This window comes from Coregonus clupeaformis, chromosome 28 (genome assembly GCF_020615455.1).
Source record: "Coregonus clupeaformis isolate EN_2021a chromosome 28, ASM2061545v1, whole genome shotgun sequence".
Taxonomy (NCBI): Eukaryota; Metazoa; Chordata; class Actinopteri; order Salmoniformes; family Salmonidae; genus Coregonus; species Coregonus clupeaformis.
The window spans coordinates 27,194,600-27,317,999 of NC_059219.1; the positions used below are offsets into that span (position 1 = coordinate 27,194,600).

The window sequence follows — 123,400 nt, forward strand, 5'->3', positions numbered from 1 at the left end:
CTAGAGACCTTCCCAGAATTCCGTGCAGGGCTTTAAAGCGTCAGTACAGGTGGGACCCATTGCTCACAGGCAGCCTTTCACAAGTCTCTATTTACACAGATGGTTCATATTCACACAGGTTCCTCTAGGACCGAGGACTGCAGTAAAACTGGGTGGATATGAGGCAAAATATGAGTGATGACTGGAGAATACATCTCTGTGGTCACAGTGTTGTTTTTAAGTAGCCAAGTGACAATACCTGGATCGCATAACAAAGCATAAAACAGACTGGAGTAGAACTGAGCCACTTCAACAGCCAGACATACTGCAGACTTGAGTGACCCAAGGTCCTGTGAGTTGTTTGGGGTGCTTGTAAAAGGTGAGACCTCTCCCAGACACTGATAATATTGTGCTAATGGCTCTGGGTACGACTTAGAACAATAAATAAAATAAGTCTTCACGCAATATCCCTGAAACTAGCCCCTTTTTATCTGAGGAAAGGGGAGAGTTAACTAATGGAAGGTGACGGAAGATTCTGCCACTCCTGGGCTAGGTTACTCAGCGCTCTCGTATCAGCACTGGACTGACTGGTTATTCTTCTGTTGATAAAACACAGCAATGTTTTCTCACTGGAAATGGAAGTGCAGGCCTGTTTCCCACAGCCGGGCCGAATCACCACAACGAAGTGCGGGGCGGTTGAGTCACCTGAATGCCACCATGCATCTGTGACTCTGCAAGGAGACATTCAACATCCACACGAAACAAGCCACCATTTTACTCAGAGATTTCTCAGGATGGAAACAAGTATGTAATGATGGAGAGAGAGAGCAACCCCAAAGATGTGAGATGAGGAACATGTTGTACGATGAGTCAGACCTGCATTATCTGAATGACAGTGCTAAAATACATGTATAATGCATCTAGTGATATGTTATTTTTCTCAAAGGGACACATTCTCAAGGTCTTAGTTGACACACTAATGCATTGTGACAGCCAGCAGCCAGACTTAAGCTCAAGTATGTTTTCCCCATGTATTCTATTAAACTGGTGGGATAGCTATTAAACAAAATCGCTTTTGACAGTTTACCAAGAGATACAAGTACAGCTCCCCCGCCTGGGATTTGAACCTTCACTCTGTCTAAAAATCCCCCTTCCCAAATCTCTGTTCCACACCTGTCTTAAGATCACTTTGGGCAGGACCCATCTCTCTCTCTCTCTCTCTCTCTCTCTCTCTCTCTCTCTCTCTCTCTCTCTCTCTCTCTCTCTCTCTCTCTCTCTCTCTCTCTCTCTCTCTCTCTCTCTCTCTCTCTCTCTCTCTCTCTCTCTCTCTCTCTCTCCCCCTCTCTCCCTCTCTCTCCTCTCTCTCTCCCCCTCTCTCCCTCTCTCTCCCTCTCTCTCTCTCCTCCTTCCCTCTTTATTTAACACACATATTCTTGGAAGAATCTCTGAGCCATATTAAATATGACTCCTCTGCCGGAGTGGTAATGCGAGAGCCGGCGGTTAGTTTTATACGTTTCACAAGCATGTAAATATTTAATAGAATGGCAGGATGTAGTGCTGTGTCATTCTGTCTGCCCCCGTCTACCCAGAGACAAGCCTCAAGAGAGACACACAGACACTGTCACCATGACAAGTGGAATTTATGACACGCAAGACCGATGATTGATAGACTCCACATATTCTTAACCGTATTTCTCAAGTGGCTCGGATCGTATGGCCATGAAGGATACAAGGCCTGTTTACAACCTCAAATGCACGTCGCCTCATGTCGGTTGGTGTAGATTTAGATGTGTTAGTTGTCACCCTGTTAACGTAATTCCAACATACAACTTTGTGTTTCAATAATCTGTCTGTTTCGTTGACTTGTCTGGTTCATTGGAGATTACTCATTAAGTTTTGGGCACAGGGGCTGGACAGAGAAATAGGCTCAAACAGCTGTAGCAATAAGGTAATGCTCACAACCTGATGCAGACCATGTTGTCTGAAGCATTATTTATTGTTTGTTTCTCCAAATCTGAACTAAAGATCACTTGTGGGTGCGGTAAACATTGTCCTATTCCTACCATTTTCTTGCTTACCATTGAATGTTCTGGCCCCCCAAAATAGTGACAGACTTTGAGAAACTAGGTATTCCTTGTGTTAGCTTCTAACATGGCTGGTGCCAGCGGGCGGTTTCACCTCAAAACAAGGTCCCTGTAATGGTTTCAGTGGCATCATTAACCCTGATGCAAATACTCCCACTTGATTTGATTAGGTTACATTTTAATTTCAGCAGCCAAGCGGAGAAGTTAATGCTCTTTGGAGAATCTCTGAGGTCCTATTCACCTTGACCAGCCAGGGAGGGAGGGGGGATTTCTGCAAGACTAAGCTGCCTGATTAGGTTACATAGGGGAATAATGAGCGCTCTTCTGTTGCCTCAGCTCATCCCAGAGTTAAGCCGGCTGCCGCTGTATTCACCAATGCCGCTTTGACCATTTAAATATACGTAACATTTAAAGGGAACCTCCGGGTCATGGATTAGTTCCCCCCTTCGGAACCCCCCTCTTGGACCTTTCCGCATCAATAAAGCTTTTCGGGGCAAAAAACTAACAGGGGTCTTTCATTCTGGAGTTTAGCTCGCTCAGTCGTTCGACTGTCCCCCGTCCCACTAAACAAAGTCAATATACTATAGAATGGTGTTGTTGGAAGTTTAGGGTAGAATAAGCTAGTTTGTTGTATTTTGCCCTATTAAAGTGTATTAGTATGATGTAGTTTATGGTCAGGAAAATCTCCATGGCCTTGCTTATCTTGTATGTCAAACTAGTACTGGAGCCAAGATAACAAAGTTGAAACTGACTCCTCTTAACTGGAGATGTCCATGCTTCACACAAGGGAGTAAAAAATTGTCTGTATCTAACACTCGTACTCATAATCCACAGCTTCCCCCTCCTCAGAATACGTCAACCTATTACAATGCTCAGTATATAGTTCCATTTTATGAATCAGTGTCTCTTTTTTCACTCAAACATCCTCATTTCTTGTAAATCTTTTTCCTGAACCTCCCGTATCCCATCAACGGGAAGAGGGGAGCAGCAGATACATCTATGGGAGCGCCTCAGCGGGAGTCTTCCGTCAAGTAGATGGATGGAAACATCTCACTGATAAATAAATACTTGTTCTCTCTCTCTCTCTCTCTCTCTCTCTCTCGCAACGAGGCACCACTTCCCACAACAACCCACTGTGGTTCCTCTCCCATGGTGCAATGTGGTTAAACTTTTTGAATGTTTATTTCCACACTCATTTCCATATACTTGCTCCGAGTGGATGTGGAAAATGTGTGCGTGTGCAGCCATCCATCAATGTGTGTGTAGGTGGAAGAGCTGCTGAAAGACATTACCCAACCTCCGTCACTCACGCGATGGGGGGTGCGACCCCATTGTAAAACGAAGGCCGACCTTTAACCTTTTGAGCTCTGATGAAATGGGAGGGAAACTCCCATTTCCCTCCGCAGAGGTTGGGCGGCCATTCCGGTTCAGAAGGAGCATTAGTAATGAGCTCTGGAGTGGCTTTTTAATGAAACCAAGTGAAACCACCGCCCTGTCTGAAGGGGAAGACTAAGGGAGGGAGGAAAAAGAGCATGGCGGTGCTGAAACAGGTGTCTTGACCCGGATGGTAAGTGGATGGCTTTCTTTCAAGGTTGGAATCTACTGTGTCCTTCATGTATGAGTCTGATTGGACCTGTCTGTCCGGCCACTCAACAGTTGATATGTCCTTCAGGGCTTCCGTCCGTCCTGAAAAATGTGGTTTCCTTTCTAGTTTGGAATCTACTGTTTCCTTCATGTCAGAGTGGACCTGGCTATCCGGCCCCCGGATTTCTGTATGTCCTTCTCTCCTTCCATCTGTCCATCCTCCATACAGATGTTCTAGTCAGTACTCTGTTAAAGTTATCGCAACACTGCTCCGTGTCTGGAGTTTAATAACATTATAAGCCCCCGGTTGACACTTTCACGCGGTAGCGGGGGACGTTGTTTCAGGCACCATTTCCTGTGATATATTCCTGTGTTTAGACTGACGGCGGAAGACGCCAGTTCACTATACACTGTATTGCTTACGTTTATAATGAGCTGAGCAGATATTGTCCTTCTAGACCAGGGTTCTTCAATTCCGGTCCTGGAGGGCCGAAACACTTCTGTTTTTTATTACTACCTGGTAGTTAATTGCACTCACCTGGTGTCCCAGGTCTGAATTAGCCCCTGATTAGAAGGAGAGGATGAAAAACAGAGGTGTTTCGGCCCTCCAGGACCGGAATTGAAGAACCCTGTTCTAGACTAAAACATTGACGAATGTTTGATTGTGAATTATGTTTTGACATCCGGGACCTATTGGGACATCTGCCTTGTAATGCATCATGGTTCTTTGGTAAGCCCTAAGTACTCCACCGTATGGTCAGTCATCCAACTCTATAGTTATGGCTTACCAACTGTTTTAGTAAACATACATGTAGTAATGATCAAACATTGTCTCACCAATAGTTTTCTCATATTGTCTTTCATGGTGTCATATTGTGTAGCAGAAACTCTAATCCCGTGGGTATCATCGTGTCTGCCTGAACATGCCAAATAAAAGGGAGCTGCATGGCCTTGGTTTCCACTCTATCGTCACACAGAGGGAAGTGAGCAAGGTTGATCTGTCATGACACCAGCTAACCGCCCCAGCTACTGTTACCAACCACCCTTTCCCCTATGCACACTTATGCGCGTACATACACTGACACCCACGCACAAGTATAGCTGTACACAGGCGCACACACACACACACACACACACACTGTGATACTGACAGTTATCAGCTGACTCGGGTCATTTGAGAGGGGGGTGTAGTGAGACCTCCAGTGACCTGAGTGGGAATTGGATGGAAACAGGAAGCTGACAGGAAGTGCAACCCCTGGAACAGGAAGGGAGCGATGGGCACATCATGTGGAACCTTGAACCACTGGCGTCACTTATCGGCATGGTTATTGGTAATACTGTACAGGGAGAGACCATAGAGAATGATAGAGTGCTCTAGTGGCAGGAAGGCTGTATCAGCATGGGCAGCGCCATTGAGGGCTTCCAACATTTTAATGTGATCAACTTGGTGGTACATCCAACTTAATTGGCTGATCCCTCCAAGTGACCTTGTTGGAGTCATTTCCAACTTGGTCATCAGGAGGGATCAGACAATTGTGAAGAAGAAAATGTACTACTTCAGAATGGAGATTACCTCAATGGCGCTGCCCATGCTGTCACAGACGCTATAATGGCACAGATACAAAGATGAGTCCTCTATCTATCTCTATGGGAGAGACATTGCGTCATCAGGAAGTTGGGATCACAGACTCCCAGTTAGGATGTGAGTGGTACACTTAGTACTTCTGCTCTGCTAGGGTGTAGGTGGTAATGTGTAGGGTGTGACAGGTGGGTCATATCCTTTGTTCTGCTGTGTGGAAGGGGTGAAGGAGGGTGATACACACTCACAAGCACATGGTCATCCATGGGCTCATGCCCACGTGCATACACACCCACAGCCACATACACACACACACACTAGGGTTGAATATTTTCCCGGTATTTTACAAATGTTCCATCCCGAGAATAAATCACTTTTCTCCCGGGTAACCTGGTATTTCCCGCCAAAACCAGAAGTGTCATTCAAAAGCAATCTAAGGTACTGTATATAAATAGGCCTTTGTCTGGATTTGATTAGAGCTTAGATCAAAAAATTCAAGCCTGATGCTACCTGAGCCTGATGAGCCATACATTAAATACATTTCATGAGCCCTACATTAAATACATTTAATGAGCCCAAGCCCAAAAAAGCCCAAATGTTTGTGCCGTTATCCAATACATAGCCTATAATATACAGTATAGGCTACCGCACATTACGCACAACAGAAAAATATAAAAGCCCATAGATGTAGCTAGTGTCATGACTCTCCCTGGGTGAGGATCAAAGGCCTCACATCAGCTTGGCAAATGGCCGACAACAACCAGACCCTTTTACCCACAGGGGGCTGTGCCGGTCTTGACACCTTAAAACTGCCATAAATTAGAGAGGAGGAGAATCTATCTCTGGCACTAGTATGGTGAAAGGAATGCATTTGTTTCAGATACTTTTTTCTGCCCAACAACTTCAACATCCAACAATGAACATTGGGACAATATATTTCAACATCCAAATGTTGGGAATGAGGAGAAATAGAATATGGAAAATGAATGTTAACATTGTGACTTGAAGAGCTTTTACACTGTGTATTTCAGTTTTACATCCTTTACATTGGGTAGAAAATATCAAGGAGGAAGACAATGTTTTCATGAAGATAGGAATGTGATTTTAGCTTTCTAACAAAATCATAGTGATGATAATACTTTTGCCTCGTAACTAGCCACGCCCGAGGGAGCTCAGAGAGCGTGTCAGTATGACAGAAACGCCCCTCTTTACCAGATTGCATAAAAGATTGAGATAATAATTATTAGATCAGACTAGATGGACCTAAAGCTACAGCTTTTGTCCATATTGGGCACGACCCTGAAAATCAACACGAGGTGAAGACGACACAGTTGCCTCCACTAACAATCAATGTTACGGCTGAGTATCTAAGTACTGTATCTAAGAAGGTGAATTTAAGTGGGACCATCCTGTTACTCTCTGCAAGCCATCGTCTACTACACTGCTCTCATCACCCCACAGTGGATCATCTACACGGCTGATTAGCCGTCCTCAGAAGACCACTTCCAGAACGAGTGAAAATAAACAGACAACTAAGAAGAAGGACATTGTGACCTCTTGTGGACAATCTTAGCCTTACATCTAAAAGGCCATCCGAAAGAGAAGGCCAATCGACCCCTTCCTACGAAGGCCTGGGTCCAACAGAGATACACGACGAAAACCTCCAACACGTAAATACATGCATTGCTTTTCTTCCCAAACGGGCGGCAGTTCGGGGCAAAGTATTAGGATTAATGTGAGCGTAGGTCCATGTGTATCCATCTTTTGTAACAAGTGTCATATTGTGTTAGTCTGCTAGGGACCCGTTTTCATTGTATTAAGTTTCTAATCCCTACCTATACCGCGTACGTGTTTGTATCTTGAGTTATCATTTTTAATTAGTTAGTAAATAAATAATTAAATACATTTGTGTGGTACGGAATGATCAGTAAGACCCGGGTTCGTGCAGACTTAAAGAGTCTACGACTTTCAGAATGAGACTGATATGAGGTAAATGATTAATAAATGACTGTTAAATGATAAGATATATCTAGATATCTTTAGAGTTAATTCGGGAAACGGTAACTCGTTAAACAACTTTTCCAGTGGTGCCCCAAATTCCTAATGAGTTAATTGTTACATTATTAATTTAGTCTAGTAACAATTAAGCATAGTACGTAATTATTCGATAAATAATAGTGTAGTGTATTAAGATTATGTCTTTGTTAAATGTTTTTCATGAAGAAATGGAATGTTGTTTATGTTAGTATCAAGAGGGAATGTTTTAGGTGTAACGCCACATATAACAGACAGGAAGTGTGTTGTAGCCAGGGGAGACTGGTGATTGGCCAGAAGAGGGAGCATCATTGTTATAAATAGGGGGGAAAACTAAGGAGAGGGCAGAACGAGCAGCCATTCTGAGGCGTCACTCTCCGGGTGTCATGTCACCTGTCACTCATGCTGAAGCTTCTGATCTGAATAAACCTTATGATCAACGTTCAGTATGAGCAGACTCCTTTTGTTCATCAGCAATAATTGCCACCACTCACTCGATACGACAAAATGGCGAGCTTGCCAGGAGTGTTCTGCGCCTCTCCTTTGTTCCAGTCAGCCGCCAGGCTAACTCGCTTTGAAGCATGGCCAAACAAGGGTGAGTTTTTCTTACCGCTTCGGAGCTTGTTAGATTGGATACGACTTGTGCACACTGGAGAGATGCACCATACGACCGTGCCTCTGGTGGCGTTGTTGCTGTTGACTAGAGTCTGCTAAAATGTTATTCCATTGGTAACGGTTGGCAATGGGGAAATTTAGAGCATTAAAATAGATTCCATTGGTAACGATAGGCAATGGGAAATTTAGAGAAGGCCGATATACGTATACATATTTAGGGCATTGTGAATCTGGAAAGACCCCCAGGGGGGGCGACTCGCAGGAGTGGGCTACAAATCCGGGGCGAAGTATTAGACTTTGTCAGGTTGGTTCTGGGAACCATGAATTGAACGATTGTATTTATGTTATACTCCTCCTATAAGCCGACGGGAGATATGTTGGGGATAACCTCTCGATATGATATTCATCATTCAAGGCAGCATAAAGTTAGGCGGAGATATGGATAATGATGGATAATGATTTGGGCACAATGCAGGATATTTATTGGCGTAGTAGGCCGCAGTTAGCTAAAGGCTAATGCTAAATGCTAAATGTGTGTTGTGTCACAGTGTACCTAAGGCTAATGCTAAATGCTAATGCTAAATGCTAATTGTGTTGCGTGCTACATGCTAACATATCCTTAGAGACCCCATTGCAATGGATTAAAGTCTCTTAAACTTGTCTCTGTCTGTAAGTCAGGTTATATGTTTTGTGAGCGCTGTTAAATGTTGTTTGACTATAAGGGGGAAACGGGAGGTACAGCTGGACTGTTATTCTGTCTGTTTGGGGAGGGAGTATAGAATCTCCCTTCCACGGTGAATAAGTATTTTTGAATGGATGTGCGCATGTGCATGATTTTGCGACACTACACTACAGAAAGGTGGAGTTTATGGCACGAGATTAGGACACGTTTTGTTTTACGGCACTAAACTACAACACGAGGGTATAGTAAAACTACAGAACACTGCATTATGGGTAAAGGTCATAGGTCCCATCTGGGAGCTGCAGGGGGAGACAGAGAAACACACAGACAAAGAGATATTTGGACACGAGTATTCTAGTTGTTACATCGGCGATGGTTAAGGATGAAACTTGTTTTGTGACCTATTGAATTTATAAATTAGATATATGGTAACGGATTATAATAAATTGAATTAAATAATTAAATGACGGATTAAAATAAAATAAAAATGTTTTTGAGCGATCTATTTAGTTCTGAGTTTAGTCTTAGAGTGAATAATGTAGAACGAACAAATATTGAATGGTTGGAAATACTCAGTGATTGCATTAACTACTAAAAGCTGTTTCTGTGTCTTTGTCCCTTGTCATGAGAGACAGGAGAGAGGGGGAGAGAGGAGATACAGGAAGTGATCACGTGACGCGGCAGAGGATCAAGTCAAAAAAAAAAGAAAAAAAAGGTTTTGAGACTGTTACAAGATATGTGATGTTATGACAATTTTACATAGGCTTGGCAAACTGATTCATTAAAAATTGCATTTTGGAGGCTATGTGCATCACTTGGGTTAATTACAGATGTTTTGGGAATCAAGGACTGACATTATTCTGTAAATTTAAGATAATTAGGTGCCTATAGAGCAAGGGGGTTTATGGGAATGGTAGTAATGATAGGGTTACAGGCTTTGTTTTTGGGATTGCTTTGAAGTTGACTACTTGCATTTGAGGGGTTGTGGTAAGATAGCCAACACTAATTGATAAATTGGTGATATAGGAATACAAATTGGTTTTAATTATTCATGATTTTTAATTGATTTATTTAAAAAATAATTACAGGGGTAAGCCATAGGCTATACAGTCTAAAATAAGATAATTCATAATAAAGGAATATAAAAGGGTTGATATAGGGGAAAAAATAGTAATCCTTTAACTAAAGTAGTGTTAGAAAAACTAATGGCAGAAGTTAGTACACCTTTCTCACATACGGATTCAGCAAAAAGACACCCACTTTATGAGAAGGAAGCTTCCAGTGATCATCCAGCAGGGTGATTGTTGCATCAGAGATGAACGAATAATAGATAGAGGACAAGCAGAAACGACCAGAAAGATGAATCCAAAACTCCAGAAGGAAGAATCCTGATATGTCAACAGCAAGAAAGAACAGGATCAAGAAACTCTCTGAAAACTCAATCATACAACTTACAACTGGAGAAGGTGGAGAAGAAAAGTAAGAAGAATCAGAGTGAACCAAATCAACAATCACTGTTACAGCTTCAACTGAACAATATCAAATGCAATTGTACCAGCCAAGGGGGGTACCAAATGTTCCATATCCACAGCCAGTTTCTGGACAGACACATAATTGGAGAGGAAGAGGACGAGAAGACTTAGAAGAAGGAGGAAGATTTCAGCTACACTTCCAGCAACTTTCAGAAGACTGTTATAATTGTGGACAGATTGGGTACTTGAGTGCAACAAGTCAGGAGAAAACAACAGAGGAAGATATAGGGGCAATTCAAGATCACCTGTTCTCCAGGTGAACCCTAAAGATTCTAGAGTGCATAGAAGATTCGGAAGGGGGGTGCCAGCTGAGAGCATCGATTAGAGAAGAAGAGAAAATAGCTAACAATTGAAGTAAAAACCAGAGGACTATGAGAAATAATGGTGAATAGTGTAAAAACTTATCTGTGTTCAGCCTAAAGAGGTTAAACATCTCACTAATTGATAACTAATTATGATAGGGATTTGAGGTAGTAAAACTGTTAATTACTCTTAAGATACTAATATTAGAAGATACTGTTATTGCAGTATTGGAAAGAGATGCATTGTTTATTCTGGGTTAAATTCTTACACCAAGAGATTTCAGGCTAGGCTAAAAGGGTGTTTAGTCGTTTTGCCAAGTCTGTGTGTAAAGAAGTCAAAGGCAGGTGGGGAACTTTCCCAATCACATATTCTAAAAATTGGTGGTAAAGGGATTTTGTGAATAAATCAGTGGAGAATGTTTTTAATGGTTATGAGAGAAAAGATTTGATTAAAATAAGTTAGGAGAACTAGGTTGAAGGAACTCTAAGACCGTAAGCTAAGTTTCAAAGTTAGTAGTAAGAGAGAGAACAATGGTGAATGACACTTTAGAGTAGGAAGATCAAGGTAATTATAGGTGTATTGTTTATAATCAAAAGTTTGAAAGTCAGGAATTAGAGATAGGACTGAGATTTGGGGAAAAAGTGACACTAGTGGTGATAGATGGAAGTACAAGCGAAGACAACCAATACAGCACCAATTTTAGGGGAAAGAATACTTATTAGGGTTAGGATGGGGACGTTCCTCCCATATGGAGAGATAATTATGGAGAATAAGTATTGTTATCAGGACCAGATGTAGAAGCGGTGTCCCCTAGTCAAAGGAGGGATAGTTTGTACAACGATATGAAGTGGAAGAGGTTAGGAGTGACTGTTCACTTATGTTGCGTAATGTTACAGAGAAAGGTCAGGGAGAATATATGTGTACTTATCTAGTGCAAGCATTATAAGTTGTTCCGGTTAAGAATTATTGGTTAAAGGGCTATGTAATTCGTAAAGTGATGCCTATAATGGAAGATTTGAAATCTGTTGAAGCTTCCGCAGTCACCGAAGGAGTTCAGGAAGAATATGTTACAGTAGTCACTCCAACAGTGAATAATACACATAGGATATCGGTAGCTTTGTCACTAGAAATAATTAAGGTTAATACATCAACTACTTTAATGGTAACTTTGGAAGGGATTAATGATACGATGGCAATAAGCAAATGTAGGAAGTATGACACCGACAACAACTTTTCTGAAATTAAAGGGGGTTAGCAAGAAGGACTCAGGGGTTATGTTACGGTTGGAGAGTGCTATCAATGATAGTACGAATAGGGTTAAAATAGGAGAGCAGATAATGGTAGAGACAATATAGATTCATCTGAAATAGTGATACTATCATGGAGATACAGGATGAGGTCTTTGATTTTAATGACAGACAAGGAGAGGTATCTGATCAGTACCGCTCGTTAGGGAAGAGAGAAACTAAAGGGAGTGGTTTGATTCTTCTGTTGTGAAAATTAGAGATAGATGGGCAGGTTCCAGCAGCTCATTCTGTAAGATCAGTGAGGAATCTTGAGGGTTCATGTCTGTTGAGAATTCCACCAAACATGTTAGAGACGGTCGTTCGACCTCTATCAAGTATGTGTCAATCTTATGCTTTGTCATGACTGTGGTATCAACAACAGTCAGTAACAGGTAAAATAATGTCGTTGTCAAAACATTTGTTTAAGCCTAGGGTTAGGTGTTATTGGATTAAGTGAATTAACTTGTGTGAATTTGTTGGATGGTAAAGTAAAAGCAGGTAACAAGCAAACCCTGAAGTATTGGAGGTGAAACCAGTGAGGGTTAAAAGTTGTTTTTGTTCTAATAAAACATATGAGGTAAGGGGTATGTTTATGGGAATATAGAGATTGTGATGATTATATGATAACTTTGGATAAGCATGAACATAAGGTTAGAGATGACAAATATGTTACTTTTTATGTATCAGTTAGTAGAACAGCAGGACTTTGATGGTTAAAAGATTAGCTTTTGCCTGACAATGTGACTATGGGGAATTTTAGAGATATTTGGAGGGTTTGTGGTGATAAAGTATATATATTTTTACATTATGGATGGACAGGATGTTGTTACATGTCAACGTTGAAGCTTCCATATGAGGTTTTTACCATTATAAGAGGGATAGCACCGGACACAGCTAAATATAAGGGATGAAAAGAGACATGGCTACATGTCATAGTCTTCAAGCCTATCATTGAAGTATAAATCTAAGGGAGAAGGGGGGACTTTTTCCATGGTATGGTGTAACATTTGGTAAGATCATATTGATAATATTAGTAGATATTTTGAGTCAAGATAATGTCACGAGTGTTATATATGCATTTAAGAATATAAGGGATGCATTTGGGAGATATGAGAAATCTTGGTTGCAAGATCAGGTAGGCCAGTAGGGGCAGTGATGGGTTACATTTAATGGCAGCTTTGATAACACTGTGTGTGAGGTTTGTAATGTGTTACTGACCTCTGAGAAAGCTATGATATTGAGATAGGTTGGAGAGTGAGGCCTGGAGACAACACTCAGATGCTGGTGTTGACTGTTCCTGATCTGGATAAAGATGGACAAGTGGAACGGATAAATATCATTTTTGATTATTTGATGATTTTTCAAAAAAAAAAATCTTCAATATTGGGGTGATTTTGGTATGATTTTATGAATCAAAGGGGGGAATAGGTTTATGTGATTCATGCATCATTTATATATCATTTTTATATTCTTAGGGGATATTGATGTTTAATTTGAAAGGGTTGTTTTGCAAAAGATACTGTTTGGTCGTTTCTTTTCTTTTCTTCCAGAAGCATTTGGGGGAACATGTGACTCAAACAAGGACAATATGAAGGGACAATATGAAACGACAATGACTGGAGGAGAGGAAACAAGGAGGGTGTGGCCGATTCCATCATCAACAGTCCATTGGAAGAGGAGACTACGGGGAGATGAAGTGTAGTGGACTACATTCCAGTGTCTGCAATGAAATATAGACATGTGTAATACATATTTGTGTCATATTCTTATGTATTAATTTTTGTAGAATGATGTTTGATGTTATTGAATACATGTGAGGATCTTAGATGTTTTTGTTTATTTCGGTGATGCTTAGGGACAGGAATTTAGGCAGGGAGAGTTCCACTGTACGGTCCAATGGGTTGACCAGCCTTGCAATGGATGTTTTTGGATAGGATTTTGTTTGCAGGGGCTTACATGTGTATTTAATTGCATCATAGTTTCAAATGCATTTACATGGGTTATGAGTTTATCTGGAGTACCGAAGGTGGTTGCCTGGGGCAGAGGGACCGTGAGAGAATGTTACTGTCTTGATTGATGGATGGAAGGTTGTTGGATAGACAGTTTTTCGCTCTTACACTCCATAGAGATTTGTTCATATTTCATAGTAATGTATTCACACTTCATAAAGATAGTAATGTATTCACACTTCATAAACAGTTATTCATATTTCATAGAAAGGTATTTACACTCTAGAGGAGAATGTTTTTGGTTTAATGTTAAAGATACTCAATAAGATAAATTGTTACTAGTCATAATCCTATACTGTTTGTTTTCGAGACTTTTAGTTTGTCTCGAAGGGGGGAATATGTAGTGTATTAAGATTATGTCTTTGTTAAATGTTTTTCATGAAGAAATGGAATGTTGTTTATGTTAGTATCAAGAGGGAATGTTTTAGGTGTAACGCCACATATAACAGACAGGAAGTGTGTTGTAGCCAGGGGAGACTGGTGATTGGCCAGAAGAGGGAGCATCATTGTTATAAATAGGGGGGAAAACTAAGGAGAGGGCAGAACGAGCAGCCATTCTGAGGCGTCACTCTCCGGGTGTCATGTCACCTGTCACTCATGCTGAAGCTTCTGATCTGAATAAACCTTATGATCAACGTTCAGTATGAGCAGACTCCTTTTGTTCATCAGCAATAATTGCCACCACTCACTCGATACGACAATAGTCATCACAATAATGAAAGTGAAGTCACGACACTAGCTATTATGCTCTCTTGGGTAAATAAATGAAACTAGCTCCAGTAGTCTAATCTTTTTGAGTGTGAACTGTATTACTGTACTGTATTGTATTATACTGTATTGTATGGACTGGAATTGTGCACATCGTTCAAACCATGTTAAAGCAGTGCGAGAACATGTGATTCTGGTGCAGCACATGCGGCCTACAAAGTATAGGCTAGCAAATTTGATTTTAATTTGGAAATACAATAGGGCCTATTTGTATAATTAGTAGGCTGACGCATATATTTCCCCTAATTTTATTAGCCTACCTTCATTTTCTCTCTCTGTTGTTGCTTCATTCCTTCCTCGCTTTCAACAGTTAAATGAAATAAGTTTTGTTGTCCTTATCTTTATCATTCTAATGACATCCTTGAATAATATAGGACTCAAATTAGATGCAGAAGGCTTTCACTTCTCTTCACAATGATTGAATGATTATGGGTCTGAACAAATAACTGCTATAGCCTACCGCCATCGCGCGTTCACTCTTCTTTCAAACTACCCGTGAGTTCTATTGGCTGCTCTATTTAACATTCAGCAAACAAGAGCTTGCGTCCCTCTTCGAATAGTCTATTGGTATAAGAAATGCTAAAAAAATAATGTCCAGCAAGCTATTCTAGTCTAGATTTTCCTGCATGGGACTCCGAGCGTTTTTTAAGGAGAGAGGCCAGCGGAGCACAGGTGCGTGCGTATTGCGCAAGAGACAGAGGCTGTAAGTTAGAAGCTTATTATGCATAACCCATCATTAATTAGCTAAATATAAGGCTAATACTGCATTGAATTTATTACCTGAAAGAGGTAGGCTTGGACATCTAAATATAGGGCTATATATCAATCTAGAACAGGATTATCTATTTTGGATGCAATTTGAATGGAGTTGATGGATAGAGAGAAAGACTGCGAGAGAGTGCTCACACGTACACTGATTTAAAGCAACGATATTCGAGTGATAGGCTGTTTTAAAACTCTGCAGCTACAGTAAAAAAATATATATCTTTACAATTAAAAAATAAGGTGACCCCCAAAAGCCAGATAGAGCTGGTATTCGGTCTTTCTATTACTGTAGCATAGACTATGCAGCAGCAAATGTATGCCTACCTGTCACAAGAAAGAAAGTTACCATGTTAGGTTTACATGCATTGTAAACCCCCCCCCGCCAGAGCATTGATGATTCATCATGCAGAGGCCGTAGAGATTTATATATAATTTAACAGTTCCATTTCATGCCATCCTGTTCATATATATAATTTATTATAATTTACCAGTATTCTCTCAGTTATTTATCCCAAGGAAAAGGGAGTGGCTTTGGGCGGTAAATCCCGATAAATCTAGTTAACCGTGTTCCCGCCATTCAACCCTAACACACAATTCAACTTTAACAGTGCTATCCATCAGACTTTGAGATTAAGATATTTTACATTGTAATACCACAGGGGCAGCAACACTATACCCACCCACAAACACATTCACCCCTGTCTCTTAGACATTTCTCAGTAGTCCTATTGTCCATCCCTGTATTACTGTTTCACTACACCGGGGTATAGGGTCCATCCCTGTATTACTGTATCACCACACCGGGGTATAGGGTCCATCCCTGTATTACTGTTTCACTACACCGGGGTATAGGGTCCATTCCTGTATTACTGTTTCACTACACCGGGGTATAGGGTCCATCCCTGTATTACTGTTTCACTACACCGGGGTATAGGGTCCATCCCTGTATTACTGTATCACCACACCGGGGTATAGGGTCCATCCCTGTATTACTGTATCACCACACCGGGGTATAGGGTCCATCCCTGTATTACTGTATCACCACACCGGGGTATAGGGTCCATCCCTGTATTACTGTATCACCACACCGACCCCCGAGGTATCTTGTGTCTCTCTTCTATTTTTACCGGCAGGCGCTGAAAGCTTCTGGGAGCTCCTTGTCAATGACCGCTCATTATGCGACCAACAACATGTCACGATTTATTAAGACGTCCTTACTCAGCAGCACTGTGCTCCCGTCCCGCCCAAGGCATCACAAATAGATTGGTGGCGAAGGGTCCTGTTGCTGCTGCCGCGTCTCCTAAAGGGCGTGTTGCGGCATATCTCGCCTCCCCGCTCCCAGTGGGGATTGATACAGGTAGAGCTGCCATTAGCTCTGGTAGATCAGATACATGGGACCTGGGTTATGAGGGAGAGAGAGAGAGAGAGAGAGAGAGAGAGAGAGAGAGAGAGAGAGAGAGAGAGAGAGAGAGAGAGAGAGAGAGAGAGAGAGAGAGAGAGAGAGAGAGAGAGAGAGAGAGAGAGTGAGAGAGAGAGAGAGAGAGAGAAGGAGAGACAGACAGAGAGAGAGAGAGAGAGAGAGAGAGAGAGAGAGAGAGAGAGAGAGAGAGAGAGAGAGAGAGAGAGAGAGAGAGAGAGAGAGAGAAGGAGAGACAGGCAGAGAGAGAGAGAGAGAGAGAGGGGAGAGAGAGAGAGAGAAGGGAGAGAGAGAGAGAGGAGAGAGAGAGGAAAGAGAGAGAGAGAGAAGGGAGAGCGAGAGAAAGAGAGAGAGAGAGAAAGAGAAGGAGAGACAGAGAGAGAGAGAAGGAGAGACAGAGAGAGAGAGAAGGAGAGACAGAGAGCGAGAGAAGGAGAGACAGAGAGAAGGAGAGAGAGAGAGAGAGAGAGAGAGAGAGAGAGAGAGAGAGAGAGAGAGAGAGAGAGAGAGAGAGAGAGAGAGAGAGAGAGAGAGAGAGAAGGGAGAGAGAGAGAGAGAGAGAGAGAGAGAGAGAGAGAGAGAGAGAGAGAGAGAGAGAGAGAGAGAGAGAGAGAGAGAGAGAGAGAGAGGTCTTTTCATGTCTATCCACACATCCTTTTGTTATGGGCAAACATCTAAAAAGCCTGTTTAGACTAAAGGGGTGATGATGTATGAGGGAGTGGGAGTGTATGCTCTTCCGTTGAGGCATACACACACACTTGGGTACAAGTACGTGCACACACACGTTCTGTGGAATTGTTAAGAGGGACAAAGCATTACTGGGAGTGTTGAGAAATGATGGTGCACGGACATGGACAGACACCAGTACACACACACACACACCCTCCCACCACACACTATAGCCATGCAGTATCTACTGTCAGGTTGTATTTTTGTTCTGTGACTGTTGCAGTGGTGTTGAGGTGTGCGAGCTGACACATACAGTGGGGCAAAAAAGTATTTAGTCAGCCACCAATTGTGCAAGTTCTCCCACTTAAAAATATGAGAGAGGCCTGTAATTTTCATCATAGGTACACGTCAACTATGAAAGAAAAAATGAGAAAAAAAAATCCAGAAAATCACATTATAGGATTTTTAATGAATTTATTTGCAAATTATGGTGGAAAATAAGTATTTGGTCAATAACAAAAGTTTTGTCAATACTTTGTTATATACCCTTTGTTGGCAATGACACAGGTCAAACGTTTTCTGTAAGTCTTCACAAGGTTTTCACACACTGTTGCTGGTATTTTGGCCCATTCCTCCATGCAGATCTCCTCTAGAGCAGTGATGTTTTGGGGCTGTCGCTGGGCAACACGGACTTTCAACTCCCTCCAAAGATTTTCTATGGGGTTGAGATCTGGAGACTGGCTAGGCCACTCCAGGACCTTGAAATGCTTCTTACGAAGCCACTCCTTCGTTGCCCGGGCGGTGTGTTTGGGATCATTGTCATGCTGAAAGACCCAGCCACGTTTCATCTTCAATGCCCTTGCTGATGGAAGGAGGTTTTCACTCAAAATCTCACGATACATGGCCCCATTCATTCTTTCCTTTACACGGATCAGTCGTCCTGGTCCCTTTGCAGAAAAAACAGCCCCAAAGCATGATGTTTCCACCCCCATGCTTCACAGTAGGTATGGTGTTCTTTGGATGCAACTCAGCATTCTTTGTCCTCCAAACACGACGAGTTGAGTTTTTACCAAAAAGTTATATTTTGGTTTCATCTGACCATATGACATTCTCCCAATCCTCTTCTGGATCATCCAAATGCACTCTAGCAAACTCCAGACGGGCCTGGACATGTACTGGCTTAAGCAGGGGGGACACGTCTTGCACTGCAGGATTTGAGTCCCTGGCGGCGTAGTGTGTTACTGATGGTAGGCTTTGTTACTTTGGTCCCAGCTCTCTGCAGGTCATTCACTAGGTCCCCCCGTGTGGTTCTGGGATTTTTGCTCACCGTTCTTGTGATCAATTTGACCCCACGGGGTGAGATCTTGCGTGGAGCCCCAGATCGAGGGAGATTATCAGTGGTCTTGTATGTCTTCCATTTCCTAATAATTGCTCCCACAGTTGATTTCTTCAAACCAAGCTGCTTACCTATTGCAGATTCAGTCTTCCCAGCCTGGTGCAGGTCTACAATTTTGTTTCTGGTGTCCTTTGACAGCTCTTTGGTCTTGGCCACTAGTGGAGTTTGGAGTGTGACTGTTTGAGGTTGTGGACAGGTGTCTTTTATACTGATAACAAGTTCAAACAAGTGCCATTAATACAGGTAACGAGTGGAGGACAGAGGAGCCTCTTAAAGAAGAAGTTACAGGTCTGTGAGAGCCAGAAATCTTGCTTGTTTGTAGGTGACCAAATACTTATTTTCCACCATAATTTGCAAATAAATTCATTAAAAATCCTACAATGTGATTTTCTGGATTTTTTTTTTCTCAATTTGTCTGTCATAGTTGACGTGTACCTATGATGAAAATTACAGGCCTCTCTCATCTTTTTAAGTGGGAGAACTTGCACAATTGGTTTCTGACTAAATACTTTTTTTCCCCACTGTAAATGCTCCTGTTTATCAAAGCTTTTATCCCCACCACCTCAGTGCTGTTAGTTGCCTGCCGTCACAAACCGTGAGAGGAAACAGAAGGGGTCACACCTGCAGGGGCAGAGGGGTTGAGAGTTGGGGAAGGGGAGTACCACAGAGCCAGACCAGGTTCACTATAGGATGACTTTAACAGTGACAGGATCCCTCACTGACCTGCTTTACTAGAAAGACATGTTTTTAGATTTCCATATGGACCAGGTTTCTAGACTGCGACATTCAATCAAACCCGTTTTTCCTTGTTTGTGGGACAAGTCAAAAACCAAATGGCATTCTTTATTTGCTGTGAAGTTGATATGTTTGGACTCCTGCACTCCATAGAAGTGTAGTACAACAAACAGTTATTCATTGAAACATGCCTTTGCAGAAACAATATACATGTTTAACTAACCCTGAATGCCAGCTCACTGCTTTTCATTGCATAGGGCATTAGATAAATGCATATTAATGTTGTTCGTTTTAAAACCAGGTTTGACCAGAGAATACCTGCTGAGTTGCATGCTACGCAGTTTGTCTGTAACTGCATGGAGTAGAGAAGAGGCTCTGTTAGAGAAGATAGTATGTTAGAGAAGAGAGTATGTTAGAGAAGAGAGTATGTGTGAGTCTGTTAATGTGTTACACCTCTAGACTAAGGGTGCTGGGGCTGACCAATGACTGCAGAAGAGAAAGAAAGAAAGAAAGAAAGAAAGAAAGAAAGAAAGAAAGAAAGAAAGAAAGAAAGAAAGAAAGAAAGAAAGAAAGAAAGAAAGAAAGAAAGAAAGAAAGAAAGAAAGAAAGAAAGAAAGGAAAACAAAAGAGAGAGAGAATAGAGAAAGACAGAACCATGTGCACAGGACTTTCTCTTCTATTTCACAGTACTTCAACGTTGCTGCTCAGTTCACTCCCTCCCCCTCTCTCTCATTCACACTCCCCCTCTCTCTCGCTCAGCTGCTCTCCCTCCCCTCCTGTGGATGGTGTAGCACTCTCTCTCTCCCGCTCTGTCTGGCGGAGCCGTGGACAGGATTGGAGGCTAGTAGTGAGTGACTGCGGAGAGAGAGAGAGACTGAAGAGAAGAGAAGAGAGGAGAGCAGAGCAGAAGAGAAGAGAGATCTATAGTAGCAGCATCTCTGCTGGATACCTCTTCAATATTTAAAGCAGAATCTTTCCTCATCCAGCTCGAGCATCACACTTCCCACCGGACCCCCCATCACCCAACCCTTACCAGGGGGACTTATGTACAGCACAGAGGGTTTACCACCCCGGACATCCACACAGGGAGCCATGTGAGACCCCCTTGCGCTGCTGAAATCCCTCCAAAGAGGTGCTCTGAATCGGGATTGAAACCAAGGATTGTATCCCCCCTGCCTGAAACCCCCTCCAGGGTTTGTGGATCTTCTCTAGCTGCGGGAGGAGGAAGGGAAGGGAGGGACTGCCAGGTCTCTGCATACCCAGCTGGGAGACACTCTTCTCTGGGCAAGTGTGGGGTGTGTGCCCCCCTTGGGCTGGAGGCCAGCGCTCCAGCACCATGGATTACCTACCTGGGATTGTACTGCTGCTGCTGTCCTGTGGGGCGGTGGTGCCGGGGCAAGGGGAGCCCAAGCACAGCGTCCCTAGGCTAAAGCTTTCCTACAGGGGTAAGTGTGTATGTTCTCCCCCCCTCGGCTCTCTGGTTCTTTCTCCAGCATAGCTCCAGGAGATATTGTCTGAGTTACTCTCTTTTTCCTCTTTGTGTGCATTCTTTCTCTTTCTTTCTTTCTTTCTTTCTTTCTTTCTTTCTTTCTTTCTTTCTTTCTTTCTTTCTTTCTTTCTTTCTTTCTTTCTTTCTTTCTTTCTTTCTTTCTTTCTTTCCCTCTCACTCTTCAGTGTATCTTCCTCTCTGTCTGCTCATCTGTCTACGTTTCTATTTTCTCAATAATCTCTCTCTAATTCTTCAATTCTCTCAATCTTTTCTTTCTCTCTCTCTCTCCTGCGTCCTTTCTCTCTCTCTCGCTCTCTCACTCTCCTGCTTCCTCTCTCTCTTTATTTCTCTCTCTCCTTCCCACTTAGAATAATGCATTCTCCTTAGCCCTAGGTTGTATTCTCCTTACGGTCAGATTGTTTCCATATGCTGACAGGGGACTTGGATAAATGTATGTATTGGCCCTTGCATTTATTTTCCCCTTCCACTGTCCCCTTCAGAACTACCGCTGCACTGGCTTTGGAGCCCTTTAATGGCTCCTGGTCCAAGTTGAAAAGGGCTCTGCTGTGAAACACATAAATACACACGCACACACACACACACACACACACACACACACACACACACACACATACAGAGGCACACATGTACGCATATACACGACCAAGCACACACACACACGGACATGCAAATTCATGTACACACACATTTTAAGGGGGTAATCAGGTCTCCCTAATTCTCATTAACCACAAAATCGATTTACCAGCTATTCTCCAAAGTCAACAAGTACTTCTGCTTCTGCTTAGGAGAAAGTCTGCATGCACACACACACATTTCTTACTGTTTTAACAGATATACTGCACATGGAAAAGACATGCAATGGAATCAGGGGGTTGTTCAGGAGGACACACCTCTACAGAATGGTCATGACAGACATGATGTCTCTATGATGTAGAATAAGGACCCCTATGGACTAGACCCCAGATGAGTGTATCACTCATCAGTCATACATCTGGCTGGGTACCATTCATACGGCGCTCGTGTGAGCATTTGTCGGGCGAGTCAACATGTTATTCTGCCTTCCCTCTGTGTTATTTTGAGGTAGAAGACTGTGGAGAGCCCTCAGCGCCGGCTCTCTCCTCTCTCTCTCACACCCTAGACTAAATCAAGCTCTTTGTAATGGCAGACCTTTCATCTCAGGACTGAAATAAACCACAGACATTTTTGGCATATTTTGGGACATTTCGTTTAATGTCGGTCGTCTGAGAGGCGAGCTGTTGCGGTTCTTTGTCCAAAACATGACCAAAAGTATATGGCTTCAGAGTTGTGTGGTATCTCCGTTTTCTGTCTCTCTCTTCTCTCTCTCTCTCTCTCTCTCTCTCTCTCTCTCTCTCTCTCTCTCTCCGTCTCCTTTAAAAAACTATGCATTCTTAAAATTTACGAACATGGGCAATTTGTCCTCTTTTCTCAGGCTAGGAATAAGGTTTCTGGTTCAACTGGTTTAGATGGGTGTTACTGCTTTGAAATGAGTGTCACGTAATTTTTTATCCAATGAGAGAAGAATTCGATTTTGTAAGTGGTGAATTTGTGTTTGGGTCTTTTCATTGAGTTTAGATTTAACTTGTCCACAGTACGGCCTGCATGTCTTGATGGTAACATCGTAAAAATGAACATGACATAAAATTCATTTTATCACAGAATAAATTCAATTTATCAGCATTTTGTAATCGAAGTATACATTTTAGTCATTTAGCAGACGCTCTCATACAAAGCAACATTTAGGGTTAAGTGCCTTTCCCAAGGGCACATCAATAGATTGTTCACTTAATCAGCTCTGGGATTCGAACCAGCGACCTTTCGGTTACTGCCCCAACGCTCTTAACCACTAGGCTACCATTAAATGGCTATACAGTATATATAAGGAACCATGCATTTATTTGCGGTATGTACTGTAAGACCCTGATCTGTCTCTAGAGGGCACTATGTTAAAGATGTTTCTCTGTGCGGTCAAGGGTCAAGTAGAGTGAAAAAAACGCCGTAAAACTCAGCTCCACCTGCGCCGCCTCCGCATCATATCCTCCTGAGGTAACAATGTACACCAGGAATAGCCTAGAGGCATCATGGGAAAATGTGTTTTGCTTCATTAAACAGTTCCCAAGATTGAGCCATCTGTCAGTTGACTAGAACTACAATACTATTTTTCTCTGATCTCCCCCACTCGTTTTTCTGACATGTTGCTGTCTGACAAGGCAGGAAAGATGTGTCATTGATGAAAGGTGTCATTAGGTAATACAAAGCTGTACTGCATTGTATACAGTGGGTGATTTAAATGTGTAGTCAGACCAACCAAAGCATATCAATAGCTGTCTGTCTCTAACGGTCTTGCTGCAGCTTGGTGTGTGTGATGACTCAACACCCTCTCTGTCTGTCTCTAACGGTCTTGCTGCAGCTTGGTGTGTGTGATGACTCAACACCCTCTCTGTCTGTCTCTAACGGTCTTGCTGCAGCTTGGTGTGTGTGATGACTCAACACCCTCTCTGTCTGTCTCTAACGGTCTTGCTGCAGCTTGGTGTGTGTGATGACTCAACACCCTCTCTGTCTGTCTCTAACGGTCTTGCTGCAGCTTGGTGTGTGTGATGACTCAACACCCTCTCTGTCTGTCTCTAACGGTCTTGCTGCAGCTTGGTGTGTGATGACTCAACACCCTCTCTGTCTGTCTCTAACGGTCTTGCTGCAGCTTGGTGTGTGTGATGACTCAACACCGTCTCTCTGGTGATTTCCTCTTCAGACTGAAAGTGGCCTGTGTATGTTTTCTGCCGGGGTGGGATGTGTCAGATCTGACACAGACACAGATAATTAGACACCCGGCTGAATGTGGTGACGAGTGTGTGTGTGTGTGTGTTTGTGCGCAGTGTGTGTGTGTGTACTTGTGTATGCTCATACGCATGTGTGTGTGTGTATACAAGTGTGTGTCTCAGAGGTAGAGGGGTCAACAGGTGTTGGATGGCTTTCTTGATGACTGTCGATGGAAACCTTTCTGTTCACACCCACACATTGGCTGATGGAGAGAGGGAGAGAGGGAACAGGGGAAGGAGGAGATGAGAGAGGCAGGGAAGCGTTGCTTTAATGAAGGGTGCTGGCAGACATACAGTAGACTAGGCGGGAGAGAGACTGGTTGTTAAGTGAAGTGCCATTCATTCTCTCACCCTCTGTGAATCTGGCATAGTAATTAAGTCAAATAAACGACGAGGAGGAATTCTTCAGTGAAGGACAGTCAAACGAGCACAGAGTGAACATTTTCCTAGGAGAAGGATCATCAAGCGAACGGAGAGCTCTTTCCCTAAGGAGGGATACTCAGACAAGTGCAGGAGAGCAGTTTTTGTCCCCGGGAAGGACAGTCAAACAAATGTGGAGTGAGCAGTTTGTGCGGGAAGAGAAGGACGGAAAAACTAATGCACATTGAGTGACCATTCTCCTGGGAAGGCTGGCGAAGCGAGTCCAGAGTGAATGATTTCCCTGTGGGGTCAGTCAGTGAGACATTCCCAGTGAAGGATCTGTCCTCAGAGGGCCAGAGTTATGATCAGAGTTAATGATTTTTTTTCTCCCTCAAGTAACTGGAGATTAAGTCCAAGTTAAGGTGATCGTTTACAGTTTCTTAGATAATGTTGCTTAGATTGTGACTAGGCCGCAACTAGGCCCAAGCATTGAATGGATCATAACATTTTTAATTTTAGTCATTTAGCAGATGCTCTTATCCAGAGCAACTTACAGTTAGTGAGTGCATACATTTTTTTTTTTTCAATACTGGCCCCCCGTGGGAATCGAACCCACAACCCTGGCGTTGCAAGCGCCATGCTCTACCAACTGAGCTACATAGGGCCCATAAGACAAAGAAAGTCACAGTTAGCCAAATATTAATTATAATGCTCAATGTCATTGCATTGATTATACTCTAACGCAGATCAAGGCATAGGTTATTACAGCATTGTCTTTCACACAGCAGTGCAACCTGGACATACTGTACCTGAACATACTGTACTGTATTACGGTCATCCCAGTAGTATTCAACCTGGGAAACACTGACCCCTGCAGGTTAAAACAAGCACACACATTCAAGTTTAATATAAATAAATAATTGGTCATTTAGCAGATGCTCTTATCCAGAGCAATTAGGGTTAAGTGCCTTGCTCAAGGGCACATCGACAGATTTTTCACCTAGTCTGCTCGGGGATTAGAACCAGCGACCTTTCGGTTACTGGCACAACGCTCTTAACCACTAAGCTACCTGTTTTATTAGTCATACACTACATGACCAAAAGTATGTGGACACCTGCTCGTCGAACATCTCATTCCAAAATCATGGGGTCGTTAATATGGAGTTGGTCCCCCCTTTGCTGTTATAACAGCCTCCACTCTTCTGGGAAGGCTTTCCACTAGATGTCGGAAAACATTGCTGCGGGGACTTCCATTTAGCCACAAGCATTAGTGAGGTCGGGCACTGATGTTGGGCGATTAGGCCTGGCTCACAGTCGGTTTTGATGGGTTTGAGGTCAGGGCTCTGTGCAAGCCAGTCAAGTTCTTCCACACCGATCTCAACAAACCATTTCTGTATGGACCTCGCTTTGTGCACGGGGGCATTGTCATGCTGAAACAGGAAAGGACCTTTCCCAAACTGTTGCCACAAAGTTGGAAGCACAGAATCGTCTAGAATGTCATTGTATGCTGTAGCGTTAAGATTTCCCTTCACTGGAACTAAGGGGCCTAGCCCGAACCATGGAAAAATTGCCCCAGACCATTGCACGTGGTGATCTTGTGTGCGGCTGCTCGGCCATGGAAACCCATTTCATGAAGCTCCCGACAAACAATTATTGTGCTGACGTTGCTTCCCGAGGCAGTTTGGACCTCGGTAGTGAGTATTGCGGATGATTTTTATGCGCTATGTGCTTCAGCACTCGTGTGGCCTACCACTTCACGGCAGAGCCGTTGTTGCTCCTAGACATTTCCACTTCACAATAACAGCACTTACAGTTGACCGGGGCAGCTCTAGCAGGGCAGAAATTTGAAGAACTGACTTGTTGGAGAGGTGGCTGTCACGAACGTTGAGAGTTGGGTCGGACCAAGGTGCAGCGTGAAAAGCGTACATGTTTATTAATTAAATAAACATTCAAGAAAACAAGAAACAATGCACCGTGAAGTCCAAAGGGCTATACACATACCAGCCTAACAGGAACACAAACAAGATCCCACAACCCAGGCAGGAAAACTGGCTGCCTAAGTATGATCCCCAATCAGAGACAACGAGCGACAGCTGCCTCTGATTGGGAACCACACCCGGCCAAACATAGAACTACAAAACATAGATTCTCACACCCTGACCAAACTACCTAGAGAATAACAGTCTCTCCAGGTCAGGCCGTGAGAGTGGCATCCTATGACGGTGCCACGTTGAAAGTCACTGAGCTCTTGAGTAAGGCCATTATACTGCCAATGTATGTGTATGGAGATTGCATGACTGTGTGCTGAATTTTATACACCTGTCAGCAAGGGGTGTGGCTGAAATACCCGAATCCACTAATTTGAAGGGGTGTCTACATATAGTGTAGGTACAGGATACACATGGTATACACTGTCCAACAAAATGCTTACTTGCAGGATCCTTCTTGACAATGCAACAACAATAAGAAGTAATAAAAAATAAGAATAAGAACATAAAGTAAATGGCTCAGTAGAATGGAATAAAGGTTTTAGCATAAGTATAATACAGGAAGGCACAATTTATAGTCCAGTATTGACATGTGTATCAGAGAAAGGAGGGATTGGGGGGGCAAGTGTTTTAATTGTGCAGTATTAGAAATAGTAATTAAGAGTCTGGTAGCAGCAGTTGTGATGTGTGTGTGTGTGAGTGAGTGTATGTGTGCTAAGGTGTGGAGAGTCAGTGCAGGTGGACAGTCCAGTTCAAGTGTTCAGCAGTCTGATGGCTTGTAGATCGAAATTGTCTCTGAGCCTGTTGGCATCAGACCTTACGCTCCGATACCATCTGCCCGTCGGTAAGGGAGTGAACAGCTCGTGGCTGGGGTCCTTGATGATGCTGCGTGCCTTCCTGAGGCACCGTTTCATTAGATGTCCTGGATGAGTGGGAACACTGCCCCAGTGGAGGGCTTTGCGGTCAGAATGCTCTCGATGGTAGTATTTGGAGAGGTTTCCGGGGTGGTATGTCAAATTTCTTCAGCCACCATAGGAAGTAGAGGTGCTGTTGCGCCCTCTTGACAGGAGTGGTGGTGTTGTTGGTCCATGTAAAGTCCTCGGTGATGTGGACGCCGAGGAACTTAAAACTGCTGACTCTCTCAACTGAAGTCCCGTTGATGTGGATCGGGGGGTGTTCACTCCTTTGCTTCCTGAAGTCAACAATCAACTCCTTTGTTTTGCTGATGTTGAGGGAGAGTTTGTTGTCCTGGCACTACAATACCAGTTCACTTACCACCTCCCTATAGGCTGACTTGTCGTTGTTGGTTATCAGGCTTACAACCGTGGTGTCATTAGCAAACTTGATTGATGTCGTGCAAAGCCACATGGTCGTGGGTGAACAGGGAGCACAGTGTATGCATGCGAGAGACAGACCGAGACAGTGAACGAGAGATGAACCATAGCAGCATGAGAAACTATTGTGATCGTGGAGCATGGGGGAACTTTAAAAGGCTTGTTAAACAACCTGATAATTACTTTCCTCTGGGGTAATTACTGGGCCCTTTAACCTCCTTAATGAAGAGCCCAGTCGTCCCGCAGTGACCCGTTTCGGATGGGTGGAACTGTAAAAGAGGAATAGAGGGAAGAGACTAGCCCGCCATCGGAATTCACTCGGAACCTTTCAAAATAGACACTCTCTCTCAGCACGGAACCGCACTCCAACTCAACGCAGTCTGGAGTGGAGCTAACCCATAATAACCCCCGTCGAGATCTACAGAGACCTCTGTCGCGCCGACCTTCTCTCCTCCTCCCTCAGTTCAGTCGCTCTCAGGCAGCTCGCAGTACCGCAGCCCCTAAGTACAGTTTTTAGTCAGGCTCCTCCAGTTGATTCTCTCTATTTCTCTCTCTGTGTTTGTGAGTGTGTGAGTGTGTGTTTCTCTCTCTCTCTCTCTCTCTCTCTCTCTCTCTCTCTCTCTCTCTCTCTCTCTCTCTCTCTCTCTCTCTCTCTCTCTCTCTCTCTCTCTCTCTCTCTCTCTCTCTCTCTCTCTCTCTCTCTCTCTCTCTCTCTCTCCCAGTCAGCCTAGTTAACAGGAAAAAGAAGCCTACCCCCCCATTCCATCCCAGGTGGAATAATGTCAGTACTCTGAACAGAACACAACACTGGGCAACTCCCATTACTGTGGGCCACAGTTTGTGTACTGCAGAATGAGTCAGCTTGTGTATAACACACAGGGTTGCACAATGACATGATGGCTTTGGAGAACAAACATTCATTAATCAAGGCATTTAATGACCTGTGAAATACCCTTTCATGTTTTATAGTGTTGCTTGAAGATTAGTGATGAGGCTACAGATGTTGAATCTTAATCTTAAACAGATTCACTACATGGAACAACAGATAGCCCCCAAAAAATGAATCTAAAGGAAGTTTGTTTTGAAGTGTGTATCCAAATCTGAGAGATACATGTATAAGAAAGATCAGGAAACATATATTTAACCCCTTATTTTTGTCACTAAACAGTCTCCATATATACTTCCATTAATGTTTTCAACTGGTACCGGGGGACCTTCAGAAGAGTCTTGTGAGGCCTGTGGGCGTCCTAGAGCAAAACAACCGACGTACGTGTTCGTGAGCTTCTAACGTTTACACAGAGGGGTATTATTGTGTAGCCCAAACTGTTCGGACGCTACAGACAGAAGTTGGCAGATCGGCTGTACCGACTTCAGATGAGTCCCGCTTGTGGGGGGTCGTAGAGCAAAATGGAGAACACCATCGTGTTCGTGAGAGTCTATTAGTTTGTAGACCAAACCATGCGGACGCTACAGACTATTTTGTGAGAAGACTGATTTTCGGGATGTCTCATGGTCTGACAAACACCGCTCAAGCTCTGTCACCTTTCACTGCAGATGCGGAGGTGTTACATAGGCAGATGTGGTGGATTGTGACGAATCCAATGCACACAAAAAAACATATCTCTAGCTTAAACTGACAGATTGTTACAGGGATTTGTTTATTATGCTAATTATATTCCAGTGGGGGCACGGACATCAACCTTAGGGTTAAAGCAAGTGGGGGAAAACTGACTGGGAGATTGAATATGTCCATAAACACTCCAGCCTGCTGGTCTGCACATGTCTGTGCCGGCAGACTTGCGAGGGTTAACATGCTTGTATGTCACAGACACAATGTGTGGCTTGTATTTTTGGCACTTTTCTACTTAATTTCTGTTCCATATGTGACCAACCGGCTCGATTCGGTCTTATGTAGCAAAATTTGAAATGATGTTTTTTACATTGGATAAAAGAAGACTCAGAGCTAGAAAATGGTATATCATACACTACAGTTGAGGAACAATGGGAAAGTAATTCTGCTTTGAAAGTTGATAAACTTGTAACCTCACTTTTGAGAAAGTGGCCCTTGAATGTTTTGGTACACCTACTGGAGAGCTCTTCTTTGTCTACACCCATTCAGCATCGTTCACACCCTCTTAAGCTTTAGCCCCACACATCTCTTTAAGGATTCACATGTGAGGCCATGTACTAAATAACCAAAGATTTCAAGACTAAAGGCTGGTTTATACTGCGGGTGTGTTTGTAAATTTAATCTGGAGTGCCAGAGTGTGCTCTGGGCGTTCGTAAACTCAGAGCGTTGTCAGATTGTCCGTTCGTAAATTCAGAGCGTTTCGCTCTCGGAGCGTTCAGCGCGCACACTGGACGCTCTGGCCGAGGAGTAGGGTTGATCCGAGCGTTCTGACCAAACAACACCAGTCAAGCACCCAAGCTAACTAGCTAACGTTGGCTAGCTTGCTAGCTACTTCCAGACACAAATGAGAGAACAGCTCACTCTGACCATTTTACTCGCCCTTGGTGACCGCAACTGTGCTGCTGGCAACAATTTAATTACGCTTTTTTGCCAATGTTTACTGACACCGGCCATATTCAACAGGTGTTGAGCGTTCGTAAATTCGTCAGTTATTCTGCACTCTGGCACACAGACGAGATTGCTCTGAAATTGGAGTAGATAGCCAGAGTGAATTTACCAGCTACGTCTATCGACAGTTGTCGCAGTGACATCATGAACATTCTATTGAAAGGGTTACTTGCATAATGGAGTATTTTGTTTAGACATGTAGCTAGCTAGCTAGCTAAACAATGAACCATAATCACAACTCATGACATTACTACCATGCATGAATCTGCAGGTAGCTAACCAACCAGGTTCAATGTTAGCTAGCTAACATTAGGCTATAACTAGCAATGCAAATGGCTTTGAGATACAAATAATATTACTACACAGATCATACACGTAACGTTAGCTAGCGAGCCAGCCAGCTAACATTAGCTAGCTAGCTAACAGTACACTTTAACTTGAAATGAAACGTGTAATATCTGAAAATGTAGCTAGCTTACCCGTATACATGGATGGACGCTTCTCCCTTTCTGTCATGGATGCCATGGTTGCCCTTAGTTTGAAGATGTAATCCGGAGACAGGTTTTTATACAAAAGCCTTCTGTGTGTTCTCCTTTCGACTCTGTCTGCATATTTGCAATCAAACGGCAGAATTTTCTCCATCTTCTTAGCTATCATACTCTAATTCCACTGATTTCAAAACTCGGTCCTCCAGAAATTGGAGAGCAACACTTATGCAGTTCTACTATGTGATATCTTTCAAAAAAGCAGCGTTAGAAAGGATTACCTACACATACTGACCAGCTCATGTTATAGACAGAAGCGCGCTACATGGCAGACCAATCCAAACTCATCTCTTGGCATGTCCAGCCCACTCATTATCTCAGCCAATCATGGCTAGCAGGAAGGTTGCTGTCTTTTTCCGTGGCTAAACCAACTAGGTTCGTAATTTAACAATTATATTAGTATTTACAGATGGCATACTAGTTGATTATTAATGCACATGAAAATTCACATGTTCCAGAAGGCATTTCTGCCCAAAAAAAGCATTTAGATTTTTTTTTAAAAGTTTACGTTCAAATGTCTCTTCTGTGAAGTAGTGACGCGCGACATACGCCTAGTTTCCTGAAACAAGTCACATTTGGAATGGGACGTTGTCATATTAGTGTTGAGAAATGTGTGCTCTTTAGAGTTGTGTTGACATTCACAAGCTGTGGTTTGGTGTTGATGTGTTTCGGTCAAGTTCAGTGCATCTCCCAAGATGTTTATTTTGCCAAGGCAAAGCATTCAAATCCCAAAGCAAATTCCATGTAGAACTTTCATTGTCAACTACACAGAAGATGACTGAGTTTGGAGAGTATTTATTTAACCTTTATTTTGACAGGGAGTCAATGCTGAGACCAAGGTCTCTTTTCCAGATGTACCTGTTTAGCACAACATTACACATCAAAATACAATATACACATTAAAATACACATTATTATACACAACAATACATGAAAAGCAAAACACAGTCATAAAAAACACATTCATCAGTAAAAAGGTCCCCTAACAGCCGTCTGAAATGCCCTAGACAGAGGCACCAATTCCTCTCATTTTAAAGTGCATTGGAGATCATTCCACACGTAAGGCAGATTTACCCAATTCAGTGGAGATTGAAAAGATCTCCAGAGTTAGCCATCCCTGAGACCGGGTCTGGTATCTCGTACGTCTATAAGTTAACAATGAAGTAAGATACGGCGGAAGTTTATCCTTATGGAATGGATGTATACTTGTCATTTAGCCTATGGTTACTGTGAGGACATTGGGTCCAGTGTGTGACAGGGATGACTCCTATGTTTTATGTATAGAGGGTTTGGTTACTGAGTGGACATTGCAGCAGTGTGTGTGGACCAGACCCACCTGCTAAGGCTTGTCAGTCAGCCACAAGGAGCGCCACTCCAGAGTCATGTTTCGCCTAGGCTAACGTCTCTATGGTGTGCATGTGTGCGTGCATGTGTAAAAGTCTCTGTTTGTCTGTCTTTGTGTGTGCCTGCATGAATGGGTGTGTGTGTATCTGACTGTCTCTCTGCCTGTCTGCCTGTCTGCCTGTCTGTCTGTCTGTCTCTCTGTCAGTCTGTCTCTCTGTCAGTCTGTCTCTCTGTCTCTCAGTCAGTCTGTCAGTCTGTCTCTCTCTCTGTCAGTCTGCCGCTCTGTCAGTCTGTCAGTCTGTCTCTCTGTCAGTCTGTCAATCTGTCTCTCTGTCAGTCTGTCAGTCTGTCTCTCTGTCTCTCTCTCTGTCAGTCTGTCTGTCAGTCTGTCTCTGTCAGTCTGTCTCTCTGTCTCTCTGTCTCTCTGTCTCTCTGTCAGTCTGTCTCTCTGTCAGTCTGTCTCTCTGTCAGTCTGTCTCTCTGTCTCTCTGTCAGTCTGTCTATGCGTGTGTCACCTTTTGTGTATATGTTCATTATGTGAGCGTGAGTCTCTTTGTGTAATCTCAAACTCTTTGGTAAGCCTTAGTAATGTTGAACATTATGCAAAGCTTGACTACATACATACCATACTAACAGTGGAGGGCAACAGACACGACCTCACCAACCACCGCTGTCTTTGAAAACCCAATACATCAGTGGGTCTAATGATCTACCAATCTTTCCCTTTCAGCAAAGCTTAGTGGCTGTGTGTGTGCCTCAGTGATTGCACGTGTGTGTGTATGGTTTTGCGACTGCCTGTGTGTGTGTGTGTGCACATGATTTCATCATAATTTAAACCAGGGACAACAGTGACCCGCCTGTGGTAACAGGATCATTTAGTCCTGTATGAGTGGGCATTCTGTTTGGGGTTGAACTGTTTCTGTGGTCATGGGCTGGTTAAACCACTCTCTGTGGTCTACTCCCAGTGTCAGGCGGAGAATCCAACTAATTAAATGGATCCACATACGGTCCTTCTCCCTCTCTCTAATTCTCTCTCTCTCTCTCTCTCTCTCTCTCTCTCTCTCTCTCTCTCTCTCTCTCTCTCTCTCTCTCTCTCTCTCTCTCTCTCTCTCTCTCTCTCTCTCTCTCTCTCTCTCTCTCTCTCTCTCTCTATCTCTCCCTCTTTCTCTCTCTTTCTCTCTTCTCTCACTCTCCTTTTCTCCCTCTCTCTCGCTCCCTCTTGCTCTCCTGCTGCGGTTCAAGGAAAAACAGGAATGTCATGCGGTGACTCAGAAATATAGTATTTCGCCCAAGAAAGATGAGTACCACTGTAAGCTGAAATTCTATCCATACTTACCCACACATATAAAGAGTTTGTGGTTGGGGATGTCTTGTTAGGGTGGCTGATTCATATCCTATGGTGGGTTGAGTTGACCTACCCACATCATGTTAGAAAGTAAAGCATGAGTTGTAACGTAGAATACATACTATATGAACGTACTGTTTGTAGCTACTGTAGGAGAGGAGCAACAAACACGGAGTGAATATTCACTTTCTGTGCATCATAAAGGATGGTTACTCTCTAAGGAATAGCTACCACTATGGAGAAATCATAAAGGATGGTTACTCTCTAAGGAATAGCTACCACTATGGAGAAATCATAAAGGATGGTTACTCTCTAAAGAATAGCTACCACTATGGAGAAATCATAAAGGATGATTACCCTCTAAGGAATAGCTACCACTATGGAGAAATCATAAAGGATGGTTACTCTCTAAGGAATAGCTACCACTATGGAGAAATCAAGGCAATAATGATTGGTTCACTTTTCAACAAATAATCTGTCAAAACAGGCATAAGTACAGCAAAGTGACCTCAGAGTCCAACCAAGGTGCATGAAATGGAGAACAAACTGAATGTGCATAAAATATTTATCTAAACCTTCAACAGAGTCCTTGGGTTTAAACGTAAATAGTTCCTATGTTTAAACGGTGTGTCAGTGTCACTAAGGGCGAGACACCTGTATTTCAAGTTCCTGTTTACACTCGCAGCCCTTTACACTGTCAATCGTCGGTTCGGATGAAAAATCCATTGGTTATGGACGTTTCTTTTTAGTAACCGTTACCGTGGCAACCTGCCACACACACCTGCAGTTGTGAAACAGGGAGAAGAAGGGAAGAAAAAAGAGAGAGGAGAGGAGAGGAGAGGAGAAGAGAAGAGAAGAGAAGAGAAGAGAAGAGAAGAGAAGAGAAGAGAAGAGAAGAGAAGAGAAGAGAAGAGAAGAGAAGAGAAGAGAAGAGAAGAGAAGAGAAGAGAAGAGAAGAGAAGAGAAGAGAAGGCTTGTGGACATCCCAGGGCTTAAGATAACATTCAAACAATTTGTTGCTCAAAGCCTCCCCCAACTTTCCATCAAAATGCGTCAACCACCTGTGCTTGCTCTGCAGCGGAGGTTGGCGTGAGAGCACTGAAAAAAACACACCGCGCAACACACCGAGAACGGAGTGAGAGAAAGAGAGATAAAGAGAGATGGATGCCAAACCAGACTGTTGGTGTTGGGTGGGAGAATGGCGTTTTTCTTTTCCAAAGTCTGCTATTGTTCTTTGAAAGATAAACAGGTAGCTTCCAAACCTGCAAGTTCTGTTTAGATTTATCTTCAATCACTTCCTCTCTCTCTCTTTTGCTCTCTCCACACACTCTTCGCACGTAACACACACACACACATGCACACACACACACACCCACACACACCCCAGCCTCACACACACAGACACACACACACACTTGTTTTTCTATCCCCGTGGTGACCTAAAATTGATTTACATTCAAAATCCTATTTTCCCTAACCCTAACCCTAACACTAACCTTAAACCCTAAACCTAACCCTAATGCCTAAACCTAACCACTAACTCTAATTGTAACCCTAACCCTGATACCCTAAATCTAACCCCAAAGTTTAAAATAGCTATTTTCCTCGTGGGGAAAATGGCTCTCAACAAGGGAAAATTTTCCTCGTTTTACTATCCTTGTGGGGACTTTTGGGGATTTCAGTTCCCCACGACAATAGAAGAACAAGACCACACACACAATCGACATACACTTCTCCTGTCAACCCCATCCAGGAAACAGGAAGTTATGCCAACAGATCTGGGACATCACTAGTTACCACAGCCACAAAGTCAGAAGGCCTGCTTACTCAACCAATCAGATGAGTGAGTGTGATGACACGTATGCCATCTCAGAAGGCCTGTCTACCCGACTAGTCAGATCAGGGAGTGTGATGACGCGCATTCAGGTTTGCGGGAAATGCCTCATTTTCGAAATGGCGTATCAAGTTCAAGTTTGAGGATCAAATAACTAAATACATTCGGGAACAAGAATTGGCAACGTCACTAAAATTCATAACATTGAGAAAGGACAAAAGTTTTGGGCGAAAGGGTAAGTTGTCTTTTCTCTATGAGATAACTAGTAGCGAACTGTTGCTACTCTCATCTAAAATGAGCTATCTAGCTAACATAAGGAATTCCATTCCAAGCCTTTCATTCTAATAGTAATATATAATATTATTGACCTTCAACAGATGCACAGCCTTTGGCAGGAAGAAAACAGTACAAGTCTCCCATTCAATAGGCCCTTTTCACGATGACGTCATCTAACTTCCGCCTCTCCGCGTAGCAGGTTAACTTCACTTCCGTTCGCCCGTAACCTGAGACTTCTCAACGAAAATACAACTGTTGACCACTAACTAGCAAGCTAGCTACTTGAAGAAATTCCAAAAGGTACGTTTAAGTTAAATTAGTAAAGTTAAGAGTAATAATGTTTACGTATATGCAATGGTTTGTAACTTGCTAACGTTATTGTTAATTCATAATTGTTCACTGCCTTAGTTACTTAAAAGTGGGCTAACGTTAGCTAACAACAACTTAGTACCAGATACCGATAACGTTAAAAGGTAGCGTTACATTGCTGCCTGGCTGTAATGTAACAAGTTTACTTAGCTAGCTATCTAACCCTTTGTTAGGCAGTTAGTTTATTCATGAATGTATAGTAACTCACCTATTCAAATACTGTTGTGCATGATAGCTAGATAAATATTGATTCCTGGTCAAAGCTGAATGTTAATTTAGCTGTTTCTTTTCTCTCGGTGTCTGTATCGCAACAGTATCCCATCCAACACCGAAGCATGGCACAATCTTCGAGAAGATGCTATTGCAGTGTACCATTTTGTTCAAACAACAAACAGAAATTCCCGTATCTGAGTTTTCACGATTTCCCTGTTGATGGAGAAATACGTGCCCGTTGGGTGAGGGCGATCAGGAGAGATGAGGGACCAAGTTTTAAGATTCTTCGTGGGAGCACCTTTGTTTGCAGTCAGCACTTTCCCCCTGAGGATAGATACACATCGGCCAGTGGACGGATCCGTATTAAACAGGGATCAGTGCCGTCTAGATTCCACTGGAATGATTGGGGTAAGGATAGGTAGACAGCGTTAAACGTAATACTACTGTAATCCAATAATATATTACTTGTACAAAATGTTTAATAATTTAATCCTGATGCAATATAGCTGCTACATTTTGTCATTTTAGGGACTGAAAAGTGATTACCAAAATGTATCATGACAAGCATATGGTTAATTTCACACATATAGGAGGCGGCTCACAAGCTCGGGAGTCAGTTTACCAGCGAGCAAGAAAGCGTCTTGGTGTTGCTGTCCTGGATGATTCTGATCATGAGATGCCTGACAGCACAGAGGGTGCTTTGCCTGCAGTGACAAACGATCACGACTATGCCTGCCGTCCTTCTCCTGGTTAGTATTACAAATAAGAGTAACCATGTATCTGTTTGGCAAAAAAAGTAAAAGTATATGGCAGTTAAGTAAAAATACTATTTTATACTACGATTTGGAGTAACTGGTCTCTCTGTGAAAAGACTTGGCGTTTTAAACCTCATCCATCTTAGAAGCTTCTTCAGTTTTATTTATTGAAAATGGGATGGGATAGATGAGTAATAACTAACCTACCAACATGTATGCTTTTTCTTCCCCTTAAGGTAAACTGGACAGTGCTACTCAAAGAATTCGAGAGTTGGAGCTGCAAGTGTTGTCCCTAGAAATTGAGATCCAGCACCTGACAGTTAAGAAGCAGCATCCACTCCTTTTTAATTTTTGTGTCACAGATGAGGACTATCGCTACTACACACGATTCAGCTCAAAGGAGGTCTTCACCGTGTTTTGGGATTCTGTTTATCCCTCTGCTTCACGGCTTGTATACTGGTCTAAGGCACAGCAAACGGCACATGTGACACCTAGCCCTCACCGAAAACTTCCACTTATTGATGAACTATTTATGTTTCTGTGTCGTGTTGCAGCTGGGCTTCAGGAGAAAACCTTGTCTACCATCTTTGAGGTCAGCCTGTCCACAGTTAGCCGCATCATTTTATCATGGACTAGCTACCTTTACCAGGTTCTTGGCTCACTGCCGGTGTGGATGACAAGAGAGCAGGTGCAGGCCACAATGCCTGATAAGTTCAAGCTCTACTGCCCTCAGGTGAGAGTTATAGTAGACTGCACCGAGATCCGCTGTGAAACACCATCCTCCCTCTCACTACAGTCAGAAACCTTTTCGAGCTACAAAAATCACACCACCTTTAAAGGGCTGATTGGTGTAGCTCCATGTGGTGTTATCACATTTGTATCAAAGCTCTACACAGGCTCCATCTCCGACATGGAAATAACACGGAAATGTCAGATCTTGCATTTACTTCAGCCCGGAGATGAATTAATGGCGGACAAGGGTTTCCTGATCGAGAGGATGTTGTCAGAAGTGGGGGCAACACTCGTCATCCCTCCACTGAAAAAATCTCCTCAGCTCAGCAGGGAGGACACTCTTAAGACCCAGGCCATCGCCCGGCTGAGGATTTTAGTCGAGAGGGCCATACGGAGGGTGAAGGAGTACCATATCTGGGATGGGCTTGTTCCTCTTTCCACAGTGGGTTCAGTGAATCAGCTGTGGGCCATCTGCTGCCTCATGTCGAACTATCAGGGACCTCTTGACATTAAAGGAGACAAACCAGTCTGATGTTTTTGTCAACTGGAAGTTGTATATTTCCTGAGTAAGCTAGATGGGCTGTAAATAGAAGTACTTTTATATTACTGTATTGTATGTACAAAAAAATGTAAATATGAATTAACTTTGTTGGTAATTTAATTGATCTAATGTTATACTGTATGTTTTTGTTAAGGGTAATAACTTTTTCATAGCTATTAATGAACCTAATGTGATATATTGTAAAAATATCCAACTATTAACCATGTTATGTGCTTATGTGTCATGGCACTGATGGAACTATTAAATATATGTTTGCAAGCAACTGCTTCCAATCCTTTTTGATTTTGGTAAGAGCATTTACAACATCGCAATCCTTTTCAAAATTTGTATTTCAATACATAGATATACAGTATATAACACAATGAAGTTCATTTGCAGTTAAAGAAAAACATGTAGACATTTACATCACAATCCTTTTCAAAATGTGTGTTTCAGTACATAGGAGATATACAGTATATGACAAGTTAATTTGCAGTTAAAGAAAAAAATGTCAAAGGTTCACCTTCCACATTTACCTTAACACTATTTACACATAAAATTCTGCCTTATGTTTTATAACTTAAGAAGACATCCATGTAGATGTTATAATAGAAATGATCAAGCTTCTGTCGCATTGAGTGGATAATCTCCTCATCCCTAAAGATTCTCTCAACTGTGAAGTCAGTGCGGGTATCTGTAATGAAGTCACACCACTGAAGTCCGCTTAAGGCGAGTTGGCCTTGAACCTGATAGTAGTATTTGTGGCTCTTCTTAAGGCAGGCCTGGCCTTTAACTGTGATCAGGTGTTTAACTTGGGTAACATTTTCAACATCGCAACTCTTAACCTCAGCAAGACCAAATGGTGGTGCTTCTGTTGGGCAGAAGACTTTAGCATCCGGGCTGGCTGCAAGGTGAGGTGAATCAGGGTGGATGATGACCCCGCATTGTTTCAGAGAGACATCACAAAAATCAGAATATTGCCTCAGTATCTCAGGTTCCAGATCCAACCCTCTTCTCATAGCAGCTGTCTGAGGAGTTCCTCTCAGAATGCGGGTTGCCAAAGCCTTGGCAGACAACTCCCACACGAACATGGCATATTTCACGGAATCTGCTGGCTGTCAGTCGGGGTTTGCGTACCTGGCTCCACAGCTGGCATTCTGACTGCATTCTTGTTTCTGCTTCAATAGCAGCAGACATCTCCTCTGACACAATCAGGCTGTCCAAATGACATTGTTGTATGTAGTTGGGCTCAAAATCAATGGGAAATTTAAAGTTGTAACCTTCAATAGGCAACTGAGGAAACTCACTGGCACCAGGGTGTTTAATAATATCTCTACTTAATTCTAGAGGGCACTGGTAAGAAAGCACAGACCCAAATGGCACAGGGCCAAATTTAGAGTCCACCAAATTAAGGCCCTCAAGCCCGTGCAGCAATTTGCAAATCCCTGGTTGTGGACGGATGTCTTTCAGTTTCTCAGCACTGGCCATGACGTGAGGATCCGGAATAGGCCCTGGCATGAAAGTGAGATATGTCAAGTTTAGATTTCATTAAATGCCACCTTATCTTTTTCACTAAAAAAAGACAACCACACTCATCCAGTCTCGTACATGCTTCTAATACAAATAAAAAAATATCCACTGAAAGTCTATATAAAAAGTAACAAATAATAATCACTTTTATGTTTGTATTATTTTAGAAATGCACTAAAGTCTTTGTGCTCTAGTACAGGCGGGGGCTCATTCAGACTCACCATCATAGGCTCGGTACAGTGTGCACTTCACACCAGCTCTGACACTTGTTTTTTTCTTAGCCGCTGGTTTACACACCGCCATATCATTGGTGGCCTCTGGTACAATTCCCTGTGATATAATAATGATGAACAATACATTGTCAAAAGTCAATACAAACTGCAAAGTTCTGCATCAGTGTAACAAATAATGTCTGACCTGTGTCCTAGGCCGGTGCCAGGTCTGCAGTGCGCTGGTGCATGACAGAGGCAATGGCACTGTCTTAAAGCCCATGGTAACATAGTGAGCACTTTGAAAAAGAAGTGCTACTATGTGATTACATAGTGCTTTCCCAGCAGAGCAGGAACATGACATGTGATTGAGTACCACAGGAACCTCTGCAGAGTCTAGTGTAACCTGTTCATAGAGACATAACAATTAGTGCTGTACTTACAAAACATTTTTTTCTGCGTTTCATTATAAACTACTGTACACAATTTTCAAAACCCAATTTCTTTTTTTAATTAAGAAAAATTGGCTGTTCTGAAACCTTTGACAAGTAGTGCCAACACTTATCGAAAATTTGAACATTTTGAGTTATCACAGAATCTTTCCCAGTCTTTATTGCCGTCAACAACCCACATCGGTTTGTAAGAATTTCGTTGTGTATTAAGTTTAATGATACAAAATCAGAGCTCAGACTGAGAAACAAACTGATCCACAGTGGAACTTTGTGGAATCATTCTTATTAAATCTGCAACCGCAGCAAAACACAACAAAAAGAAAACTTATCTATCTTAACCTATCTTATCATAATGTTAGAGAACTGTTTATCTGAGAAACCTGAAGCCGATGAGCCTCCTCATTTTTCTTCATGGACCTGTAACATCGCCCTCTCACTGTCACCTCACCGTTAACTACACTTGAGACTGTTTCAATACAGTGATTGGGAGAAAGGGCGCAGCATTAGCCATTAATACATTACTGACTCTTATTTTACGGTCGATACAAACAGCAGTAATATTAAAAAGAGGCTGCAAAACAGAAACTCGTCAGCTCATAACCTTCGCTAGCATAGGGCTAATTTAAGCTAAATAAAGATAAACACGTACCTTCATAATCAAACAGGTAACCTTCAACGAAGAACTTGTAGCCTTTATCAAGCTTCGATCTTGAAGTAAGGGACCACTTGTCAGCAAGTCGTTCTACGTCGTTAAGTCGTATTGGTGGCAGATGTGAAAGGGACTGGGTGAACTCCATAATGATGTGCTACTAGCTAAGCGTTCCTAAGCGACACCGGATGTAAACATAACCTGCATCGCGGCAGAACGGAAGTTGTCTGACGTCACGTGAAAAGGGCCTATGGTGTTCCGTTTCAAGTTGTGAGCACAAACACGTATGAATGCCACCAGGGGACAGACAGGCAAACAAAAGCCAAAGAGAAATATGCTGCTGAAATGAACAAGAAGTCCAAAGACAGATCACTGCAATTGATACTATACACTTTTACAACATTCATTTAGGTTTTTATAATTTTGAAGTACTAACTAACAATGTAATGTTCCTCAATAAAATGTAAGAATTCCTATCATGTAATAGTGTGTATGTCTCGCCGCTTGTCATGTTGTTTGGTTGTTCTGCCATTGTGCTGAGTGTAGAGGGTGTAGGCTGCTGAAATGACCCTCTGTTTAGAGAATGGAAAGATGAAGTGCACTCCTCCAGACAATCACACTTGTGAATTCAATTTGGACAATTTTTTTTTCCAGAGGCTTTTAAAATAAAACAAGGGCCTGGTTATTTTCCATAATGGCGTACAATAGGGAGCGAACAATTTGTTTGAATGAATCAGGAGTATTTGTCGGTTTCGAGGACGTACTTAATGCGAACACATGTTCACGCGTAAAAAGAGTGCTTGCACACATAGAAAGATGTGTTCCTGAACAGGCACAGGCACACACTTATACACACGGACAGACGGACAGACAGATGGACGGACGGACAGATGGACATACGGACAAACAGACCGATGGACGGATGGACAGACAGACAGGTCTGTGGTCCAGATTCAGCCACACCTAAACACCTCACCTGTAGCCAAGCCAAGACAAAGAGCTGTCTTCAGTGTGTGGGGGAGAGCAGGGGACAAGAGGAAGGTTATGAAGAGAAGGAGGTTTGTATAAAGTGAGTGTGTGAGACGGGCAGCAGAGACAGGATATGTGTACGCACGTGTCTGAGTGAAAGAGGTTAGGAGAAGTGTGTGTGTTTGAGAGAGGTGGGAATGCAGGGGCAGAGTGTGTGAGTGAGTGAAAGAGGTTATAACGAGTGTGTGCGTGTGTGTGTTTGTTCGAGTGCAAGGTGGGAGTGTGGTAGTGCGGGGGCAGAGTGTATGTGCGTGTGTGTTTGAGAGAGAGGTGGGAGTGTGGTGGTGTGGGGCAGAGAGTATGTGTGTGAGGTGGAAACTGCTGAGTGGGCTCTGTGTTCCATTGGTTAATGCTGCCATAGCAGAAACACTGATTGGATTACAACTTAGTCTGGGAAGAGGAGTGTGTGTGTGTGTGTGTGTGTGTGTGTGTGTGTGTGTGTGTGATGTGTGCGCGTAGAAAGACAGAGAGTATGTAGTACATGCTAGTGTGTGTGTGTGTGTGTGTAGTGTGTGTATATCTGCTCCCTTGCATTTGTTTGAGAGAAAGAACATTGTGATGTGTGTGTGCTGTGTGTGTACACGTCTCCAAATGAGCGTGTCCTCCCAGGTTCTTAGGTGTCTCGCCCCAGTTCCATCGGCCTCGCAGCCTTGGCGATCCTCAGCTACGATAAAGCCTCGCTGAGCCTACCATCCCACCTTGTCTTACTCTGAGATCACCACGTGTTGAAATATGTGGCATCTGTTTAATCTCCATCCCATCTGGGGGAAACCTCTCGCAATGGATCTCCACGGCTGCCATTATGGAGAGAGCGAGCATTCCTGGCTCCAGGGTTCAACAGTCGCTCACTTTTAAAGGGCTTTTAAAGGGGGCGGGAACTGTCAGATCTAGAGCCAAAATGGCAGAGAGGCAGAATCTCTACCTAACTAGTAACAGAAAGGAAGAGAGGATAGTGCATAGCTGCATACCTTTCTGTTCTGTTTTGAGATGAGCAGATCTCGTCTGTCTTCCTTTTTTTGTCTCTGTTCAATGTCTTGGTACATCCGTCTCACTCTCTTCATCTGGTCTCTGTCTCTCACAAGTCTCCCTCTTCCATTCTCTGTTATTCTCCATCTCTTCCTCACCGTTTGGTTTTTGTATCAAGCAGAAGTTGTATTCAGGTTATCAGTGACAAACCATCTCCATTTAAAAACCTTCACAGTTCAATATGTTCCCTTCTTTTCTCTCTGACCAACTCTCTCCATTTTCCCCTTTACTTACTGTATGTAATATAAGTCCACCTCTTCAAGCATTATCTTCACTGTAAAGCACTTTTCCTTGTGCTCACTATAACTTGTTTCCTGTCCCGGGGCTGTCATAGCTGATTGGTTGATTAGGAGTAAGGGGTTATCTGATAGGCTGTTGGCCCGGTGATGAAATGGGCCAGCCGCTGACGATGCCTCCAGACTCTCTGGATCAGTCAGTCAGTCTCTGTTTGTCTACTTGACATTGCTTCTCTGGTTACATCTGCTCTGCCTGCTGGAGAAGCTGTTAGATGACTGATGAACGTGCATACATAGGCAGGAGCGTGCACACAGAACTGCACACACGTACTGTATAATGCCATACACATGAACAACACACACACACACACACACACACACACACACACACACACACACACACACACACACACACAATCTTGCACAGCTAACCTTGTGGGGACATACAATTCAGTCCCATTCAAAATCCTAACCCTAAACCTAACCCTTACCCGTACTCTTACCCTAACCCTAACCTTAACCCTAACCCTAACCCAAAAACTTAACCCTAACCCTAACCCTAAACCTAACCCTAGCTCCTAACCCTAACCCTAAAACTAACCCTAGCTCCTAACCCTAACCCTAAACCTAATTCTAACCCTAACACTAATTCTAACCTTAACCCTAAACCACCTAGAAATAGCATTTGACCTTGTGGGGACCAACAAAATGTTCCCAGCTGGTCAAATTTTTCTTCTGGACTTCTGGTCACCACAAGTATAGTTAAACACGTCCACACACACACACACACACACACACACACACACACACACACACACACACACACACACACACACACACACACACACACACACACACACTCAGTCAGTCAGTAATATAGGCGACACAGACAGCACAATACTAACACAGTACCACCAACCACTACACACACACCTTGAAAAGCCTCACATTCAGCCTTGAAGCAGCCCTAGTCGACCTAGATGAGCTGTGAGCTGCTTTATTGGGTGATCCACAGTCCCTCCTCCATCACTCTTCTCCTCCTCATCCCCCTCTCATCCCATTGGGAATACCATGGAACACTTGATACGGAGTGATGTTGACACAGACGAGAGGATCACTGACCCCCCCTTCTCCCTCTTCTCTCTATACACACAGATGTCCACGATCTTACCCACAATACACGGGGAGAGTGGGCGCAGATGGCTTCTCTAGGGTTAAGGTTCCAAATGGATCCTATTCCCTATATAGTACACTACTTATGACTAGGACCCATAGAGCTCTGGTCAAAAGTAGTCCACTATGTAGGGTTAATAGGGTGCAATTTGGGGCGATTTTTCTAGCCGTGCATCAATCAGGGTGGGCTCAGAGGAGATCACAGTCCAGACTGTCAGTGGGGATGGTGATGGAAGAGCTAGTGTGTTGAGTGGTGTTGAGACATGGGTTTTTACTGTACCTGTAGGTACTGTACAGCCCATATGTCTACAGTATGTCGAGGGGTGTCTGATATAAGGAGTGTAGTCTGAATGGAAGCAGATACGTAGAAGGGCAGAATTCGACCTCCGAAAAACTGTTAGAGATGCATTGATTATTTTATTATCATACTCACTTATATTAATCATTCTTTTTGATTTTCTAGAAACTTTTTTCGACCAGGTTGGTCGGTTGAGTATCAATTCTGATTTGCATTGAGGGCCCAGAGGCAAAAACACAGCAACACTGTTGTCTTCGGAGTTGGTTATTTTTGTTTGTGTAGTGAAGGCTGGCTTGGCTTTATCTCAGCAGTCTCAACATGCTGTTACTACTGTATGTGTCATCAAAAGTTGCCTTTGGTGATAAACGTTTCAGAGGTTTTGTCTCAGGTTGCGGGATGTTTAGTTGACCTGACAGGTTTATAGGAACTGTGCCTCTGCACATACTGTATTGCACATCTTAACTGACCACACACAGCCCTGCCCCGATAGGCTATAAATGATTCAGCCAATCACACGCTTGGGCAGCTTTTGCGTCATGTTGTGATTGGGTCACGCAGTGTCCACCTCAGAGGCCTCACACCATGCCTGACCAGATCTGTGTGACATCCCAAAGAGCAGTTTTTGGTGACCCTTATTAGAAGTGATGAAGATATCAAGATGTCTAGCTAGAAAAATCTGAACTCCCAGAACTGAAATTCTTCATCTGTCTATGTCACTTTACCAGGAACAGAATCATACAGTACTCTGTTGTGCCTCAATTCATTTGCTGTTGATTATAACCGTAACATTGACTGTCGACATGCAGCGTATCTAAATTTCAGCTCTTTAGATCGAGACATTTTTGTCTGTCTGTTCTAGGGTTGCAGAATTCCTGTAACTTTCCCAAAATTCCCCAGTTTTCCAGAAATCCTGGTTGGGAGGTTCCTGGAATTACAAGGGAATAAGGAGGAAATCCAGGAATCCTCCAACCAGGATTTCTGGAACATTTTGCAACCCTAATCTTTTCCTGTCTCTGTCTGTCTGTCTGTCTGTCTGTCTGTCTGTCTGTCTGTCTGTCTGTCTACTCACCCGTCCATTCATCCATCTGTCCACCTTTCTTCCTCTTCCATCCATCCGTTTGTCTGTCTATCTGCTTTAGACTCACCATGCTCTGTCCTCTGTGTGTGTTTCAGAGATGGTAGAGTCCAATAATCTCATCACCTTCAACGGCCTCACCAACAGCTCCGGCTACGACACCTTCCTATTGGACGAGGAGAGAGGAAGACTGTTGGTGGGCGCCGAGGACCACGTCTTCTCCTTTGACCTGGTCAATCTCAACAGAGAGCACAAACAGGTAAGAGTCCTACTCTTTGACCGCACACACGGTCAACATTATGAAGACAACACAATGACCACACGGACGAGCCAATGACCACACAAAACCAACATTTGCTCTATGGGTCTTGCGTCAATACAGGCATACAATGGACCACTCATTCTCAATCCTTCCAGTAAAAGGCACATAGCCATATACATGAAATAAAATAAACCCAGTTTTAAAGAGTGAATATTGTGTGATTTAGACAGGACGTTCAGTGTATAGGCAAGCCATCTATTTACGAACTGCCAATGAAAACACATAATAGCAAATCTATGGAGCTATGGAAGGGACCTCACTGCCAAATCAAACTCTGAGAGAAGAAGGCTTGGACCGCATTTCCCATAAATACTGAAAAGCTGAAAGCTGACAGAGCTTTCCTATGATGACCTGTATGAATAATTAGCAAAAGGGGGATGGTTGAGTAATTAGAATGCACTTCTCTTCTGTATATTGCAGAGCTATTTCATTACAGTTTTTTCATTGGGACAATTTTCCTCTGTGGAGATGGTTGGGGGACACAAATATAATTTATTAAATGTAATTAAACCAGTTGGTGGACCGGATTCCTATTGACTAGATCTGCTATATGGCATGATCAGGATTTAGGTTCACGTTATATCCAAACCCATCCTAATTGGAAGTTTGGATCCCTGAGTGCAGAGGTCATGCTCATTAGCTAGTGAGCACAGAGTATGATGCTGATTGGCTAGTGAACATAGTGTGATAAAATACCTGTACCCCTTCTGCCCAATCAGCAGCTATGGCAAACATCCTACTGTCAGCTACTGTTACCATATAGGACCAGGAGGTTTTCCTTTCACTTGACCTGACCATGAGATACTCTAGACCCTAGTTAGGATGCATGCTATATGAGAATAGCAACTATTCACTCACGGTCAGGATAGGGTTAAAATTAAAGACCTTTAAAGATCTTTGATTGAGTAGCAGCTCTTTGTTATTCGAGACCCCCTCTCCTCTATCTTTCTTTCCCCCCTCTCTCCATCCATCCTTTTCTAAATCCGCACCTCACCCTCAGGTCTCTCTCTCTCTCTCTCTCTCTCTCTATCCTCTCTTCAACTCTCTGGAGTCCATTACTGTGATTTCCTCCCTCCCTCCTTTTCTCTTTTTCCAGACAGGCCTGTTTTATAATTCCATCAGTCCACCTGGAGCAGGTTATAGGAGAGTTAGGAGTCTTTTTATCTGATTCTGACAGCTATCACAGACGTGGAGATTGATGTGAACAAGAAGCACTGAGGCAGTGGAGAAACTACAAAAGGAGCTTAAGTGCTGAAATACACACACACACACACACACACACACACACTGCATGCATTGCAGAGGCTATTTAAATATGAGAGAATTACATAATTATTTTGGGCCCTTGGCGCGGATATTTTTTTCCCTATTCAGATCTTTGATAATGCAGAGAAAGATAAGTGGGAAATCTAATGCAATTACCCAGATGTGCATTGCAGGTTCCCTTGCTCTGAGAGAAAAGCTCAGCTGATCTTGAAGTGAGATACGCTATGAATAGAAGGGTGTGATGTGTGTGTTTGCTAACCTGCGGTGTGTGGTGTTTTTCCTAGTGCCATGTTCATACCATGTGTGAGTGTGTAAACATGTTCTAGAACCTACCTGCGTTCTGGTACCTGCACTTCTATGACTTGTTCATCTCCTCAACCTTCATGCGTGTGGATGATTATTCCAGTTCTTATTACGAGTCCAGCCCCAACACACATTCTGTTTTTATAATTCAGTTGACACCGGTGGGACGCACACACACGAATGTGACAGATGGTAAGACCATAAGGACAACCATCTTTAATTTAATGTCAGAAACCCTCCAAAGGGCCTCACGAGTGCTCTGGTTACTTAACTTTCAGGAGTGTAAAGCTTATACAGGGGGTTCCCAAACGTTTTTGAACCTTGGTCCACCTAAAGCTTTGGGGGGGAATTCATTTTGACCCAGCAAGTGAATAAGACTAGACCTAATGTTGCTAGCTAGGAGCCAGTCTAAACTGGTAGTGACTTGCTGTATGGAACATGCTGACTTACACTATCCACCCTTTAAAGCTATCTGTCTCTCTAACTTCATGGTTCAACACTCACTTCCCTTCAGCATAACAAGGTAGCAAGCTACGTGCAACACTTAGCATACTCATGCAGAGGTTCTGACCCTTTGATGCAATGGCGAAGGCGTTGGACTAACATTAGCAGGAACCTGGGTTCAATTCCTGGTTAGGCTATCCCCTGAATTCACCACAGAATATTATTGTGCTTTTTCCCTCTCTCTGGTTTTGTATGATGATTCACTCTCTCTGTTCATATGACACATTCTCGCCACTCTTCCTTAGTATACCACTCCCTCACTTCTATGTGATATTGTTGTCTATAATCTCTCTCATGACACATTCCCTCCTCTGTTCCGTATTATAACACTCCCTCTCTCCTCCTTTCCACAGATCGCATGGCCAGCCACGCCCTCAAAGCGGGACGAGTGCAAGTGGGCGGGGAAAGACCTTGGGGTAAGTTCTTCAAGTCACCTTATGACCACTTATGTCACTCCTATGTAGCCTGACATAATAGATGGATGCATGTGGTGTATGTTACCTGCAGGCTATACTTTAACTTGTCAGCACACAGCTTATGCAGGGGAATGTAACTTGCATGTCTGACATGCTGTTAGTGTGTTACCTGCAACATTAGTAACCTATGTGAATTGCATGCGTGATCTATATGAAAAGGAGCTGAAGTCTCGTTCAAGTTAAAGAAGTGTAGACTGAGTGATGAACAACAGACTTGAAAAATAATCAAGAAAATCAAACATACCATTTCTCCCAGATTTCAGTGGCTTTATACAGTTAGTGAATGTATACAATAATTGTATTGCCGTGAATGTGTTCAATATGTGGATGTATGCAATAAGTGACTCTATACAAAAATCAAGGATGTGTGACTTTCCTAATTCATTGAGTTTATACAGTACATGTAGCATTAGCATATGCTATAATGTACAGTAACATGCAGACTAGCTTAGCGGAAGGTAGGGACCAACATGGCACAGACGTCAGTTCAACGTCTAGTTTTTACTTACATTCAATTGAGTTGTCAACTAACGTGAATTCAAAGTGAAACCAACCAAACATCTTCCACGTTGATTCAACATTTAGAAAATGTTTGTTGAATGTAGAAATGACGTGGAAGCAACATTGAAGCAACGTTGATCCAAACTAGCACAGCTGTCGTTGCTAGTTAGTTTCCAAGACCTTGTGATCCCCTGGAAGCATTCCTTTCCCGCTGTGTATGTTTGTTTGTACAGAGAGCAGCTCAGAGAGCACACAACGCTACTCTCACTGTTGGCCTGTTGGCACGGTGGCAAGAACGCAGTACCTCACATCACTCTGTTTATTTATCTACCAATGTTCTGCATGCACAGCTGAACTCAGTGTGTGTGTGTCTGTTTGTGTGTGTGTTTGTGAGAGAGATAAGTGAGTGTGTGTGGGTGTGCCATCTGATTGTGTGCATTATCTCAGAAAGAGAGTGTGTGTGTGTGTGTTATGTATCAGATTGTGTGTGTTATCTCATGTGGGGTTTACACACACCCCTCGAAATGTGTTGTATCTGCTTCTAATTTCATGGCTGGGTGCACATGCAGTGGAGAGGAGGGGGCTCTAGGATTATGTAGGATTACGTAGTTCAGTCCCTAAATCACAGAGGTTCCAGTTGGGTCATAGTCTGTGGCACGTTTTTGGGTTATAAACACAGCACTGCCCTAACACAGATACACACAGACATTCCTACAGTACACATGACCAGATACACTCACGTACTGTGTAACACACACATGTATGCATGGATGCATGCACGCATTCACACACACACACATTGATGAGTCATTTGCGTGCTGCAAAAATGTTTACTCTAGAAAATGAGGCGATGAAAGCTACGTTTTTGTGGGCACGAATGCTTGATTAGGACATTATAAAGGCATTCAGAGCTCCTAAATGGTGAATTTCTCTACTCGCAATCTGGAGCCCTGGAACGAATGCAACAATACAGCACTCTGCCCAGATGTCTTACTGGTGATTCACTGGGCTTCGTACAAGATGACTCAGTAGGTTGGGTAGGATTCAGTCAGGAACATGACTCATTTGATTCAGTTATGGATTATTGCCAAATTCCATAGCCCATGTGCATCTGAGAGGGTTGATTATAGCGATGGGGGAAAAAATCGAAACAGTTACATATTGTGATATTATTTTTGGACGATATGATATTGATATTTGACCTCAAGAAAAAATAAAGTTTTCTACTGTTGGCTGTACCTTTGCCAAAACGCTGGTATTTTTCATCCTATAGCTTGTTCTCCATCTTCTTTTTAAATAGTGAGCCAACATGTTTTCAGCATCCTTATTTCCCTGACTGATCAGAACTCATTCTCATGGTCTCGCTTGTCTCTCTGCAGCAGACATACAGAAAGTGCCTTCAGAAAGTATTCACACCCCGTGACTTTTTCCACATTTTGTTGTGTTACAGCCTGAATTTAAAATGGATTGAATTTAGATTTTTGGTCACTGGCCTACACACAATACCCCATAATGTCAAAGTGGAATTATGTTTTTCAACATTTTTATAAATTAATAAAAAATGTGAAAGCTGAAATGTCTTGAGTCAATAAGTATTCAACCCCTTTGTTATGGCAATCCTAAATAAATCAAAGTGTACCAATGTGCTTAACAGGTCACTTAATTGCATGGACTCACTCTGTGTGCAGTAATAGTGTTTAACATGATTTTTTAATAACTGCCTCATCTCTGTACTCCACAAATACAATTATCTGTAAGGTCCCTCAGTCGAGCAGTGAATTTCAAACAACGATCCAACCACAAAGAACAGGGAGGTTTTCCAATGTCTCGCAAAGAAGGGCACCTATTGGTAGATGGGTAAAAATAAAAAAGCAGACATTGAAAATCCCTTTGAGCATGGTGAAGGTATTAATTACACTTTGGATGGTGTATCAATACACCCAGTCACTACAAAGATACAGGCGTCCTCCCTAACTCAGTTTCCGGAGAGGAAGGAAATCACTCAGGATTTTCACCATAAGGCCAATGGTGACTTTAAAACAGTTACAGCGTTTAATGGCTGTGGAGTAACATGGAGTGACATTGTAGTTGTGGAGTAACATTGTAGTTACTCCACAATACTAACCTAATATTCCAAAACATGCATCCTGTTTGCAACAAGGGACTAAAGTAATACTGCATGTTTTCACTTGGGGCTCATTCTGGGGTATTGTGTGTAGATTGGAGAAAATAATAATATATTTAACCTATGTTGAATTCAGACTGAAACACAACAACATGTAGAATAAGGAAAGGAGTATGAATACTTTCTGAAGGCAATATGTTTGGAACATCAAATCGCAATAAAGTCACAGTATCGAATCGCAATACATATAGAATCGTGATAATCGCAATACTTATCGTATCAGCACCTAAGTATTGTGATAATATCGTATCGTGAGGTCCTTGGCAATTCCCAGCCCTAACAGACAAGTGATTCAGAATATGTAGAATGGCTCAGTGAGTAATGATTCTCATTTAGTCCAGAAGTTCGTATTATCTACAGAACGTTGCATGTTAGGTTCACTGTGTGCTCTCAAAACACGTTCAACCATCTACCTTAAACAAAGCTGCCTACTAATTTCCCCTCGTTTCCAGGGAAAGTAATCAGTTATTCACAATAATGACCCTTCTCTCCACAGAGGATGCAGTGGTATTCAGGTAACGACACAGTTTGTGTGTAGAGAAGTCATTTTTCACCTAGAAAATTGCTGAGTAGCATGTCTGACTAGGCTGAGTAAATGTCTGTCAGTGCCTTGGCACACACACAACATGCACTCAATATCACACACACACACACACACACACACACACACACACACACTCGCGCACACACACAGACACAAACTGCCTGGCTGGAAATGAGTCTAACGACCATGAGAAAACCTAAACATCTCTGTCTGTCAGTAAAATAATTAATGAGACAGTTTATAATGTATATAATAGCAACGTGAGAATGATGGAGGAAAACATTGTTTCTTACATTGCCCTGTCATTGTCAGAACGTTGCCGGAATGTTAGGAAGGCCATAAGGTAAAGTCATTAAGAAGACGTTCACACAAGCAACCCTTGTAACGGTCATGGTTGTGAACCATGTACGGTCGTGGAGCATATCCGGGTTTAGAGGTTGTTGGTTTGCTCCACAGAAAGACTTGTGGGAGGTGAACGCTGGTTGAACACAGACAGGGACATTGGAACTGTTGTTGTGACTATGGGTTGACTGCCAAAGTTTAACTCAATGTTGATATCCTTCAATCCTGTCCAGTTACATTTCAATGACTTTTAGCAGCCATCACACAAAAATCTGGTATTTTAAGTTGACCTTATGGTGGAAACAGGTTACACACTAATGTAGTGTAACTATTGGCCATCTTATTGTTGGATAATATGTTGTATATTATTGAAGATAGGCCAAGGTATACATACTATTTATTCTGTGAGTGATATACTCCAGGAATGGTTTGTTTTCTATTTTCTCGATTTGTTGAACTATCAGCCTTTTTAAACAACTTTTTGGCCCTTCCACTGTCCTGCCTTACTTATTAGCGAAGCAAGGAAATAGATGTGATGTCTCATTGCGGTGAGGGACAGGGAAGCCTGAGGAGTTAGCATCCCTGAGACTAGGGGTAGCTCAGTGCAGACGGAACATAAACCTTTGGTTTAGAATTTTTATTGACACAGAAGGTCCGTATTTATTTTCTTAATGACCCGGGAAAGAGATACGTGTGTCTGTATGTATTAACCTGGAATGGGCTTTGTGTGTGTGTGTGTGTGTGTCAGTCAACTCAAGGTGTGTATTCCTCATCAATGAATCGTGCCTTCATCTTTTTAGCATGTGTGTACCCTACTGAACCCTGTAGAATACTCACCAGAGGCCTAGAACATAAACTAATCCCATTCATTAGGGTTAGCATAAACAGTCTCCCAGCACTGGAACTATTCACATGTGCTGGGGTTGGGACTCCAAATACCTTCAGTAAATCCAACCAGATGGATCACTACAGATCTGACGTGAATACACACACACACGGACGGACATACACACAAACACACACGCACAAACGCACTCAGACGGACAGCCGGGACACACACACACACGGACACGGACACACACACAGACGGACAGATCATTAGAGATCTGATGTGAACATGGGATGCATCCCAAATGGCACCAAATTACCTTTGGGTCTGCCTATGGGCCCTGGTCAAACATAGTGTACTATAAAGGGAATAGGGTGCATTTAGGACACACCATGGCCTGATTTAGCTCACAGGTGGGATTTCCTTCAGCAAAACTGAACGCCACTCAATTTCACAACCAATTTACCACAGCAACTGGAACTGGAAACTCCTACTTCAGATTGCAGGAGCTTTCCGGTAGGGCCAACTACCAAGTCATATTTATGCCTAGTGATCAAATCTGAAGTTGTTTTGGGTTGCACCTACAGCACTTTAAGACAGCTGAAGCATGAACACACACTTTCCTCACTATGTCCTGTAGTTTACTCTGTATTCTAGAACTACTTTGGTAGGCAGAATGTGGTAGCTCAGCTGATCAAGATAACTGCAGATAAGGCACTTAAAATAATGATTGAACTGCAATCAGCAAAACTGGAAAAAACTGTGGTTCAAAGTAGTTATTAGCATATTAACTGAATAGTTGCTTAATTTGCTTAGTTGTAGCTGTATATAATTACACTGATACAATAATTGCTAGATGCTATGTGGACACTTAATTATGGAATCCTCATCATGGGGAAACAGCACCACTGGCACCATCATGGGGAAACAGCACCACTGGCACCATCATGGGGAAACAGCACCACTGGCACCATCATGGGGAAACAGCACCACTGGCACCATCATGGGGAAACAGCACCACTGGCACCATAATGGGGAAACAGCACCACTGGCACCACCCCCGTCATTATTGTTTTTGTTGCTGAGCTGAGGAGCGTCACTCAGCATAGTAAAACAAATAGCACTGCATATTGTGCTCTTCTATCACACATGCAATGATGTCTGAGGGGGAAAATAGTGCTAGTTGTTTCCAGTAACTTCTGTGTTGTAATATCCCAAACAGACATGGCTGTTTCACCTTTAAGGATTTCAGATTTAACGTGTGAGTGTTGTTTGTTTGAGAGTTTGAGACTTGATGAGGTGTTTGTCTCTCATCTCCTTTCAGAAAGAGTGTTCCAACTTCATCCGAGTGCTCCAGCCCTACAACGCCACCCACCTGTATATCTGTGGTACAGGGGCCTTCCACCCCATCTGTGCCTACCTGGAGATGGGCAAACGGGCAGAGGTAAGGGGCACCAACACACACACACTCACACCCCCACCCCCTCTAACCTCCAATAGAATCTCAAATTGCACCATTGTCTCAATGCGAGACAAGGGACTAGATAATTATTTTCTGGTGTGACTATTTCCCACTCATTCAGTGTTTCTAATCAATGATTTCATTTGTGCAAAGTGGGAAAAAAGCTCATTACACAGGCCCACATTAACAAGTGGAAATCATTTACCCACACAACAGTTTAATCAATCATCTTGATAAGCAGATGCAGCTTAATCAATGTTCCCACACAGTGTAACTGTTCAACTGTGGAAAGGGGGGGAAACCACTATCTTGTCCTGCCTTAATATAATGGGTTCTGTGTGTGTGTGTGTGTGTGTGTGTGTGTGTGTGTGTGTGTGTGTGTGTGTGTGTGTGTGTGTGTGTGTGTGTGTGTGTGTGTGTGTGTGTGTGTGTGTGTGTGTGTGTGTGTGTGTGTGTGTGTGTGTGTGTGTGTGTGGTGCTATTTGACATAGATTGACCTGCATGACGGGGTCTGTCAGTCATTAATATACATCTACAAGGGTCAATAAGGTACAGCTCTACTCCACAGTACGTGGTTTCAGGTCTCTAATGACACACTGTGTCCCATATAGTGCACTAATTTGACACACTATTCCCCATTTTGTGAACTTCTTGCAAACCATATTCCTTATGTAGTGCACTAATATGACACTATTCCCTATATAGTTGTTTTGGAATATTCTAAATGGGCTTCCTACAGGCTATTCTTGAACATTGATCTTTCCCTTCAGGACAACATCTTTCGACTGGAGTTGTCCCACTTCGAGAACGGCCGGGGGAAAAGCCCCTACGACCCCAAGATGCTCTCTGCGTCCATCATGTTAGGTGAGTCCGACTCTAATCACACTTGTGATTGGTTGGAGTTCGTGGGGGGACTTCCTGACACCTAACATCTCTAATCTCATTGTCTGATTGTTGCTGACCCTGGTTTCTGATTGGCAGATGGGGAGCTGTACTCTGGCACGTCGGCAGACTTCATGGGAAGGGACTTTGCCATCTTCCGTACCCTGGGGGAGCATCATCCTATCAGGACTGAGCAGCATGATTCTAGATGGCTCAATGGTACAACACAGTGATTTAATATCTTCTTTATGTATCCTTAATTACACAGCTAGATCACATTAAAGCAAATATCTATTTTCCTGTAAAATCATATTAGACACTTCTGATTGATGAAATAGTGTTTGCAGAAGTAAAACTGATTGAAATGAACAAGAGGGAACCGTTGATTTACATTTACATTTACATTTTAGTCATTTAGCAGACGCTCTTATCCAGAGTGACTTACAGGAGCAATTAGGGTTAAGTGCCTTGCTCAAGGGCACATTTACGTCATTTAGCAGACGCTCTTATCCAGAGCGACTTACAAATTGGTGCATTCACCCTATAGCCAGTGGGATAACCACTTTCCAAATTTTATTTATTTATTTATTTTTTTTTTTGGGGGGGGGGGTAGAAGGATTACTTTATCCTATCCCAGGTATTCCTTAAAGAGGTGGGGTTTCAAATGTCTCCGGAAGGTGGTGAGTGACTCCGCTGTCCTGGCGTCGTGAGGGAGCTTGTTCCACCATTGGGGTGCCAGAGCAGCGAACAGTTTTGACTGGGCTGAGCGGGAACTATGCTTCCGCAGAGGAAGGGAGCCAGCAGGCCAGAGGTGGATGAACGCAATGCCCTCGTTTGGGTGTAGGGACTGATCAGAGCCTGAAGGTACGGAGGTGCCGTTCCCCTCACTGCTCCATAGGCAAGCACCATGGTCTTGTAACGGATGCGAGCTTCAACTGGAAGCCAGTGGAGTGTGCGGAGGAGGGGGGTGACGTGAGAGAACTTGGGAAGGTTGAACACCAGACGGGCTGTGGCATTCTGGATGAGTTGTAGGGGTTTAATGGCACAGGCAGGGAGCCCAGCCAACAGCGAGTTGCAGTAATCCAGACGGGAGATGACAAGTGCCTGGATTAGGACCTGTGCCGCTTCCTGTGTTTGGCAGGGTCGTACTCTCCGAATGTTGTAGAGCATGAACCTGCAGGATCGGGTCACCGCCTTGATGTTAGCGGAGAACGACAGGGTGTTGTCCAGGGTCACGCCAAGGCTCTTCGCACTCTGGGAGGAGGACACAACGGAGTTGTCAACCGTGATGGCGAGATCATGGAACGGGCAGTCCTTCCCCGGGAGGAAGAGCAGCTCCGTCTTGCCAGGGTTCAGCTTGAGGTGGTGATCCGTCATCCATACTGATATGTCTGCCAGACATGCAGAGATGCGATTCGCCACCTGGTTATCAGAAGGGGGAAAGGAGAAGATTAGTTGTGTATCGTCAGCGTAGCAATGATAGGAGAGGCCATGTGAGGATATGACAGAGCCAAGTGACTTGGTGTATAGGGAGAAAAGGAGAGGGCCTAGAACTGAGCCCTGGGGGACACCAGTGGTGAGAGCACGTGGTGCGGAGACAGCTTCTCGCCACGCCACTTGGTAGGAGCGACCGGTCAGGTAGGACGCAATCCAGGAGTGAGCCGCGCCGGGAGATGCCCAGCTCGGATAGGGTGGAGAGGGAGGATCTGATGGTTCACAGTATCAAAGGCAGCAGACAGGTCTAGAAGGACAAGAGCAGAGGAGAGAGAGTTAGCTTTAGCAGTGCGGAGAGCCTCCGTGACACAGAGAAGAGCAGTCTCAGTTGAATGACCAGTCCTGAAACCTGACTGGTTTGGATCAAGAAGGTCATTCTGAGAGAGATAGCAAGAGAGTTGGCTAAAGACGGCACGCTCAATAGTTTTGGAAAGAAAAGAAAGAAGGGATACTGGTCTGTAGTTGTTGACATCAGTGGGATCGAGTGTTGGTTTTTTGAGAAGGGGGTGCAACTCTCGCTCTCTTGAAGACGGAAGGGACATAGCCAGCGGTCAAGGATGAGTTGATCAGCGAGGTGAGGTAGGGGAGAAGGTCACCAGAGATGGTCTGGAGAAGAGAGGAGGGGGATGGGGTCAAGCGGGCAGGTTGTTGGGCGGCCTGCAGTCACAAGTCGCAAGATTTTATCTGGAGAGAGAGGGGAGAAAGAAGTCAAAGCATAGGGTAGGGCAGTGTGAGCAGGACCAGCAGTGTCATTAGACTTAACAAACGAGGATCGGATGTCGTCAACCTTCTTTTTCAAAGTGGTTGACGAAGTCATCCACGAGAGGGAGGAGGGGGGGTGGGGGGAGGATTCAGCAGTGAGGAGAATGTGGCAAAGAGCTTCCTAGGGTTAGAGGCAGATGCTTGGAATTTAGAGTGGTAGAAAGTGGCCTTAGCAGCAGAAACAGATGAAGAAAATGTAGAGAGGAGGGAGGAAAAGATGCCAGGTCGGCAGGGAGTTTAGTTTTCTTCCATTTCCGCTCAGCTGCCCGGAGCTCTGTTCTGTGAGCTTGCAATGAGTCGTCAAGCCACGGAGCTGGAGGGGAGGACCGAGCCGGCCGGGAGGATAGGGGACACAGGGAGTCAAAGGATGCAGAAAGGGAGGAGAGGAGGGTTGAGGAGGCAGAATCAGGAGATTGGAGGGAGAAGGATTGAGCAGAGGGAAGAGATGATAGGATGGAAGAGGAGAGAGTAGTAGGAGAGAGAGAGCGAAGGTTGCGGCGGCGCATTACCATCTGTGTAGGGGCAGGGTGAGTAGTGTTGGAGGAGAGCGAGAGAGAAAAGGATACAAAGTAGTGGTCGGAGACATGGAGGGGAGTTGCAGTGAGATTAGTAGAAGAGCAACATCTAGTAAAGATGAAGTCAAGCGTATTGCCTGCCTTGTGAGTAGGGGGGGACGGTGAGAGGGTGAGGTCAAAAGAGGAGAGGAGTGGAAAGAAGGAGGCAGAGAGAAATGAGTCAAATGTAGACGTAGGGAGGTTGAAATCCCCCAAAACTGTGAAGGGTGAGCCATCCTCAGGAAAGGAACTTATCAAGGCGTCAAGCTCATTGATGAACTCTCCAAGGGAACCTGGAGGGCGATAGATGACAAGGATATTAAGCTTAAATGGGCTAGTGACTGTGACAGCGTGGAATTCAAATGAGGAGATAGACAGATGGGTTAGGGGAAAAATTGAGAATGACCACTTGGGAGAGATGAGGATTCCTGTGCCACCACCCCTCTGACCAGATGCTCTCGGGGTATGCGAGAACACATGGTCAGACGAGGAGAGAGCAGTAGGAGTAGCAGTGTTTTCAGTGGTAATCCATGTTTCCGTCAGCGTCAGGAAGTCAAGGGACTGGAGGGTAGCAAAGGCTGGGATGAAGTCAGCCTTGTTGGCAGCAGAACGGCAGTTCCAGAGGCTGCCTGAGACCTGGAACTCCAGGTGTGTGGTGCGTGCAGGGACCACCAGGTTAGAGAGGCAGCAGCCACGCGGTGTGAGGCGTTTGTGTAGCCTGTGCGGAGAGGAGAGAACAGGGATAGGCAGAGGCATAGTTGACAGGCTGTAGCAGATGGCTACAATAATGCAGAGGAGATCGGAATGAAATGAGCTAAACATCTGGGAAAGGATAGAGCAAGGCCTCCCTCACCAAAAAAAATATAACTCTCCCAACTTCCACCTCAGAAACTATAATTGTTTCACTGAACCACCCGAATAAAACTCTCCCAACTTCCACTTTAGAAATTAGAATTGTTGTAAACTACAGCGGTTCAATGTTTCAAGGACTAGACTGAACTTACTTTATTCAGCTAGCTAACTATGACGCCATAGCTAACTAGCATGCTAGCATCCAATAACACACAGTTTAGCACCAATACTTGGTTACAACAAACTACCAATAGTGTGTTAACACACTAAACAGATAATTCGTGTCCGTGTCTAGTTCTTTCATAACGCAGCAATGATTAAACGTTGGCTAGCTAGCACAAAGATATTGTATTTAGCTACCACAGTACAGCCAGCTGGTAGTGTTGGCTAGCTAGCAATGGCTGCTGTGTTGATTTTGTTTGAAAAACGGCGTCGCTGCGAACGAATGTAGCTGGCTAAAAGGATATTGTATTTAGTTGCTACCGTTGCTAATAGCTACTAGCCAGCTAGTCCAGGAGGTGAGTTAGCTAGCTAGCTTCGTGCTACACCCGGCACCGCCGAATACAAAAGTAACCTACAACAACTACCCACAACAGCCCACGATGCCTACTTATAATACCTAATAATATACAGCCCACGATGCCTACCTATAATACCTGACTACAATCTAAATACATAGTTTAAGCCTTACTCGACAAAGCCCAAGCTATGTATAAAGCCAAACTTACCCAACGCCAGCTAACTGGGTGGCAGACTGCAATCAGTAGCTGTAATTAAGTACAGCAGCCACCAACCACCTAACGTTAATGCCTCGGATAATGAGGTTAGAAAAACAGCTGAATGGTAGGTAGCTAGCTGGCTCAATTACAGGTACTCTTAAGCGTGAAATAACATTGGAAACAACTAACCACAGTTGCTAAAAGTTACCAGTAGCTACCCGCTAGCTAGCTAGCTTTGTTGGTCCAAGTAGTGGGTTAGCTAGCACTCGTGCTTCGCCGGGGTCCGCCGAATACAATACTTACCTACAATAATTACCTACAATAGCCTACAATAACTACCTAAGTAAACTACCTATAATACCTGACTACAATACCTACCTACAATCTAAATACATGGTTTAAGCTTTAATAATTATTGGTCATTTAGCAGACGCTCTTATCCAGAGCGACTTACAGGAGCAATTAGGGTTAAGTGCCTTGCTCAAGGGCACATCGACAGATTTTTCACCTAGTCGGCTCGGGGATTAGAACCAGCGACCTTTCGGTTACTGGCACAACGCTCTTAACCACTAAGCTACCTGCCGCCCGATCTTTACTCAACATCATATAAGAAGCCAAGCTTACCTCCTGCTAGAGAAAACACAACCTCTCCCGACCACCGCGCAGTAGGTCAGACAACCCTTACAGGCTGAAATGAGATGAATCAGTCATTTTTATTGGTCAATAGGAGAGGGGGCTCTAGATAGTATAATACAGATATGATACACATTATCCGTTAAAGCGCATCAAAGGAACCTTCTCATTGGTCAATTGGCGAGAGGACACCATTCATTGGTTTAAACAGCTGTCAGACAGAGCTTAGTCCTATCTATAAGCCCTGAGTATCTCTGATGATTCCCATTCAAAGACCGACATAGATATCAGATCCCATTCATAAAGTCAGTGTGTGTATGAATGTGTGTGGCTGCTGGTGCTGGTGAGATTACCCAGGGGTAGGAAGGAGAGGAGCCCTCACTCTGTCAGTCTGTCTGCATATCCAAGGACTTAATGGCTGCCACACAAAAGGTCAATTTATGTTTTTTTCCCCCGCCGTCCATATTCTTTCCATGGAGTTAATCCCCTCAGCTGTTTTCCGGCAGCAACGTCAAATTTCAACCCCCCACCACCCCCTTACAGCCCCACCTCCCATTCACAGAACAGTGAACCCCCCAAACCCACTCCATGGTGATGAATGCCGTGACATATTCATAAAGAGCGATTTACCCAAAAGGTCATCTTCTCACCTTAATCCTCCTATTATCTGTTTGCCTCTCCATCCATTCGCTCCGGATAAATCCTCTCTGGTTATGGTAATTTGGGGATTACCAAAATGGGTTCTATTCTATTATAGACTCTAGACTCTTATGAATGGTAAGCATGGTATTCATACTTCAGAGAGAATCCTTAATGGCTCTGTGAATAGGTACGCACTTCAAAAGGCTTTAGACCCTAGGTTGGCCAGGCAGACTGTGGCCAAGCCATTTATTTACACATCCTCCCGATCTGTTAACACTCCTAACTTGGAGTTATAGTTAAGCCCTTAACCAATGAAGTGGCCTTTGTCCAACATTAACTGTATTGAATGGCATGAGTGCAGCCGTCGTGGTGTGTGTGTGTGTGTGTGTGTGTACTATCTGTGTGTGGGACTCGCACCCACATGGAGACCGTATAAATCTGGCAGTGTAAAGGTCCTGCTTTGGCCAGGGGTCCTGTATGGTGTGTGTGTGTGTGGATATACTGTACAGTTGCGGCCTAATATATTGGCACCCTTGTGCGTGTGTGTGTGTGTGTGTGTGTGTGTGTGTGTGTGGATATACTGTACAGTTGCGGACTAATATATTGGCACCCTTGTGTGTGTGTGTGCGTCAAATCAAATCAAATCAAGTCAGTGTGTGTGTGTATGTGTGTGGAGATTACCACCGCTGTAACACGGCCCCGCATGTTGCTCTCTCTAACTCGGTTGTGTTGGCGAAACGCCATCTCGCCTTTCCCGTGCCGACGCCTCCGTGACTGACTGCTCCCAGATCAGTTTTCCGTAAAGAGCTCTATCCCTCTAGCCAGGGATATCCAAGCCCTAGGCTCTGGGCTCAAGTCATTTAAGAGTTTGATTTCCTCGCACTCCGAAAGCAGCAATGGATTCATTAGGACTGTGTCCCAAATTGCACTCTATTCCCTAGTCGTGGTCAAAAGTTTTGAGAATGACACAAGTACTGGTCTTCACAAAGTTTGCTGCTTCAGTGTTTTTAGATATTGTTGTCAGATGTTACTATGGTATACTGAAGTATAATTACAAGCATTCCATAAGTGTCAAAGGCTTTTATTGACAAGTTTATGCAAAGAGTCAATATTTGCAGTGTTGACCCTTCTTTTTCAAGACCTCTGCAATCCGCCCTGGCATGCTGTCAATTAACTTCTGGGCCACATCCTGACTGATGGCAGCCCATTCTTGCATAATCAAGTTTGTCAGAATTTGTGGGTTTTTGTTTGTCCGCCCGCCTTTTGAGGATTGACCACAAGTTCTCAATGGGATTAAGGTCTGGGGAGTTTCCTGGCCATGGACCCAAAATGTCGATGTTTTGTTCCCCGAGCCACTTAGTTATCACTTTTACCTTATGGCAAGGTGCTCCATCATGCTGGAAAAGGCATTGGTCGTCACCAAACTGTTCTTGGATGGTTGGGAGAAGTTGCTCTCGGAGGATGTGTTGGTACCATTCTTTATTCATGGCTGTGTTCTTAGGCAAAATTGTGAGTGAGCCCACTCCCTTGGCTGAGAAGCAAACCCACACATGAATGGTCTCAGGATGCTTTACTGTTGGCATGACACAGGACTGATGGTAGCGCTCACATTGTCTTCTCCGGACAAGCTTTTTTCCAGATGCCCCAAACAATCGGAAAGGGGATTAATCAGAGAAAATGACTTTACCCCAGTCCTCAGCAGTCCAATCCCTGTACCTTTTGCAAAATATCAGTCTGTCCCTGATGTTTTTCCTGGAGAGAAGTGGCTTCCTCGCTGCCCTTCTTGACACTAGGCCATCCTCCAAAAGTCTTCACCTCACTGTGCGTGCAGATGCACTCACACCTGTCTGCTGCCATTCCTGAGCAAGCTCTGCACTGGTGGTGCCCCGATCCCGCAGCTGAATCAACTTTAGGAGACGGTCCTGGCGCTTGCTGGACTTTCTTGGGCGCCCTGAAGCCTTCTTCACAACAATTGAACCTCTCTCCTTGAAGTTCTTGATGGTCCGATAAATGGTTGACTTAGGTGCAATCTTACTAGCAGCAATATCCTTGCCTGTGAAGCCCTTTTTGTGCAAGGCAATGATGACGGCATGTGTTTCCTTGCAGGTAACCATGGTTAACAGAGGAAGAACAATGATTTCAAGCACCACCCTCCTTTTAAAGCTTCCAGTCTGTTATTCTAACTCAATCAGCATGACAGAGTGATCTCCAGCCTTGTCCTCGTCAACACTCTCACCTGTGTTAACGAGAGAAGCACTGACATGATGTCAGCTGGTCCTTTTGTGGCAGGGCTGAAATGCAGTGGAAATGTTTTTTTGGGGGATTAAATCAAATCAAATACAATTTTATTTGCCACATGTGCCGAATACAACAGGTGTAGACATTACCGTGAAATGCTTTTTAAATAAAAAAGTAAACTAAAACAATAACAACAAAAAAGTGTTGAGAAAAAAAGAGCAGAAGTAAAATAAAATAACAGTAGGGAGGCTATATACAGGGGGGTACCGATGCAGAGTCAATGTGCAGGGGCACCGGCTAGTTGAGGTAGTTGAGGTAATATGTACATGTGGGTAGAGTTAAAGCGACTATGCATAAGTAATTAACAGTAGCAGCAGCGTAAAAAGATGAGGTGGGGTTGTGGGGCAGTGCAAATAGTCCGGGTAGCCTTGATTAGCTGTTCAGGAGTCTTATGGCTTGGGGGTAGAAGCTGTTGAGAAGCCTTTTGGACCTAGACTTGGCACTCCGGTACTGCTTGCCATGCGGTAGCAGAGAGAACAGTCTATGACTAGGGTGGCTGGAGTCTTTGACAATTTTGAGGGCCTTCCTCTGACACCGCCTGGTATAGAGGTCCTGGATGGCAGGAAGCTTGGCCCCAGTGATGTACTGGGCCGTACGCACTACCCTCTGTAGTGCCTTGCGGTCGGAGGCCGAGCAGTTGCCATACCAGGCGGTGATGCAACCAGTCAGGATGCTCTCGATGGTGCAGCTGTATAACTTTTTGAGGATCTAAGTTCATTTTCATGGCAAAGAGGGACTTTGCAATTAATTGCAATTCATCTGATCACTCTTCATAACATTCTGGAGTATATGCAAATTACCATCATAAAAATTGAGGCAGCAGACTTTGTGAAAATTTATATTTGTGTCATTCTCAAAACTTTTGACCACGACTGTAGTGCACCCTATGGGCCCTGGTCAAAGGAAGTGCACTATATAGGGAATAGGGTGCCATTGCCCCGTGTAGCTCAGTTGGTAGAGCATGGCGCTTGCAATGCCAGAGTTGTGGGTTCATTTCCCACGGGGGCCCAGTATGAAAATGTATGCACTCACTAACTGTAAGTCGCTCTGGATAAGAGCGTCTGCTAAATTACTAAAATTTAAAATTTAAAAATGTAATTCAGGATGCATACTAAAGTGTATATTGCATAGAATCAGAGTCATATGTGTTTGTAGGGAAGAGGTGTCTTCATATAGGGGTTATGGAGGACTGGAGGATGGAGGTGTCTTCATATAGGGGTTATGGAGGACTGGAGGATGGAGGTGTCTTCATATAGGGGTTATGGAGGACTGGAGGATGGAGGTGTCTTCTTATAGGGGTTATGGAGGACTGGAGGATGGAGGTGTCTTCATATAGGGGTTATGGAGGACTGGAGGATGGAGGTGTCATCATATAGGGGTTATGGAGGACTGGAGGATGGAGGTGTATTCATATAGGGGTTATGGAGGACTGGAGGATGGAGGTGTCTTCATATAGGGGTTATGGAGGACTGGAGGATGGAGGTGTCTTCATATAGGGGTTATGGAGGACTGGAGGATGGAGGTGTCTTCTTATAGGGGTTATGGAGGACTGGAGGATGGAGGTGTCTTCATATAGGGGTTATGGGGGACTGGAGGATGGAGGTGTCTTCAAATAGGGGTTATGAAGGACTGGAGGATGGAGGTGTCTTCATATAGGGGTTATGGAGGACTGGAGGATGGAGGACATGGTGGAATTAGATAGTGGTTGGTTTAATGTGGATATGAGGGTTTCAAGGTTAAGCCCTGGCGAAAATGAGTCATTGTTTGTTTATCAAGCTGGTGTTTGTTTGGGTACTCATGTATCTGTGTTTGCACATATGTATTTGAATGTGTGATCATGTGTGTGTGTGTTTGTGTGTGTGTGTGTTTGTACCCGTTTAATTGTTAACATGTGTGTTTCAGACCCAAGGTTTGTAGGTGTAAACCTGATCCCAGAGAGTGACAACCCTGAAGATGACAAGATCTTCCTGTTCTTCAAAGAGAACGCCATGGACGGAGAACACACTGGCAAGGCCACCATCGCCCGCATAGGACAACTGTGTAAGGTAACAACACACACACACACAAGCACCCATGGTATGCACGGACAGACACGCTAACACACATGGACACATGGAGACACACACAAAACACACAGTAACAAACCAGCATAATGGATATATCAAACTGACACACACACAATTAAATTCACAGGGACACAAATATATGTCACATACAGTACGTAGATGTAATATTCTCATTTGGTTCCCCAATACCAAAGCTGAATTCACACAAGTCTTATATATTGTGGATTTGCATGCTTGCGTATAGGCTATCTGTGTGTAACGTGTGTGTGTGTAACGTATGTGTAACGTGTGTGTGTGTGTGTGTTTGTGTGTGCCTGTCCCCGCAGAATGACCTGGGAGGTCACAGGAGTCTGGTCAACAAGTGGACCACCTTCCTCAAGGCCAGACTGACCTGCTCAGTGCCAGGCCTCAACGGCATCGACACACACTTCGATGAGCTGCGTAAGGAACTGTCTGTGTGTGTGTGTGTGTGTGTGTGAGCCTCTCTGTGGTTACTTTCTACCCAAGAGGGGTACGTATCGTAGCATTGTTTCATTGAAACACTGTATGATGTTTGGATGGTTGTGCTAATGTACTAACGTGCTAATGTGCTAATGTTGTTTCCATGTGTTTCAGAGGATGTCTTTCTAATGAGCTCCAAAGATCCTAAGAACCCAGTGATCTATGCTGTATTCACCACTTCTAGGTAATGATCAAGATATTTATGATTCATAAAACCTACTGTGCCTTTATGTGTGTTCAATACAACTACTATTGATCATAGTACACATGCACTGCTAGGCGCTATGTGTTCCAACAGACCACAATGGTAATACCATTTGTGTGTGACAGTTTTTCTGTGGTTTGTCATGTGTATGTTGCTAGGGAATCTGTACTGTATAACAGTGAAAGCACTGACCATTCTAGACAAACGACTAAAACACACAAAGCTCATATCTCTACTGTCCTCTCTCTTTCTGTAATGCTAAGCAATCCTTTATAAAAACATTTTTGTCCCCTTTAATCCACTTACAGGTGGCCAGAAATCACCTCGTCTTACCTCCCCCTCAAATTGGAAATCCCTTATAGCCAATTCCCCGTTCTCTGCTACCTGTCCCCTTTCATTGTAAAACTCTGTGGAACCTTGGAGCTAAATCTGATTAGGTGGTGGAGAGGTAGTGGGGTGGGGAAGGGGGGGACACAATCCCGAGTGGCACAGTGGTCTAAGGCACTGCATCGCAGTGCTAGCTGTGTCACTAGAGATCCTGGTTCGAATCCAGGCTCTGTCGCAGCCGGCCGTGACCGGGAGACCCATGGGCGGCGCACAATTGGTCCAGCGTCGTCCAAGGTAGGGGAGGGTTTGGCTGGCAGGGATGTGGGTTCGTTTCCCACGGGGGTCAGTATTAAAAATAAAATAAAAACATGTATGCATTCAAGATAAGAGCGTCTGCTAAATGACTACATTTCTCCCTAATTAACATTTTACAAAAGCTCCTCCATTAATCTTTAATGCTTTACTATTCTCTGGGATTCAGGGTGGACAGATGTTCCTATGCAACCCACATCACTGCTAGCCTGGTCCCACACCAGTTTGTGCTGTATAGCCAACTCCTATGGTCATTGTCACGGTATGCTAGCCTGGTCCCTGATCAGTTTGTACTGTGTAGGCAAGGTCCCATACCAGTTTGTGGTGTATAGCTATGGTCTCAGATCAGTTTGTGCTTTATAGCCAAGGTCCCAGATCAGTTTGTGCTTTATAGCCAAGGTCCCAGATCAGTTTGTGCTTTATAGCCAACTCATTGTCATGGTATGCTAGCCTGGTCCCAGATCAGTTTGTGCTGTATAGCCAACTCCAAAGGTCATTGTCAAAATATAGTTTTTGAGAGAACTATCTCTTTAAGTACCAATCTTCTGGCACCAGGCTATATCACTGCTGAGTCTATATCTAGATTTACCCTGCAGGAAACCAGGCTAAACCATTCATCACTCTCTCCAAAGTACATATGGCTGCATCTCAAGTAGAGCTGGGACGAAACACTGAAGATTATTGACACCGACCGATCACTTATCACAGCCATTTTGCTGATATCCTTTTTTACGATAAGTAGCCTATACTAGAGAAAGGTGAAGTTGGAAATTACATTTGTTTGCTAATATGGGTGATTGTTAATAGGGTAGGAGAATTAATATCTACAACCATCAAACTAGTAGCAGTAGTTTAAAGGATTTTTTTTTTTTTTACTGTGGTGCACATTAATGTTATAAACCAGGGGTCCTCAACCTTTAACACCTGTCTTGTCTAATCATCAGGTGAATGATATACATTAATGTTATAAACCAGGGGTCCTCAACCTTTAACACCTGTCTTGTCTAATCATCAGGTGAATGATAATGGCAAGGAGAAGTAATCAACATTATAAAATGAATAGATCTGGTTTTCATTCTTTTGACCTTCCCACAGTACAGTGGGGAAAAAAAGTATTTAGTCAGCCACCAATTGTGCAAGTTCTCCCACTTAAAAAGATGAGAGAGGCCTGTAATTTTCATCATAGGTACACGTCAACTATGACAGACAAATTGAGAAAAAAAATCCAGAAAATCACATTGTAGGATTTTTAATGAATTTATTTGCAAATTATGGTGGAAAATAAGTATTTGGTCACATACAAACAAGCAAGATTTCTGGCTCTCACAGACCTGTAACTTTATTATTTAAGAGGCTCCTCTGTCCTCCACTCGTTACCTGTATTAATGGCACCTGTTTGAACTTGTATCAGTATAAAAGACACCTGTCCACAACCTCAAACAGTCACACTCCAAACTCCACTATGGCCAAGACCAAAGAGCTGTCAAAGGACACCAGAAACAAAATTGTAGACCTGCACCAGGCTGGGAAGACTGAATCTGCAATAGGTAAGCAGCTTGGTTTGAAGAAATCAACTGTGGGAGCAATTATTAGGAAATGGAAGACATACAAGACCACTGATAATCTCCCTCGATCTGGGGCTCCACGCAAGATCTCACCCGTGGGGTCAAAATGATCACAAGAACGGTGAGCAAAAATCCCAGAACCACAAGGGGGGACCTAGTGAATGACCTGCAGCGAGCTGGGACCAAAGTAACAAAGCCTACCATCAGTAACACACTACGCCGCCAGGGACTCAAATCCTGCAGTGCCAGACGTGTCCCCCTGCTTAAGCCAGTACATGTCCAGGCCCGTCTGAAGTTTGCTAGAGTGCATTTGGATGATCCAGAAGAGGATTGGGAGAATGTCATATGGTCAGATGAAACCAAAATAGAACTTTTTGGTAAAAACTCAACTCGTCGTGTTTGGAGGACAAAGAATGCTGAGTTGCATCCAAAGAACACCATACCTACTGTGAAGCGTAGGGGTGGAAACATCATGCTTTGGGGCTGTTTTTCTGCAAAGGGACCAGGACGACTGATCCGTGTAAAGGAAAGAATGAATGGGGCCATGTATCGTGAGATTTTGAGTGAAAACCTCCTTCCATCAGCAAGGGCATTGAAGATGAAACGTGGCTGGGTCTTTCAGCATGACAATGATCCCAAACACACCGCCCGGGTAACAAAGGAGTGGCTTCGTAAGAAGCATTTCAAGGTCCTGGAGTGGCCTAGCCAGTCTCCAGATCTCAACCCCATAGAAAATCTTTGGAGGGAGTTGAAAGTCTGTGTTGCCCAGCGACAGCCCCAAAACATCACTGCTCTAGAGGAGATATGCATGGAGGAATGGGCCAAAATACCAGCAACAGTGTGTGAAAACCTTGTGAAGACTTACAGAAAACGTTTGACCTGTGTCATTGCCAACAAATGGTATATAACAAAGTATTGAGAAACTTTTGTTATTGACCAAATACTTATTTTCCACCTCAATTTGTCTGTCATAGTTGACGTGTACCTATGATGAAAATTACAGGCTTCTCTCATCTTTTTAAGTGGGAGAACTTGCACAATTGGTGGCTGACTAAATACTTTTTTCCCCACTGCATAATTGTGTGTAAACTCTAAGATAGCCTATTAGCTAGAACGGTAACTCCAAACACATTTTCGCTAAGAGCAGCCATTTAGCTGGTAAAACAAAGGTTAGCCATGTGTTGGCAAACATTATGTCCAAGTCATGCAAGCTTCTCAGCAGCCAGCGGCACTTGCCACACTGGTCACCTATTCGTGGCTGCTTTTTCAACACCTATGTCAGATACTCCAGTGAGTGTAATTGGCTCCAATGAGTGTAATTTGCTCAATAGGCCTTGTTGCAATAGGCCTTGTTCCACTTTTTTATTTGTGTAATATTTGTGAGGTTGAACACTCCTGTTATAAATGTAACATTATATTTATCGTTATCGCATCAGTTCAGACAATTTATCGCGATATATGGATATTTTTCCGTATTGCCCAGCTCTAATCTGATACTATTCTCTATATAGTGCAGTGCACTACTTTACCCAAGAGACAGGGGAATATGGTATGTCCATAAATAATCAGTATTATGTGCATTTAGTCAATTAAAATATATTATTTTATATTTTATGGTAGTATATGGATTTGTTTGAATTCATTCTAGAGGAATTGTTATAGTCTTGAATAATTTCTTGGAAATGATTCTGTCTAGCCCTGCGATTCACACGGATACACTTTACCACTTGGAATACATGATGGAATTGTCCATTGGAATACCTACAGTGGTGGAATACTGCAACACAGAATTCAGATCATTCCCTCCAACTGTATTCCATTAGCAGTGAATTACGGTCTCGCTCGTTGGTAACCGGCCTAAATTCCTGTCCATTCTCTGGAAGCTGGATTCTATCACAGCCATGTTTCTAACCGTCATCCTCTCCATTAAATTATGACAACATTCTTCCTGGTCTGTCTGTTGTATGTCAAGGTGAGCTTTGATTCTGTCTTCTAGTACAGCTTTAATATCAGGCCTGCATTTGTTATTGTCTTGTGATGGTGATGGGTCTCACCATCTTTTTTTCCCACTCTCTATCTCTTTTCTTCTCTCTCTCTCTCTCTCTCTCTCTCTCTCTCTCTCTCTCTCTCTCTCTCTCTCTCTCTCTCTCTCTCTCTCTCTCTCTCTCTCTCTCTCTCTCTCTCTCTCTCTCTCTCTCTCTCTCTCTCTCTCTCTCTCTCTGTCTCTGTCTCTGTCTCTGTCTCTGTCTCTCTACCTCCCTACCTCCCTCTACAGTAACATATTCAAAGGCTCAGCAGTGTGTATGTACAACATGGCAGACATCCGGAGGGTCTTCCTGGGTCCCTATGCCCACCGAGATGGGCCCACCTACCAGTGGGTACCCTTCCAGGGGAGGGTGCCCTACCCCCGCCCTGGCACGGTGAGTCATAGGGGGTCATATGGGGGTTATGACAGGTTATAGCACCTCATAGCTGCTACTTAGAAGCTAATAGGCAAATACAAGTAAATCACAACTGATACTTACAACCTATATTTACGTATGGAAGTATCAAGTGACTGATGCCACACATAGCAAGTTTTATAGAAGAAATGAATATCAATAGTTATAGCAAGGTAACATGTGACTTATGAAAGGGAAACATAACATTAGTATTCATCACAATAACCTCAATAACCATATTTCCTACTTATTTAAACATGGTACAACATGAAATACATGACTTCAGTTCCAGACCCATAGATGCATTAAAACTGACTTGTTAACTCTATAACCTCTTGTTCTTCATAGTGCCCCAGCAAAACGTTTGGGGGCTTCGACTCCACCAAGGACCTCCCTGATGATGTGATCACCTTCGCGCGGGGCCACCCGGCCATGTTTAACCCCGTGCACCCCATCGGGGGTCGTCCCATCGTGGTGCGGACCGACGTGGACTACCAGTTCTCCCAGCTAGTGGTGGATAAGGTGGAGGCCGAGGACGGACAGTACGACGTCATGTTCATCGGAACAGGTCAGTGAGATATTTTTAGATAATCATTTTTTTTTAACTGGTTGAATGCTACATGAAAAAAAGGTACATGTTTTTTTTTTTTAAGTGTTGACGCGCCTAAGGGAATTTATGATTTGTGCTCAAGGTTGTTATGCTGCATGAGCGCAAAAACCAAGTAAATGTCACCTTGACATGCATTGAAGTAGAACTAAGATTAATTCTGTGTTCTCTCCATTGGAATATTATATGAAGTATGTAAGGGACAACTGAAATGAAAAGTGTAATTTTACAGTAGAAATATGTATAGAATATGCTAATTCATACATAATAAAAGCTAGATGTTGACATATGTTTCCTGTTCTAGACCTGGGCACAGTCCTGAAGGTGGTTAGGGTCAGATAGATAACTAGATACTGATGTATGTTTCCTGTTCTAGACCTGGGCACAGTCCTGAAGGTGGTTACCATCCCAAGAGAGAGCTGGCATGACCTGGAAGAGGTGGTCCTGGAGGAGATGACCGTGTTCAGGGTATGGTCACACACTGGGAAACTGGTTAAGGTTATAATTGATTGCATTTATATGGCAAATATTCAAGGAAGTCTGATAGAACACCTGTAATTTAGTTGGGAAGGGAAGCTAGGGTACATGGTCAATATCTAGCTCTGAAATAAAAGGGGTGGGGAAATCCCATTGGGAGTTATGAGGGGGGTGTCTAAATGAATCAGAATGTTATATCTGCTCTAACTGTGTCTTTCTGCAGGAGTCCACCCCCATCACGGCAATGGAGCTTTCCACCAAACAGCAACAGCTGTACCTGGGCTCGGCGCTGGGCGTTTCCCAGATGCCTTTGCACCGCTGTGAGGTGTACGGGAAGGCTTGCGCTGAGTGCTGTCTGGCCCGCGACCCCTACTGTGCCTGGGACGGAACAGAGTGCTCCCGTTACTTCCCTACCGCCAAGAGGTAGGAACACACACACACAGACATTCACGTACGCGCGCACACACACAAATATGAATGCAGAAAAGCAGAATGAGGGTCTGTGCTTGAAGTAGCAGGAGGCTGGTTCGTAAACGTAAAGTACCAAAGTATCAACACACACACACACACACACACACAGAAAGACAGACAGAAAAGTACGTATGCATACACATATATGCACAGAATCCACATGCAAGCATTTACGCCCATATATCACATATAGTACATGTACACACATTCACTGGTACACACATACACTGGTACACACATACACTGGTACACACATACACTGGTACACACATTCAATTTGAGTGATTGTTGTGCATTCCACAGCTCAGTGGTAAAAACATGCTTCCCCACACACACAGTCCTAGCCAGTAGCAGTGTTAGAACCACTTCACCCTACAGCCAAGAGTTATAAAAAACCCACACCCACACACACACACACACACACACACACACACACACACACACACACACACACACACACACACACACACACACACACCAAATGATAGGCCAGCAGGAGCTGTCTGACTTCTTCACCCCGCCAGCCGAGAGGTATGAACAAACACAACCTCAAATGACCTTCTCTTCCATCCAGCAGGATTAGTCTGACCGCTACCAGCCCTCCACCTCCGTTCGCACAACTCTCCATTAAAAACATAAAACTGACCTAAGATCAGTATCTATACTAGGGAGAGAATGAGAGAATTGAAATGTTGTCCAACTGTACTATAGGTCCTCAGACTATCAGCATCAGAAGTAGGGCTGTAGACAGGCAGGGAGGCCGAGGGCTGGTGGCTCACCCTTGGTCAGGGCTGCTGGGGCGCTCCAGACTAGCAGCATCACAGGGAGGCCGAGGGGTGGTGGCTCACACTTGGTCAGGGCTGCTGGGGCGCTCCAGACTAGCAGCATCACAGGGAGGCCGAGGGCTGGTGGCTCACCCTTGGTCAGGGCTGCTGGGCGCTCCAGACTAGCAGCATCACAGGAGGCCGAGGGGTGGTGGCTCACCCTTCAGGGCTGCTGGGCGCTCCACTCACATCACAGGGAGGCCGAGGGGTGGTGGCTCACCCTTGGTCAGGGCTGCTGGGCGCTCCACTCGCTCACAGGGAGGCGTGGTGGCTCACCCCTGGTCAGGGCTGCTGGGGCGCTCCAGACTAGCAGCATCACAGGGAGGCCGAGGGTGGTGGCTCACCCTTGGTCAGGGCTGCTGGGCGCTCCAGACACCTCACAGGGAGGCCAGGTGGTGGCTCACCCTTGGTCAGGGCTGCTGGGGCGCTCCAGACTAGCAGCATCACAGGGAGGCCGAGGGGTGGTGGCTCACCCTTGGTCAGGGCTGCTGCGCTCCAGACTGCTCACCCTGTCAGGGTGCTGGCGCTCCAGACTAGCAGCATCACAGGGAGGCCGAGGGGTGGTGGCTCACCCTTAGTCAGGGCTGCTGGGGCGCTCCAGTACTCTACAAATATTTTCTTCTCCAGCCCCAGCTAAATGAGAACCAGACGTCCGGGCTTGGCTCAGCAGGCACTCGGACTGCCCTGCACGTGTTCAGACAGCCAAAGACAGGAATGCTCGGGAGGAAATGTAGGAAGAATTGTAGAGTGTGTGTGTGTGTGTCTTGGGTAGGAGCAGGGTGTGTGTATCGGGGGGATGTATGCATGTGTGAGTGTATTTATGTGTGTGGGGGTGGGTAAATGGGTGTGTGTGCATGTTGTTTATATTTGTATGTGTGGGTGGATGGGGTGTGTGAGTTTTTGAATGAGTGTGTGTGTTTGTGAAAGAGAGAAAGAGAGAAAGAGAGAGAGAGAGAGAAGAGACCATCCAATACAGGAATAATCAGCCTAAACCAAACCTCCCTCCCTCTACCTCCACCCCTCGCTCCATTCCTCTATCGCTCCATCTGTTTCACCTTTAAAACTCCAAACCCACTCTCTATTTCCCTCTCCCCTGCCTCACTCTCTCTCTCTCTCTCTCTCTCTCTCTCTCTCTCTCTCTCTCTCTCTCTCTCTCTTTCCCTCTCCTGCCTCTCTCCCCCTCCCCCTCTCTCTCTCTCTCTCTCTCTCTCTTTCCTTCTCTCCTGCCTCTCTCTCTCTCTTTCCCTCTCTCTCTCTCTTTCGCTCTCTCTTTCTGCCTCTCCTGCCTCCCTCTTATAAATGTCCTGTATGGTTAAAGAAACCCTGACACGAGACCTAGAGACCTCCACCTTTGGCTGTGCTCCCCTCTCTCCCCTTTGATTTTTACGACATGTCAGAGCATATGATCTTAGTGGTGGTGAACCAGGGAACCATAGAACCAGGGAACACATAGGGAGCACAGGGAGGCAGGTTATCTGTCAGCAAGTACAAAGCCAGGTTGTGAAAACGTCCACAACGCAGCTGTAAAAACCAGGCTTATAACATGACTCGGACACGCAATCGGCACGAACATGTGCATGGAGTTCACACATGCACACACATGCACACGCATACACACACACACACACACACACACACACACACACACACACACACACACACACACACAGTACGGACTAAAGAGCCTTTCAAGTCGTGGAGGACCTAGTCAGGATCTTTATAGGGGGATTTCAAGGCCCAGGCTAAATGTGTTTCATAATGTTTAGTAATGACGTCCCTGAACGATGAATCACAATGAATCATTCCTTTCATTGGAGCAAAAGGTTGACATGTTTTTAAATGTGATTTTCTCCCTTTTTATTTCTTCCACCCACTCAATAGCATTAGACTTAACAGAGGACTGATGGTGAAATTAACAGTTCTGCTCTGATCTTCAGTTGTACTGCAGAAATGTGTTAGCTGTGCCACTGGTCAAGATTGCCCTCTAGTGGTATAAACGTCACAGTACATAGAACCCCGACTCGATGGAACTGAGGAGTGAAATAAGTCTGAGGAAATATAGACCAGTGAGTGGCCTGACCAACACAAATAGGTTTATATGTTGTGTGTGAGGGAAGTTTATTAACTCATTGGCAACACAATATAACATTTGTATTTTTCTATGGCCCTGTGTGGCTCAGTTGGTAGAGTGTGGTGCTTGCAACGCTTGGGTTGTGGGTTTGATACCCACGGGGGACCAGTACGAAGATGTATGCACGCACAACTGTAAGTTGCTCTGGAGAAGAGCGTCTGCTAAATGACTCAAATGTAAATGTATTCTTTTGTTGTTTCATAGGAGAACAAGACGCCAGGACATCAGGAATGGAGATCCACTCTCCCAGTGCTCTGACCTGCAGCATCATGGTACAAACTTTTTATTTCATACACACACACATGTGCGTGCAGACATGCAACCTTCACCCCCATACACACGTGTGCCCACATAAAACCCATACATGCACCACCCTCCCCCTACACACCCACCACACACCACACACACACACACAAACACACACGCACGCACACTGTAGTGTCTCTCTTGTAACCCTATCCCTGCGTCTGTGTAGATGACGTAGACGGTCTGGGTCATGTGGAGGACAGGAGTGTGTACGGAGTGGAGAACAGCAGCATGTTCCTGGAGTGTAGTCCCAAGTCCCAGAGAGCCCTCATCTACTGGCAGCTCCAGAGACCCAACGAGGACCGCAAACAGGAGGTGGGTACACACACACACACACTGCATGTAAGATGTGTCCTGTTCATGATCATTCTCAATAACTTCCCAATCATTTTCAATAACTTTGCAATCACACTAAACATTCATAAACGATTACCCATTCTCAGTGAGTTTACATGAAAATGAAGTCGTGTGAAATTGCTTCAGTTTGTCATGCACTCAAATGCAATCATATAGAATGGATATTGAATATCTCTATCTCCCTCATCCCCCTCCCTTTCCTCCCCTCCCCCTCGTTTCGTTCTCCATCTCTCTCTCCAGATCAAATCGGAGGACAGGGTGATCCGCACGGAGCAGGGCCTGCTCATCCGCACTCTCACCCAGACCGACTCGGGCGTCTACACCTGTCACGCTGTGGAGCACGGCTTCATCCAGCCCCTCCTCCGCCTCTCCCTCCAGGTCATCCCCACACAGAGGCTGGGTGAGCTGCTGCCCGGTGGTCCTCTTGGTGGAGTTGGAGGGTCTGGTGGTGCAGATGGGCCTGCTGGTGCAGGTGGGTCTGGTGGTGCAGGTCACTCGACAAAACACAAGCTGTGGTATAGGGATTTCCTCTCCCTCCTGGACCACCCTGACCTGAACAGCGTGGAGGAGTTCTGCGAGCGCGTGTGGCGGAAGGAGCGCAAGCAGCGGCGCCTGAAAACCCCCACTATCACCACCAATGGCCAAAGTCTGGCTAGGCTTGACGGAGGAGCTCCAAGCTCAGGCCTAAAGCCTAAAAGTAGTCCTCTTGGCGCAGGTGCACCCAATGCCCAGAAGCAGCAGAGTGGGTCTCCTATGGTGCAGCAGCAGAGCAAAGAGGGGAGCCCCCGGAGCACGAACACCCAGAAGGTGCAACTCCATGTGGGCACGTTGACCCAGGCCCAGGCCCCTACAAACAACAACAACCAGAATGGCCAGAACTCTCAGGCTACACCCAACACCCAGAGCCCCCAGAAGGGCCAGGACGCCCTGGGGGGAAACCTGGGGGGGACCCAGGTGCCTGGTGGGGGGGCCAGAGGTGGACCCCAGCACACAGCCAAATGGAGGCGGATGCAGGACAACAAGAAGGGGCGAAACAGGAGGACCCACGAGCAACAGAGACCCCCGCGGAGTGTCTGAGATGACCACAGCAACACACACACACACACGCGGACATACACACACTTATGCACATACTGCTAAAATATAGACTTGCTATCCCATAAAGATATACTGTAGGAACACACATAATGCAGTACAGTCATGGACATATGCTCATACACACATACTATGTAGACAGAGAAAGACCGTCCCAATGGAATGCTCTTATACATACACATGAAGGACTCACGCACACACGCACACACACACACACACTGCAAATACCCTGTGAAGACTTGGAGAAGACTGGCGACTAACAGGACGTTAAAGACTGAGGCTAAACTGGAATCGTATATGTACTGTACCTGCTAACCATGTGGATATACTGGCCCAGGGTGTACAATGTGAGGAACTGTATATTCCAGGTCCGTGTTGCAAGGGGGACCGAGTTGCCTGGCGGACACATAGCCCTCCTGTACATATGCTACTTCCTTATAGGACTGGGATGGGGTTCAAAAACATTCATTTTCAGTGAGGATGATACATGTTACATTTACACACCTCTGGACAAGTTTGGACAATGGCCCAATGCATGGATACAGGACATTTCAGAAGGGATTGAGACGTTAAAGTTCAGTAGGGACGTCCGTTACTGCAGCTACTGGCCTTGTTGACATGCACATGAGAGAAGGAAGAGGATGCCCACTATATAGAGACTGGAAGAACTATAAGGATAAGGAATCATTTGTCCAGTCGATTGCAAACTACAACAGAAATACATCAAAAGAAGCACAGTCATTTTCAGAGAGTGAACTGCAATTCCCACAATACAGTTGGTCGGCTCAACTTTGTTCAATTGATTCAATTCACAATGACTCTCATGAATGAGCACTTTGGGCTTGTACATAGAGCTTGACTGTCTTATAGGTCAAACAGATTAAATGGGGCACGGTTAGCTGGTTGACAATCCACAACGATGCCCCCCATATTGTTTGTAGTTCAATAACAGAATGATTCAATATAAAACGACAAAATCCACAATAGCCTGTGGTCTGTGCAACAAAGTCAAGCTTCTCTTCCTCCCAAGGCTTGAAAAGCATCATGCATGTCGTAGTCAATCGATGTTCATGATTTGAATAAGCTATTTCTCGCCAGTTACCTGCTATGTAATTTGAACAAAGTTATTTTTTATGTTAAAGGAGTCCTATAAAAAGAAAAATACATTTATTGTTTTTATTTGCTATTTACTTTTCTCACTCTCCCTACAAACCACTGCATCCCTGTTGGGGTAAACAAGTATGTAGTAGAATTTTTTGACCTACCCCTTTAAGTTATTTTAGTTTCTTTGCTCTTTTTCCTGGAGTTTGCTGCGTGTGAACTTATAATTCCAGTCATATGTTCGTGCTCAGTCTGGAAAGCAGACTGCCTATTGATCCTGTACATATACACACAACAACAAAACGACTCTTTATGTATGTAAATATATACAACCAGAACACCACTTGATTATTTATTTCTCATTGTTTTGTGAAAGGGTTGCATTTATTTTTGATATTCTGGTATTTTGGCTCATCAATATTCAAGAAAACAAAACTGCGACACGTTGAGAAACACAGATGGACCAATGAGGACGGACTTCCTCTGTCAAGGACTCTGTCAAGGAAACACAGATGGACCAATGAGGATGGACCTCCTCTGTCAAGAGTGGGAGCAGGGGGTTGTTGTGTGTTTTATAGTATCCAGACTGAGAGCCTTCAGAATGATAAGCACAAGTTTCTCCTGCCCTCTTCTTCTACGTGTCTGTCCCTTCTGCTCTTTTCGGAAATGGGTGATTTTTCTACCCAGGAGGTTTTTCCGTTGGAGTTTGGAACCCCATACACTATTTCATTTGCTCATCCCAAATACTCATTGTATGTAAGATAATACTACCCAAAACCTGACAAACATTAGCTGTGAATTTCTATGTAAGAACTAGTAAGGAAAACGTTAAAATCTAAACCTAGTCTGAGGAGAAGACGCTGAGTTAAAGCTGCATGTAAACGCTACCTAAGTGCAACTTTTCTATTGTCTCTAGATGTTTCCTGTGAGAGGTAAATGTCCTATAGGCAAGATGTGTAAGAGAGATGTGAATATTCTTCCTTTTTGCCAAAACAAAGACGCCAACATGTACCAGGGGTGTATTCACTAGGAACCTAACAGAAGCAAACAGGCCGAAACGGGGAGGGACTAACCTGAACTTGTCCAATAAGAAACGCACAATTTTGTTGCAAATCGTTTTCCGTAGCAAAACGTTTTGCTATGGTGTCTGCTAATGAATACACCCCAGTAATGTTACTCCAACCCCAAAACTTGTATTAAGACCTTAAACTTTTCATACAACAATGTGTTTCCCCCTCAGTATACAACAAGAGTGATGTGTCAATGCAATAATGGACAGCAAATAGCAAGGTTTCCCTGAGGTTTGCGGTATGTTTCCAGTCTCTCACGGTGTGTAGGGTGGACGAGGAGAGAAGCGATACCACTGCTGTAATATGGTTCTTCCTGGCATGCGTTCAGTTGTCTAATTAAACATTTCCTGTAAAACCTAGCCTTGTTGTTGTTTTTTGTAACCTCTGTCCAGTTATATATGGTACTGTATGATGCATGTTAATCTGAGTTGACAAAATGTATTTTGTTTGTGTTGTACAGTCATTTCAAATTGTACCATTTTATCATATTTAGTCACAGGTGGGCCTGGGAGAAATCAGTAAGTTTGCACGCTCAAACACACAGATAAAAGGTTGAGCTGATGAAAAACAGATTTTTTACTGGAATTATATTATGGTGAATTATATTATATCTTCTTGAAAATAAGTTTGTAAAAATACATTCCAACAGATGGTGAAGCCTACTCCTTCACCAGAGGAGACCATCTGAACTCAGACCAGCCCATGGAAGAAGGTGTGACTCAGTTCTAAGGTACAGTATGTGCTGAATCACAATGGCTGCATTTACAGAGGCAGCCCAATTTTGATATTATTGGCTAAAGATCTGATTGATTAAAAGACCAATTAGTGGCAATAGATCAGGCTCTCAGTGGTGAGTATAGTAAATGGTGAAGTAGAATCACAAGCTCTCTGTCCACATCCTTCAGTGGGTTGACCACTGCTCCCATATAGAGATTTCATTGACTAAAGGCAGGAAAGATGTGTTAAAAAACAGTAATTGATATGTTATACTGTATGTCAGGCATTCCTTGTCGATAAAAACACATGAATAATGAAACTGGAGGTTAATGTTTGGGTTTAGCCACAAGAGTTCCCTATTCTCTGGCCCAAAGGGCTTCCATGTCTACCCAGCTTTTCAGTTCTCTGGCCCAATGGACTTCCATGTCTACCCAGCTTTTCAGTTCTCTGGCCCAATGGACTTCAATGTCTACCCAGCTTTTCAGTTCTCTGGCCCAATGGACTTCCATGTCTACCCAGCTTTTCAGTTCTCTGGCCCAATGGACTTCCATGTCTACCCAGCTTTTCAGTTCTCTGGCCCAATGGACTTCCATGTCTACCCAGCTTTTCAGTTCTCTGGCGCAATGGACTTCCATGTCTACCCAGCTTTTCAGTTCTCTGGCCCAATGGACTTCCATGTCTACCCAGCTTTTCAGTTCTCTGGCCCAATGGACTTCCATGTCTACCCAGCTTTTCAGTTCTCTGGCCCAATGGACTTCCATGTCTACCCAGCTTTTCAGTTCTCTGGCCCAATGGACTTCCATGTCTACCCAGCTTTTCAGTTCTCTGGCCCAATGGACTTCCATGTCTACCCAGCTTTTCAGTTCTCTGGCCCAATGGACTTCCATGTCTACCCAGCTTTTCAGTTCTCTGGCGCAATGGACTTCCATGTCTACCCAGCTTTTCAGTTCTCTGGCCCAATGGACTTCCATGTCTACCCAGCTTTTCAGTTCTCTGGCCCAATGGACTTCCATGTCTACCCAGCTTTTCAGTTCTCTGGCCCAATGGACTTCCATGTCTACCCAGCTTTTCAGTTCACTGGCCCAATGGACTTCATTTTACATTTACATTTTAGTCATTTAGCAGACGCTCTTATCCAGAGCGACTTACAGGAGCAATTAGGGTTAAGTGCCTTGCTCAAGGGCACATTTACGTCATTTAGCAGACGCTCTTAAACAGAGCGACTCACAAATTGGTGCATTCACCCTATAGGCAGTGGGATAACCACTTTACAATTTTTTTTTTTGGGGGGGGTAGAAGGATTACTTTATCCTATCCCAGGTATTCCTTAAAGAGGTGGGGTTTCAAATGTCTCCGGAAGGTGGTGAGTGACTCCGCTGTCCTGGCGTCGTGAGGGAGCTTGTTCCACCATTGGGGTGCCAGAGCAGCGAACAGTTTTGACTGGGCTGAGCGGGAACTATGCTTCCGCAGAGGAAGGGAGCCAGCAGGCCAGAGGTGGATGAACGCAATGCCCTCGTTTGGGTGTAGGGACTGATCAAAGCCCGAAGGTACAGAGGTGCCGTTCCCCTCACTGCTCCATAGGCAAGCACCATGGTCTTGTAGCGGATGCGAGCTTCAACTGGAAGCCAGTGGAGTGTGTGGAGGAGGGGGGTGACGTGAGAAAACTTGGGAAGGTTGAACACCAGACGGGCTGCGGCATTCTGGATGAGTTGTAGGGGTTTAATGGCACAGGCAGGGAGGCCAGCCAACAGCGAGTTGCAGTAGTCCAGACGGGAGATGACAAGTGCCTGGATTAGGACCTGTGCCGCTTCCTGTGTAAGGCAGGGTCGTACTCTCCGAATGTTGTAGAGCATGAACCTGCAGGAGCGGGTCACCGCCTTGATGTTAGCGGAGAACGACAGGGTGTTGTCCAGGGTCACGCCAAGGCTCTTCGCACTCTGGGAGGAGGACACAACGGAGTTGTCAACCGTGATGGCGAGATCATGGAACGGGCAGTCCTTCCCCGGGAGGAAGAGCAGCTCCGTCTTGCCAGGGTTCAGCTTTAGGTGGTGTTCCGTCATCCATACTGATATGTCTGCCAGACATGCAGAGATGCGATTCGCCACCTGGTTATCAGAAGGGGGAAAGGAGAAGATTAGTTGTGTATCGTCAGCGTAGCAATGATAGGAGAGGCCATGTGAGGATATGACAGAGCCAAGTGACTTGGTGTATAGGGAGAAAAGGAGAGGGCCTAGAACTGAGCCCTGGGGACACCAGTGGTGAGAGCACGTGGTGCGGAGACAGCTTCTCGCCACGCCACTTGGTAGGAGCGACCGGTCAGGTAGGACGCAATCCAGGAGTGAGCCGCGCCGGAGATGCCCAGCTCGGAGAGGGTGGAGAGGAGGATCTGATGGTTCACAGTATCAAAGGCAGCAGACAGGTCTAGAAGGACAAGAGCAGAGGAGAGAGAGTTAGCTTTAGCAGTGCGGAGAGCCTCCGTGACACAGAGAAGAGCAGTCTCAGTTGAATGACCAGTCCTGAAACCTGACTGGTTTGGATCAAGAAGGTCATTCTGAGAGAGATAGCAAGAGAGTTGGCTAAAGACGGCACGCTCAATAGTTTTGGAAAGAAAAGAAAGAAGGGATACTGGTCTGTAGTTGTTGACATCAGTGGGATCGAGTGTTGGTTTTTTTGAGAAGGGGAGCAACTCTCGCTCTCTTGAAGACGGAAGGGACATGGCCAGCGGTCAAGGATGAGTTGATCAGCGAGGTGAGGTAGGGGAGAAGGTCACCGGAGATGGTCTGGAGAAGAGAGGAGGGGATGGGGTCAAGCGGGCAGGTTGTTGGGCGGCCTGCAGTCACAAGTCGCAGGATTTTATCTGGAGAGAGAGGGGAGAAAGAAGTCAAAGCATAGGGTAGGGCAGTGTGAGTAGGACCAGCAGTGTCATTAGACTTAACAAACGAGGATCGGATGTCGTCAACCTTCTTTTCAAAGTGGTTGACGAAGTCATCCACAGAGAGAGGGGGGGGGGGGGAGGATTCAGCAGTGAGGAAAATGTGGCAAATAGCTTCCTAGGGTTAGAGGCAGATGCTTGGAATTTAGAGTGGTAGAAAGTGGCCTTAGCAGCAGAAACAGATGAAGAAAATGTAGAGAGGAGGGAGTGAAAAGATGCCAGGTCGGCAGGGAGTTTAGTTTTCTTCCATTTCCGCTCCGCTGCCCGGAGCTCTGTTCTGTGAGCTCGCAATGAGTCATCAAGCCACGGAGCTGGAGGGGAGGACCGAGCCGGCCGGGAGGATAGGGGACACATAGAGTCAAAGGATGCAGAAAGGGAGGAGAGGAGGGTTGAGGAGGCAGAATCAGGAGATTGGAGGGAGAAGGATTGAGCAGAGGGAAGAGATGATAGGATGGAAGAGGAGAGAGTAGTGGGAGAGAGAGAGCGAAGGTTGCGGCGGCGCATTACCATCTGTGTAGGGGCAGAGTGAGTAGTGTGGGAGGAGAGCGAGAGAGAAAAGGAAACAAAGTAGTGGTCGGAGACATGGAGGGGAGTTGCAGTGAGATTAGTAGAAGAGCAGCATCTAGTAAAGATGAGGTCAAGCGTATTGCCTGCCTTGTGAGTAGGGGGACGGTGAGAGGGTGAGGTCAAAGAGGAGAGGAGTGGAAAGAAGGAGGCAGAGAGAGATGAGTCAAATGTGGACATAGGGAGGTTGAAATCCCCCAAAACTGTGAGGGGTGAGCCATCCTCAGGAAAGGAACTTATCAAGGCGTCAAGCTCATTGATGAACTCTCCAAGGGAACCTGGAGGGCGATAGATGACAAGGATATTAAGCTTAAATGGGCTAGTGACTGTGACAGCATGGAATTCAAATGAGGAGATAGACAGATGGGTTAGGGGAAAAATTGAGAATGTCCACTTGGCAGAGATGAGGATTCCTGTGCCACCACCCCTCTGACCAGATGCTCTCGGGGTATGCGAGAACACATGGTCAGACTAGGAGAGAGCAGTAGGAGTAGCAGTGTTTTCAGTGGTAATCCATGTTTCCGTCAGCGCCAGGAATTCGAGGGACTGGAGATTAGCATAGGCTGGGATGAAGTCAGCTTTGTTGGCAGCAGAACGGCAGTTCCAGAGGCTGCCTGAGACCTGGAACTCCAGGTGTGGGGTGCGTGCAGGGACCACCAGGTTAGAGAGGCAGCAGCCACGCGGTGTGGGGCGTTTGTGTAGCCTGTGCAGAGAGGAGAGAACAGGGATAGGCAGAGGCATAGTTGACAGGCTGTAGCAAATGGCTACAATAATGCAGAGGAGATCGGAATGAAATGAACTAAACATCTGGGAGAGTAGAGAGCAGGGCCTCCCTCACCAAAAACTTCTACCTCAGAAACTATAATTGTTTCACTGAACCACCCGAACAAAAACTCTACCAACTTCCACCTTTAGAAATCAGAATTGTTGTGAACCACAGCGGTTCAATGTTTAAAGGAATAGACTCAACCCACTTTATTCAGCTAGCTAACTATGACACCATAGCTAACTAGCATGCTAGCATCCAATAACACACAGTTTAGCACCAACACTTGGTCACAACAAACCACCAATAGTGTGTTAACACACTAAGCAGATAATTCGGCTATGTAGCACAACTATATTGTATTTAGCTACTACAGTACAGTTAGCTGGTCATATTGGCTAGCTAGCAATGGCCACTGTGTTGACCTTGTTTGAAGAACAGCTAGCTAGCTAACTAGCTTCGTGTAACCCCCGGCACCACCGAAAAACAATGCCAACCTACAGTAACTACCCACAACAGCCCACAATGCCTAGCTATGACGCCATAGCTAACTAGCATGCTAGCATCCAATAACACACAGTTTAGCACCAATACTTGGTTACAACAAACTACCAAGAGTGTGTTAACACACTAAACAGATAATTCATGTCCGTGTCTAGTTCCTTTCATAACGCAGCAAAAATTAAACGTTGGCTAGCTAGCACATTAACACTGGAAACAACTCTCCACCGTTGCACTAAACAGATAATTACCAATAAACGTTACCAGTAGCTACCCGCTAGCTAGCTAGCATACCAAGAGTGTGTTAACACACTAAACAGATAATTCATGTCCGTGTCTAGTTCCTTTCATAACGCAGCAAAGATTAAACGTTGGCTAGCTAGCACATTAACACTGGAAACAACTCTCCACCGTTGCACTAAACAGATAATTACCAATAAACGTTACCAGTAGCTACCCGCTAGCTAGCTAGCTAGCTAGCCTCGTGCTTCGCCGGGCTCCGCCGTAAACAATACAATACTTACCTACAATAATTGCCTACGGAAACCTACAATAAACCTACAAGAAACCTACAATAACTACCTAAATAACTACGTAAATAAACTACCTACCTACGATCTAAATACATGGTTTAAGCTTTACTCAACACCATATGAGAAGCCAAGCTTACCTCCTGCTAGAGGTAAACACAACCTCTCCCGACGAAGCACGGACTTCCATGTCTACCCAGCTTTTCAGTTCTCTGGCGCAATGGACTTCCATGTCTACCCAGCTTTTCAGTTCTCTGGCCCAATGGACTTCCATGTCTACCCAGCTTTTCAGTTCTCTGGCCCAATGGACTTCCATGTCTACCCAGCTTTTCAGTTCTCTGGCCCAATGGACTTCCATGTCTACCTAGCTTTTCAGTTGTCTGGCCCAATGGATTTCCATGTCTACCTAGCTTTTCAGTTCTCACCCAATGGACTTCCATGTCTACCCAGCTTTTCAGTTCTCTTGCCCAATGGACTTCCATGTCTACCCAGCTTTTCAGTTCTCTGGCCCAATGGACTTCCATGTCTACCTAGCTTTTCAGTTCTCTGGCCCAATGGACTTCCATGTCTACCCAGCTTTTCAGTTCTTTGGCCCAATGGACTTCCATGTCTACCCAGCTTTTCAGTTCTCTGGCCCAATGGACTTCCATGTCTACCCAGCTTTTCAGTTCTCTGGCCCAATGGACTTCCATGTCTACCCAGCTTTTCAATTCTCTGGCCCAATGGACTTCCATGTCTACCCAGCTTTTCAGTTCTCTGGCCCAATGGACTTCCATGTCTACCCAGCTTTTCAGTTCTCTGGCCCAATGGACTTCCATGTCTACCCAGCTTTTCAGTTCTCTGGCCCAATGGACTTCCATGTCTACCCAGCTTTTCATTTCTCTGGCCCAATTTACTTCCATGTCTACCCAGCTTTTCAGTTCTCTGGCCCAATGGACTTCCATGTCTACCCAGCTTTTCAGTTCTCTGGCCCAATGGACTTCCATGTCTACCCAGCTTTTCAGTTCTCTGGCCCAATGGACTTCCATGTCTACCCAGCTTTTCAGTTCTCTGGCCAAATGGACTTCCATGTCTACCCAGCTTTTCAGTTCTCTGGCCCAATGGACTTCCATGTCTACCTAGCTTTTCAGTTCTCTGGCCTAATTGACTTCCATGTCTACCCAGCTTTTTAGTTCTCTGCCCCAATGGACTTCCATGTCTACCCAGCTTTTCAGTTCTCTGTCCCAAAGGATTTCCATGTCTACCCAGCTTTTCAGTTCTCTGGCCCAATGGACTTCCATGTCTACCCAGCTTTTCAGTTCTCTGGCCCAATGGACTTCCATGTCTACCTAGCTTTTCAGTTCTCTGGCCCAATGGACTTCCATGTCTACCCAGCTTTTCAGTTCTCTGGCCCAATGGACTTCCATGTCTACCCAGCTTTTCAGTTCTCTGGCCCAATGGACTTCCATGTCTACCCAGCTTTTCAGTTCTCTGGCCCAATGGACTTCCATGTCTACCCAGCTTTTCAGTTCTCTGGCCCAATGGACTTCCATGTCTACCTAGCTTTTCAGTTCTCTGGCCCAATGGACTTCCATGTCTACCCAGCTTTTCAGTTCTCTGCCCCAATGGACTTCCATGTCTACCCAGCTTTTCAGTTCTCTGGCCCAAAGGGCTTCCATGTCTACCCAGCTTTTCAGTTCTCTGGCCCAATGGACTTCCATGTCTACCCAGCTTTTCAGTTCTCTGGCCCAATGGACTTCCATGTCTACCCAGCTTTTCAGTTCTCTGGCCCAATGGACTTCCATGTCTACCCAGCTTTTCATTTCTCTGGCCCAATGGACTTCCATGTCTACCCAGCTTTTCAGTTCTCTGGCCCAATGGACTTCCATGTCTACCCAGCTTTTCAGTTCTCTGGCCCAATGGACTTCCATGTCTACCTAGCTTTTCAGTTGTCTGGCCCAATGGATTTCCATGTCTACCTAGCTTTTCAGTTCTCACCCAATGGACTTCCATGTCTACCCAGCTTTTCAGTTCTCTTGCCCAATGGACTTCCATGTCTACCCAGCTTTTCAGTTCTCTGGCCCAATGGACTTCCATGTCTACCTAGCTTTTCAGTTCTCTGGCCCAATGGACTTCCATGTCTACCCAGCTTTTCAGTTCTTTGGCCCAATGGACTTCCATGTCTACCCAGCTTTTCAGTTCTCTGGCCCAATGGACTTCCATGTCTACCCAGCTTTTCAGTTCTCTGGCCCAATGGACTTCCATGTCTACCCAGCTTTTCAATTCTCTGGCCCAATGGACTTCCATGTCTACCCAGCTTTTCAGTTCTCTGGCCCAATGGACTTCCATGTCTACCCAGCTTTTCAGTTCTCTGGCCCAATGGACTTCCATGTCTACCCAGCTTTTCAGTTCTCTGGCCCAATGGACTTCCATGTCTACCCAGCTTTTCATTTCTCTGGCCCAATTTACTTCCATGTCTACCCAGCTTTTCAGTTCTCTGGCCCAATGGACTTCCATGTCTACCCAGCTTTTCAGTTCTCTGGCCCAATGGACTTCCATGTCTACCCAGCTTTTCAGTTCTCTGGCCCAATGGACTTCCATGTCTACCCAGCTTTTCAGTTCTCTGGCCAAATGGACTTCCATGTCTACCCAGCTTTTCAGTTCTCTGGCCCAATGGACTTCCATGTCTACCTAGCTTTTCAGTTCTCTGGCCTAATTGACTTCCATGTCTACCCAGCTTTTTAGTTCTCTGCCCCAATGGACTTCCATGTCTACCCAGCTTTTCAGTTCTCTGTCCCAAAGGATTTCCATGTCTACCCAGCTTTTCAGTTCTCTGGCCCAATGGACTTCCATGTCTACCCAGCTTTTCAGTTCTCTGGCCCAATGGACTTCCATGTCTACCTAGCTTTTCAGTTCTCTGGCCCAATGGACTTCCATGTCTACCCAGCTTTTCAGTTCTCTGGCCCAATGGACTTCCATGTCTACCCAGCTTTTCAGTTCTCTGGCCCAATGGACTTCCATGTCTACCCAGCTTTTCAGTTCTCTGGCCCAATGGACTTCCATGTCTACCCAGCTTTTCAGTTCTCTGGCCCAATGGACTTCCATGTCTACCTAGCTTTTCAGTTCTCTGGCCCAATGGACTTCCATGTCTACCCAGCTTTTCAGTTCTCTGCCCCAATGGACTTCCATGTCTACCCAGCTTTTCAGTTCTCTGGCCCAAAGGGCCTCCATGTCTACCCAGCTTTTCAGTTCTCTGGCCCAATGGACTTCCATGTCTACCCAGCTTTTCAGTTCTCTGGCCCAATGGACTTCCATGTCTACCCAGCTTTTCAGTTCTCTGGCCCAATGGACTTCCATGTCTACCCAGCTTTTCATTTCTCTGGCCCAATGGACTTCCATGTCTACCCAGCTTTTCAGTTCTCTGGCCCAATGGACTTCCATGTCTACCCAGCTTTTCAGTTATCTGGCCCAATGGACTTCCATGTCTACCCAGCTTTTCAGTTCTCTGGCCCAATGGACTTCCATGTCTACCTAGCTTTTCAGTTCTCACCCAATGGACTTCCATGTCTACCCAGTTTTTCAGTTCTCTGGCCCAATGGATTTCCATGTCTACCTAGCTTTTCAGTTCTCTGGCCCAATGGACTTCCATGTCTATGTTATGTGGGCAGCTTGTCTCTCCCTTTTCTGTTTCCCTTCCTCCTTGTTTTGTCCCCTCTGTGTCTGTTGTATCTGTATGTGTGTTTGTCCCCTTTATGTGGGTGTGTCTGGAGTGGATCAGGGGGCGTGCTCAGGATCTGCCTCTCCTGTGCAGCTGCGGGTTGTTTCCAGTGATTCCTGCCTACGCAGCTGCATCCTATTCTCTAATCAACCTGCACTACTAATTCCGGGGCATGGCTCTCCACCGGCGCCAGATCGTTGTTCTTACCAGAGCGGTAACTTGGCTCACCAGTAAAGTTATTTTGTCTTTGTCTTCAGCCTGGCTCTCCACTCTCCTTAACCTGTCATTTGTTTTGTCTTTAGTTTCGGACATACCTCCCAACCTGCCTGCCTTCCTGCCTGTCGGCCTGCCTGCCTGCCTGCCTGCCTCAGCCTCTCCTTCCTCCGGAGCCGACTAGCCCACTCTGTTCCTTTACTTCAGTTGTTTTTGGACTAAGACAATTTTAACTTTTATTAAATATTTTTGTTTCTTCCACTCCCTTTGTCGTGTTTGTTTCTCTGAGTGCTGGGTTGAACCATAGCCTAACAGAACGATCTGGCCTTTCCGGGCTGGCTGTCCCACTACTGCCGGCCCCACCCCAGGCCCTGCACTGGGCTCATTGATGAACGACAGCCCCCACTGGTTCTGGAAAATGTCCACCAGAGCTTTGGGATTTGTCTTAGCGGCAGGTGAGTCCACTTGGCGGGCGCTGGGGAGGGCGGGTTGCATATTTGAAGTGGCCAGGGGATAAACAAGGAGACTGGCCTTTCTCAGTTCTCTGGTAGTCATGGTGCAGAAGACAACTTTATTAGCCACCAGTTCGTTACACAAGCTCGTATCCCCATGGAGCCACTACCTACCCCCATTCGGGTCACAGCCCTTGATGGGCGCCTCCTCGCGGAGATAACTCATCAAACCACCCCCGTTTCCCTAGTGATTTCTGGCAATCATTGTGAAAGCATTCAGCTAAGAGTTATGTCTGGCTCAGCTACCTCCCTAATCCTTGGCTTCCCCTGGTTGGCTCTTCACAACCCACAAATTGATTGGACACGTCACACCATTCTCAGTTGGAGCACTAACTGCCATTCAGAGTGCCTTAGGTCAGCGGTTCCCCCCACTAAGTGTAACCCAACTCATCCCTCAGCTCCTCTTGATCTGTCATCTGTCCCCAAAGAATACCATGACTTAGCGGAGGTTTTCAGTAAGGACAAGGCTCTGTCTCTACCACCACATAGGCCTTATGATTGCCCTATTGAACTGCTTCCTGGTGCTCCCTTGCCCTCTAGTCGCTTATACAATCTGTCCCGACCGGAAAGAGAGGCAATGGAGCAGTACATTGGTGATTCTCTGGTCTCGGGCATAATCCGTCCCTCGCTCGTCTCCTTTGGGTGCAGGTTTCTTTTTCGTGGAAAAGAAGGACAAGTCGTTACGCCCCTGTATCGATTTCAGGGGTTTAAACAACATAACTGTTAAAAACAAGTATCCCCTTCCACTCATCAACTCTGCTTTTGAACCTCTGCATGGCGCCACAGTTTTCTCCAAGCTCGACCTCAGGAACGCTTATCACCTTGTCCGGATCCGTAAGTGAGATGAGTGGAAAACCGCTTTCAACACTCCACTGGGACATTTTGAGTATTTGGTCATGCCCTTTGGGCTCTCAAACGCCCCTGCTGTTTTCTAAGCCATGGTGAACGATGTTCTTAGGGATTTTTTGAACCGTTTTGTCTTTGTATACCTGGATGATATTCTTGTTTTTCCAAGTCACCCGAGGAGCATGAGTCACACGTCCGTCAAGTCCTTCAACGGCTCTTGGAAAACAAGCTGTATGTCAAAGCAGAGAAGTGTGAGTTCCACAAACAGTCTACATCGTTCCTTGGTTTCATCATTGAGAGCGGGCAGGTGAAGGCGGACCCCGAGAAGATCCGGGCAGTGACGGAATGGCCCATACCCACCACCCGTAAGCAACTTCAACGATTTTTGGGCTTTGCTAACTTCTACCGTAGGTTCATTAAGGGTTTTAGTAAAGTGGTGGCACCCCCTTACTAGACTCACATCCCCAAAAGTCCCTTTTCTGTGGTCCCCTGAGGCGGAGCAGGCGGTAGGGGTTTTGAAGGAACTGTTTTCCACCTCCCCTGTGTTGATACACCCCAATACCTCTCTGCAGTTTGTTGTGGAGGTGGACGCGTCGGACTCAGGTGTGGGAGCCGTCCTCTCCCAGCGCTCCCCCACTGACCAAAAGCTTCACCCCTGTGCTTTTTTCTCCAAAAAATTGTCACCCACAGAACGGAATTACGACGTTGGAAACCGAGAACTGCTGGCGGTCAAGCTAGCACTGGAAGAATGGCGGCACTGGCTGGATGGAGCTGAACTGCCGTTTGTGGTCTGGACAGACCACAAGAACTTGGCTTACATCCAAGCCACTAAGAGACTCAACTCACGCCAAGCCAGATGGGCCCTGTTTTTAGTAGGTTTAACTTTATTCTTACATACAGACCGGGGTCAAGAAATGTTAAACCAGATGCTTTGTCCCGCCAGTTTGCTGACCCTTCGGAGACCAGCGAGCCTGAGGCAGTCCTGCCTTCCTCATGCGTCGTGGCGGCTGTTCAGTGGGAGATCGAGTCTCTTGTGAAGACTGCACTTGCCACGGACCCGGGACCGGGTGATGGACCTCCCAACCTACTCTTTGTTCCCGAGACGGTCCGGTCTCAGGTGTTGCAGTGGATTCACACCTCCCGTTTTGCTGGTCACCCTGGGATGAGACGCATCGTTGACGCTGCTTAGGAGACATTTTTGGTGGCCTTCAATGGAAACTGACGTTCGGGCTTTTGTGGCAGCCTGTTCAACCTGTGCTCGGGGCAAAGCCTCCCATCAGTCCCCTTCGGGGCTGCTGCTACCCCTCCCAGTTCCCAGCTGTCCCTGGTCCCACATAGCCATGGATTTTGTCACCGGCCTACCCAAGTCTGAAGGTAATGATACTATACTTACCATTGTGGACAGATTCTCTAAATCTGTTCACTATATAGCATTACCAAAATTACCGTCTGCCAGTGAGACAGCGGACCTCCTAGTCCAACATGTATTCCGTCCCCATGGAATACCTGTGGACATCGTATCTGATAGAGGCCCACAGTTTACTTCCCGTGTTTGGAAGGTTTTCTGTTCTGCTTTGGGTGCTTCCGTTAGTCTGTCCTCAGGGTTTCATCCCCAGACCAACGGTCAAACAGAAAGAGCCAATCAAGACCTCGAAGCAACCCTTCGTTGTGTGGCTGCTCAACATCCATCATCCTGGGCCAAACATCTGCCTTGGATAGAGTACGCCCACAACTCCCCTCACCACCTCTGCCACTGGGCTTTCACCCTTCGAAGTTACCATGGGTTATCAACCCCCTCTGTTTCCTGCTCAGGAGAAGGAATTGGCTGTTCCTTCGGTTCAGGAGAACCTCCGCCGCTGCCAGAGAGTGTGGCGCGACGCTCGGGAAGCGTTGCCGGACCACCGACAGGAACAAGATGACAGCGGATAGGAGCAGGACTCCCGCACCTGTGTTTCATCCTGGTCAAGAGGTTTGGCTGTCGTCTAAGAACGTACCTCTTCGTACCAAATCACGCAAGCTGTCTCCTCGGTACCTGGGTCCGTTTGTGGTGGAGTCCATCATTAACCCCGCTGCGGTTCGTTTGAAGTTGCCTTCAGCCATGAAGATACACCCTACTTTCCACGTCTCCCAACTGAAACCTGTGTCCTCCAGCCTTTTGTGTCCGCCGGCTGTTCCACCTCCACCTGTTCGTCTCATTGACGACCATCCGGCCTACACCGTCAGTAGGCTACTGGACTCTCGGAGGCGGGGTAGGGGTCTCCAATACCTAGTCGATTGGGAAGGTTATGGACCAGAGGAGAGGTCTTGGGTCCCTAAGCGTTTTGTGTTGGATCCTCAGTTGATCACGGACTTCCATCACGACAACCCTGACAGGCCTGGTGGGTCGCCAGGTGGCGACCATTGAGGGGGGTACTGTTATGTGGGCAGCTTGTCTCTCCCTTTTCTGTTTCCCTTCCTCCTTGTTTTGTCCCCTCTGTGTCTGTTGTATCTGTATGTGTGTTTGTCCCCTTTATGTGGGTGTGTCTGGAGTGGATCAGGGGGCGTGCTCAGGATCTGCCTCTCCTGTGCAGCTGCGGGTTGTTTCCAGTGATTCCTGCCTACGCAGCTGCATCCTATTCTCTAATCAACCTGCACTACTAATTCCGGGGCATGGCTCTCCACCGGCGCCAGATCGTTGTTCTTACCAGAGCGGTAACTTGGCTCACCAGTAAAGTTATTTTGTCTTTGTCTTCAGCCTGGCTCTCCACTCTCCTTAACCTGTCATTTGTTTTGTCTTTAGTTTCGGACATACCTCCCAACCTGCCTGCCTTCCTGCCTGTCGGCCTGCCTGCCTGCCTGCCTGCCTGCCTGCCTCAGCCTCTCCTTCCTCCGGAGCCGACTAGCCCACTCTGTTCCTTTACTTCAGTTGTTTTTGGACTAAGACAATTTTAACTTTTATTAAATATTTTTGTTTCTTCCACTCCCTTTGTCGTGTTTGTTTCTCTGAGTGCTGGGTTGAACCATAGCCTAACAGTCTACCCAGCTTTTCAGTTATCTGGCCCAATGGACTTCCATGTCTACCCAGCTTTTCAGTTCTCTGTCCCAAAGGGCTTCCATGTCTACCCAGCTTTTCAGTTCTCTGGCCCAATGGACTTCCATGTCTACCCAGCTTTTCAGTTCTCTGGCCCAATGGACTTCTATGTCTACCTAGCTTTTCAGTTGTCTGGCGCAATGGACTTCCATGTCTACCTAGCTTTTCAGTTCTCACCCAATGGACTTCCATGTCTACCCAGCTTTTCAGTTCTCTGGCCCAATGGACTTCCATTTCTACCTAGCTTTTCAGGGGTTACATTTTAGCTGTTGTCATTCTAGTTGTCTCAAAACCGTTCCACGGAGGGCAGAGTGTGTGCCATTTTTTTACTCCTCCCTTGTACTTGATTGATTAATTAAGGTCACTAATTAGTAAGGAACTCCCCTCACCTGGTTGTCTAGGTCTTAATTGAAAGGAAACATCAAAAACCAACAGACACTAGGCCCTCCATGGAATGAATTTAACACCCCTGTTCTAACACTTTAGGTAGAAGTCTAAGTTCCCTTTATATCAATTATGTGACTGGAATGCAATGTACATCAGCAGTTTATGTTCATCAGCTACAATGTCTTGCACTGTGTTGTAACCTATGTCTATAGTGTGTAAGTTTACACTGGTGTGCAGCCACAGGCAGTTGCCAGTTAACACACTGCCACTAAAGGCCTTAGTGAGGTTGTCATCTACACTATAATTGGGCCTACAGTGGCACTGTGTGTTACCTAAAATGGTGCTCTACCACTGAATCCCTGCAGGTACCTTAAAAGGTTCTCTACCACTCTCTGCGTGGGCACAAACTCCCTGAACCCTCTGACACACACACACACACACACACACTCAGACGCTGCAGCCATCCAGTCACACAGAGAGTGTGTGTGTGGAATCCTCAGTTTAACTGATGAGAGCAGTACAATCTATGTTCCCAAGTGTCACAAACGTGTAGTGAATTCACAGGGTTCGTTACCATGGGTACTGCCCGAGAGCACAAGGGCTGTATGTGTGTGTGCGTGCACGTGCGTGTACGTGCATGCACACACCTTTGGAATGGTGTGATATGTGACTACCAATGATAGACAACACACTACAGTATACATTATTTGTACCCCTTTGTATAAAGACAGTTTAAACACAGGGTTTATTATGTAATTGATATTGCAGTGACTGCTCTCTTCAGGTGCATTTCAATAGCCTAAAGTAGCTTCCTCCTCTCGTCTCTTCTTCATCTGAAAACAGATTGAAAGCAATATGGTGGATGCCAATGGAGGAAAGGGGACAAAGAGAGGAACCCATTTTAGATTACTGAGATGAACCCCTAGATTCCTCAAAGCAGAGGCACCCACTTCCTCACTGCTTGAAACATTGGTGGTGTTCCAGGTTGTCTTTTTTGCAGTTGTATTGCGCTAATCATCAGGGGCTGTATGTATCAAGCATCTCAGAGTAGGAGTGCTGATCTAGGATCAGGTCCCCCATGTCCATACAGTGGGGAAAAAAAGTATTTAGTCAGCCACCAATTGTGCAAGTTCTCCCACTTAAAAAGATGAGAGAGGCCTGTAATTTTAATCATAGGTACACGTCAACTATGACAGACAAATTGAGAAAAACTAATCCAGAAAATCACATTGTAGGATTTTTTATGAATTTATTTGCAAATTATGGTGGAAAATAAGTATTTGGTCACCTACAAACAAGATTTCTGGCTCTCACAGACCTGTAACTTCTTCTTTAAGAGGCTCCTCTGTCCTCCACCTGTTACCTGTATTAATGGCACCTGTTTGAACTTGTTATCAGTATAAAAGACACCTGTCCACAACCTCAAACAGTCACACTCCAAACTCCACTATGGCCAAGACCAAAGAGCTGTCAAAGGACGCCAGAAACAAAATTGTAGACCTGCACCAGGCTGGGAAGACTGAATCTGCAATAGGTAAGCAGCTTGGTTTGAAGAAATAAATCAACTGTGGGAGCAATTATTAGGAAATGGAAGACATACAAGACCACTGATAATCTCCCTCGATCTGGGGCTCCACGCAAGATCTCACCCCGTGGGGTCAAAATGATCACAAGAACGGTTAGCAAAAATCCCAGAACCACACGGGGGGACCTAGTGAATGACTTGCAGAGAGCTGGGACCAAAGTAACAAAGCCTACCATCAGTAACACACTACGCCGCCAGGGACTCAAATCCTGCAGTGCCAGACATGTCCCCCTGCTTAAGCCAGTACATGTCCAGGCCTGTCTGAAGTTTGCTAGAGTGCATTTGGATGATCCAGAAGAGGATTGGGAGAATGTCAAATGGTCAGATGAAACCAAAATAGAACTTTTTGGTAAAAACTCAACTCGTCGTGTTTGGAGGACAAAGAATGCTGAGTTGCATCCAAAGAACACCATACCTACTGTGAAGCATGGGGGTGGAAACATCATGCTTTGGGGCTGTTTTTCTGCAAAGGGACCAGGACGACTGATCCGTGTAAAGGAAAGAATGAATGGGGCCATGTATCGTGAGATTTTGAGTGAAAACCTCCTTCCATCAGCAAGGGCATTGAAGATGAAACGTGGCTGGGTCTTTCAGCATGACAATGATCCCAAACACACCGCCCGGGCAACGAAGGAGTGGCTTCGTAAGAAGCATTTCAAGGTCCTGGAGTGGCCTAGCCAGTCTCCAGATCTCAACCCCATAGAAAATCTTTGGAGGGAGTTGAAAGTCCGTGTTGCCCAGCGGCAGCCCCAAAACATCACTGCTCTAGAGGAGATCTGCATGGAGGAATGGGCCAAAATACCAGCAACAGTGTGTGAAAACCTTGTGAAGACTTACAGAAAACGTTTGACCTGTGTCATTGCCAATAAAGGGTATATAACAAAGTATTGAGAAACTTTTGTTATTGACCAAATACTTATTTTCCACCATAATTTGCAAATAAATTCATTAAAAATCCTACAATGTGATTTTCTGGAAAACTTTTTCTCAATTTGTCTGTCATAGTTGACGTGTACCTATGATAAAAATTACAGGCCTCTCATCTTTTTAAGTGGGAGAACTTGCACAATTGGTGGCTGACTAAATACTTTTTTCCCCCACTGTATAATCGTACTCATTATAATCTAAAACGCAAAACTGATCCTATATCAGCTACTCTGAGACGCTTGATACATACAACCTCAGATCTCACGACGTCTCAGGAATCACATTAGTGGCACAGAAATTCTCGGAATTGTGCAGCACGACTGCAAAAACATCAACCTGGAATGCGACCATTACAACATACATAATTAAGCTACATCTATGCATATTCATGTAGCTTTGAACTGAGGCATTCTGTTCTGTTGTGTCAATGACAGGTCTGTATTTCAGCGTAGACAAGGCTGAACAGCTGGTAGGTAGGAATGTAACACCGACATGTCTCACAACAGGCTTGGATGTAGAGATGGATTGAAGTAGGCCTAGTGTTACCATGGCAAAGAGGCTCTCTTGATGATAGGAGGTTGGTGGGACCTTAATTGGGGAGAATGGGCTCGTGGTATTGGCTGTAGCGGAATAAGTGGAATGGTATCAAATACATCAAACACATGGTTTCCATGTGTTTGATGTCATTCCATTTGCTCCTTTCCAGACATTACCATGAGCCTCCACTGCTCGAGGTTCCACTCATATCTCTTATATGGAAGAATATGTTTGTGCTGTGTCTTAGTCAGATGAATGAATAGGGTGACACCACATTTGCTAAGCCACTGGTTTGTTTCTTTGTGGTTGTGTGTAGGTTGGCCTATTGTAAACTGTATTGAAATGCAAGTCACCGTTGTTGTCATGTGATTGCCACTAAATGGCACACAGATCCCTGTACTGTAAAGATGACCTATGGAAGTTCAACATCACTTCTTTATAATAGATGGAATGGGACAATGGATATAAGGGCTATAGAAGGTGTGTGGTCTCCTGGTGTGGCAAAACATTTTAATGGCCCCCCTCTTGATGGTGGAGAGATAAAAAAAAAAAAAAGTTTAATTGCCATGGGGGTTAGAGAAAGTTCCAGTTTTAAAGCAAGTTTTCTGCAATTCTACACATTTTGTAATGACTTATGCCATGTTAATATGATAACTGAGTGAGAATGACTAACATAATCTGTTGTATTCTACTATTCTAACTCTCAATAGTAAGTTGAGACCTCGACTGAGTCACCCCCCCAAAATAATAAAAGTAAATATATGTGTGTATGTGACATCTGTGATTGTCTCTGATGTGTGTGTGTCTGTTTGTCCTCTATTTGTGTCTCCCAGATTGGGCTCTTCAGAATCTCTGACTCACACTCCTTCCCCAGCCCAGGAGTGGGCCCCAGGGATTCTGGGAAAATCAACTCAGTCAGCAGGGAGAGGAGATTCAGGTCCGTCACCAGACAGTGCTCACACAGACCTACTTAAATCTCACTCTCTCTCTCTCTCTCTCTCTCTCTCTCTCTCTCTCTCTCTCTCTCTCTCTCTCTCTCTCTCTCTCTCTCTCTCTCTCTCTCTCTCTCTCTCTCTCTCTCTCAATTTCAATTTCAATTTAAGGGCTTTATTGGCATAGGAAACGTGTGTTAACATTGCCAAAGCAAGTGAAGTAGATAGTAAACAAAAGTAAATAATATTAACTACACTCAGAAGTTTCAAAAGAATAAAGACATTTCAAATGTCATATTATGTATATATACAGTGTTGTAACATTGTGCAAATAGTTAAAGTACAAATGGGAAAATAAATAAACATAAATATGGGTTGTATTTACAATGGTGTTTGTTCTTCACTGGTTGTGTCACGATCGTTTACGAACTGGACGGACCAAGGCGCAGCGTGATAAGCATACATGTTTATTTAAACGAACGAACACGCGACAAAACAACAAACGAAACGTGAAGTCCAAGGTAACACACAAACATACCATAACTGGAACAAGATCCCACAACTAACAAGTGCCAAAAGGCTGCCTAAGTATGGTCCCCAATCAGAGACAACGAGCGACAGCTGCCTCTGATTGGGAACCACCCCGGCCAACATAGAAATAGACATACCAGATACTACACCATAGAAACAACACAACACGGAATATACACACCCTGACTCCACAAATAAACGTCCCCTGAGTCAGGGCGTGACAGGTTGCCCTTTTCTTGTGTCACCATGTCACAAATCTTGCAGCTGTGATGGCACACTGTGGTTTTTCACCCAGTAGATAAGGGAGTTTATCAAAATTGGGTTTGTTTTCGAATTCTTTGTAGATCGCTGTAATCTGAGGGAAATATGTGGCTCTAATATGGTCATACATTTGGCAGGAGGTTAGGAAGTGCAGCTCAGTTTCCACCTCATTTTGTGGGCAGTGTGCACATAGCCTGTCTTCTCTTGAGAGCCAGGTCTGCCTATGGCGGCCTTTCTCAACAGCAAGGCTATGCTCACTGAGTCTGTGCATAGTCAAACTTGTCTTTAAGTTTGGGTCAGTCACAGTGGTCAGGTATTCTGCCACTGTGTACTCTCTGTTTAGGGCCAAATAGCATTCTAGTTTGCTCTGTTTTTTTGTTTGTTCTTTCCAATGTGTCAAGTAATTCTCTTTTTTTTTTCTCATGATTTGGTTGGGTCTAATTGTGTTGTTGTTGTTGTTGTTGTCCTGGGGCTGTGTGGGGTCTGTTTGCGTTTGTGAACAGAGGCCCAGGACAAGCTTACTTAGGGGACTCTTCTCCAAGTTAATCTCTGTGTAGGTGATGGCTTTGTTATGGAAGGTTTGGGAATCGCTTCCTTTTAAGTGGTTATAGAATTTAACGGCTCTTTTCTGGATTTTGATAATTAGCGGGTATTGGCCTAGTTCTGCTCTGCATGCATTATTTGGTGTTTTACGTTGTACACGGAGGATGTTTTTGCAGAATTCTGCATGCAGAGTCTCAATTTGGTGTTTGTCCCATTTTGTGAATTCTTGGTTGGTGAGCAGACCCCAGACCTCAGAACCATAAAGGGCAATGGGTTCTATAACTGATTCAAGTATTTTTAGCCAGATCCTAATTGGTATGTCAAATTTTATGTTCCTTTTGATGGCATAGAAGGCCCTTCTTGCCTTGTCTCTCAGATCGTTCACAGCTTTGTGGAAGTTATCTGTGGCGCTGATGTTTAGGCCGAGGTATGTATAGTTTTTTGTGTGCTCTAGGGCAACGGTGTCTAGATGGAATTTGTATTTGTGGTCCTGGCAACTGGACCTTTTTTGGAACACCATTATTTTTGTCTTACTGAGATTTACTGTCAGGGCCCAGGTCTGACAGGATCTGTGCAGAAGATCTAGGTGCTGCTGTAGGCCCTCCTTGGTTGGTGACAGAAGCACCAGATCATCAGCAAACAGAAGACATTTGACTTCAGATTCTAGTAGGGTGAGACCGGGTGCTGCAGACTGTTCTGGTGCCCTCGCCAATTCGTTGATATATATGTTGAAGAGGGTGGGGCTTAAACTGCATCCCTGTCTCACCCCACGGCCCTGTGGAAAGAAATGTGTGTGTTTTTTGCCAATTTTAACCGCACACTTGTTGTTTGTGTACATGGATTTTATAATGTCGTATGTTTTTCCCCCAAACCCACTTTCCATCAATTTGTATAGCAGACCCTCATGCCAAATTGAGTCAAAAGCTTTTTTGAAATCAACAAAGCATGAGAAGACTTTGCCTTTGTTTTGGTTTGTTTGTTTGTCAATTAGGGTGTGCAGGGTGAATACGTGGTCTGTCGTACGGCAATTTGGTAAAAAGCCAATTTGACATTTGCTCAGTACATTGTTTTCACTGAGGAAATGAACTAGTCTGCTGTTATTGATAATGCAGAGGATTTTCCCAAGGTTGCTGTTGACGCATATCCCATGGTAGGTATTGGGGTCAAATTTGTCTCCACTTTTGTGGATTGGGGTGATCAGTCCTTGGTTCCAAATATTGGGGAAGATGCCAGAGCTAAGGACGATGTTAAAGAGTTTAAGTATAGCTAATTGAAATTTGTGGTCTGTATATTTTATCATTTCATTGAGGATACCATCAACACCACAGGACTTTTTGGTTTGGAGGGTTTGTATTTTGTCCTGTAGTTCATTCAATGTAATTGGAGAATCCAGTGGGTTCTGGTAGTCTTTAATAGTTGATTCTAAGATTTGCATTTGATCATGTATATATTTTTGCTGTTTGTTCTCTGTTATAGGGCCAAAAAGATTGGAGAAGTGGTTTACCCATACATCTCCGTTTTGGATAGATAGCTCTTCGTGTTGTTGTTTGTTTAGTGTTTTCCAATTTTCCCAGAAGTGGTTAGAGTCTATGGATTCTTCAATTACATTGAGCTGATTTCTGACATGCTGTTCCTTCTTTTTCCGTAGTGTATTTCTGTATTGTTTTAGTGATTCACCATAGTGAAGGCGTAGGCTCAGGTTTTCTGGGCCTCTATGTTTTTGGTTGGATAGGTTTCTCAATTTCTTTCTTAGGTTTTTGCATTCTTCATCAAACCATTTATCACTGTTATTACTTTTCTTTGGTTTTCTGTTAGAGATTTTTAGATTTGATAGGGAAGCTGAGAGGTCAAATATACTGTTTAGGTTTTCTACTGCCAAGTTTACACCTTCACTATTACAGTGGAACGTTTTGTCCAGGAAGTTGTCTAGAATGGATTGAATTAGTTGTTTCCTAATTGTTTTTTGGTAGGTTTCAACACTACTTTCCCTCCATCTATAGCATTTCTTAATATTATTCAGTTCCTTTGGCTTTGATGCCTCATGATTGAGTATTGCTCTGTTCAAGTAGACTGTGATTTTGTACGCTCTGAGAGACTCTGGGTTGAGGTCAGTGATAAAGTAGTCTACAGTACTACTGCCAAGAGATGAGCTATAGGTGTACCTACCATAGGAGTCCCCTCGAAGCCTACCATTGACTATGTACATACCCAGTGTGCGACAGAACTGCAGGAGTCGTGACCCGTTTTTGTTGGTTATGTTGTCGTAGTTGTGCCTAGGGGGGCATATGGGGGAGGGAATGCTGTCACCTCCAGGTAGGTGTTTGTCCCCCTGTGTGCTGAGGGTGTCAGGTTCTTGTCCAGTTCTGGCATTTAGGTCGCCACAGACTAGTACATGTCCCTGGGTCTGGAAATGATTGATTTCCCCCTCCAGGATGGAGAAACTGTCTTCATTAAAGTATGGGGATTCTAGTGGGGGGATATAGGTAGCACACAGGAGGACATTTTTCTCATTTGAGATAATTTCCTTTAGAATTTCTAACCAAATGTAAAATGTTCCTGTTTTGATTAATTTAATAGAGTGAGTTAGGTCTGCTCTATACCAAATTAGCATACCCCCTGAGTCCCTTCCCTGTTTCACACCTGGTAGTTTGGTGGATGGGACTACCAGCTCTCTGTAACCTAGAGGGCAACCAGTGGGTCCGTCTCCTATATACCATATTTCTTGTAGGATGACAATGTCTGTATTTCCGATTTCTTTGGTGAAGTCCAAATTCCTGCTCTTTAGGCCAAAGGCAGATGACCTCAGGCCTTGGATATTCCAGGATGAAATAGTGAAGGCTTTGTGTTCCATAAAGTGTCTAATGTTGTTGGTTGTGTGGTTTGGCCTCAGGCCAGTAATTGTGAGCAGAGCCTGCTGAGCATCTGGTACATGCCATTGGCTTGGGCTAGTGTAAGAGTGGGTGTTGGGCCTGTTTGCCTGCTCACGGCCTGGGCGTATGTGTGACTCTCTCTCTCTCTCTCTCTCTCTCTCTCTCTCTCTCTCTCTCTCTCTCTCTCTCTCTTCTTTTCTCTCTCTCTCTCTCTCTCTCTATTTCTCTCTCTCTCTCTCTCTCTCTCTCTCTCTCTCTCTCTCTCTCTCTCTCTCTCTCTCTCTCTCTCTCTCTCTCTCTCTCTCTAGCTCTTTCTCTCTCTCTCTCTCTCTCTCTCTCTCTCTCTCTCTCTCTCTCTCTCTCTCTCTCTCTCTCTCTCTCTCTCTCTCTCTCTCTCTCTCTCTCTCTCTCTCTCTCTCTCTCTCTCTCTCTCTCTCTCTCTCTCTCTCTCTCTCTCCCTCTCTAGCTCTTTCTCTCTCTCTCTCTCTCTCTCTCTCTCTCTCTCTCTCTCTCTCTCTATTTCTCTCTCTCTCTCTCTCTCTCTCTCTCTCTCTCTCTCTCTCTCTCTCTCTCTCTCTCTCTCTCTCTCTCTCTCTATTTCTCTCTCTCTCTCTCTCTCTATTTCTCTCTCTCTCTCTCTCTCTCTCTCTCTCTCTCTCTCTCTCTCTCTCTCTCTCTCTCTGTCTCTCTCTCTCTCTCTCTCTCTCTCTCTCTCTCTCTCTCTCTCTCTCTCTCTCTCTCTCTATTTCTCTCTATTTCTCTCTCTCGCTCCCTCTCTAGCTCTTTCTCTCTCCCCCTCTCTCTCTCTCCCCCCTTTCTCTGTCTCTCTCTCTCTCTCTCCCTCTCTCTCTCTCTCCCTCTCTAGCTCTTTCTCTCTCTCTCTCTCTCTCTCTCTCTCTCAATTCAATTCAATTCAATTCAAGCTGCTTTATTATCATTGCGTCAATATTGCCAAAGCCACAATGTATACAATATACATTGTAATAAAATAATAAATAATAACAAATAATAATAAAAATGGTAGTAAATAATAATAAATAAATAACAACAATAAAATGGGAAGAGTCAATAGTATAAATATAATAAATATACAAATCTAAATATGGAAAATGAAACTATAACTAACTTATAACTAAATAACGGTCATCTTCACCATTATATCAGTACTACAACTACCATCATCATTACTACCACTACTACCACCACCATCATTGAACTGCCATCATTACCATTACCACCCATACCACTACTATTTGGAATGATAAACAACAATAATAATGATAATAACAATAATAGCAATAACAACAATAATAAGTACGTTACTATTTACTATGCAGATGTTATTATTCAGTGTCCCTCAGGCTATGGCAGGCAAATACATATTTGGCTGCAAGAGGAGCCATAGCTCCTTCGCCCATGAGTATTTGTAGTTTTTCCTCTGGGTTTAATAAGTAAAAATTTTGAATAAATCTAGTCATTTCTGTGAATAATGAATCTCTTTGTGAGGAATATTTATCACAGTAAAGGAGAAAGTGCATTTCTGTTTCTACCTCCCCTGTCGTGCAGTGACCACATATACGCTCCTCTTTGGGTAGCCATGTCTTTTTATGTCTGCCGGTTTCTATTGCCAATTGATGGTCACTCAGCCTGTACTTGGTAAGGATCTGTCTCTGCTTCGTATCTCTGACAGAGTAGAGATAATCAGCCAATTCATATTCTCTGTTTAGGGTCAGATAGCAATTTAGTCGGCTTTGGGATTTTGTTTTGTTTTTCCAATGTTGCAAATATGAGTCCTTTGATTGGTTCATGATTTTGTTCATTGGAATTCTTTCTTTTGAAGCAGTGCTGGTGTCAGCTTGGTTGGTTAGGTCCAACACCCGCTGACTGAGAGGGCTTGTTTCTGGGCTCAGCTCTTGGGTTTGAAGTGCTTTAAATTGCAGACTTGAATTTGGACTTGAATTTAGATGTAGCCAAAATTTTAATGATCTTTTCTGTATTTTCATTACTACTGGAAAGCGGCCCAATTCTGCCCTACATGCATTAGTTGGTGTATTTCTCTGGACTTGTAGAATTTTCCGACAGAATTCTGCATGTAGGGCTTCAATTGGATGTTTGTCCCATATTTTAAAGTCCAGTTTATTGAGTGGCCCCCAAACCTCACTTCCGTAAAGAGCTATTGGTATGATTACACTGTCAAATATTTTGGTCCAAATTCTAATTGGGATATTGATTTTGAATAATTTCATTTTTATTGCATACAATGCTCTGCGGGCTTTTTCTTTGAGTGCATTCACTGCCATATTAAAGTTTCCCGATGCAGATATGGTCAGACCAAGGTATGTGTAATTTTTAGTGTGTTCAATTATGGTGTTGTTCAGGGTGAATTTATATTTGTGTTTCTGACATCTTTTTTTTTGTTGGGAAAATCATGATTTTAGTTTTTTTGAAATTTACTGCCAGGGCCCAATTATTGCAATATTGCTCTAGAATGTTAAGGTTCTGTTGAAGACCTTCTTTGGTTGGTGATAGAAGTACCAAGTCATCAGCATATAGCAGGTATTTTACCTCTGTGTCAAATAGTGTGAGTCCTGGGGCTGGAGAATGGTCTAACATGTCTGCTAACTCATTGATATAAATGTTGAAAAGATTTGGACTCAAACTGCAGCCTTGTCTCACACCTCGACGTTGTGAAAAGAATTCTGTTCTTTGGTTTTTGATTTTTATTGCACACTTGTTTTCTGTGTACATACATTTTATTAAGTCATACACCTTACCACCAAGCCCACTTTGGAGAATTTTGTAGAATAGCCCTTCATGCCAAATAGAATCAAATGCTTTTTTAAAGTCAATAAAGCAAGCAAATATTTTGCCCTCTTTTTTTTGGTGGACGTGTTTATTAATTAGTGTGTGTAAGGTGTATATATGGTCAGTAGTGCGATGGTTAGGGAGAAAGCCAATTTGACATTTACTTATTACATTTTTCTCTTGAAGAAAGGTTTGAATTCTTGAATTCAAAATGCTACAGAAAACCTTTCCCAAGTTGCAGTTTACGCAAATTCCCCTGTAATTATTGGGGTCTGATTTGTCTCCACATTTGTGGATAGGGGAGATGAGCCCCTGGTTCCAGACATCAGGGAAGCAGCCAGAAGATAAAACTATGTTGAACAACTTAAGCACAGCATTTTGCAACTCAGGTGTGCTGTTTTTCAGCATTTCATTTCTGATGTTATCTAGACCACAAGCCTTCTTTGATTTGATAGATTTTAGCTTTTCATTTAGTTCTTGTTGGGTTATTTGGTAATCTAATGGATTTTGGTTGTTTTTAATGACCGATTCAAGGATGTTCAATTTTTCTTGAATTTCTAATTGGTTCTGTTGTAAGTCTTTTTATGGGATGTTTTTGTATAGATTATCAAAATAAGTTTTCCAAATTCCTTCATCTTGTATGGCTAATTCTTGTGGCTTTGTCATGCTTAAATTGTTCCACATGTCCCAGAACTGATTTTGGTCAATTGCACTTTCAATTTCATCAAGTGTCTTGTTGGTATAATTCAATTTCTTACGTTTTAGTGTATGTTTATACTGTTTCAGAGTTTCAAAGTATTCATAGCGTAGATCTGGGTTGTTTTGCTGCTTATGTTTTTCATTTGAAATTTGTCTTAGGTGTTTTCTAATTGTTTTACATTCGTTATCAAACAATTTTTCAGAAACATTTTGTTTTTTGTTTCTGATGTTGCATTTCTTTGGTTTTCTCAAATTTGCTTTCGATGCTGCTTTTTGGAAAATGTTATTTATGTTTTGAGTAGCCGAATTGACACCTTCTTTATTGTTTTGCTATTGTGAGTAATTGAAAAACTGTATAGAGTTCATCATTTCATTTGAGTTCAATGTTTCAGTGAATCTCTCTGCACTGTTTTGAGCCCATCTGTACGATTGGTTCATGTTGTAGAGTAAGTAAACTGACCTAAAGAGTCCCCTCTGATTCTACTATTAAGCATGTACAGGCCTAAGGCTCGACAGAGATGCACTAACTCCTTCCCATTCTCTCTCTCTCTTTCTCTCTCCTCTCTCTCTCTCGCTCTCTCTCTTTCTCTCTCCCCTCTCTATCTCTCTCTCTCTCTCTTTCTCTCTCTCTTTCTCTCTCTCTTTCTCTCTCTCTCTCTTTCTCTCTCTCTCTCTCTCTCTCTCCCTCTCTCTCTCTTTCTCTCTCTCTCTCTAGCTCTTTCTCTCCCTCTCTCTCTCTCTCTCTCTCTCTCTCTCTCTCTCTCTCTCTCTCTCTCTCCCCCATCTAGCTATTTCTCTCTCTCTCTCTCTCTCTCTCTCTCTCTCTCTCTCTCTCTCACTTTCTCTCTCTCTCTCACTCTCTCTCTCTCTCTCTCGTTGGAGTGCATGCTGGGAGTGAGTCGTGAAGCAGGAGTGAGTGTGAGAGCGACTGGATTTTTTTTCACTCTATTGGGTTTTGGTGTGTATATATTTATATTGATTAGTTTAGTTGTTTTAAGGTTATCTTGTCTAATCATCACTAAGCACGTATAGGGGTGGTGGGATTGTTGAGGTTGTTTTTCGCGAGGGCACAACCAGCGGGTGAGGCTGGTTGCAATGGCCACTCGCGGAAGTTTGGAGTTTGAAAAACTTAGTCGGCGACATGGAGTTAAGATTCCTGCTGCGGCCGGGTGTTCAGTGGAAGAATGTAGCTTGGCAGTGGGTGCTATTATTGGGTATGATAGCATCAAATCAGCCTCAAGGATGAATAGCGCTGTAGTGATATTTTTAGATTCCATTGAAAAGGTGAATAAGATAGTTGAGAGTGGTGTTGTGTTGCGGGAGACGCAGACGCCGGTATTTCCGCTTATGAATCCGGCGAAGAAAGTTATACTTTCTAACGTGCCACCATTTGTTAGAGATGAAGTGTTGGAGCGAGAGTTATCTCGTCATGGTCAAATTGTATCAACAATAAAGAAGGTTCTTTTTGGATGCAAATCTCCGTTGCTGAAACATGTCGTGTCTCATAGGAGACAAGTGCATATGATTTTAAAAAAGGACATTGATGAACTGAATTTAGCATTCAGTTTTAAGATTGATGGATTTGATTATGTCTTCTACGCTTCTACTGAATCAATGAAATGCTTTGGCTGTGGAAGAGAGGGGCATTTGGTGCGTAATTGTCCCGAGAATGAGCGCGCAGATTCTGGTAGCAGCTCTAGTGCTGGTGCAGCTAATGCACCACCGCGAAGGGATGAACATGCTAAGGGTGCGGGTGCTGGGGAAGGGAGGAGGTGGGCAGATGTGGTAGGAAAAGTAGGAGAGGAAGGCAGTGTGGATACGGGGGCAATGGTGGTAGATCAGAACAAGAAGGAGGGGAAAAGTCGGGTGAGATTGCGACTGCCGTTGCTGAGGTGGTGCTGGAAAATGAAAGTGGAGGTCAGGAGGAGATTGAAATAATGGGAAAGGAAGCAGCTGTTTTCAAAGTACCGAGGAGTAAGAGGAAGAATGTAAGGGGTGGTGAAGGGTCTAATTCCAAGAGAAAGGTAGAGATTGATAAATCAGTTGAAGATAAACAGGTTGTAGAGATGGTGGAGTTTTCTTCTGGGGAGGATAGCGAGAGTGAGTCATCTGATGCCTCACAACAAAACAGTGAGATAAATGGGGTGGAAGGGATGTATGGGATTGAGAAAGTACGTCAATTTCTGAAGTTGACAAAAGGGAAGAAATATATGCAGGATTATAATGTAACAGATTTTTTCCCTGAAAGTGAATTGTTTATTGAATCAGCAAAGTTTCTGATGTCAAAAATAACAGGGGGAGGTTTGACAAGCCCTGAAATTGCTAGACTCAAGAAAGTGGTCACGAGAGTGATAAGTGATGTAAATTCTAAGGAAAATGAAAGAGTTCAGTCGCAGCCTTAACTCTGTAAAGAGATGTGGTTTCTGTGTCTTCCTCTGTATTTTTTTTTCATCCATGAGCAGTTTTAAGATTTCTTCTTTAAACGTAAATGGGGCAAGAGACATTAAAAAAAGAGCCGTAGTGTATGAGTTAATTAGGGGAAAGGGAAGTGACATACATTTTCTACAAGAAACGCATAGTAATTTGGAAAATGAAGTTATGTGGCAACAGGAGTGGGGGGGGGGACAGTGGTGTGTAGTCATAAAAACTCAAAAGGTGGGGGTGTGGCCATCTTGTTCTCAAAAGGGTTTTTGCCTTTGTCATATGAGGTTGAAGAGGTAGTTGAGGGGAGGTTATTAAAAGTTAGAGCAAGGTATGAAAACATCACTATGTGTCTGATAAATGTATATGCCCCAGTGGTGGCAGTTGAGAGGGTATGTTTTTTAGAGACATTATCAAATACCATTGAGAAATGTAATAATGAAGATTATTTATTTATTGCTGGGGATTTTAACTGCACAGTCAGTGATTTAGATAGAAATCACAAAGAACCTCATATAGCCTCAAGGACTTTTTTTAAAACGCCTCATTGTAACACATGAACTGTGTGATATTTGGCGGAGTCAACATGGAGGCACGAGACAGTACACCTGGGCGCATGTGAGAGAGAACACCATCTCTATGGCCAGGTTAGATAGGTTTTATTGTTTTGAGCATCAATCTCAGGCCTGTAAATCAAGTGTGATAACCCCAGTGGGATTTTCTGATCATTGTTTAATAACAGAGGTGGTGTTCATTAACGATGTAAAACCCAAAAGCGCATATTGGCATTTTAATATAACTTTATTGAGTGATGCTCACTTCAGGAAATGTTTTAGTTTTTTCTGGGAGAGGTGGAGGTCTCAAAAGGCCAGTTTTGTATCCCTTCAACAGTGGTGGGATATAGGGAAAATCCAGATTCAACAATTATGTAATCAATACACGAGGAATGTCACCAGGGATATCACCAAATCAATGAAAGCCCTAGAGACTGAAATAGTGGAACTCATGACGTTGGTTGAGACCACAGGAGATCGAGGCCATACTCAGGCCCTCAAGAGGAAAAAAGCTACATTGGCAGACCTGCTGGGTATCAGAGCACAGGGGGCATTGGTGAGAAGTAAGTTTCAGGGAATCTCTGAAATGGATGCCTCATCCAAATTTTTCTTTGGTTTAGAGAAAAAGAATGGACAAAGAAAAATTATTCATTGTCTCAAATCAGCTGTTGGACAGGAGCTCACTAGCCCTAGTGAAATTAGAAAGAGGGCAGTAGAGTTCTATGCTGAGCTCTACAAGTGTGAGTACAAAGAGGATAAAACAGTGACACAGCAGTTCCTTGATGGGCTCCCACAGGTGGCTGCAGAAGCTCAGGTTGAGCTAGAGCAACCATTGTCTTTGCAGGAGCTATACACTGCATTAAAAGGCATGGAAAATGGAAGGGCACCAGGCATTGATGGGCTTCCCGTTGACTTTTTTAAGTCTTTTTGGGCTATGTTGGGAGAGGATTGGCTAGCAGTAGTTAATGATAGTTTAACCGGAGGGTTACTACCAATAAGCTGCAGAAGGGCTGTCCTCACCCTACTGCCCAAAAAGGGTGACCCTAGGGAGGTGAAGAACTGGAGGCCGGTGGCTCTATTGTGCACTGATTATAAGATCCTGTCCAAGGCTTTGTCCAACAGGCTGAGGGAGGTGATGGGGCAAATCATACGGACCAGTCCTACTGTGTTCCTGGCAGGCAGATAGGGGATAACATTTCTCTGATTCGTGATTTTTTGGACGTCTCTAGGGCTATTGGGTTGGATGCTGGTCTAATTTCAATTGATCAGGAAAAGGCATTTGACCGAGTTGAACATCAATACTTATGGCACACTTTTGAGGCGTTTGGGTTCAGCTCTGGTTTTATTGCCATGATAAAGGTGATATATGGTGACATTGAAAGTGTATTGAAAGTTAACGGTGGTTTGAGTGCTCCTTTTAAAGTGTGTAGAGGTATTAGGCAGGGATGTTCTTTGTCGGGAATGTTATATGCCATTGCTATAGAGCCACTACTAAATAGCATTAGAAGTCGCATTGAAGGGGTGTACCTTTCAGAGGATATTCCTCCTATTCGTCTCTCAGCCTATGCTGATGATGTAGTTGTTTTAGTGAAAAATCAAGCGGAGGTGGATAGTTTGAGTCTAATGGTTGACCGTTTTAGGGGAATATCCTCTGCAAAGGTAAATTGGGAAAAAAGTTGTGCTTTACAGATTGGAGAATGGTATGGAGGGATCATGGCTTTGCCAGGGGGCTGGAATGGTGTAAGGGAGGTTTTAAGTATCTTGGAGTGTACCTAGGAGATGAGGGGACAATGGAAAAAAAATTGGATTGGGGTGGTTGAAATGGTGGAAGGGAGGATGAGGAGATGGCGTTGGTTGTTATCGCGAATGTCATATAGGGGGCGCACTATTATAGTTAACAATGTGATTGCCTCTGCACTGTGGCATCGGTTGTCAGTTTTAGAGCCACCATCTGGCCTTCTGGCTAAGATACAGGCAATTATTGTGGATTTTTTTGGGATAAATATCACTGGGTTCCACAAAGTGTTTTTGTATTTGTCAAAAGAGGAGGGGGACAAGGTCTTGTACATCTTGCTAGTAGGGCTGCTGCTTTCCGGTTACAGTTTATTCAAAGGTTGCTTTATGGACCGGAAAATGTGGTTTGGAGAGGGGTGGCAGGTCTTGTATTACAGCAGGTTGGGGGATTAGGTTTAAAGAAAGCTTTATTTTTTGGTTGATAGTAGCCAGATTTCTAGGGAGGGAGTACCTCCGTTTTACAGAGGCCTTCTTAGGGTGTGGAGCATTATGAAGGTGTCCAGACGAACGTCAGCGGAGTCAGCGCATTGGCTGTTGGAGGAACCTCTGGTGTATGGGGCAAGACTGGATTGTACAACTGCAGCTGTTCCATATTTTTCCAAGATTCTGGTGAAGGGCAAAATCATCACCTTAAAACAGTTAATGGCCATGGCTGGGACCGCCTTAATGGATGGAAGAAGGGTGGCTGAACATTTAGGGGTGAGGTCGGAAAGAATTGTCGGACAACTGCTGGGAAGCTGCAGGAAGGCTCTGTCAGCAGAAGAGTGGGGTATGCTGAATAGTCACAAGAAGAAGGTACAAGATGAAAACGTCTCATTTCCAAGACTAGGGATTACACCCAATATCCCAGAGTCAGAAAGAAAGGCGCTATTACTGGATTTGAGAGGGTTGGAAGAGGTGGGTTTGGATGAGGTGAATGGGAAAGACTTATACAGGGGGTGTGTCAAGGTTTTGAATAAAGATAAATTGAAAAATAGAAAAGACACTCCATGGAGGGTAAAATTGGGCATTGATGACAAGGTAAAGCCAGCATGGAGAGCACTGTACAAGCCACCGTTACAAAAGGGTACTGGGGATTTGCAATGGAGGGTTTTGCATGGCATCATTGCAGTTAATGCTTTTGTATCTGTTATTAACTCAGATGTTGGAGATGGATGCCCTTTTTGTAATATAAGAGAAACAATTTTTCATTGTTTTATGGAGTGTGAGAGGATAAAACCTCTCTTGGAAATGCTGGAGTCTTTGTTTAAAGCTGTAGGGGAGATTTTCAATAACACTGTTTTTATTTTGGGGTTTCAATATAGTAAGCATCAGAAAAGAAAATGTCAACTGTTAAATTGTATTTTGGGACAAGCTAAGATGTCCATTTTTCTGAGTAGGAAACATAAGATAGAAACGGGATATGGGCAGGATGTAAGATGTGTTTTTAAAGGATTAGTGAAAGCAAGAATAAAAGTGGATTTTGAGTTCTTGTCAGCTGTAAAAGATCTCCCATTGTTTGAGGAGAAGTGGGCTCTCTCTCTCTCTCTATCTCTCTCTCTCTTTCTCTCTCCCCCCCTCTCTCTCTCTCTCTATTTCTCTCCCTCTCTCTCTCCCTCTCTAGCTCTTTCTCTCTCCCTCTCTCTCCCTCTCTAGCTCTTTCTCTCTCTCTCTCTCTCTCTCTCTCTCTCTCTCTCTCTCTCTCTCTCTCTCTCTCTCTCCCCCCCTCTCTCTCTCTTTCTCTCTCTCTCTCTCGCTCTCTCTCTCGCTGCCTTCTATCTCTCTTCTTCTTCTTCTTCTTCTCTCTGCCTCTTTTTCTTTCTGTTTCCTCTGACATTATTTATATTTTTGTCTTTCTATTTATTAAATTCCCTCTCCCTCCCATGCTTTCTCTAATCCCCTCTTCATCATATCTTCTCCTCTCCATCCCTCAACATCTGAACCCTATTCTCTCTTTATACCCCAGTATACTTAGCATTCTCTCTTTATACCCACAACTTAGCATAAGGCTAATGTTAAGCACAGTGTAAAACAATGATACCTAGAGTCTGTTCTTGAGTACACACAGGAAATACAGCCACACACACACAGATGTGGGATTTCCAACCCTCACTCACCCCAGAGTTATGACCCCTCAGGCAGCAGGGGTCCACAGATGCCATGGCAACACTTGACTCTTGAAGGGGTTGCTTTGCAGAAACCCCCAGTCACAGAGAAGTCACTGGCAGACATTTTGAGTCTAGACCGAGCCCTATGAAGACCTCATTAACAGATAGTGAGCAGCCCCAGCACAGTGACGACTTCAAGAACACCACTTGGTCTCATGTACAGGTCTAAAAGCAGACATGGTTTTACATTTCTAACAGTGGTCAGCTATATAATCCTGACCTCCCATCTTCTCTCTCTCTCTCTCTTTCTCTCTTCCCAGTTTCCATAGTTATTCCCAGGAGAAGTGATAGAGAGGATGCAGTGAGCCCTGGGAATCCTGTATTCACGTCTGTTGGATCCGATTGTACACACAAACCCTCAAGTTTCAACCATACACACCCTTCCACTTCATGAACACACACACTCATTAATCGCAACAAAATTCACACATACAATTAATCCTCATAAAACACCCACACACCCACAGACACACACATCCTTCCTCCACCCCCCACACCATCATACATCTTCCGCACTGGGGGTTTGATTGTGAGGCTGTTGATTGCTATAGGTTAGGATTGGTGAGGTGATCAATAGCTCCTCTCTGGCCACTCTCCTTAGTTGATGGAATACAGATTTATAGTGTCCAGTGTTAAAGAGTGACTGCCTTTAAAAAACAACGGCCTATGCATCATCGAATTTGTAATTTGAAAATGGCCTATGCATCATCGATATGAGTCAGAAACAGTTATTTTCTTGTCAAAATTGACTACAAACTGTAAGTAGGATCATTTTCGTCATAAAGTCAGTCTCGTCTAAAATTGAGTTTTAAGGTTGGGTTTTGATTTGATGATGTCCATTTGCCCACTAACATAGGGTGAACAGCTGCAGTGACAGTGAAACTGTCCAGCACTCCCCAGATGTGGTGAATGATGGACGTAGTCAGGCGCAGGAGTAAAATAACCGGATGCAGATTTATTCCTTCCAGACATACAATGCGCCTACAACGGCAATCGAAACAGGTACAGGGGAAACAAATCTCCCTAACCAAACACAGTCTCAGAAAATACAATAAATGTAATGACACAGGGGGAAATCAACCCTGGCAAAATAAATGAGAGAATATCTCAACCAAGCTACTCTCCTCCCACATAGAACAATCACTCACAAAGACAAGGGGCCAGAGGGAACACTTATACACAGACTAATTAGGGGATGAGCACCAGGTGTGTGTGATTGACAAGACAAGACAAATGGAGTGATGATAAATGGAGCGGCAGTAGCTAGTAAGCCGGTGATGACGAACGCCGAAACCTGCCCGAACAAGGAGGGGAGGCAGCCTCGGCGGAAGTCGTGACACCAGAACTCCTACTTTGTTTACATAAGACAACACGTTGTGCATTTTTTTACTTGAGCAATACTGCACCAAACACCTTAGTCAGATGTAAAATTGCGCAACTAAAACATCCTTGGCAAAAACGTCAAAATTAATTACAGATTTCTTGAGTTATCTTAGATTCATTCTGGGTATTTTGAGGAAGTGAAATAGGCTTCCGCGTCTACAGTGTCTCATGGAGGACAAACATCATTAACCAAATGCAGAATCTGTCAGGAAACACACCTCTAAGACTGAAATCTTGTTATTCTAATGAGCAACAGAAAAACACATGCCAATCAGCATGTTCAGTGGCTCTTTAAAGCTGGAATCAGTAATGGTGAAACTGCCATGTCCGTTTGCGATATTACAAATAGAAAGAAATTACTTCAAACAACGAACAATGTTTTTTTCCCTCGGAAATCGTTGCACATTATTGCCTGCGCGATAGAACAGCAGAGTATGTATTGCACTTTTTTTTTTTACCATGATGCTCCTCTCCTCTGTTTCATAAACAAACAAAAACCAAAACAAATGTGCTGGGGTAAACAGTGGCGCTGCTTCCCCTAATGTGGATTCCAGCTTTAAAGGTCGAATTTGGGGGGGGGGAAGCAAAAACAAATGGCTTTAAACTGTATAACTGATCAATGAACCATCATAGCAGGCCATTTAATGCTTAAAAACAAAACTAAATTATGAATAAGATATTTGGCTACAGAAGTGCCATTTCTTACCGATGTCTAAAGCTTCCGTCCAAAAATAAATCCTGTGAAATTACGTCAACACATACTGGAGGAGGCTAGCTACAGTGGCCAGCTTAGCTAATGAAGTAGCTACGTTGGCCGTGGCGCACATGACCAGAATGACACATCAATGATCCACCGAAGGCACACCACATTTCGGTTGAAAATTGAGAAAAAGGCGGACTTGGACTGTTTTTGGTGCCCAAAGCCAACCTTTAAGTGGAAGGACACAGTGTTTTAACACACTGTACTGTCCAGCTAGCCCAGATCTGTGTGTGGTTGTCAATTGCTATGCCCATTGGTGTGACAATGAGTGACAAGGGCATGAGTCATGACAAGATAACACAAACAGATCTTTGATCAGGCTACAGAACAACTGTTTGGGGAGGTCATTTTGAGAAAGTTTTGTCAGAGACTTGAGTTGCCTTGGAGTTTGTATGGTTTGGTTTTGCCCTAGGGAGATTACTGCACTCAAAGAATCCTCTATTTGCTGTAGTCAAAACACATGTTGTTTTGAATGTGTTCAGGGTGTGTTTCACCTTGAATGTTTACCACAATGTTTATGATGTTTTTGAATGAATATACAGTATGTAGACCTGTTTATTTTTTATATGTGTGCGTGTGTTTGTGCCTTCTTTGTTTGTATGCCTGTGTGTGTATGTGTGTGTGTCCTTCAGTGTGACTACAAGCCTGGCTAATCACCTTGTCTCCACCTTCCTCCTCCTAATATGTACCAAGTGGACCGGGCTTGTTAAAGTGACATCACCACCTGTGACGCGCCTCCCTAACAACAGGTGTTGCTAGGGATTCACAATGGGGTGTGTGAGAGAAGCACAAATGAAGGAGGGAACCCCTTTCTTTTCCTTTTGCTCTCTCCTCTCTCTCTCTCCTCTCTCTCTCCTCTCTCTCTCCTTTCTCGCTCTCTCTCCTCTCTCTCGCTCTCTCTCTACCTCCTCTCTCTCGCGCTCTCTCTCTCTCTCTCTCTCTCTCTCTCTCTCTCTCTCTCTCTCTCTCTCTCTTTGTTTGTCCTTGTCCGACTGTCTATCTGCTTCTCTCTCTCTCTCTCTCTCTCTCTCTCTCTCTCTCTCTCTCTCTCTCTCTCTCTCTCTCTCTCTCTCTCTCTCTCTCTCTCTCTCTCTCTCTCTGTATGAATGATTAGACAGTGAGTTGTCAAATACTATGTTGTCTGTCTGTTTTTCTGTATTTCTGCCCCCCCCCTCTCCCAAGGATTAGACAGTGAGTTGTCAAGGGACGCCTCCCTCTTCACTACAGTTGAATAATTGGACCGTGTTGCTACATCACTATATTAGTCTGGAACCATTAACGAAGAAGGAGAGAGGAGGGGTTAGGGAGAAGGAGAGAGGAGGGGTTAGGGAGAAGGAGAGAGGAGGGGTTAGGGAGAAGGAGAGAGGAGTGGTTAGGGAGAAGGAGAGAGGAGGGGTTAGGGAGAAGGAGAGAGGAGAGAGGAGGGGTTAGGGAGAAGGAGAGAGAAGGGGTTAGGGAGAAGGAGAGAGGAGGGGTTAGGGAGACGGAGAGAGGAGGGGTTAGGGAGAAGGAGAGAGGAGGGGTTAGGGAGAAGGAGAGAGGAGGGGTTAGGGAGAAGGAGAGAGGAGGGGTTAGGGAGAAGGAGAGAGGAGAGAGGAGGGGTTAGGGAGAAGGAGAGAGAAGGGGGTTAGGGAGAAGGAGAGAGGAGGGGTTAGGGAGAAGGAGAGAGGAGGGGTTAGGGGAGAAGGAGAGAGGAGGGGTTAGGGAGAAGGAGAGAGGAGGGGTTAGGGGAGAAGGAGAGAGGAGGGGGTTAGGGAGAAGGAGAGAGGAGGGGTTAGGGAGAAGGAGAGAGGAGAGAGGAGGGGTTAGGGAGAAGGAGAGAGGAGGGGTTAGGGAGAAGGAGAGAGGAGAGAGGAGGGGTTAGGGAGAAGGAGAGAGGAGAGAGGAGGGGTTAGGGAGAAGGAGAGAGGAGGGGTTAGGGAGAAGGAGAGAGGAGGGGTTAGGGAGAAGGAGAGAGAAGGGGTTAGGGAGAAGGAGAGAAAGGGACAAGAAGGAGGAGATGGACTGAGAGGAAGGAGAATGGGGAGAGAGAGTTAATTTGAGCATATGGTGGATTGAGTGAATTGAGAAGACGAATAAGAGGCAGTGATAGACTCTGTTTACACCATCATGTCGACCTGAACCGTACTGGGCGTACTTCCTTTCCTTTCCAACATGGTTTCAGCAGCTATGGTGGATACGTAACCACGCTGGCACGGTACAGCTCAGCTCAATAGTGTAAAAAGGGTATTACTGTCATGCCCCATCTAGGCACAGATCTAGGATCAGCAGATCCTATGGGTCATGATGGACTATGGGTCATGCCAGTCCACATCATGCTGACCCTTACCTTAACCATTGGAAGGGAAACCACAAAACAGAACATTTCTAGGGGGAGGACCGATAAGAAAGGGGAAGAGAGAGGAGGAGAATGGGAGTGGTCCAGACGGAAGGGGGAAGGGTCAATGAGAAAAGGGGAGGGGTGAAGGGTAGAGCCCAGACAGGGGGGCGCGTTCCTATGCTCAGGCGTTGCTGACGCCTGAAAGATCTTACAAGGCCTGGATAAGTATTTTATGTATCAACTAAGCACATCATGTGTTATAGCAATCTGGCAGTCAATGACACGGTCGATGACATGGCACGCAACCATTGGTTGATGCATGCAACATCGGAACAGGGAAACACGACCAGGGACTTCTCTGACCTGTAAATCCCATTAAGAACAGAAGAACCTGATGTCCTTTACAAATCCCCCTCACCCCCCTGGTGAGATCAGAGCACCAAAACAAATCCTGGCAGACAATGCCTGCATGCTCTGATCTGCAGATCTATCAGCTTAACCTTCCCCAACCCTAACCTTGACAATTAGGAGGAAAACACAAAACCGACCTTAGAGCATCAGTGTTTAGGGGCAACGTTATCCTACTTCACCAAAACAGGGTTATATTCATTAGGACACACGTTAATAAAAAATGAGCATTTCTCATTGGACAAGCTCAAGTTAGTCTCTCCCTTTTTCATTCTATTTTCTCTTGTGTGGTGCCTAATAAACATGACCCAGAGCTCTGAAAATCTGTTTGGCAGTATGGAGTGTGCGAGGAACAAAGAGTTTAGATAGATACGTTTTGTAACCAGAAGGCTGTCTAGGCATTGTGCTGAATTCAACTACTTGGTTTTCTCAGACAGAGGGAAAGATGCAGTACTCTGTTGACAGCGAGCTGCTTGAACGCAACAGTATGCATATTGTATAGATGTCTTGAAATACACCCTAGCGGTATTACTCATGTTGGGATGTTCAGTGGTGTTTGCTTTAGGAGTTGACTGATGGTTTTATACAATGAGCAAAGGTGTTTCTCAGATTTGGGTTTCAGTTCAATCAGATCTGAATATGAATGTAATTTTACCTGATGAAAGTTGGAATTTGACCCCAGATATTGACCCCTAGTTGGAGTCGTCTGAGTGACAGACTGAACTTCACTGGTGTACAAGAATAGATTATAGGATAGTTGGTGATTGGCCTATCTCTCAGAGTAAAGAGGATTATGAGGTGTGTCTTGAAAGAGAAGGAGGTAGAGAGAATACACTGTTCCTTTAAAAGTATTTTTAGTTCAGGGCTTCTCTCTGGTCAGCGGTCAGGAGAATCTGACATTAAGGGCGGAGTTAGGTGCGTGGCAGGTCGCTACTGGGAATGTAAAGGGCTCAGGACTAATATACCACTAAATAAACATCGCTCTGCTCGCAGGGCTAGCGTTACTGAGGAACCACTGAGGAACCTGTTCACAGAGAGGATAGTAGAGGATACATACATAGGATATACACACCGACAAAGTAAAGGTATGTGACTCCTTCTCTGTCTTTATGAAAATAACTTTCTGATTCTGACACCTGTTGCTGCAGAGTGGGAGGGATGGCTGGTGATTGGATGTTCACTGGTTGCATATTTCAGTGAACACTTACTGTAGGATTTCAGTGGTAGAAATTGTATCACTCCATATTTATTCTTGTCTTGTTTTTTGGTATATCTATTTGATATTGAAACCTTACTATGTGAAATATATCTCATGGCATTTCTATTAATATTGTACAAATCTACTGGATCTATTTTGGATAGCTCAGACTGAAATGAAACTAGTTTCATTGTGAGCGACTAGCCGACTAGTGATCCACATTTGGCCCTCAGGTGTGTATTAAAATGTAATGAACACAGCCCAGCATGTGTGATCTGGTTACCAGATTCCATTACATTCTTCCCTGGCTTAGCAACACACTCTCACACACATACACACACATACACACACATACACACACACAGTATGCAAATGAGTGTGTCAGTGTACGGATATGAGTGTGTACACTAGTGTATGTACGCCTGTGTGTGTGTGTACGCCTATGTGTGTGTGTGTGTGTTTGTAGTGTGCATGCATGTGTGTGTGTGTGTGTGTGAACGAGTATGGCCATCTTCCGCTCCACAGACTTGAGGCCATCAGGGCTCGCTCCAGTGGCCAGCCCAGTGTGGGGAAGGCTATCTGTACAATAGCATCATTTATCACTGGAGACAGCACCCAGCGCCTGCCTAAAACACACCTCCATCTACACACACACACACACACACACACACACACACACACCGTCACCACCAGGGAGAGGAAGGACGGGGGAGGGAGAGAGAGGGAGGGGATGAGTGAGAGAGATAGGGGAGGAGGAGGAATAGAGTAAACGAAAGGGAGAGTGGGAGAGGGGTAGAGGGGAGGGAGAGCATAGTGAGCAGGAGAGAGGGAGAGAGGGAGGAAAGAGAAGATGGAAAGGTCAAGAGAGAGAGAGAGAGACTACAGAGAGAGGAGGAGTCTACTGCCTTACAATGTTTACAGAAGACTGTTCTGTTCAACTGAAACACAACGAACATCCAATGCTATAATAAACACAATGACCATCCAATGCTATAATAAACACAACGACCATCTAATGCTATAATAAACACAATGACCATCTAATGCTATAATAAACACAATGACCATCTAATGCTATAATAAAAACAATGACCATCTAATGCTATAATAAAAACAATGACCATCCAGTGCTATAATAAACACAATGACCATCCAGTGCTATAATAAACACAAGTAAACCAGCACTGTTAATGGCTGCGTTTCATTCCAAAAATATGTTCCCTCCCCTCTGCCCTTGTTCATTCCCCTTCACAGGTCTGATAGGGCTGGATAGGTGAAAGCAATATGGTGGGAACTAGACGGAGCAAGTGATTACACTTACCCAGTTGTTTCTATCCATGAGGTGAATGAATTTAGGCCAAGGGATCTTTTTGGATTGAAACGCAGCCAATAACAAGATATCTGTAGAGAAATTGCTCAAAGCAATAACTCTCCCACCCTAGGACCTCTCCTAATCCGTTACCCAGGGAGGGCGAACCTAAAGCTGGGTACGCAGAGGACACATCCAGCCTGGAGCTCTGTAAACTGTGAATAGCACTGAATGTCACATTACAGCGCATCCCACTGATGGAAAGCACAGTGATCTGGAAGGTATGCCTGCTTTAAATATAGACTTAGAATCATTTCCAGGATGCACGTGGAGGAATTAAGTGTGGAATTGCGCTTGAGCTATAACTGTGCTGAATAGTTTCATCTTGTGGATAGTTTTTAGAGAATATTATGTATAAATCTGTTACGAATTAAAAGAATGGTACATATTTTCCCCATAAACTAGGTGTCATGTTAGGGCGGCAGGCAGCCTTGCGGTTTGGAGCGTTGGGCCAGTAACCCGAAAGGTCGCTGGTTCGAGCCGACTAGGTGAAAAATCTGTCGATGTGCTCTTGAGCAAGACACTTAACCCTAATTGCTCCAGGGTCGCCGTCAATAATGGCTGAGGGGGAGTGGGATATGCAGAAAACAAATGTCCAATTGTACATGTGTGAAATAGAACAAACGTAAGCACCCACTTCATTATTATTATATGTAGATTAATAAATTCGTAGTAAATACCAAACTGTTTATGCAGAGTAAATACCAAACTGTTAACACCTATTAGTGTATCAGTCAAGTCACAAGGGCCCTATTCAATCAAAAATTGTTTCCGGTTTTCCAGGATTAGTTATAATATAGCTACATGTATGTTAATTTCCACACTATAAACGTTATTTTGCTTGGTACATGAATCCAAATTGTACCAGAACTTCACCCCAAAACATGGTCATAGGATTTGATTGAATAGTGTCAAGGGTATGAGGAAAAAGCAGCTAATTGAGGTTCAGTACAGTTCAGATAAACAGACCCAGCTACCGTGATGCACTCTGGGAAATGGAGTCTCGTCCAAGCCCCATGTTCGCCTAGGGATGTGTTCACCAACTCTGGTAGTGGAGAGCTACATGATGTGCAGGCTTTAGTTTCAGCCCTGCATTAACACAATTAAGTTAAACATATTAAATCAATCAAGGTCTTCATAATATTTTGAACATGTGTTTTGGTTGGAACAAAAGCATGCACACTTGACCCAGAGAACTACAATGCTATAATGGCATATCACTGGCATTTAGGTGTGTGTGTGTGAATGTGTGTGTGTGTGTGTGCGTACAGTCGTGGTCAAAAGTTTTGAGAATGACACGAATACAAATTTTCACAAAATCTGCTGCCTCAGTTTTGATGATGACAATTTGCATATACTTCAGAATGTCATGAAGAGTGATCAGATGAATTGCAATTAATTGCAAAGTCCCTCTTTGCCATGAAAATGAACTTAATCCCCAAAAAACATTTCCACTGCATGTCAGCCCTGCCACAAAAGGACCAGCTGCCATCATGTCGGTGATTCTCTCGTTAACACATGTGAGAGTGTTGACGAGGACAAGGCTGGAGATCACTCTGTCATGCTGATTGAGTTAGAATAACAGACTGGAAGCTTTAAAAGGAGGGTGGTGCTTGAAATCATTGTTCTTCCTCTGTTAACCATAGTTACCTGCAAGGAAACATGTGCGTCATCATTGCTTTGCACAAAAAGGGCTTCACAGGCAAGGATATTGCTGCTAGTTAGATTGCACCTAAATCAACCATTTATCGGATCATCAAGAACTTCAAGGAGAGAGGTTCAATTGTTGTGAAGAAGGCTTCAGGGCGCCCAAGAAAGTCCAGCAAGTGCCAGGACCGTCTCCTAAAGTTGGTTCAGCTGCGGGATCGGGGCACCACCAGTGCAGAGCTTGCTCAGGAATGGCAGCAGGCAGGTGTGAGTGCATCTGCACGCACAGTGAGGCAAAGACTTTTGGAGGATGGCCTGGTGTCAAGAAGGGCAGCAAAGAAGCAACTTCTCTCCAGGAAAAACATCAGGGACAGACTGATATTCTGCAAAAGGTACAGGGATTGGACTGCTGAGGACTGGGGTAAAATCGTTTTCTCTGATGAATCCCCTTACGATTGTTTGGGGCATCCGGAAAACACCTTGTCCGGAGAAGACAAGGTGAGCGCTACCATCAGTCCTGTGTCATGCCAACAGTAAAGCATCCTGAGACCATTCATGTGTGGGGTTGCTTCTCAGCCAAGGGAGTGGGCACACTCACAATTTTGCCTAAGAACACAGCCATGAATAAAGAATGGTACCAACACATCCTCCAAGAGCAACTTCTCCTCAAGAGGCGGGTGGACAAACAAAACCCCACAAATTCAGAAATATCTCATAACACTGAAGCAGCGAACTTTGTGAAGACCAATACTTGTGTCATTCTCAAAACTTTGACCACGACTGTATACTTCTGGATGTGTGACCCCCTAAACACTTGAACCCACTCATTGTAGGCCGACTTCAAGATGACATGATCATCTTGATATTTACATAATAGCCCAAATGTAACCAGATGCGAGAAAAAATTCCGGACGTCATGTATTATAGAATGCAATAGTCAGCAGCTTAGGTCATGTCATTGTTGTATAGTTTACAAATTAGCAAAGGGAAATACACTTGCCCCTTTGAACTAAAAATAGTTCTTCTGTAGTTTACCCGTTATGTATTTAACTGTTATCGTTGTACCTTTAAAGCCTACATATTTTCCTTCAGTGAAGTCTTCTGATCACCTGTCAGAAGCGGTACATGCGCGTTTGAGAGCACAAGGAGAGAGAGAGGATGTGGTGTAGTAGTCTAGAACTGAAGAGAGACCCGCACGGAAAACCATCCTCCATCGCCAGAAGAGATGCGCGATATCAACACAGAACCGAGAGAACGAGGGAGAGGGCGATGTAAAGATGGAGAAATGATTTGAGATGCACGCAGAGCCGAGGGGGGCAGTTTTCACCGCCTTTCACCGCGTTCTTTGGAGCTAAAAACGCAGAGCGTCGCGTCGAAATCCAAACGGGGGGCGGCGGGAGGGGGCCATCATGGGGAACGAAGCGAGCCTCGAAGGCGGCGAAGGGTTGCTTGCTGGATTACCTGAGGGGCTCGCACCGGACGGGAAAGGAGGCTTCATTCGGATCTCCACGGGGGCACAGGTGGACCTGAGCCAACTCAGCGAGGATGACAGGAAGCAACTCGCCGCGGCTATGTCAAGGGCGCAAGCCAACAAGCCCGGGGGCGCGCCCGCTCGAAGGCAGGATTTTACTGGCATTTTTGTGCACTTTAAAATGTCCACTCCTCTCCGTACCCCGTCATTTAACGGGCTTATACATGAAAGAGAACGAAAGGCGTGTGTTTATGCCGTGTTTTGATTAGGCAGAGCACTGCAGCTTGTCAGCAGTGTATCACTATGAATGCATAGGAAAGGAGAATAAATGCGCGTTCACACCCATTCACATTTATTTTACCATGGGAATAGATGATGCCATTCAAAAATGGGATAGTTGGTTGT

The 123,400-nt window shown here is 44.4% G+C and overlaps 1 protein-coding gene across 1 annotated transcript; it reads left to right on the top strand.

Moving 5' to 3' along the window:
- The first annotated feature begins 20,236 nt into the window (after positions 1-20,236).
- LOC121543411 (semaphorin-3ab-like) lies at positions 20,237-79,457 on the top strand. Its single transcript, XM_045208829.1, has 16 exons — positions 20,237-20,882; positions 45,771-45,931; positions 48,421-48,483; positions 54,269-54,388; positions 55,177-55,270; positions 55,388-55,507; positions 65,145-65,287; positions 65,635-65,749; positions 65,924-65,993; positions 70,494-70,638; positions 71,008-71,227; positions 71,643-71,734; positions 71,967-72,166; positions 75,374-75,441; positions 75,645-75,790; positions 76,073-79,457. Exons 1-16 carry the CDS (start codon positions 20,774-20,776, stop codon positions 76,907-76,909), a joined length of 2,703 nt encoding a protein of 900 aa, XP_045064764.1. The 5' UTR covers positions 20,237-20,773; the 3' UTR covers positions 76,910-79,457.
- Positions 79,458-123,400: the final 43,943 nt, after the last annotated feature.

What these genes read in the sequence shown, in the direction of transcription:
- LOC121543411 (XM_045208829.1), top strand. Translation starts at nt 20,774, where the DNA reads ATGGATTACCTACCTGGGATTGTACTGCTGCTGCTGTCCTGTGGGGCG. An exon ending in GCATAGGACAACTGTGTAAG is followed by an intron (nt 65,288 to 65,634) that starts GTAACAACACAC and finishes CTGTCCCCGCAG; the next exon opens with AATGACCTGGGAGGTCACAG. An exon ending in CGTCATGTTCATCGGAACAG is followed by an intron (nt 71,228 to 71,642) that starts GTCAGTGAGATA and finishes TTCCTGTTCTAG; the next exon opens with ACCTGGGCACAGTCCTGAAG.